General features: G+C 42.9%; 1 protein-coding gene and 1 pseudogene across 18 annotated transcripts; both read right to left on the bottom strand.

Annotated features, from left to right (window-relative positions):
* Positions 1-8,838: 8,838 nt before the first annotated feature.
* On the bottom strand, positions 8,839-9,273 carry LOC147618392 (histone H2B.11-like; annotated as a pseudogene).
* A 23,580-nt stretch (positions 9,274-32,853) lies between these two features.
* On the bottom strand, positions 32,854-106,157 carry LOC147618391 (protein MLN51 homolog). 18 transcript variants are annotated; one of them, XR_015262113.1, is made up of 13 exons: positions 105,976-106,157; positions 105,101-105,648; positions 36,631-36,736; positions 35,908-36,119; positions 34,830-35,701; positions 34,600-34,714; positions 34,377-34,508; positions 34,211-34,272; positions 34,081-34,111; positions 33,873-33,931; positions 33,708-33,748; positions 33,379-33,512; positions 32,854-33,297 (listed from the first exon to the last, which is right to left on the bottom strand). XR_015262113.1 is itself a non-coding variant. In XM_086774821.1 (12 exons), the coding sequence occupies exons 2-10, from the start codon at positions 105,631-105,633 to the stop codon at positions 33,895-33,897; spliced, it is 2,100 nt and encodes a 699-aa protein (XP_086630947.1). In that variant the 5' UTR covers positions 105,634-105,648; positions 105,976-106,157; the 3' UTR covers positions 32,854-33,297; positions 33,708-33,748; positions 33,890-33,894. The 18 variants fall into 18 exon arrangements, 5 of the variants coding, with proteins under 5 accessions (XP_086630947.1, XP_086630942.1, XP_086630945.1 ...); XR_015262114.1 differs by having other exon boundaries at positions 33,379-33,443; XR_015262116.1 differs by having other exon boundaries at positions 33,379-33,443; positions 33,890-33,931.
* Positions 106,158-144,179: the final 38,022 nt, after the last annotated feature.

The following is a 144,179-nucleotide window of genomic DNA, read 5'->3' as shown; positions in this document are numbered from 1 at the left end:
GATTTTACCTCAACTTCAGACTTCAGCCCCTTCCCTTCCTATGTACATAGCTTACAAACATACACATAAGGTCAAAATTAGGCTCCAGCAGCAGCTGGACCTCTTCCCCATCATCATGTGAACTGACCTTCTCTATTTTTGAATCCTTTATAGAGATGGTTTCCTCCTCTTCTTCTTCACATGTACTACTCTCTAGAATCAATTCCCTTCCTTTAACCATATCATATATGATTTTTCTTCTCACAAGTTGGTCCAATCCCAAAGTTAGATGTCCCCTCCACCAATCTTGCCGCCTCCCAAGAATCAATGGATGTGCTTCAAACTTTTCAAGCATTACATGCACATATAATTCTACTTCCAATCCTAAAACATTTACTTACAGCTTCTTTACAATTCCCAAACATCTGACTTTAGCATTATTTGCCATTTTGACTCTAAACTCTAATGGGGCTCCAACCTTCAGTCTTAAAGCCTCCATTATCTGCTGGGTCATTACACATACTTGTGCACCACCATCAATATGGAATTTTGGGATTCTATGCTTGTTTACCCAAGCATCCATAACTGGCAAATAATCCTTATCTCCCTTCACGTGTACTATATTAATCTAACCTCCCTTCTTCTCCTTCCCGGGGCATCTCATCCTGACCAACTTGCTCCATGTTCTCCTAAGTTTGGGGCACAACTGCAAAATCTAGGGCCATGTTAGACTAGGACCCTTCTAATGAAGGTCTTTCATTAAATCATACTCTCCTTCATGGACACCCAAAGGAAAATCCTGCATGCCAATGTGTCTTCTGGACCTATCTTTCTTCCTATCTTCTTTGGGCTGATCCTCCACTTGCTTTCCTTTTTTTCTCCTGGATGGCCTTAGTTCACCCTCTACTTCTTCCTTTTATTGGCCAAAATATCTCCTTCTTCATCTATTCCAATCAAATTAACTTCTCCTTGTCTTAGTCCATTTACTGGCTGCTGCTAAACCTGTGGCACTGGTGGCTGATTAGGCATCTCTTCTGCCCTCCTAACATCTTGTCTTTCCTCCCTCTCCTAGGTGCCAAGGGATAAACATCACCTCCCATCCTCTTGGGATAAGGGAATTGAGGAGATATGTGACCCCTCTCCATACAATTAAAACGCTGAATATTCATGTTTGGGCCTCTTCTTCCCCTACATCTCGTATCGTCTCTATCTCCTACCCTAGGGGAATTTCCACCTCCCTGCAAGATTTAGATTTAAATTTTCCATTTGTTGACTCAGATGATTAATACCGTGCATTAGTTGATCTCTGTAGCCATCGGATCTATTGGAGAAGTCCTCCCTTCATCTCTTCTTTCCCCAGGCACAACTGGCCTTCCTTCAGTTTGAACTTCCCTTTGTTTTTGAGCCATTCTTTATAGTTTCCATTCCTTCTCTCTAGAAATTCTCAAGGCCTCTTCAAATGTTCCTCCTAGTCTCTTCAACTCCACTTTCTCCTTCAAATCTGCATGAAGGGACTGGATAAACATATCTTTCTTAAGTAAGACAGGGCGGATGCTCAGTTCCTAGCAGGGAAGTGTCCCATCTTCCCCAGAGGTCCTCAAAATGGTCCACAAATCTATCAAATACATTAATTTAGACAAATTATGCTTTAACTTCTAAATTTCTTGCCAAAGAGCATCAGGGGATTCACCCTACTTATAATGTATCACCAGAGCCACTTTGATGTCTTCATATGCCTGACCCTAATTCAGATGAGCTCTCCATGTCTGCAAAGCCGCCTTTTGGCATTTCTCAACAACATGGGACAGTAGTGTTAGCTTATTCCTCATCTCTATCTTTCCTAAATATGAATGCTGCCAGCTCCATCCTCGCCACCAAAAACCCCTCTGGATCCTCTCCAGCATGTCCATGTCAACATGGCTACCATCTACTCTCCTGAAAACTGTCAAACTTGCAAACTCATTGAAGGGGGCACCAAAAAAATGATGCGTCTGGGAGATCTACCTCTATAGCCGATCCAAAACACACCACCATGAGGAGGAGATAACCACCAAGCACCACAACCCAGCACAAACACCAATAGAAGGTACCAGTCTACTCCACTTATTCCCCTGATCTTGCTGACATAGGCGAACACGTGAACACACTCCAAACTCTTCAAAATTGTACAACTGACTACTTGAGACATCCTCCCAAGTCCGTTTATGACCAGCCAGAGCTTTGATCTACACTCCCAAGTCTCCAGCTGACTTCACCTGACCACCACCACTGACCAGAAACACTCTTAACTGGCACACACAGATCAGATGTTGACTGTATACCTACTTCCAAATGTTGACACTCACTTCCTTCCAAAACGTGCCCTCCAAGATCCTCTACTATCCTTCAGCATCAGCTAACCTGAAATCCACAACCCTAGCACCTTCCTTAAACCCTTACCAACCCACTGTCGACCTTCTGCTACTAACACCAGTCTAACTGTTTTGATTGAACCAAACCTGGCTGACAGAAATAGACTAAAACTCACTCAAAAATCCTCCTCAGTCATATAAATGCCCTTCCGTGTCTGCTAACACCTCCTAACCCCTAAACACTTCAAATCTCTCCAAGATTCAACTCCTTACACTCACAGTTAATAGTTGACAATCTTCTGACTTTGGAATTCCTTTCCCCTCAACTCTACCTAACTGCTAATAGAAAGCTGACCGTCAGACCTAAACCTAGAATTTTCCCCTTCAACACAAGAGACCAAAACCACTATTGAACCGCCACGAGTCACTTCTTTTAGGCCTCAGCTAATCCAGTCTGACCTCCTTCTGACCTGACATAGTCCTTAGCTAACACAGCAGTGCCCAACCTGTCAGACTGACCTCTCACTATCTGGTACTGAATGGTCAGCCTTGCCTTCACAAGTGTTCAACAAAACAAAATCTATACCCTAACAATATCAACTGGTCTATCCTGACTCACAGCTTACTCCAGCTAATCTATCCCGACTCCAGCTATCCCTATCAGAACTTGCTGACTCAAACACAAGCTAACTAACATAATTCAGACTCAAACAAATTTAGTTCTTCACTCACAATTATTTTTCCTCAACAAAGCTCTATCAAAACAACACCAATAAACCAAAACATAAGAATTCAAGAAAGAACACTATGAAACCAAGCAATTTCTACAGATAAAACTGAGACACTCTCAATAACCCTGAGATTTGGGGATTGAACAGATAAGAAAGAACACTATGAAACCAAGCAATTTCTACAGAATTATCCCCAACTAAAACCCTATGTTTCTCAATTCCATAAAACCAACAATAACAACAAAAACTGCAGCTATAACTTAAAGACTTCCACCAACAGATATAGTAAAGGAATGTTGAGTAAGACCTGAGCTAGTCCAAGTTCCAACAGAATTGCTATTTAGAGGTCCTGGGGAGCCCACTTCCTACAAGACCCTCTAACAACTATGCAACCTCTGCTCTGGGCAAACCCAATCTCCCTCAAACAAAACTTGTGTTCCCTCCTTCTCAAAGACAAATAGATTCCAAAATAGCAAGGTGTCTCAAAGCTACTTCACCACCAAAAACACCTTGGCTCTCACACGACTCGCTCCGCTCTGCAACCCCAAAAACCGGGTTCTCCAAAACAATGCAAAAATCTCTCCCTCTCTTCACAACTTCCCACCGCCATGCGTTGTTCTCCTACTCTCTTCTGTACATGCAAGTATTCTTTCTTCAATTTACTGGAGTGACAACATGTAGTTTTATTTTTTAGAAAGCGACCACAGAACAAGCCCTTCTTCCTAAGGCTTCAAACCATATTCTGTACTTTGTTTCTTATTCTTGGGGTCAGGTGGACATCTTTACTGGGCCTATTCCTGAGCAAAAAAATCCTATCAGTGTGTGCCATTCTAGAAAGACAATAAGATATAAGTTGTATGCACTATGAAAGTGGTTCTTGCATTCTACTACTCCATTTGAAACTTAAATGCCATTCTAGAAAGACACTAAGACGTAAATTGTCTATGAAAGTAGTTCTTGCATTCTACGGCTCCATTTTTTAAACTTAAATGCCATTCTAAAAAGACACTATGACATAGGTTATATGCACGAAAGTGGTTCTATAATGAAGTAATTTTAGCACATGCGGGGTTTTGGATCATTTATACATGTGGGCACATGAGCCTTTGGGACTTTAAAAGGCACGTCTTGTGTATTTCGTAAATTTTGATATATTATTACATTGTACCCTTCTTGGAGCTTATGGCACAAGCTTTTATGGCTTTTTTCATGAACCTATGACTACTCTAGGCATTGTGGACTCCAGCCATTGAGTCTAGTTGTGACTACTCTAGGAATTGTGGACTCCAGCCATTGAGTCATTGAGTCTAGTTGTGACTACTCTAGGAATTATGGACTCTAGCCATTGAGTCTAGTTATGAGGACTCCAACCAATGAGTCTAGTTCTGACTACTCTAGGCATTATGGACTCCAGCCATTGAGTCTAGTTGTTGTGAGGACTCCAACCAATGAGTTCTATTCTCTCGCTAGATCTCTTTCTTGTATTAGCCATTGAGTCTAGTTATGAGGACTCCAACCAATGAGTCTAGTTCTGACTACTCTAGGCATTATGGACTCCAGCCATTGAGTCTAGTTGTGAGGACTCCAATCAGATCTTTGATGTGCAAAGTTGAACTTCTTGTGCAAAATCCCATATCAAGGGATGGGAGTGCAAGAATTAAAGTAAGTGTCAATCTTTCATTCTTTCTATAGTACTTGCTAATTTCCTTGCAAAGAAGCATGGAAAGTTGCACAACAGGTAAAACTATCAAACATCAAGTAATTTATGCAAAGATTAAGCAAGTTTAGTTCCTAATCAAGCTATAGTTAGTGGCAAAATATGTAACAATTTGGTGATTCAGTGTAGTTTTTTGGATCAAGAAAGTGGCTAACAACCATGGTTAGTGCTAATCAATGTGATTAGTGTTAAGCTTGGTGACATATTGGCCTATGATAATAGTGGCTTAACATAGGTCAATGAAAGATTAAGGCTTAAAAAGGGATAAAATAGGAAAATAGGTGGAAATATGTAAGCCTATCACGTGGGTTCAACAAAAGGGGTTTTTTTAATCCCTTTTTTACACATTTTTTACATACATAAGGGTACCATTTAAAAAGGGTATTTACATATTGAATAGGAAAAGGGTGTGTTTTATTCATGAAAATTTTACAGATAAGGGGTTTTTAAATTAGGCTTTGAACGCACGTGATATAAAAGGTTTACATATAGTGATCCCTCCCCCCGGCGCCCCCCCTGAGTTTGCAAGAGAGCATCATCGCTTACAATGTCCGTGAGAGCCTCATCACTTGCATGTACAAGCTCAGTAATTGAACAAAGCACTAAGCTTTCTGTCAAATACTCACAGATAGGGAAAAGCTGATAACGTGAGACAAAGCCACTCACAAAGAGAGCAACTCAGCAACTTAGCTTTCAGCATGCATGTGAGAAAGCATCATCGCTTGTTGCAGGTGTGAGAGAGCTATGCAACGTTCTATGGCCATTACACACTCAAATACAAAGTAAAGTATGCATAATGGGCAAGGCATGTGTGCACGATAGGAGAAAAGCAAGCACGTAGGGCTCACAGAGCTGTGTGTGCTACCATGGTTCTAAATGATCAAGTAGAGTCAAGTCGAGTCCAAAGCATATGGTAGCTTGCAATAACGGAAGATGATGATCATGAACAAGGAGCGATTTGATCAAGTAGAGTCAAGAAGAGCCCAAAGAAGATGACAACGAATCATGCTACAAGCAACAGAGAAGTTCATAGAAGAGAAGCATGCTACAAGCAACATCAACACACAAAAGAACATAAACAACACAAGCTTACAATGCTTGGTAGGGTCTTCCATCAAGCTCAAAATGAGATCTCCTCTCGAGAAGGTGAAGAAGAGAAAGTTTGTACCTTTGCATAAGATCCTTTTGGTCCTTTCATACCTACTTACATATTCATATCTTGGCCACATCCTTTAGCTTGGCCTTTCCACACTTTTGGCCTTACACACCTTGTCCATCCAAACTATACCACCTATCCATTCCACACTCCCCATCCGAGTGGATGTTTTGGTGATTGTTTGGGCTTGTTCACACACGGTGTGAGATCTTGGTGCATTGTGGGCCTTGTTCACATGTTTGGAGCATTGTGATGGTGTTCACATACTTTGGGTATCTTTTGAGGTGTGTTCACGTATCTTGTGCTTTGTGGACATTATTCAAGCGTCAGCATTGATACCGAGCTCATTTGTGGTGGTGGATTCGTTCACACTTCTAACTTTGATGGACACCCACTCGCACATGTATGTTGATGTGGTATGAGGGCATCAATTCCCTTCATTAGGGATTTTGATAGTGTGTTGAGAGATTTGACCAAGACCAAGGATGTTGGTACATCATGGAGATGTTTCAAGATGTGGGTGATGTTTCCACATTTATTCACCATGGGCATGACTTATAAAGAGTTTCGGGATGGTTAGATGATGCATGGTCGTGATCTTGGTGGTGTTGATGTGCATGGCTACACGACAGATGATGATCATAATTTTCACTCGTGGGGGGAGTAGTAGTTTGTGAGTCATGGCATGATAGGATTGGGTCCTCAAAGGATTTGTGTGGTAGATGCTTACACATGTTGCTATTGTAATGGTGTTTTCATGGGCCTTGATAGTTTCTATGACTTGTCCATGCCATCTACTAGCCACCATTTCATTGCTATTGTAATGGTGTTTTCATGGGCCTTGATAGTTTCTATGACTTGTCCATGCCATCTACTAGCCACCATTTCATCAATTCCCGTTCACCTAGACAGCCTTATTCATTGTTTTATGATGCGGATGATGATGATAATGATGTATCACACACACATGCACATGATGATATTAATACACGTGTGCATGATGATACACATACGCATGATGATATTCATACACATGCACATGATGATACATATACACATGATGATATTCATACACGTGCACATGGTGATGATATTGATACATATACACATGATGATGATGTATGTGGTATTGATGTGTGTGAGATCATGTGGACATGATCTCACGGGAAGGCATGCCACCGAGCATTATGAATGAGGATACATTTATTATGCCTACCTATATTCCTTGGGATTATGTGGATGCATTGGATGCCCATGAGTATGTGATTAATGATACATCCATTGTTACACATGGGTTTGGCTATGTGTGGGTTCATGGGATACCTATTAGCGTATGATGGACCATGAGGAGCATAGGCCTAAGTTTCCAATGTTAGATGTGTCAAGCTACTCTTTTAGGGCTTTCACATGTGAAGACATTTACGATTTAACCACTACTCCTAGTTCGCGTACATTTCATGGTAGTGTTTATATGGGATATAGTTTATGTGTTTGAGCAACCAGGCATTATACATGAGGGTAGTGATGACTTTATTGAGGTGAGCCTCATAGGAGAGGTGGGATTATTATGCACGTGGATCTTAAGAGCTTTGTATTTGATATGGGTATTTTCGTAGATCTAGTTATTATGGAGGTTGACTTGTGTCATGGGATATAGGTCATATATGGTCACCATTAATGGAGATAGAACATGCCTATAATTGATGACTTCAGAGACTATGAGGGAGACATGGTCAGTGACTTGGTGGATGATGCTACTTTTCTCTCATGTGTGGATACATTGTCAGTATTTAGTGACGACTATGCTTATGATGATCTTGTTAATGCTACGGATGATCACACACATATAAAGGGTATTTCATATGAGGATATGTTACATGGTGTGGATCATGATCATACATATGATGATGTAGTTGACCATGTCTTGGATTATTCGAGTGATGCTACATGGGACAATGGCATTGGTTCACATTTGTTCTTGCATGATGCCAACTATGAGTTATAATCATTTAGCTTCCATGGATGTCGACGTGATCCTATGTCCTTCGGAGCCACCAAGACATTTGTCTTTGAATGTATTATATGCCCCTTGGGATGTATGGTTCGTGATTATGTAGCATATATTGTGGATAGACATCTTAGTTTGGGCCTACATGATGGTGATTTTTTTGTGCCAGGACCACTCAACATTCCAGCCATGAGTTATGGATTCATTTGGTGGTTACCTTGGATGCTAGACTCACACTATAGTCGCAAGGATGGGTTTGTGAGATTTCCCTTTTTCCCGAGTGCTATTACTACATTAATTTCAAGAATTTATGATGTATACCATAATTATTTATTTGGCCCACGAGGATATATAGCTATCCTTATCTGATGATGGTTCTCTACATTTTCTATTTGATCCAAGTCGTCATGGAGCCATTGTCTTGGAGTCTTCATGGCTTGGATTTTCCTTTGATCCAAGTGGTTGCATGGTTAGCCTCTTTTTCGAACTATCCTTTCCATTTGATATTGGGGGTCATGTGACTTTGGATGATCGATTCACGTTTTGGCACTTTGGTCTTCAATTTGTCCCGGACATCACTATCTAGTTGTGGGTCATTTATAAAGCCTTTTGTATTTGTTGTAATTGCACTCCCACCCTTTGATTTTGAGAATGAAATCATTATAAGAGGGGATGGTTTGTAATGACATGATTTTAGGTGCACATGCACATGGCCTAGGCACATATGGGGTCTTTGGATCGTTTATACACATGGGCACATGGACTTTGTTGGGACTATAACAAAGTATTCTTAGGATGCACATGCACATGGGATGGGCCTAGGCACATGGGCTTAGGTTTGTAACAAAGTGTTCTTAGGATGCACATGCACATGGGATGGGCCTAGGCACATGGGCTTAGGCACTAGTAAATTTAGTCACAACCTTGATGCCCTCAGACACAGCATGCTTGGCGAGCTCGCTAGACAGAATGAGGCACACTGCCATCTGGATCTCCTTGCGTGATGGTGGGCTTCTTGTTGTAAAATGGGCAAGGCGGGCAGTCTCTTGAGAAAGCTTCTCAAATATGTCATTAATGAAGGAGTTCATGATGCCCATGGACTTGGAAGAGATGCCGGTGTCCGTAAGTACCTACTTGAGCACCTTGAAGATGTAACTCTTGTACGTCTCCACGCTCTTCTTGGCCTTCTTCTTCTTCTCCTTCTCGCCGCCCTCCTTGGTGGCTTCTTCTCTGCCCGCGGGCTTCTTTTCGGCGTCGGCCTTAGTGGTCTTATGGGCCTTCTGGTCAGCCTTAGCAACAAAGGGGGTAGCTTCCTTTGACTTGGGTGCCATGGATTCTAACGCAGTGCTAAGATTTCAAAATTCTCATAGCACCAATAACGAACAACCATGACGACTCAAGCACCATAGTGATGAAGCCAATGATCTTGATGACACTAATCCCATGTGAAGTTTCATCCCCATGTTGATGATCCAAGCACCATAGGGATACATTGGATGACCATAGTGATGCATCCAATGATCTTGATGGGCATTTGACTACTCATGATCATTCGACTAGTTGTACATCCCTAGTTACACATGGAGATGATACTTCACATGTTGATGAGCACATCATAGGGCATGACAAGCATATAACCGAGGTTCTAGTATTAGATGTGTTGGGCTACTCCTCAAGATTTGTTACATGTGGAGAGATTTTGGATACGACAACTACTCCTAGTTTTCATAGCATTCCTAGCAACATTCATGTGGATCGAGTTATTGTGATTGAGTAGTCAGGGATAGTGCATGAGAGTAATGATGAGTTCGAGGAGGTGAGACATCGTAGGAGTATGCATATTGATTATATTTTTAGCATATCCTATGACATTGACCTTGAGATCTTGACATTTGATCTAGGTATTTCATAGATCCAGTGATATTGGAGATTGATTTATCATGGGATTTAGGTCATGTAGGGACACCATTGATGGAGATTGTCTATACTTTTAGGGATGACCTTAGTGGCCTTGGAGATTCCATTGATAATGAGTTGGTTAATACAACTTATCTCTCTTGTGTGTAGACACTTTGTCAGTGCTTAGTGATGGTGATCTTTATGATGATCTAGCTTTTATTTTAGAGGGATACACACATGTAGAATGTCTTGCACATAGAGATATTGTGCATGGGTCAGATCATACTCTTTGGAGCTACGACATTTTCCTTTGGATGCATTCTTTGCCATTTGAGGAGCATAGCTTTTGGATATATGGCTCGACATTTAGATGCATCTATGACATATTCTAGTCTTGGCCTACACGATGATTCTTTTGTGCTAGGACCATTTGACATTCTGGCTAGGAGTTTCGAGCTTCTTTGGCGAATACCTTTCGTGCCAAATTCACACTATTGTCATGAGGATGGGTTTACAAGTTTCCCTTTTGCCCGTGGAGCTACTACTCCATCACTAGGCAGTAGCAGTACAAAACGAAAGAGAAAGAGAGACTACGGTGGCAAGATGTAAAGAAAGAGAGTTTTGCACAACTCATTGATTAGCTTTGATTAATTTGTTTTGAAGCTTCATCAAGTACATGATTTTATAGGCTAACAGCCTTATCTTTTGACTGAAAACAATCACACACACAAATACACACATGACACATGGCACACTTATCTTAACACACTTAACCCTTTTAGGGGCCATTTACACATACACACAAACAGGTCTTCACACACATGAGGCTCCAAAATATCCAACAATGAATGCTAAATGTGCCTTCATTTCAATATTGCAAGTGTTTCACAAGTTTGGAGTTTAAAACAATAATCAAATGAACCTACAAGCATTGGAATGGTGAGAAAGAGTAAGTGTTTTAATAGAATCTACCTACAATAGGTTTCAAAATAAGGATTATAGCTAAAATTGTACACAAGGCTTGAGAGTAGATTAGCAATTTAATAAGCGTAAGATTTTCATGCTAAGAATAATGAGAACCCAACTTTTCTTTTTTCTTTTCTTGCACATTGTTGGCACTTGCTCATTTTTTGGGGCTCCAATGTTATCTCAATAATCTCTTTTATGAGATTGCATGAGCTTTTGCAAGGTCTTTTAAGAATGAGTTTCTCTACGACCTTACATGACCTTCTGAGTTCATATGGTCTAGTAAGAGATCACATGATTAGCACAAGTGGGATTATAGGAACTCTTATAAAAATTTATGTGATTTTATGATATATAATGAGATCCTAATAGCTCTTAATTTAAAATTATTTAAGGGACATTTCAACTATATTTTCAAAGAGTCATTCATACAAAAGGCCATGAACTTCAACTATATTTTCAAAGAGTAATTCATTAAACATGTTATTCTAATATCAAGAAAGGATTAGACATGTAGAGAAATATTAAGTGAGCAAAGAAGGTATGTAGAACACTATCTTTACTTTTCACTTAGAAAAGTAAAAGTTATGATTATTATTGTTAAAGAGAGAGGTCTAGAACGTTGGAGTAATAGGATAGGTTGTGAGTGGATGGAAAATGTAAGTTTGTGACTTTTAATTACGTTTATATTTAATTATCTTTATAAATAATTGGAGGTCTCAAGGGCTAACATGCTAACATGATGATATTTATTTTGCAATCAATTCCATTGGACTTTAGATGTTCTCAAACGTTGAAGTGTGTGTGGATAGGAGGATGGGTTTATACACTAGAGTTTTGGTTGGTGTGAATTTAAAATTTTAGTTAATGTTGGCCACCACCACGAACCCAGTAAAGCTTCCCAAGGAGTTTGAGGCATCTATAAAGTTTGATAATTCATGGGATAAAAAGGGGCATGGAAGAGTATGTTTCATATTTTGAAGCTCTATGAGACTATTAAAGTTTTAGGACCTAGGATTGACCTTAAGGGCTTTCACTTTAAGGATTAGGACCTAGGATTGACCTTAAGGGCTTTCACTTTAAGGATTAGGGATTGCATGTGTATCTTAACATTGTGTTAAATCACATTATGTACCTATGTTGTTGCATGCTTATCAACACATGCACATGGTCTTCTATGAGAAAACTAATGTAAAGTATGTTGTCTTAATTACATGCATATAGAAGCATGCATTGTATGTTGGCTTGAATTTTCATGAGATGATTGTTACCACCACTATGGAAATTATGTGCAAGGTGGTTAATTCTCAATGCTACATCCAAGAAGCTTGAGGTACTTTCTTTCCTAGAGGAAATAATCTTTTTCATTTAGTGAGAAATAAAATAAGTCTTGGTGGATCTTAAATATTGTGCAATCAAGCCATGGAGAAACGTTGCACTTATTTAATTTCATAGATCAAATACCTTAATGCACAAGGGTCCTTCTTCTTGGAGTTATACTTTACAGCCATATTACCATATTGGAGAATTTGGGAAAATCCCAAAACGTTGGGAATTTTCTTTTCAATCTACTTCTGATGAGAATGTGCTACTCTTTGAGCTCTGTCCAATGATATGTCACATGAGGGGGTTTTGACAAAAGCTTAAAAAGATTCACCATGGTCTCGTTTTTACAATCTTACAAAATGGAAATTGGGATTTTCCAAATTCTCTAATATGGTGTTCCATGGTGGTCAATCTCAATACGAGGGAGATGTAGATGGTGATGGGTTGTTAACAACCGAGGACTCTCCTCTCTGACTCTTGTCCACCTCATCAGGAAAGAAAACTCCAATATGTCTCTTAAAATGAAAACTTTAGCTTTCATGTACTTCTTATCCGGGGTCTTTGAAAGTTTTGATATTAAAATTTCACACACACACACATATATGTAATACATACATATATATGTATATATACATACATACTATATATAGTATGTATATATATATACTATGTATTTATACACACATACATACATACTTTTGGTTTACGAATTTCACACACACATATATACATACATACATATATACTATATTAGAATAGAAGCCATTGTGTATTGATTTTGTCAAACTAACAAGCTCTACTGTGTGTGTAATATGAAGATCTTATGAGCTATATCCACATTTTAGTATCTTTAATTACAACAATTTCTATACCTATATTTTGTTTTATACCATCCCTAACGTATATGTTAGAGCATCAACATCACTCTTAGCATAAGCTAGAGAATGGGCCAACATCAAAGTCACTCAATTCCATATGAACAATGCAAAAAAGAAAAACAAAGGATAACCTTTATTTTATCCCATGGTAATTTTTAAGATATTTGCAATCAAGCAAGTCCCTTATTCGATTTTTCACAAGGCAAAATGGTAGAACACAACCATGCCTACCATTTGAAAAATAAAACTTCATATTCATCCAGTACTAGAGTGATATCTTTACATCTATAATGAATGTGCCCAAAATCATCATACTTTAAATACTGTAATCATTGTTAAAACTTCTCACGTGTTCTCGGCCATGAAAGCAATTACTAGGCTGACATCCCTCCTGACATCTTTCCTTACCATTGATGAGGTCATCAAAACCACTAACAACAAAGTTAATGCCCTAGATAATGTGGTTAAACCTAGCCTTAAGGACACCATCAGCTACATTAAAGGGGAGCTTGATAAGCTTGAGCACAAGGATTTATTTGAGTTACCAAGGGTTTAAGAAGACAGAGGTTGAAAATGGATATTTGTATGGTTGCAAATTTCACAACAAGAGTGATTGGGTTTATGCTAGTTTTGGTAACAATATGTTTTTTGTGTAATAATGGGAAGGCCATTGAACGACATGATGTTGAGGAGGCACATAAGGTCCTTGGATAGCAAGCATGTGATGATCACAGGGGTTGGTTCTAGTGGAATAGGATTTACCCTTGCCAAGGAATTCCTCTCCTAGGGGGCCTTTGTAACCATGAAGGCTGAGGGGCCTTTGTAACCCTCATGGCTAGAATCCCATCCAAGCTCTCAATGGCCTCTCAACTTCTCACCACCACATTAAATCTCCACCCAAATAGAATACTCCTCAAGTTAATATCATTTTCTCCTTGATCCTCTCTCTTACTCTCTCAACATTAACACAATAATTCAATTTTCTAGCTTTGCATGTGCACACTGGTCCCAATTTAGTTTTACTAAAGCTAACAAAAACGGTTACATTGATTTATACTTTAGTTGAAGTAATCATGCAATTTGATTAAGGGGCTCTATTCAATTTATGAGCTTAATTTGGATACTAATGAAGGTCATGGATGTGCATATACATGTGTGTGCATAGTTTACTTATGTAGCATACATGTATCTATGCATAGATTTCTTGATTAATATCATAGCTGTTTGGATTTCTTTGTGCAGTGTTCTCTTCTCAATAGAATTTACTGATGAAATCTTGAGTACAAGATGCCTGCAAAGTCCATTCACATGTGATCTGAATAAAAAAAAGCTTTAATGTAAAGACAACATGAAAAGATGAAGAGACATGATGCCAATGCAAAGGAAGTGTAGGGGCACAATCAATAGTGAAAGCTAGAGTTCAAGATGGATGTGGGCTCCACAAATGCATTGCCTACTAATGATGGATTGTTGGCCTAGCATCCATCATGAACTCTAGCTATAGTTTGAATGGCAAATGATAAGGGAGAGGAACCCACTCAAGGGAGACACAACAAAGAGCATCTTTAGGTCTCAAGGCGAGCCAACTACAAAGACAGGGGAAGATCTTGGCAAGGCCAAAGATCAAGATTGGGATGCCATTACACGAGAAGATTGCTACACCTAGATAGGTTATGTTTTGCATTGTTTTTTTGAGGCGCTCCCACGGACATCAGTTGCTCACACCGAAGAAGGAGAGACCTTATTAGATGAAGAAGGAGAGACCTTACCTGTGTAATTTTCTTTAAAAGCCTAGTTTATCAGTACACAATCAATATATTTGAGATTTGTTGTTAGCTTTGTAACCTACTTTGAGAAGGCTTATTTTTTGTTTTCTTGTTGCCTCCATTAAACGTGTTACCTATATACTCTAGCTCCATGCCATTGCTCAAGGCTTTTTTTGGGGCCACTTTTTTAAGTGTTGTGCATAGTCTTACACAGGAACATGTCATCATACACAAACCTCTTATAGATTTTAACTCGCCACTTTTATGATCCCTTAAGTGTTGTGCATAGTCTTACACATGAACATGTCCTCATACATAAATCTCTTATTGATTTTAACTCGCCACAACATGTTTTTTATACGAGATTCAGTTGTGTTGTCCCATGGCTATGACTCGTGAACCCCAAGCCAAAAGAGTATCAAATATAAAAACCATGCCTCTATAAAGGCATTATAAAGCTTCAATCAAGTGGGACTTCTTGTCAATGTCCTCATGGCCACTGGTGTACAGACAATTTCATTTCACCATGTAATATGCACAAGAAGTTCATGTTGAATCAGCAAAGAAACACTACAACCTTGACTTCAAATAAATGTAAAGCTTTTCCTAGTTTCTCAAGGACCATGTCATCATGCACATGATATATTATGTGTTTTGAAATTTTTTGCTTACGATGCCAATGAATAAGAATATGTGCAAGCTAGCAAAGATTATGCACTACCTTATAGTCTGAAGGTAGAAGTGGCCAATGGAGCTTTTACTTTTAGCCCCCATTTCTACCTTCACTCTTTCACTCTTGCACAAGCTCCAATGGTACACCATCAACCTCCTCTCTAACTCATAATTTGCAAGGAAAATTGTATGTTCTAATAGTACAACAAAACCTTGAGCTATACCTCGTACTTACTATTGCATATGTTGAAAAGCTTCCCTTGCCTTATTCTAACCCTCTCTTCTATTTTCTACAATGTATCATCCAGTCTTTCTTGCTAGTCTTTATAGGCATGTGTGAACCCCCACCTACAATGTAATGCATAGATACAAACATAGGCCAGCTTGAGCAGCCAATGACATAAGTGTATGGGAAGAGTGCATCATAGTTTGGATATAGTAGTTTCTTATTAAGAGGAGTAAAAAATTAAGGCATTTATGATGCAATAGAGCTTGTAAATGGGTACATTGTGACTAGAGTATTATTATTATCTCGATATAGAAACCATGGAGCCCTTGTGTTTTTGATGTCTTATGGAGTCTTGTTATTGTCTCTTGCTCTAGTATAAGCTCCTTGTCTCACTAGAGGGTTTTGGCTTGTTTTTTTCAAGAGGAGGAGGAAGAAGATGACAATTAAGTGACATGTCCGTGTAGCTTGTTTTGTACATCTTGCAAAATTTTAGGTAGAAAAGTTTACATCTTCACCTATCTAGATCTATATTATATGTGCATGCATGTGTGTGTGTGTGTGTGTGTGTGTGTGTGTGTGTGTGTGTGTGTGTGTGAGAGAGAGAGAGAGAGAGAGAGAGAGAGAGAGAGAGAGAGAGAGAGTTTATTTGTCTTTCAACATGCTGGTAAGGGGTTTGGCTTCTTGTAGAGTTTATAACTTTAACCAACAAATTTCAGAAGCTACTTGGTGATATGGGTGAGCCCATGGTGGATAGGATTGTTTTCATTTATCATGACAATATGAGTAGCATACAATTGGCAATAACCTAGTATACCATGCTAGAACGAAGAACATTGAGGTGCATTATCACTTTATGAGGGGAAGGTTCTATCAAGTGATGTAGATCTGGTATAGGCATTGGGCACCTATTGAGCTCAACTAGTGCTATGGACATTGATGACCCACCTGGGTGATATCTTCTGCACTTATGCCATTGTCATGGTTGGTGAGATTATGGTTGATATGCCGCCAATGGATGACAAGCTATGTGACAGCCACTTTAGAGTACTAGAGTTATAGCATAGTTATAGTGTCAACTCATGTAGTCGAGTTCACACTATGAACTGACCATTGTATGCTATAGTAGGAGAGTACTTTTCCTTACAGTATGTACTCTTATCTCTTTATGTTATTGGTTGTAGAGAAGAGAAGACGATAGAAGAAAATTCGACCATTCATCTCTCTTTTGTAACTTGTTCTCTCTTGTGTGTGTGTGTTTGCTATCATGGAACTCAAGCTATCCCTCTCCCCCACATTCTCTTTAATGTGATATCATGGGGAATCTTATATGCCTACAATTTGGGTTTTATGTTATGCCTAACTTGCTTTTTGGGTTGTTTCCAAGAAGCAACAAATTCAGATTTGAGGCAGAGGAGTAGACAGGTAAATCGAGACTAGGTCAATAAGAGGACATGATGTCTCTATAGCATTCAGCCTTTATACCTTAAGACTTTTTTTGTTTGATATCTTTGTAGCATTCAGTCCATTTTTCTAGACATATCATGTATGTATTTATAAATTGCTTGCTTAGTATGCACACAATTGATTGCTTCCTTAGTTTGTATGCGTATGTGTGGGTGGGAGGATAGGTAGGGTATTTCTGCATGCATATGTGTGTGGGTGGAGGGTAGGTATTTATGCATGCATATGTATGGGTGATGGGGGATCATGTGGAGGATTTTGTAAGAGGTGAGGAGACAAAGAATGATACATCAACAAAATTCCAATGGGTTTGTTACATTCCCGTAACGCCGCTACGGGCATTACCACAAGAGGGGACGGCCTCTGGCTCACCACCCAACCAATAGAGGAAGAATGAGGATTGCCCCTCATCCCCCAGGCTATATAGTGTGTGGCCTGCCGTCCACACTAGCCTGGCCGCCCATGACTCCGCATGGGCTTCCTCTCCCACTGAACCCCGGACATAGCCATCCGGTCTGCCGTTGGTCACAGGCATTACAGCCTACGTGACATTACCCCCCCCCTTAAGAAGAGTTTTCGTCCTCGAAAACAAACTGGGGAAACCTTTTGGAAATTGCACTACGGCATTCCCAGGTAGCTACCTCCTCATTCCTATCTATCCATTTAACAAGTACATCCTGGTACACTTTATGTCGGGTTTGTCTGTCTCGATACCCAAGAATCCTTTCCGGTTCATGTGGTATCTTTGGTGGAGTGATCAATTCCACCAAAATATCTAGAGAAACTACGTTCTCTAACCCGTGAACTGATTTCTTCAGTTTATTAACATGGAAGACAGGATGAACTTGAGAACTCTCCGGTAACTCAAGTTTGTAGGCTACGTCCCCAATCTTCTTAAGGACCTTGAAAGGACCGCAATATCTAGGAGAAAGTATTACACTTTCCCGTTTTCATGGTTGCTGACTACGCAGGATATTTTAAAAATACAAAGTCACCTTCTGCAAAGGTCACTTGTTTGCGTCCTTTATCGGCAAATGTTTTAGCGCGATCCTGTGCGCTACGAATGCTCTTGCGTGCAGCTTTGAGCATATCATTCATATCTTCAAGGGAATCCTTGACAGATTGAATCTTCTCCTTTTCTAGGCCTACAGCCATCGGAGATCTCGGCTGGAATCCATACATTAACATGAATGGTGTAAATCCAGTCGCTGAGTGTTTGGAGCTGTTATAGGCAAACTCCAATAAGGGCAAGTACTCTTCCCAATTAGATTGCTTCTTACTGACATAAGAACGCAACATATGCTCGAGTATTTGGTTAACCATTTCTGTTTGACCATCAGACTACGGATGATCTACCGTACTCATACTCAGAGTAGTATCCAACTTTTTGAAGATTTCCCTCCAAAAATGACTGTTGAACTTTCTATCTCTATTGACACTGTATCTGCGGGCAGGCCATATAGCTTGTAGAGATGTTCAATAAAGAGTTTTGCCAACTCTGGCGTTTTTACAGTTTTCTTCGTGGTAGGTTGTCCACTACTACCCACGTTGAGTCATTCCCTCGACTCGTCTTGGGTAAACCGGTAATGAAATCCATGGAAATGCTTTCCCATTTCCCTTGAGGAATCTCCAGCGGATGGAGTAGTCCTCCAACTTTAAGACGTTCTATTTATTGACATGGCACTTACTGCATTTCAGCACATAAGTCTGGACGTTCTTAAACAAACCAGGCCAATAAAACCGTCTTTTTACTAGTGCATAGGTCTTCTGAATCCCAAGATGACCCGCACTTGGACTATCAAAACTATACCCCGAAGACTCGGCTAGCCTCTCCGGACTAACTCTCGCCTCGCTACCCGCCGCACCTACGGCCAGTCTCTCCGGACTAGCATTACATGCCGGTGAGGAAGGTGGGCGCGGTTGTGACAAAGTGCGTACGCGTACAGCACGCCAGACCTCTGTAAAGACAGGATCATGCTCACACAAGCCGTGATATGGTATTTCAACCAAAACCCCAAGGCAAATTTCATGCCTTGATTTTGCATCATGTCATTAGCACAGAAGCTAATGTACTGGAGAGCACTCTAGTAGCGCAAGTTCTTAGACTATGCTACTAGATATTTGTAGACTACGCTACCATGTTGCATCACCAACTTTTTAAAACTTCTCCTTGGAAAGCTCTACGGCCAATCTAATCATGCATCACAAGGATTAGTTCCAAAGTTGAGCGATACTTCCTCTCAGAGTAACATCTTTGCACAAGCATATGCTCTAGAATCTTGTTGAGTTTCTAACTACCATCAATCTACGGATGGTTAAACTCCACTCCAACTTAGAGTAAATGTAAGTTTTGAAAATTTTTTTCAAATATAACAATCAAACTTCCTATCTCTTATGCCATACTATATATGCGGGTAGACCGTATAGTATGTGGAGATGTTTGATAAAGATTCTTGCACCACTACGGGTGTCTGGAGTTACATCCAATCACTTACAATTCTGTGTTGCTATTACCAGACACATCCCTTCCAGTATTGTCTGGACTCACACAACTATTCCAGTTTATGTGATATTTGAGGATATCCCTCCTTTCCCTCAAGAAAGGTTTTTGTCCTCAAAAACTCTACTCTCAAGCGGACTACGCGCTAGTGTCATAGGTCCAAGAATAAATCTAGACCGTGTTTAATATCATATGTTATATTCTTGAGTCCTTCCAAGAAACTTTTAAACATCTTGCAACGAAGATGTGGTATAGTGTCTACGCACATATGGTGGTACTATTGATAAACTGCTTTGCAACAGATCAGTGGTTTCACACTTGTAACAAAGTGCTTCATTGTTGCATATTATTACCCTTCATAAGTGGTTACACACTTATGAATTACATGGGTGGGTTGTACCATCTATCAAGAAAAATTCCAAACTACTAATAACCACATTATCAATCCACATATAATGACTGAGCTTGCCTGCGGAGCCATAGGTTGCTAGATAATTGATGGTAATTACACAATTCAATGTCTCATTACATCATACATTCAATATAAATGCAAACATCACAGCACTTCGTGATGATGAACTTAGGAATTTCATCCTATCCATGTTTGGTGTTGGTATGAAGTATAACTATGAGAACATTATTTGCTGCCTCCTCATTATAGCGGCAAAGCTACCAACCCATCACAGGTGGCAATCTCTACCAAGCTATAACCAATGACAAGCAAATAAACGAGTACTCTTGTAAGAACTTCATTACCATATCTCACACCAAACTCATAATCACTACGGATTAAATGCCAGGGCTTGCAAAATTGAATGTTATCTGATAGGTAGAGGGGATCATCAAACTACGGATGACCTCGACAACTCATTAGGACCAGTGATGTGTAACTTTTAAGTTACTCCACTCTCCTTGCTTATTCCATACCATCGAACAAATCGGTTCCTCGATTTGAGCAACGTCAATATATTTATGAGTACCTCGATACTCATGGATTGTGGTTCGGTAATTTAAAATGTTGATCTAGAGTATCTTTCACTCGAGGATCTTAATTTTATTAGCAGCTATGTACTAGTAGTGAGTAACTACGTACCCACTATCATCACACTAGTAGCTCCATACTAGTTTGTGAGTAACTCCGTACCCAATGGCGTACCTCCCCCGAGTGGGAGTACCATATACAACCATCTATAACAAGATGATTAAGTCACTTGCTGCTAAAAAGTGACTACACAAATTGACCCCTGCATTGCACAGTGCAGTACAATTTCTGGTATTACAACCCAAATTTTTTGGACGTCCTTATCATAGAGGTCAACTTAAAAACTAGTGCTTAGGTCTTGTGGAGTCTCGGCTGACCTAACCGCACCACTGGTGACTTCCTACAAAAAATGTGGCGCCGAAGTCACCACCTATGTACTTTAACTCCGTAAAGTACATGGTCTCATCTATCATCTATGGAAAGTTGTAAAACATTCTTGCGAGATGGATTTTTATCACCCTAAAATTATTGTGCACTATTTTAGTATGAAGAGCTTTTTTCCTGGGTACCATGGTTCACCCCAAGCTCATTTTTTGCTAAATTCTCCGATTTAACAAAAATATGTCTGCCTCCGAACACTACAGTTCAGCCCCAGACTTTGAGTTTACTTCTTAACACTCCGGTTAAGTCAAAACTCACCAGATACAGTAGGATTTACCACTAAGCTCTCCGGCTTAGCCTCCTATCCTAACTCAGCCCAAGTTTATGTACACTTCATATGTCGGATCCGATACTAACAACAACCAGGCTCATCTGGAGTGAGATACTACTCACTATTGCCATGTAAAACCTTATTAAATCCTAGAAATGCTCCACTCATTCCTTAGGGGTCATACGACTCATAGGGTTTACACGCACCTGAACTTTGTAAGCAAAATAGCCTGTCATGCAATATTACAATTGCTTATGTAGGAAAGTAATATATTTCCCAAATTCATATGGTAGCAACTAAAATGTGCTCACACAATCGCACACTTATGTTGAACATAGGCAAGACTACACTTGCAAAATGCTATAGGGCATCCCCCATGCATGAAACTGTCCAACCAAACTAGTCTTACTGCCAACCTCTAGATTTAGATCACTCCGGAACTAAATCACTCTGTTAGCACTAGTACACCATCATGGTCTTGCTATCTAGAGGCTCTCCGAACTCTGTAACTGGGTTTTATCCCAACTCATGGCTATATTTGTAATTTTCAAAGTTCAAATTTTATCTTGCACACTTTATCACTACAGACAAGTGTACATACAGACCTGCCAAAGAGTCAAGTTACATGCACAAGCCTTGGCGTCCCATTCCACCAAGACTACCATCGATTCCGTGAGAATTGGATGTCCCATACCATCAAATTACCGCCAAACCAATTGATGTGACATATAAAAAGGCTCTTTCCCCCCTCGAAAGATCACCACAAACTCTCGAGTAGTGGGATGTCGACGCATGGCAATAAACAGAAGAGAAAACCATGCTTGTATGTTTAAGAACAGTTCTCTTCGATCAAATTGTATAAAAGTATTGAGCATTACATCTCAAGACTATACCTCTTCAGATTTACCTTTGATTTCTACAAATCAATCCTAAATCTGCTATTATTATCTAGGCATATGCTAATCCTTCAGATTAGTACTCCTAGATAAACCATTCAATTGAGTACTGTTAGCAGCACTACTAGCGCCTTTATCCCAAGTAATACACACCTTAGGGATTACTTTTACCATACAATGTACGTGACTAAATCAAACTAGTCACTAATCTAGAGGCCCAAGTAGTGACACTATTTTGTTACTACCAACAAGGGCCAGTTTGCCTCTACGGGCCAAGGCTCTTTGTTGCTACAAACAATAAGCAACTTGTTTGGACACGAGGCATAATCACATCAAGACTACGCTTGTACATGGTTCTCATTTGCCAAAGTTTATCACAATCTTCTAGCATCTGCTCTGATACCAGTGTTACATTCTCGTAACGCCGCTACGGGCATTACCACAAGAGGGGACGGCCTCTGGCTCACCACCCAGCCATAGAGGAAGAATGAGGATTTCCCCTCATCCCCCAGGCTATGTAGTGTGTGGCCTGCCGTCCACACTAGCCTGGCCGCCCATGACTCCGCATGGGCTTCCTCTCCCACTGAACCCCTTACATAGCCATCCGGTCTGCCGTCGGTCACAGGCATTACAGCCTACGTGACAGGGTTTCTTTAAAGAAGAATGAAAAGGGCAGTCTAAAAAATCTATCTCTTGAAGCTTGGTGAATATTGAATATTGGTGTTCTTTTAGCTCCACTGACATGCATGAGGAAAATATCATTATCTTAAGTAATGAGAAAACACCCCAAAAAAAAGGGAAAGGGAGCCAACCAAGATACAAAAAGGGTACTTATTCTTGTGGATGCCAATGCCACTTTTAAGTTAAGTGTGTGTACCTACTTGAAGATGTTGCTTGTGTCTTGCTATGTTCAATATCTTATGGATGCCAATGCCACTTTTATGTTAAGTGCTTGTACCTAATTGAAGATGTTACTTGTTTTGTCTATGTTCAAGTTAACCATATTGATCACTCTAATGAGATCTGGCATATACAATATCCTTTTAGGATAGCAATGCTTAACCTTTCCTTTGCATCAATGCTCTCTCTTGATATGAGGTTATGAGTTTTTGGCATCTTATATATACTCCCAAACAAGTGCAATGCACATTCAAGCACGCGGTACATGGGGAGAAATTGACAAGTCCGGATATGTCTTCTTGAAGGATGATTTTCTCTCAATTTGAGACAATTTAAATATTTCAAGGAAGCACGCTAGCAATACTTATGAGTTACACTCTAGTAGGAGTTATACTCTAGTGATGCACAAAGTATTCGCATATGTGACCCGAAAAGACTCCGATTTGCCAACCTTCGGGAGTTAACAAAATCATCAACATGTTTATTACAAGGAGATGGATGCGGTAGAAGGTAAGCCATTTGTTTTAGGTATTCAAACATCTGAGCAACTTGAAAGGCTTGACACATATGGAAACAATGGGATCATTTCAATGGATTCAAACATCTGAGCAACTTGAAAGGCTTGACGCATATGGAAACAATGGGATCATTTTAATGGATTCAAACATCTGGACCTAACTTTTCAAAAGGCATTATTTCATTTGTTAAACTCGGAGTCATTTGTTTTAGGCATTCAAACATCTGAGCAACTTGAAAGGCTTGACACATATGGAAACATTTTTAGGCATTCAAACATCTGAGCAACTTGAAAGGCTTGACACATATGAAAACAATGGGATCATTTCAATGGTTTCAACTTTCGGAAGTAACTTTTCAAAAGGTATTATTTCATTTGTTAAACTTAGAGCTATTTTTTATAGAGCTTCGAATCATTCTTCTAACAAAATCTTTTTGCTTTGCAATTTTAATTATACAATGTTCTTGTATTTGATGGACATAGAAGTGGAGTACCTATTGCCTGGATTCAACCTTCGAATCTAACTTTTCAAAAGATATTATTTCATTTGTTAACTTCAGAGCCATTTGTTTTAGGAATTCAAACATCTGAGCAACTTGAAAGGCTTGACACATATGCAAACGGTGGGATCATTTCAATGGATTCAACCTTCGGAACTAACTTTTCAAAAGGTATTATTTCATTTGTTAAATTTAGAGCTATTTTTTATAGAGCTTCAAATCATTCTTCTAACAAAATCTTTCTGCTTTGCAATTTTAATTATACAATGTGCTTGTATTTGATGGACATAGAAATGGAGTACCTATTGCATGGATCATAACATCAACCTTAGAGCAGACAATAGTTGCAAGATGGTCACAAAGTTACGTGATAGGGTCCTTGATCAAAAAAATCCTTGGGAACCCAATACATTCCTTATGGATGCAACCAAAATCCATAAGGTATTTTCACTACAAATTACACAACTATCACATTTTCTTTGTGACAATAGTGTCCATATATTAATACCAGAATTCAATACCTCGTTGATGGTTTAAAAAATAGGGTTGTGTTTAACATGCCAGTTTACCTATGTTTAAGGCATGTGCGTCGTTTGTTAATGAATCTTATAAAGAAAGTGAAGGATTGAAAAACATGAGCTCAAATGTTTGGATGCCTTAGTCCAATGGACACCTTAGTCCAATCATGAACATGCATGTGCAGGGGGAATTCACAGGCAACAGCTATAGAAAATATCAAAGATAGTGTACAAGAATCTTTGGTCGACTTTTCAGATGAGAGGGCATTCATTGATTACTTTCATGATAATCGGATGCACACATAGTGGGTATATACTAACATTCTTAGATTCTTTTACCTTAGTGTGTATTTATTGTTAGAAGTCATCTCTTGTCTATATATATACACCAGGGCCTCTGTTTTGTGGGTGTGCCCGCCCTTTGAAGGTGTCTTATCATTTTTCCTCACTCCCTGTATTTTTCCCCATTTTTTCCCTATTTTTCTTGGCATGGGTGGCTGCCCTGTGATGGCAGGAGGACCCAGTTGTTGTTGGCCAACTGCATCAGCATGTTTGTGTTCACATCATGGAGCTGGCCGACTAGTCTGGATAGGTCGTGGACCTTTTATGCTAGTTGAGTGCTGTTTGCAAGTCGTGGGCTCCTCTGGTGTCCTGTCGGCGGCTTCCCTACAGCAGGCCGACTGCTGTTGGGGGACCATATAAAATGGCCCCCAACCCCCTTGTCACATTTGTGTCATTCCAAGATTCTTTTGTGTATATAGAGCAGAGTTACACGCCTCTATCTCTCTCTCTCTCTCTTGTGCTGTTATTTTCTGCATTGCGTTTTGCTCTTGTGTTCCCAGATCTAGTCATCTTCTCCACTGCGTATTCTGACATGGTATCAGAGCCTAGGCTTTAGATAGTTCTTGGGATTTGTGTGAGAAAGAGGGGGATTGTTGTGTTGCTAATTGGTGGACTGTTCGGGACTATTTGGGAAGAGGAGAAGCAAGAGGACGGCGGGCTGATTTGCTGGATAGCCACTTGCAAGTGTTATTTCTTCTTTGTTCCCACCCACCGACCCTTTTCAGAGTACATCCCCGTAATGGCAGATCTGTTAGAGATGGCCGAGAGACATGTGAAGATCCCTACACTCCCCACGTTCCCGGTGGACCGACGGGAACAACTACGGCATATGGAAGGTTATGATGGAATTTGTTCTGGAGTCTTATGACCTCGCTGATTTCGTCGTTGTTAGGGTTCCACGGCCAGAAGTAGAGGAACGGGAGTTACAGTCGATCCAAAGGGACCGGGAGGCACAGGCACAGATGTGGGATCGTGTCAACGCCAGGGTCCATTTGTTTATCTTTCTCAACTGCACACCACAGGTAATCAATCATGTAAAGCATATGACGCTGGTCAGAGGTATATGGCAGCATTTGGCTTCTCTTTACAACAGAATATCGCCTATGAGGAGGATTTCCTTGGAAGTAAAGATGCGGGTTATGAGCCCTGCAAAGTCGATGATGCGCGAGCATATTAACAAGCTACAGGCCCTTCAGCAGGAAGTTCTTCAGGCTGGGAAAGAGATATCATCAGAGGACATGGCCATAACGTTGCTGTCACACTTGCCCTCTCAGTACTCAGCATTTTACTCGTCTTGGATTACGAATGGCAGGCTTAGCACCATCACGTGGTGGGAGGAGTTTGTGCCCATGGTCTTGGACCAGAAGGAACGATTCACGAACCCTCCTCAGGGTGGATGTTCAGAGGCCTTAACTGGCCAACGGTCGAAAGGCCGTAACACGGGCAAAGGGAAGGCTTCATCGAAGAAATCTTCTGAGAAGAAGTTTGTTACTGATCGCGAAAAACTAAAGGCAGAGAGGACCTGTAATGATTGTGGCGAGAAAGGCCACTATTGGAGGCATTGTCCCAAGCGGAAGACTGAGCAGGGTGAAGATTCCTTAGCACAACAATCATGAAAACTTCGGCTTTTGTGCACCTGGAGGTGATGGACACCGATGTTTCATTTTCTTCAGGCGGCAGCAGAGCAGGGAGGAGGTTGGAGGATTCTCCGCAACAACGGATACTCGGGAGTGGATTCTACATAGTGGTGCTTCCAGGCACATGACTCCTTCTCGTCAGGTCCTCAGGTTTGTGATGAGTGGCAGTCTGGTAATGGCCACTTAAGTGTGGATACGCTCTGCAGGTGTAGGCTTTCTGGGACCAAATGGTGGATAGCTTGTTGCCAGTAGATGGCAGCCGTTGGCAGGAACTTTCCAGTACTGATGTTGGTAGTTCTTGTGTTTATCAGTTAGAGGAAACTGAACAGGTAACTTATGCTCTGATGTCTCGTAGTATTCGGGACAAAGAAACTCCTGTAGATGAGGATGTTCTTTCCACGCGAACCTCTCGGAAAGCCAGGCAAGTGGTAGTTGATTACTTGTAGAAGGAGGTGGTTTCTCCAGGATTTGTGGTTCCGGACTCAGAGGGGGTGGTTTACGGGTTTTAGAAGGCCTTGCGTGGTCTTCAGCAGGTGTCCATGCCTTAGCCTTGCACCATCACAGGTGTTGATCCTTGTGAGCAGTGTGATGCCTCTTTGACTCAGAAGCAGAATGGTTCATTGATCCTTGTGAGTAGTGTGATGCCTCTTTGACTCAGAATCAAAATGATTCATTGATCTGGTTGATGGACACCAGATTGGACGGGAGCTTCCTGATGAGGCAGTTGAGCTCATGGTTGGCAGATGACTCTTTAGGAGAGGCAGGATTGCGTATCCTATTGTTTTTGTGACATGCGAAGGATCATGGACTCTTTTACACAGGAGGGGGATTGATTGATGGAGTCTGCCGACTCCACGGTTGGAGTGACTCAGTTTGGGGAGGAGATCGGGACACGAGGAGATCTACTTCAGGCCCAGGAGCAGTTATACGGAGCAATAAGAGGCAATCATCTTTTGCCTTGTCGAGGCTGCTTGTGATGCTGCTTGTGAGGTAGTGAGGATGCAAAGGTTACATTGCAGGATTGGGCTTCCACTGGAGGAACCAATGGTCATCTAGAGGCACTTTGTTCGTGAACAAATCGTTGTTTTGCTGATGACATCTTGCTAGAGTTCTGTTCGACGGAGGATAGTATAGTGGACCTCTTCACGAAGTTGCTGTCTCAGGATTTGCTCAGGCGGCACCCCAGCTCCCTGTGGTTGGTTTCACAGCAGCTAGGAGAGCTGAGAGGGGGTGTTAGAAGTCATTTCTTGTCTATATATATACACCAGGGCCTCTGTTGTGGGCGTGCCCGCCCTTTGAAGGTGTCTTATCATTTTTCCTCACTCCTCGTATTTTTCCCTATTTTTCTTGGGTGGCTGCCCTATGATGGCAGGAGGACCCTTGCTAGCTGACTGCATCAGCATGTTTGTGTTCACGTCATGGAGCTGACCGACTGGTCTAGATAGGTCGTGGAACTTTTATGCTGGCCGACTGCTGTTTGCAAGTCGTGGGCTCCTCTGGTGTCCTATCGGCTGCCCTACAGCAGGCCAATTGATGTTGGGGGGCCATATAAAATGGCCCCCAGTCCCCCTTGTCACATTTGTATCATTCCGGGATTCTTTTGTGTATATAGAGCAGAGTTACACGCCTCTATCTCTCTCTCTCTCTCTTGTGCTGTTATTTTCTGCATTGCGTTTTTCTCTTGTGTTCCCAGATCTGGTCATCCTCTCCGCTCCGTATTCTGACAGGTATGTGGCTAACATAGTGGTATATGTAAACATTCTTAGATTTTTTTGCCCTTTTTCCCAATCCAACCCCAAATTACACATGCTAATATTGTAGCACAGAGATGTGGGCAAGGAGCATGAGGACACGTCCACATGATGCTAATGGTTCAGTTAAGTCATTAAAGTCCATATTCTTGTATGGAAAGAAATATATTTGGGGGACGTCAGATGGATTGGTTGGTGTACAAACTAATGTCCACTTGCTAGCCCTATTTTTGGTACCTTGATGAAGCAAAGAAAGGGGGTTTTATTCAAAACATTTCCCTACAAAGGTTGATTAGGATGTCACTTGAAAGGGCCCAAGTTATGATCGATGTAGATATTCTCTTTATTGTTGATGATGCAAGTATTGTAGCTAAAGTAAGATGTTAATCAATTGATGACAAGATCGAGTGCACAATTGTTAGTGAAGATTGCGAGTGGAATCATTATAATAATTGTTCTTGGGCAATAATGCATAAGCACCAAGTTAAGGTTATGCTACTTAATGGCTTCGATGTACACCATAGTAGCCATAGCAGCCAAGTGCATGCATTTGTACAACAATGATAGTTGGAAGTTTATTGCTAAGTTTCAACGAAAACCATAGTCATGAAGATAGAGAGATGATCATCAACAAGCTCCTACACTTGCACGTGTACAAAAGTTTAATGAGGCATAGTGCTATCAACATGCTTTAAGAAAATGCAAGTTTTCTTACAACCACACTTTGACACATTGATGTAGAAAATGTTACTAATTGCAAGGGGGTGAGGGCCAAAGATGAGCACTACAAACACACTTTCAATCAATAGATGATGGTTTTGATATAATGAGATTAAAAAAGGGCTCAAAAATACTTATGACAATATTTTTCCCTCATTGGATAAAAGTATTTAGAAATTAATATTTAACATTGTGACTTATAATGTTCTCTAGATATTCACTTGGCCATATAGTGCATTTGTGGAAAACATTAAAGCTAAGGTATTTGCTACTTAAGATAACACGATTTATTTTCCAAATTGTTTTACATTTTGGTCCTCTTCATTAAATCCTTTCTTTTGCAATGTGATCAATGATGACTCTTATCTTCATGTTATTTTATTTAAATGTTTGTTTATCATCCATACTATATCAAAAATTGATGCTCGATGATATAGTTTTTGTATATCAGATAACTGTCTTCCAATTTTGTTGCTTTTTGGTCCTCTTCATAAAATCATTTCTTGTTCAATATGTGATCAGGATGATTCTTATCTTCTTGTTATTTTATTAGAATGTTTGTTTACCATCCATGTTATATCCAAAATTAATGTTCAACAATAAATATTTTTTATAATTATTTGACTATATTGCTTAAATGAGTCTCTTTATTTGCCTTGAAGCTTTATTTTTTGTTTCTCTAAAGAAAATTCGTGAATGCTTTTAGTGTTTATAAATATTTAATTGTGCTTGTGTGGTCCACATTTGAGTTAGCGCTTTGAATACAAGTTTATAAACATAAGTCATTATTATTTGGATATGTAACAAAAATTTAAAAAATAGTTGAGTTTTGTTGATCTTTAAGATGTCCTTTTTGAAACAAATTTATTCAAAGTTATAGAAATAATTTTGAAATTTTAAAGATAACTTATAATCTTTTTGATTGAGAATTGTTCAAAAAATAATAAAACTTTAGGATTTAAGATATTTACTTATAATCTTAAAAAATTAAAGATAATAAAAATTACTAATTAGATTAGTATTTATTTAACTATAGAAATATTTGAAAATTTAAACATATTCAAAGATTGATTTTTTGACACATACGTATTGAAGTTTTACTCTCAAAAACCAAAAAAAACAAACACTTAGTAATAGAAGGGAAGACTCCTAAGGATCACCTAATACACATGCATAAACAAAACTAGAGAAACCAAATAAAAGGGGTCACAAGGCAACAACCGTAGGTTCGTGTCTGCAAACCTACCCCGAGGAAAGGCTAAGGTTCCTCTCCCAAAAACAAGATATACACTGGAAAATGGGAAATTTAATTTTTTTCAAAAAAATGAATAATTTCTCTTTCGCTTGGCCTGGCGGAAGTTTTACTCAAAAACCAAAAAGGATCACCTAATACACAGGCATTGAAAAAAACTAGAGAAACCAGGGCAAACTCACCACACAACCATAGGTGGAATCGCCCAAGCTAGACGACCACTGGGGCTAGAGCCTGCTGACTTGGTGGTGAGGGTGTAACGCGGATAAGAAAATGGTGCCAATGGGAACCCTATTATCGCCCACTATGCATGAAGCATATGAGATGTATTACACCAAGCCTCACAGAACCTCCTTCCTCTCAAAGGCAGTGATCTTTGCCAAAACTCCTCCTTGCTCGCCAGTGAGAGTGCTTTTTTGTTTTTTTGTAAATTTGACTTCAAAGAGGCCTTTCTACCCATAGCAATGATTCCTACTATCCTTGCTTTGACAGCACTTGAGGGTTAGCCAGTGATGCAGACTGATCTGAAGTCTACTTTTTTTGTTTTTGGCCTCTAGAGAGGCATCAACCCCTCTGTGCTCCAATGTAAATTTGACTTCAAAGAGGCTTTTCTACCTATAGCAATGATTCCTATATGTTGAGCAACCAAAGTTTGTGTTCTCCCAAGCAAAAAGCAAATTTGTATGCTACATAGCATTTTAAAATGGAAACAGGCTCCATGGGCATGGTACCACCAAGTGGACACTTACCCTTAAATTGTAAGTAGTGTTCTTATGAGAAGCATTTCAGACAATGTTTTCTGTGAGCAATGCAAGTGTATCATCACCGTCTTGTATGTTGACGACCTTATCTTAACAGGGAGCCACTGAGAAAATCTCTCTCGTACATAGCAGGTATTTGCAACGAGTTTAAAATGACTAATCCAAGGCTCTCTTTTTTGGGGGATCAGCAATCAAATGGCTCCTTCATCTCTCAGCAAAAAAAAAAATACGAGATCAAGGAAGCTTTTGTGTTTTTAGAGTTGGTTTGTATATTGCTTGTATTTTTGGGATTTGTAATATTGACTGCAATGGTGGTTTGTCCTTTATTTTATCATAGTTGTAGTTTTGTTGGGATTTTTCCTTTTGTTCCAATTAATACTAAGTTTGAGTAGTGATGGTGGTGCCAATTTGAGCACTGAGAAGGATCACTCGGGTACAAAGGCGGTTTATCAATGGAGGGCTTGGAAGGGGGGGAGGGGGGAAGATGTCTATGGGTGAAAGATCCTAATAAGCTTAGGATTTTTACATGTTCTGGTTTTGTGCATTCTTTGTAGGCAATTTAGTTTATGGTGTGTAGGTCTTTTTGACTAGAAGAGTGGGTGATTTAGTTTATGATGTTTATCCGCACGTAGGTGATTTACTTTATGGTGTTCATAATGTTGGTTTTTTTGCCTAATAAGGTAACAATCTGTTTGATTACCAATAAGAACATTGTTGGCCTTTTATACACGTGCATTATGGAGATGTTTGAAGACACTGAAAAATTTGTTGAAGTCCGTTGCCGAGGCATTGGAACAAATTCAGTAATAAGAGCTTGAGGAAGTACAAGTTCAGTTCCTATGGATGTAGGTATGACGGTTACTAGACAAGTCCACAACCAGCTATCGAACATATTATTATAATGGTAAGTTGCAGAGTTGTTTCTAAGGTTCATTCTATTCCTACTATGAGCTACATTGAAAGGTTGACGATGTGGCTTGAGGGCACTGTACCTAAATCTGTTTAGTATGGGTGTAAAGATTATGTTTCTTTTGTGTGTGTGTGTGTGTGTGTGTGTGTGTGTGTGTGTGTGTGTGTGTGCGCGCGCGTGTGTGTGTGTGCACATGCAGGCATGCCTATTCTGTGAATCTTTTAGAGAGCACGTGCAGGCATGCCTGTTTTGTGAATCTTTTATAAGAGCACGTGTGAATCTTTTATAAGAGAGCACGTGCAGGCATGCCTGTTTTGTGAATCTTTTATAAGAGAGCACGTGTGGTTTAATTGAACAATGCTTTTGATGATGACACATCATGACGTTAAAGATGAGTGTCGTTAGGGTACGCTTTCATATGTACTTAAAAAGAAGTTGAAAAAAAAAACTAATTCTTGCATTCCCATTCATCTCTCAAATTTCACCCACCATCATTGCAAACAACAATGCTAGCCTGGACTAAGATTATAGGAGTCATCGGTGTTCCCTTTTAAAAACAAAAAATTTCCCACCTCCAACTTGGACAACTGCATTCCACCATCATGTGTCAAACTTAATGTGACAAAAATACAAATATAGAAACCTCGGTACTTCCATCATTCTCAAATCATGCAAAAAATAAGAGTTCACTTCCCTATCAGGGAAAACACTGCAACAGCAATGCTGCTCACATTTGATTGGCATCACCATCTTCATTTCCCATTAAAAATCACATGAACACCTCTATGAAAGCTGACTCTTAAAGGCCATGTAAGGTTTTGCTGCCAACATATTATAGTAATTGAAAATTCATACATTCACACTTGTCACGATTAACAATCATGATACACGATCTTTAGAGAAATCTACATAACAGTTCTGAACATGACCAACATTTTGCCCTTGAAAATACAAGACAGCCCCAAATATGGTGTCACTAGGACAATCAGTTGACACAAAATCTCATAACCGGCCTACCGAATGTCTCCAACCAAGCAGCTCAAATCCAATTTGATCCAATTCTCTCCAAAGCCAAGCCTGCACAGGAAGCAATATAAGTGTTGGTAGTAGCCACTCTGTTCCATCTTTACAACTGCATGATGCAGATAGGTGTGATATGTCGCTGCTTCTCAGATGGCACTGACTGGCACGTCAGTCTGGACTTCTTGAAATTTAATTCATCACTATCACACAAGAAAGGTTGTCACATATACTTGAAAGCTGCAAAAAAACCAAACGGCGTGGTGTCAAAGTGGGCCTTCCTGTGCAGTTCTTTTTGCCGGTGTGCTTATTTTTAGGCACCTTATTAGCAGTGCGCCAAATCAGCTACATGTGCAGCAGCTCTAGCGATCAAGGCATTATCGGTCCTGCCAAGCAGAGCTATGAACCTTGGAGTGGCCAGGTATGACAAATTCTATATTCAGAGTTCATGATACCTGAAGTGACACACGCACACAAGCACACACACACACACATACATGTAGGTATTGGCTTCTGGGGAGTGGAGTGCGATAGCCGCTAGGGCAATGGCAAGCCAACATATTGACTGTCATTTCAGGAAAAATCCTATCCATTACAAAATGCAGAAACGCACAAAACTAAAGAGAAAAAGTAGGGGTTTTCATTCATACCAAAGAATAAGCTGCACTGGCTATCATTACAATGATAAAGCCTGCACATTTTCCACCACATAAGGCACTTAATATATACTGAACACCATAAAAGAATTGGGCAGCTGTATCACAGAAAAACCACAAGGAAAAGCTGTTCATGTGATGATGCCATAAACATGTTACCCAAAACACATGCTTGCCTAGACTATCTTCTCTCCTCGCCAAAGGTCATCTGGGAATATCTGCCAAGACAAAACAGCAGGTCAAAACTTCACAACATGTGCTATTAACACTTGCCATGTCTGCTGAGCCTCGAAAGCAATCCCTTTCCATGAAGAAAAAGAAGGAAAACACTCATATAGTAGACTAATGTTGGGAATAGTGCACACACCTCCTGCGCTGCTGTCCAAACTCATCAGGTTCTGTTTCAAAAACGAGGGCAAGGTAAGACACCACACTTTTCCAGCCTTAGAAAAGCCTAAAACGAGCCTCAAGTGTCCTCGCACAAATGACTACATTACCTGGCCTTGAAGGAGGTTTGAATGAGCTGCCGGTGGCTGTCTTTGAACCATTCATGTCTCTTCTGTAAACCAAACTGCCTTAGGACATTTGCCATCTCAAAACTAGATTTACCATAGCTTGAAACTGACAGCAGATATTCCATGCCGCACCAAAAAGTACCCTTACCCTTGAATCGGGAAAGCAGTAGGTTGAGATGCCTGCTGTGTGTAATAAACAGCTGGTGAGCCCCCATCTACAGCTATATAGGGGGGGCTGTAATTTGAACCAAGAGACCCACCACCTGCTAGTATTGGAATCCTGAACCATAAACGTACCCTTGGAAAAGGTTAGAGAAAAATATCATAACAGTAGCATTCAGACAACTTGATGGTTCACAACAGACGCTAACCATGTCACTTCAGAATTTGGGAAACCGAACTGAGGCTGACTAGAATATCCTGGTAAAGCCACACCTACTCCAGGGACTCCAAGGCCAGCTTGAGACTGACCAGCAAATTGTACAACTGCAAGTGTCCCCCTTTGCCAATGTCAATTAACTTCAAAAATACCATGGCAAGGTTGAGATTTGAAACCGAGAGAACTGATATAATGGTTAATATGGCTGGCAAAAGAGCTTACCACCGCGCAACCCATTTGTCAATGAGCTACCACCATACACGAACGACCCCCTTCCAGTCTGCACAGTTGTTGCTTGAGTACCTCTTCCACTTGCACCACTCCCTAACTTGTTTCCCGGTGATGATGGAGCAGCCTTTAAGTCAACAGCTGGCTTAGATGAAAGGGAAACAGGAGACACCACCGACTGTGTTTGCACTGGCTGTCCTTGTGAAATCTGGCCTTTATTTGGTGTCTGCAATTGTTGATGTGGCTGTTGCACTCGCAAAGATTGAGCCATAGGAGTTCCTCTACCAGTCTGTTGAGAGGCTGCAGAAGGCCAAGGCTGTTCTACCATGTGCTGCCCATTTCCCTCAGCCTTTACTGGCCGTTGTTGCTGAAGCGTGGATCCAGATCCTGTTTTCAGTAACTGCTGCTGCTGCTGCAAAGTATTTGGACCTCGAGCCAAACTTCTATGCAGCCCCGTGTTTATTTCCCTAGTATTAGAAACATGTGTGTTTATTTCCCTAGTATTAGAAACATAGGCCAGACTTGTGATGTTTCCAGGACTTGAAGCTGGTCTTGTCACTGAAGCTGCACTTAACCCTGTCATCCCTTTCTCCATGCTACTTCTAGATGTATTCATCACTCTTCCTACTTGTGGTGTATCCTTTTCAAATAACTTCTCATCAGCTCCTTTGCTTGTGCCAGCGAGTGCTCCTGTAAGATTGTGTGATATGGTCCCAGTTGGAAAAAATGGAGGAGATGCAGAATTTAGTATGGAGCTGGTTGTAAGTTTCTTTGATGCACCCTCTTGCGATTTAGTTGTTTGCTGCAACGGTGCTGGCTTTGGTGTTGAAGCAGAACTGCTACTTTCACGGGATGATGAAGCCAGACTGCGTTAAAACAACAGAATCAGTATGCAGCTGCACAACCACATCTACAACAGTCAAAGAGGCTTTTGTCCAGAAAAAGTAAAGAATAGATGATGTCAAAACTAGTGACAAAAGCATTTGGCCTTTCGAGTTTAACAGGGCACCTCTGTGCCAAGTTGACCCCGGCTCAAAAAACAGAACAAAAAAAAGTAGATGATGTCACTTACCCCCTGTTGCCTGATGAATGGAATTCTTTGAACTCATAGTCATCCATTTTAGCTCTCCTCAGAGCACGTCCTCTTCCAGGTCCACGACGAGATGGATGGAGAACATCCTCAACAACCCTCTCTCTACTGCCTCTGCCTCTTGCATGTTCTGGATCCTTACCTCTACCCTGGCCTCTTCCTTGACGACCTCTTCCACGTCTTCCTCTTACACCCTGTAAAACATGCACGTAAGTTTATTAGAATATCATTGCAATGTCTGCCTTTTATAAAACATCAATGGCATCTTTGCCCACTCTATTAGAAACTTTTACCTGATAAATTTTACTTATAAATTTAGTCTGGACTAGACATTAGTGATTTCTTTAAGAACTATGTTGCCTAAAAGAACTAATCCATAGCCCAAACTGCCTTTGACCTCACGTCCACAGTTGCCTAGTGGAACATAGGAAGCTACCTCAGGTATACATTGTACAACCAGAAAACTACTAATAGAGTCTTCTCATAAGATGGCCGATGGTGATTGAATGTGTAACTTGACAAAGGAGGCAATTTCCCCTAATGTTATGAGTGAAAAGCCTTGCATGGTCCTTTCACCAATAAACCGAAATCAAAAACCTATCACATATCATTGTGCTAAGCTACAGTGTACTGTTTAAATAGGTATAGATGAGTCAATGCACCACAATATAGATGATGCAATGTGTCGCATCAAAGTAAGCAAACCTGTCCATAGTAGCTTTCTTCGTTCAGCTTCAGTTCTTCAAACCGATCATGTACCCAAGGTTTTTCATCTTTGGCCTCCCACAACTTCCTTCCTCCAGCACTGCGCCTGGTATCAGACCATCTAAGTTTAACACTTCAAATTAATCCAAAATAAGAACTTGTGGGTAAACCAAAATCTTTGCAGACTTCAATCAAACTGCCACTTTTTTCCAAGAAAGGAGTCTTCTATTAAGTATAGCATAACAAACAAAAGTCGGGTGTTAACCAAGGAATACAAAAACTCATGAAGCCACTCAGGAATGTAATAATGCTGATTACTCACTCACACACGAAGGAATGAAAATAAGTCCTACAAAACAAAAAAACTAGACCAAAAGTGTTCCAATAAATCCCATGAAGTGATCGTATCATGGAAAAAGATAAACCAAACAATAAAGAGGCATGTGAACGACAAAGTTACAAAGGGGGGGAGAGAGAGAGAGAGTTATATTAAACGTATGCTACTCAAAAGGGTCTATGAGACCAAAAGGTGTTACAATAGTACCATGAGGTAACTGGATTACGGAAAAGAGAATGAACATGAAATGACTAGCAACATATACAATAGTGATCATGATCATGTGAGGACAAAGATAGTCCTCTCAATAGAAAGTACAAAAGTAGCCACCTGGCTCATATAAGATACAAACTACCATATATGTTATTGTGACATCCCTCCACGATTCAACCTAATACACATGCATAAACAAGATTAGAGAAACCAAATAAAAGGGATTCACCTTTGACTCAATCACATGCCCATTGCCCATGGACTACTATAGTTTTACAGACCAACATTTACGAATCTACATGGCCATCTTTAAAGATTCCATCTAGAATCACCCCCGAGCCAGGGGCTAAAGTTCCACTCCCACAAGCCAAGCTAGTCAACCGTCGTGCCCAATAACCAGCAAGGGACCTTCGGCAAGACCGCCTATGATCCACCACGTCCATGGCAGGAGTAAGACTCTTGGTCCACGTCCACACCACAACGAATCAATAATAACCCAAGACTCACTTATTTAGTGCTTATTGCTGCTATACATAACAGTCCAATCATAAATAGCCAATAACCTTGGATTTATTAATATTGAACCTTAGCCATCCATCCAAGCTTACTTTCCCCAACTCCTACTAGATTAGTCCCTAACCTCTAGGTTTACTACTAGGTATGAAACCGGCCTTCAGAAATCTAACGGGCGGTGAGACAAACACTCGCACACAAAACACTTCATCACCCATGGGAACCTGGATAAGTAAAACAAACAGGGGAGCTAGAGTGCTCTTGCAAATAGTACAAGGACACTGATTGGCCCCAAAACGCAGTGGCGCCCCTTGCGGTATTTCTTTACTTGAACGAATTTTGAGTACAAAGTACAACTTGTCGAATTCTCTACCAATAGGATCCCTCGAAGCTTTCACCTAGGACTTCCAAATAAGAACTCTCGCTATTACAGCAAAGCATTCCATAGAGAAGACACACCTGTACGACACCTCCCTGCTTGAAAAGGTCTTCTCCATCTCTACCATGGATTCCACAAACCCTTTCCCAAACAGCAGTAGGGCTGTACCAAACCACATGTCCTTCCTATAGTCACAGCTTGCATATAACCTCGAGAAAACTAGAACCTGTTCGCATGAATCCAAAGACATGCTTTCCACATGAAACCAAAGACCTGTATCTGATAAACCATAGACCTGTATCCATAAACCATAGACATGTTTCCTCGATACCAAAGTCCTGTTTCTTCTCGAAAAACCAATGTCCTGTTTCCATGACAGATAAACCCACATATGCACCATCCAATCACGGTGCCAAAAACCTGGAGAGAGAGAGAGAGATAGAGGACGTGTCAAGCAATCCCTAAATACACATAGGTCCAAGTCGAAGAGCAACACACATCTCTTCCAAGAAGATCATTGTCACGTGCACACCAGTCAGGTGTACAGTGACATGGCATCATATTAGCATCATAGACATCATCAGGCATTATTCAGGCATTTATGCAATTTTATAGGCATTTATGAGGCAGCATCATCAGGCATTATTCAAGCATTTATGCAATTTTATAGGCATTTATGAGGCAGCCGACTAGCATTATTGGTATTTTATGGGAGACATGAGCCTTACAGTACTGGCCGACTGCATTATTGCTGGCCAACCAGTCCCCTCACCCATGTATATATAGGCGCCTCTCCATTCAGCATTCCAAGCGCATCCTCATCTGGATCATCATGCGTTTCAGCCTATCATCATCAGCATCATCCATTCAGCATTCAGCACTCAGTCCCTCAGCGTTTCTACCCCGGAAGGGCTGAGAACATCATCGCATATCAGTTCAGCAGTGTGTTCTCCAACGCATCTCCTCCAGGAAGCTTTGGGAGCAGCATTTACAGCCAACGCATCAGCATATCAGTAACGCATCATCATCAGCATTCATCTTCAGCAAACGCATTCAGTTCAGCCATCAGATCTACAAACGCATCTGCGTTTCATCATCAGGTCAGCATTCAGCATCTGTTCCAAAGCATCCCTTCAGCGTTTCCTTCCCAGGAGACAAGGGAAAGATAGTGGACAGCAGTTCATTCAGCATATTCAGCATATAGGCAGCATATTCAGCAGTATAGATCCATTTGGATCTCATTGTAACCGCATTCATCATCTAATATAGCTGCATTGCATTGACACATATTTGTCTATCTCTTAAACATCATTAAGTGCAGTTTAGTTAGACTAAGGTTGTGATTACTACGGTCTTAACCTCTCACATGTCACATTGGTATCGGAGCGTTACAGGGTAACCAGCCTTAGAGCATGTTCAGTTCATCAGTCATTCAGTCAGTCATCATTTTTATCGCTTCCGCACAGTTAAACCCGGTTCTCAAAATTTTGCAAGCCACCCTTAGGGATTTTCCCTTAGGTCTGCATCAGTAACCCATCCATCTGCATTCCTGCACAGCATATAGGGTTGCACATGGCTTGCATAACAGACATCTTTGTAGTCATCTTAGCAGTCAGTCTTGCATACATGTTGCCCATGCACTCTTAGGGAAGAATGACATCCATCATCAAAGGAGGACATAAGTTTTGGGCTTCAACTGGCAGCAGCAGGGGGTTTCTCTTCCACAGAAGACGGAAGTTTGCTCCAACATCGCCTCAGGAGGTTCAGAGCTTCAGCAGGTACGACGGAGATGGTAGGTGGAAGGTTTCCAGAGGCAGGTCAGGGGTGACTCAGGTATTTGCCATTCAGTTCCCGCAGTACATAGAGTCTTGGCTCGAAGGATTTCACTCCTGCAGACGGCCTCAGTCCCGGCAGCAGAAGACAGAAGGGAGCAGTGGTTCGGAGGAGAAGGATCACCAGAGGAGTCGAAGGTTGCCAGGTATACCACCCAGCAACAGTTTAGCAGCGGGGAATGTCACGTGCACACCAATCAGGTGTGCAGTGACATGGCATCATATTAGCATCATAGACATCATCAGGCATTATTCAGCCATTTATGCAATTTTATAGGCATTTATGAGGCAGCCGACTAGCATTATTGGTATTTTATGGGAGATATGAGCCTTACAGTACTGGCCGACTGCATTAATGCTGGCCGACCAGTCCCCTCACCCATGTATATATAGGCGCCTCTCCATTCAGCATTCCAAGCGCATCCTCATCTGGATCATCATGCGTTTCAGCCTATCATCATCAGCATACTCCATTCAGCATTCAGCACTCAGTCCCTCAGCGTTTCTACTCCAGAAGGGCTGAGAACATCATCGCATATCAGTTCAGCAGTGTGTTCTCCAACGCATCTCCTCCAGGAAGCTTTGGGAGCAGCATTTACAGCCAACGCATCAGCATATCAGTAACGCATCATCATCAGCATTCATCTTCAGCAAACGCATTCAGTTCAGCCATCAGATCTGCAAACGCATCTGCGTTTCATCATCAAGACAGCATTCAGCATCTGTTCCAAAGCATCCCTTCAGCGTTTCCTTCCCAGGAGACGAGGGAAAGATAGTGGACAGCAGTTCATTCAGCATATTCAGCATATAGGCAGCATATTCAGCATAATAGATCCATTTGGATCTCATTGTAACCGCATTCATCATCTAATATAGCTGCATTGCATTGACACATATTTGTCTCTCTCTTAAACATCATTAAGTGCAGTTTAGTTAGACTAAGGTCATAGTTGTTTCTCGTACGCGTACGAACCTGTTCGTACGTACGAGTCGTACGGTACGATACCGTACGAATTCGTACGATATCGTACGGTACGAGTTAGGTTCCCCCCCCCCCCCCCCCAAAAAAACTTTTTTCCTTGAAAAAAAAATTCCAAATGCTAAAAAAAAATAGAAACCCTGCTGTACGAAGATCCCAAATGCTCGCAATACTTCACAAGTTGCAACTTTCGTGTCCACTCAGTATTCCATATGGGGTTGTGGAGAGACCTAAAAAATCTGGCGAGGTAGACTGGTAGTGTACACTTGATTGGTAGGATGAGAGAATCTTGCTACATCACTTGGGGATCCCTGGTATAGGTAGGCTAGACAATTAGATTCTCAAGTTATGCACAAGGGAGAACATTTGGACATGGCCATTTTGATCTAGAGAGGAGTCCCTAAACTTATCACCCTAGATGCACTCCTCGTATTTGTGCAAGGATGGTCCCTTAGTCATAAACGCTACACTGGGAGTCCTTTGGTATTGCATTACCCATCCAGGTTCTTTTTTGGAGACAATCGGGAGATCCAACCGGGAGAGACACATATCCATGTACTGGTTTCTCAAGCACTGTAGACTCCTCCCCTCCCAACCTTCCCTCACATTCAAGCTTGAAGCTCCATAGCTTGTAAGTGTAAAAAATAAAAACCGTATTTTATCGTACCGTATCCCAAAATTTCATATCGTACCGAATATTCCCGTACGGTATCGTACCGTACCGTATCGTATTTTCGTACCGTGACAACTATGACTAAGGTTGTGGTTACTACGGTCTTAACCTCTCACATGTCACAATCATCCTGTGCATATGTAGCTTGATCCTCTGCATCCTAATCTCGTAAACAAAACCTGCTTGCGAAGAGAGAGAGAGAGACCCCTTGGCTGTTAGCCCCTCGGTGCCTCCTTCAGCTTGCCTTCTTCAAGAGAGAGAGAGAGAGAGAGACCCGCGCTGGCTGCTTCCACACATGCAACCCGCCTCCACCCGCCTGACTGCCCGGCTGGCTATAGTGAGGCTCCCGCCTGACTCCCGCTGCTGGCTTTAGCCCATAGGCGCAGCCGCCTGGTCTTCCATACGTGAGGCCTTCCACCAGAAGCCTGCCTAGCTGCCCGACTGGCAGCAGCCCATAGGCGCAGTCACCTGGTCACCCACCTATAGCCCTTGGCGCAACTACACCTGCCGCCTGTATCCCATGTGCAGCAGCCCTGTGGCCTACGTGCGCAGCAGCACCTGCCGTGGCCCATGCGCAGCAACAGCACACGCCACCTGTAGCCCTTGCGCAACAGCCTAGTCACCTGCCTGGTAGCCGCCTATACCACGCGTAGCGGCGCTGTCCCACACGGTGACCACCTCCAGGGGATGCCCGCCATGCCACATGATGATGATGATCCACGCGTCAACCTGCTCTCTTTAGCTCGCCACCCGTCACTTTATAAAGAGGCGACGCGCTTTCTCAAAAACGCCAAAAGTAAGATTAAAAACGCATGCTTTCAAAAATAATAATATTTTTATCATCAAAGGTTGGTAAACCTTATAAACAATAAAATCCCTTTTGTCCACTTTCACATTTGGGCTGGCCACCATTCACACTGTCCATCCCGTGCCCGTGCCCGTGCCCGTGCCCACCTGCTTGTTGTCCAGAGGGAAAAACACATGCTCGTAACAAGGTACATAACATTCCTCCCCACTTGGGATATTTTCCTAACCCTACTGGATTAGTCCCTAATCTCTAGATTTAGCACTAGATACATAACATCCCTCCCCACTTAGGACATTTCCACTCTTGGAAATAAATGAAGAAGAAACCAGCAACCTGCATCAACTGTCTCCAAAATCAGGTTTATACCTATCACATAGCCACGTATCAAGGAACCAGCTCAATTGAAGCTGTTATTCTACCAATGTATGGCCGTGGAAACAATACAAAAGCACAACCTTTCCAAGTCCCTGAAGAATATAAACCATCCTTCAATCCTCCAACTCTTCATGGAATTGGAAACCTGAAATCGCCGAGACAAATATATGCTAGCTCTAACATAATACCCATCCTTTCCATTGGTAAAAGTACACAACTGAAGTGTATCAAAATAGTATCCTTTGTACAAAGACTTTACCCCTTCATGAGAGGCTGAAATCCGTTAATCTATATCTTAAGCGAAGCCTAGGCACCATCGTGATGTGTGATCTTTGGTTGAGGGCAGAATATTGTCATATGACTTACTACTCCACAATCTGTGTACGTAGGTTGCCACGCTGTGCCGGATCTCCGAAGATAACCATCACTGACGTATCACAAGCTACCTTTCCAAATAATAATCTTTCCACATACGGGTAGCGTCGATAGTTGCTCAACAAAGACTCTCATCTAGCCAACTCTCCTAGAAACTTATCCAACTATTCTGAATAAAACTCCTTTTGAGCATCAAGGGTCTTCTGGAACCCTATAGCCATGTGCTCAAACAATGTTTTGATGTCGTATCCCAACAAAGTTGTTATGTCCACAGTATAGAAGTGAAAGAAAACTATAAAAATATTCGGAGTCTTCCCAAAATTTGTCCTTTTCCAAGCAATCTGAAAAGGATGTGCTCTCATACCGTTGTCAACCGACCGGGGACCTCGAACAATAGACAGACACTTCAAATACCAAACAAAGCTTTGAAACACAACGGAAGAATCACAAATAATATAAAGACACCGCACTTGTCATGTGCGCAGTGTGTATCTACCGTGTGCTATACGCATGCAAGACTAGTTTCGAGGCTTGGGGAAGCTTGGAACTAGGCAGGTTGATTGACGAGCTGAGTTAGGGAAATACTAACGGGCGGGCACCCAAGTATGGACGAGCGGGCGGCCAAGTGTGGACGCTCGATGACCGGCCAAGAGCCTATAAAAGGGTGGCCAAGGTTAGTTATTGTAATATAGAGAGTCTCGCGAGTTTGTGAGAGCTCTATGGTCTTGGAGCTTGGATCTAGTGCAGTCGTGCACCTGCTTTGTGCAGCCGAGGCCGACAGCAGTCTCGAGACCCGCGAGGGCAGCTTCGTGGCGGTATGGGACGTCGCGAGCGAGGAGGAGATTGGTCGGTGCGTCAACCTAGTTAGCTCAACTCGTGGCTCGGTGGGGACAGCACCTATGTTGCTTAGGAGAAAGAAGGACAATACTTGGAGAATGTGTATAGATTACAAGAGATTGAACAAGCTGACCACCATTAAGAACCGTTATCCTCTCCCTAGATCAAATGACCTGATTGACCGGTTAGCAGGAGCGAAATATTTCACGAAGATAGATTTACGTACTGGCTATCACCAGATACGTATTCATGAAAGGCATGTCGAAAGAACCGCCTTTCGGACTAGGTATGGCCATTACCAGTTTCTCGTATTACCTTTTGGGTTAACCAATGCTCCAGTCACTTTCCAGCAAATGATAAACGATCTTTTTCGTGAACATTTGGGGAAATTTGTGGTGGTGTTCCTGGATGATATTTTGATATATAGCCGTACTCTTGAGGATCATGTCAAACCCCTCACGATTGTCTTATCTATTTTAAGACAGAATCGACTATATGCTAAGTTGAGTAAATGTGAGTTCTTTATGACCGACATCATTTACTTGGGACACAAGATCACTAGTGATGGATTGAGCATTGACCGAGTTCAGAAGGTTCTGGACTGGCCTATACCGCGAACAGTGAAACAACTTCGTTCTTTTCTCGGTTTTGTTGTTTTTCTTCGGAAATCTGTACGAGAGTACTCTCAGCTCACACTACCGATGACCGACTTATTGAAAGGTCGTGGACGTAAGTCAAATCAGCCTATCACTTGGAATAACGATTTGGATAAGGCCTTCAGACTTTTGAAAGATAAAGTCAAGGAAGCACCTATCTTAGCATTACCTGATGCTAGTAGGCCTTATGTTCTTGAAACTGATGCCAGTGACTATGCTATCGGGGCTGCTTTATTTCAAGATGGTAGACCGGTTGCTTTTGAAAGTAAAAAGCTAGACGACACTCAATCTCGTTGGCCAACCCTTGAGAAGGAGCTTTATACTGTGATTCATGCTCTCAAGGTTTGGGAGACATTATTTATATGGCTCCAAGTTTGTGGTATTAACTGATCATCAGTCAATCAAGTATGTGTGTGATGCGGATGATTTGAGAGGCAGGAAAGCTCGTTGGGCAGAGTTAATGCAAGATTTTGATTTTGAGATCCGTTATCGGAAAGGGTCCATGAATAGTATTGCAGATGCGCTTAGTCGGATTAGAGAGGTGAATACTTTGTCGTTCACCGAGATTTCTACTGACTTATTTCAGTCATTGAGAGGGCTTTGCAAGATTGATAGTTATTTTGGTCCATTTTGGCAGAAGATCCAAGACGAGAGCTCATTGATTGACCAAGACTCGATGAGACTGAGCAGTCTACTATTTAGGCTGCAGGAGGCCAGTGGATGATTCGGAATGGTTTACTATTCCGTAATGACAAAATTTGTGTACCACAGATCCCGGACATTAGGTCCAAGATTCTTAAGGAGTGTCACGACGCCCCTTCTGCTGGACACCCTGGGGTACATAGGACACTATCATTAGTGAAACACACTTTTCATTGGCCGAAGATGAAAGGGTATGTAGAAGATTATGTTCTCAAGTGTCAGATTTGTCAGGCAAATAAAGCTGAACGCTTTAGACAGGCTGGGTTGTTGCATCCTTTGCAAATCCCAGGTAATAAATGGGAAAGTATTTCCATGGATTTTATTACCGGATTGCCAAGAACACATCAAGGCCACGATTCTATTTGGGTTGTGGTAGATCGCTTGACAAAAATGGCTAGATTTTTACCGACCTGGAAGACTATTACAGCTACGCAATTAGCTCGGCAGTTTATCGAGCAAATGTTTAGACTCTACGGGTTACCGCAGGACATAGTCAGTGATAGGGACTCTAAGTTTACGAGTGATTTTTGGAAACTTGTTTTTGAGAAGTTGGAAACAACTTTGAATTTGAGTTCCTCAGATCATCCTCAATCTGATGGCCAGACTGAAAGAGTGAATCAGATTTTGGAGGATATGCTTCGAGCATATGTATCCAAAAGACAGAGTTCATGGGAGGATTATCTTCCTATGTTAGAATTTGCATATAACAGTACTAAGCATACGAGTACAGGTTTTAGTCCTTTCATGCTTATGTATGGTTTTCAACCAAGATCACCTGTCACAGTAGGATTCTCAGGACTTCAGCATGATACACCACGTCATTTTTTGCTAGATATGCAGGAAATGTTACAAGTTGCGAAGGAATCTATTAGAAGTGCTCAAGACCGAGACAGGTTTTATTCTAATAGACATCGTTCACCGAGAGAGTTCTCTGAAGGAACGATGGTGTATTTGCGAGTTCCGAAAGATTTCGAGACTTTACGGACAAGTAGATCTCCGAAATTATCCCCTAGATACTGTGGACCATTTCGTATTACACGACGGATTGGTTCAGTTGCATATGAATTGGATTTGCCTTCTCATGTGAAAGTTCATCCTGTATTTCATGTCAGTAGACTTAAGGAAGTACTGGGTGGAGCAGATCAGTTAATTACTCCTCAAGAAATTATATATGTCGGGGACATGACATTTGTTCCGCACGAACCTGAAAAGATTCTTGGATTTCGTGAACGAAGATTGCGTAATACGTTCTCACGGAATACAAGATCAAGTGGAAGGATCGTGTTGAGGAGGACGCTACATGGGAGACATTGACTACTCTTCAGAGAGATTACCCTGGCTTTTTAGTGAGCTCTTAGAGGAAGGGGAGTATGTCATGTGCGCAGTGTGTATCTACCGTGTACTATACGCATGCAAGACTAGTTTCGAGGCTTGGGGAAGCTTGGAACTAGGCAGGCTGATTGACGAGCTGAGTTAGGGAAATACTAACGGGCGGGCACCCAAGTATGGACGGGCGGGCGGCCAAGTGTGGACGCCCGATGACTGGCCAAGAGCCTATAAAAGGGTGGCCAAGGTTAGTTTTTGTAATATAGAGAGTCTCGCGAGTTTGTGAGAGCTCTATGGTCTTGGAGCCTGGATCTAGTGCAGACGTGCACCTGCTTTGTGCAGCCGAGGCCAACAGCAGTCTCAAGGCCCGCGAGGGCAGCTTCGTGACGGTATGGGACGTCGCGAGGAGGAGATTGGTCGGTACGTCAACCTAGTTAGCTCAGCTCGGGGCTCGGTGGGGACAGCCAAGACTGTGGGCTTGCCCACGGCTATCATGGTTGGGAGGTGAGTCAGGCCTGCACACCCTAGATCGATCACGAGGGGATCCGTGGGGATTTGACAGCACTGAGCCGGAACGGCCGCCCATCGACCCTCCCCTCTTTTCCCCCAAGAACTTCTTTATTCAAATAGAAGCTTTTACAAGAAACCAAGGTGCAGGTGCAAACTTGCACCGGATTTTCCACAACGCATCAGCAGGACTCTTGCCCAAATCTCTATCCAGTGCAGGATAAAATCAGCACCAAAACCTGTCCAAAGACTGTCCCAAAACAGTCACAAAAATCAGTTCCAAAACACTGCCCGACGCCCGTTGTATGGCCAGATTTTTGAGAAAATCACCGACTGGAAACCCACATGTGTGGCTGACGGTACAGAAGCTGTGCGGATGCTGAGCTGTGTACAGCTACCGCACAGACAGCAGGCGGCCAAAATCTGAAGATAAAACCATCACTGTCGACCAGCCTTGGGAACGTTGCCTGTAGCCCACTTGTATGACCAGCACTCAGCAGGAGAGAGGACTGTAGCAGTCGACCAGCCTTGAAAGAGACAACAGTGTACGGCCAGTACTGGAAGATGAGAGAGCTGGGCTGTACCGGCCAGTTCTGTACGACCAGGGAACAGCAGCTGCACTGAAAGGGGGTAGAAAACAGCTGCAGTCAGCTGCACTGAATGTCACCAGCCTGGACATTTCCCAGTCTGAAAGAGGTCTGGTGGACTCCAGGATGTTTAAATGTTTTTAATATACATTGATGGTATCAACAAGTGTGTCAAAGGCCTTAGTCCCCCGGGCACCCGCCGCGCGAGTTACATTGGTATCAGAGCATAGGCTTTCTTGGAAGCGGAGGCTTCCTTCTATCAATAAGGAAGAGAAAAGATCTGGAGTGCGGACCACACTTACCATCATTGCTATTAAGCATGGCCAGCCACTTCAGAGCCTATGAAGCAAGAGCATGAGCAATAGACAGCTTGGTCTAAGGATTTATGAATTCACAAAATTTATCTTGGAAGTATGGAGTTGACTTTATGTGCACACGTTTAGCACTCTGGATATTGTGGATTATATTATCAAGCTTACAGACAAGCTATATGGAGAAATATCTCGGCCCTCGAGATATCTTAAGGATATGGTGAGGAGATATTTCTTTTGGCTTCATGACCAACCTGGCAAAGAACAGCTAAGTATACTTTGAGTTTGCAAAGTTGGTGCTTTGGCTATTTGCTATGAAGTGTTTTTGATGTTCACTAACCCTTGTATAGCTATGCAAGGAGAAAGGTGTTGTTGTTTGCCTTGAGATGGTTTCAGGGAAACATTGTTTATGGCTCCCTTTAATGGGATGAATTCTTTTCATGGCTCCCTTTATTGGGATGGAATATATCTATGGAGATTTCTTTCTTGGACGAGATTTATATAGATATTGGGCTTAACAGGCAATTTCTATGGACGAATCTGTCCGAGTTTATAGAGAAGAAATCTTTGGATATCTCATGGATATGATGCTTTTATGGATTAAGTTCACCTCTACTCCAAGGTGTGTGGTTAGCACGGAGTATGTGGTAAGAGTTATGGTATACAAGGATTATGGTATACAGGTGTATGTATTCCTGGACTTCTTTTCTAGGAATTTGGATCCATCCTCAGGTTTATGGATTATGTTTATGGCTCCCTTTTACTGGGATGGATTATTCTTTTTGGCTCCCTTTATTTGGGATGCATTGGACTTATGGAACTCATGGTTCACTTACCTTGTGTAGTGTTCTCTTGTCCTACGTGCTCTCTTGAAGATTGTTTTTACCATGTGAGGGTGGAACAATAGAGAGCAGATGGAAGGGAACCATGGGCACTTCAAAGGGTAGTGACAAGCACAACATACCCTGTGTAGTGTTCTCTTGTCCTACGTGCTCTCTTGAAGATTGTTTCTACCATGTGTGGGTGGAACAATAGAGAGCAGATGGAAGGGAACATGGGCACTTGAGAGGGTAGTGTGAGTTGGTGGCCGAAATGCCTATAAACTATGTGTAGCAGAAATGCGTATGGAACACCAGGTTATCTATGCCTGCGAGTGATTGTTTTCAGGACTCCTTGTTTAGCCGCCCTGTGTAGTATTTCTCTTGTCCTAAGTGCTCTTCAAGATGTTGCTACCTTGCTTGGTAGAACATAGAGCCAATGGTAGAGAATATGGGCACTGAAGTCGGGCCGGGCGTCAAGGCAGCTCCTTGGTGATCTACATGGATTATGATATCTGGACTTATGGGACTGTTTTGTCTCGCCCATTTACTTGGGACATGGATTATGATATCTGGACTTATGGGACTGTTTTGTCTCGCCCATTTACTTGGGACATGGATTATGATATCTAGATTTATGGGACTGATTTGTCTCGCCCATTTATCTTGGGACATGATTATGATATCTGGACTTATGGGACTGTTTTTGTCTCACCCATTTACCTTGGGACATGATTTTGATATTGGTATTATGGAGACTTATTTAGTCTCACCCATTTCTTTGGGACATGGATTCTTCAGTTATATTGGATTTTTGAGACTGTCTCGTCTCGCCCAATCGATGGGACATGATTATATCTTGAATATATGGCTTGAAGCTTAATGTTGCGGACAACTTTTAAGAAGTTGGGGAGGATGTCACCAGCCTGGACATTTCCCAGTCTAAAAGAGGTCTGGTGGACTCCAGGATGTTTAAATGTTTTTAATATACATTGATGGTATCAACAAGTGTGTCAAAGGCCTTAGTCCCCCGGGCACCCGCCGCGCGAGTTACACTGAAAGGGGGTAGAAAACAGCTGCAGTCAGCTGTGTACGACCAGGGCACAGAAGAGAGAATAGGCACTGTACGGCCAGCATTAGAAAACCACCAAAAGTGTCTGCTGTACGGCCAGCGCTGAGAGAGGAGAGGGAAAGAGCAGCCGACCAGGAGATGTATGCGCTTGATGACGAGAACACAAGCCCCTCCTTGCTTTTATAAAGTCAACCAGCTCTATTTTTGTTGTGCTTTTCTCTTTTTTGCCATAAGTGGCTGAGTATGCCCAAAATATCAACTTTTATGCTTTTCTATCTAGGCGCCTCCTCCTGTCCACTTGTACATGTAACATCCCAAAATAATAATATATCTAGCCTGTCTTTAATGATGTGTGAACACACTGACTTATAAACATTAAAGTCACTTTTATGATGAAATTCCCTTGTTGCTCATGCTATGTAGCCATCTTTCATGCCACACTTTGCCACAAAATGCTTCAGCTTTCTTCTGTGGAAACTCCCCACTCTCACCTTGGTTTTGTTCAGTGTGTGGGCTTGCCCCCAAAACGCTGATCAAGACTGGTGAAGGGACCAAATGGTGATAGGGCACCTCCCTCTAAGGACTCTTAAGGACTTCAAGAATGCAAAGCCGAAGGAGTCTTCAACTCCTAATTCTTCTTGTAACCAAAAGGTTTGTGTTTAACTACTCCAAACAGGGGCACTTATGGCGACAATGACAGAGCTACATGCAAGACTTGGAAGGGAAGTCAAAGGACAAAGGAAGGACAAAAGAGCAAGCTCATCCGCCAAAGTTGTGGAGGAGTCAACTTTCGTCACCCTGATTGATCTCAAGTCCGATACACCCCATCCACTAGTAGGATCCTGTCAGTGAGAGGGTCCCGAATGATCACAGAGTTCTCCATAAATTCCACCTTAGTGTCCAATTTGAAAATCTCATGTACAAAAAGGAGATAAAATGGCACATATAGCACTCTCGAGGTGTACTTCCCTCCATTGCCATCTGGAATGAGGGGCATTGTTCCTTCGCCAAGAAAGGGGACAATAGAATTATCTCCAATGGTAGCTCTGCCGTGGTGTTGTTGCAATTTATCAAGCCAATCCTTGCGATAAGTCATGTGCTGTGTGGCACTGCTATCCAAAATCCATTGAGGAGTGGGAACAAAAGGAAAAGCCTGCTCTATGGCACATTGGCAAGGCATAGAGGACCATGGCCTCTATAAACTCACGGCTCTTTATTCTCACACAGGTACCCGCACAGGCGATCTTTGGCATGCTAGATTTGGACATCTTCATTTGTGGGATCATCGAAGTCTTCCTCAAAAGCTTTGGGGGGACACAGTTACTACTGTTTACATTCTCAATCAGTCCCCTATTGCTGTTGTTCCCGGGTAGACACCCTTTCAGACCTACGTAGGAAGAAAACCCACGGTTTCTCACTTTGGGGTTTTTGGGTCAGATGCATTTATTCATGTACCTCATGGTGACAAAGGGAAGTTGGACGCTAAGTCCAAGCATCATATTTTGGTTGGTTACAACTCAGAATCCAAAGGTAATTGGCTCTACAATCCTGCAACCTCAAAGATCATTGTTAGCAGAGATATGGTGGTTGATGAGACTTCACCTTCCATTGCACAGGGGGCTGATTCGACTCAGCCTCTCCTTGGTTCCTCGCTGGATCCTCTTGTTCCTCTTCCTCGACTTGACCTGGCACATCTTTGTTGGTCATGGCCACTCTCAGCTAGTTCAGGTGTGAACACAGCTTACTCACAAGCACTTTTTCCCTGTGGCTAGACACAGGTTTTTTCCCCGTGTGAACACACTTATGTGTGTTGGGCACTTTGCCCTAGGCTATATTTTGTACTCATAGTACTTTCGTACATTCATAATCATAAGAGTACTTTCCAGCAACTAGCTTTCCCTCACGTGTGTGGTTCAAGCTTAGTGTGTGTGCGTGTGGTGGTGTACAGGCAAGCTCTCCTCAACCCCAACATTGGTATCAGAGCCATTTAGGGTTAGGGTTTCACCCACCTGCTCTAACAGGTTTAGGGTTAGGGTTTCTTGAGCCTGTTGTCTGGATTAGGGTTTCGTACACTTTGATGCCCTGCATTAGGGTTTCGTACACTCAGTATTGAGATTCGCGACGCCTTGCATCAGCTCAGATCTGCGCCGCCCTGTTCGCCCTGCCGCCACCCTCTGCATCTGTTCGCTGCCTCTGCGCCGCCCTCTTCGCCCTAGATAGCGCCGCCACCCAGCCTCTGAACCAGATCTACACCATCCGTACATGCCTTCCCCGCCTGTACCTGCACCAGATCTACTACAGGATAGCGCCGCCGCCCAGCCTCTGAACCAGATCTGCGCCGTCCGTACATGCCTTCACCGCCTGTACTACCTGACTTCGCCATCTCTACTTGTTGCAGTTCACATTCGTACAGATCCAGATCTGTGTCTTCCACGACTGCAATCGACTCCTCAAAATCAGTGCCACCAGTAACCAGTAAAGTTTTTGCTACTATTTCTTATTTCTGTCAAACATTACAGAAATTGCTAAAAAAAATTTAGCAAATTGACAGCATTAATTTTGGGGCTTTTCATCAATGAGCCTGAAATTGTGACATTGACATATATTGGCATTGATTTCCTCAGATCTGGTGCATAATTGCACTAAAAATTTGGGGATTTTGCAGAAATTAATACTATTTGCAAGGTTGCCAGAGATATTTGCAGACATTTTTGCTATTACAGGTACATTGATTTTTGGATGTTACAGCATTGGAACAGGTGATAAAGACACAATTGGGACATTTCTCCCAATTTTTCATGTCTCAGCATTGGATTGCAGATTTTTGCCTTGATTCAGTCATACTACCTGTTTGTACACATTTGTGACAGCCATGTCTAGGAATACTAGTGATTTGTTTGGTATGCTCTCCATTGATGATAAGTTGAATGGCACCAACTATCCTATGTGGGCATATATGCTGAAACATGTACTAGTTGCAAAGAATTTGTGGGTCTATGTATCAAGGGCTGATGTCAGGCCCATTGTACTTGCACGAGCAGCAAGTACTTCAGGAACCATTGATGCAAGTGATGATGTATCTTCAGGTGGTGCTACATCTTCTGCACCTTTGCCACCCACTCCAAAACAACTCAGATGGGATGCCAAGATGCTCAGGCACATGCTTTGATTGCCCTTTCATGCAAAAGGCAGGTTATACCGCACATTTGTTCATGCACTTCTGCTAAGGGTGCATGGGATGTACTTGCTTCTTTGTATCAGGTTCGCAATGAGGCTCGTGTTGTCTATCTTCGCAAGAAGATTGAGTTTGAGCATATGGATGAGGGTGATTCAATGGACAAGTTCCTTACCCGCATCAAGGATAAGTTTATTACCCGCATCAAGGATTTGCGAGAGCAGCTCATCAACATTGATGAGGTCATTCCAGATGGTTCACTTGTATCTACAGTGCTTCAGGGTTTGCCAAGATCCTATCAGGGTTTTGCTACTACTCTTCATCTACTCATGAAGGGTAATCCAAACTTGTATACCTTTGATGAGTTGGTGACTCTCCTTATTGCAAGAGGAGCAGTCTCGTTCTAACAGGACTACTATGCTTTCTGCTGATCAGGCATTTGGTGCCTTTGATCAAAACAAAGGTGAAACCAAGAAAAAGAAGAGATGCAACTATTGCAGAAAACCTGGCCATCTCATTGAGGAATGTAGCAAGTGCATTGAGAGTGAAAAGAAAAAGAAGCAACAAGGTTTGGCTACTACTGTGGATACTAAAGAAGAGGCTAACTTTGCTCATGAGGACTATGCATTAGTGGTTACATGCAGTTTGTCTGCTTCTTGTATGTCTATCTCAGCTAGAGGTTGGTACTTTGATAGTGGTGCTTCTAAGCACGTCACTTCTTACAGAGATCTATTTGCCAATTTGCAGGATTCACCTCCAGGTGGCATAGTTATGTGTGCCAATGTCACGGAGCAATGATCTCGGGTCGTGTTCTGGACGCGAGTTCCCGTTCGGGACTAGAAAATCCAATACAAAAGTGAAAACAGAGAGTACTTGCTGAATATTGCACACCAAGACCTATAGCTCGTCTCGAAGAGGACGACGAGCCGGTCGTTTTGAGGACTAGAACTTCGAAATCGGCCTCCGTATGAAGGAGTTATGACCAAAAACATACAACCGGCAATGGAAAACGGTGTCACCCAAATGCGAGCTACCAACCCAAAACTTGTATTGATAAAATGCCGACACGCGACGAGATTACAATGGGATCACAAGAGTGATGAGAGAAAATGACTTGCGGGTATCCGAGGCACGGGATTCCTTGCCCACAAGCCGTCTTGTATCTAAACGAAGGTAGGAGAGGTCGGGCTAGGCCACATTACTCCACCTCAAGGTACTCCCATGTAGATGCAAAGAATTCGGGGCGTCCAAGCATACCTTGAGAGCACCATGTGAGGCCGGATAGAAATCCCAAAAATCCTACGGGGGTAAAGGCATTATGCCCACCCTTATCAAAGAAAGGGGTGTAATGCCCGCTTCTCTTACTGCTGAAGAGTGGGAAGATATGGATGAGCTAGCAAGATCCACCATCATGTTGTCTGTGTCAGACACTTTACTTTTCAGCATTCGTGAAGAGAAGACAGCTTGGGGAATGTGGCAAAGATTGCAGGACTTGTATGCCCAGCAAAGTGCCTCAAGCAAAGTGTATTGGTTGAAGAAACTCATAGGTCTTCAGATGAAGGAAGGGGTGTCTATGGCAGCCCATCTAAATGAGTTTAATGGTATTGTCAGCCAAGTTATAAATCAAAAGTTGGCAATGGACGATGAGTTCAAAGCCACCTTTCTCTTATGCACTTTGCCAGAGAGTTGGGACACATTCAGGACAGCCACTAGCAATTCGAATGCTATGCTGTCATATGCAGATGTTGAGGGTGCTCTCCTTCAAGAGGAGATGAACACGAAAAACAACTCTGTTGGAAAGTCCAATGCAATGAATGCACGTGCGAGATCCCAGCAAAGGGGTAAAAGCCAAGAACGGGGAAGGAGCAAGTCCCGCTCCAAAAAGGATTTGCAATGCCATTATTGTGGCAAGAAGGGACATATCAAAAAGCAATGCTACAAATGGAAAAATGATCAAAAGGAGAAGGGCAAAGGAAAAGACAAAGACAAAGATGAAGCCAAAGATGTAAAGCCAAAGGGCAAAAGTGGAGTCAAGATTGAAGAAGTCAATGTGTCACATGCAGGTGACAATGAGGATGAAGTCCTATTCACGTCTTCACTATGCCCATTCACTCCTTGCAGGAGATGGTCATGGTATGCACTCGTGGATCATTGATTCAGGTGCCTCCTTTCATGTCACAGGTTGCAGAGACTTGTTTGTCAAGTATACTGCTGGCAATGAAGGAGTAGTTTATTTGGGTGACAACCATGCATGCAAGATTCTTGGCAGAGGTGATGTGAGGCTTGTGTTTTCAGACGGCTCACAGCTTATGCTCCATGATGTCAGGCATGTGCCTGAGATCAAGAAGAACCTGCTTTCTACTGGACAGCTTGATGATGCTGATTATGTTACCACATTTGGTCGTGGAAAGTGGAAGATTAGTAAGGGCTCACTGGTTGTTGCCAGAGGCTCTAAGGTGGACACTCTTTACTTCATGCATGCAGGTGTTTGTCACCATGCTAATGTAGATGCAACCGAGCTGCCGGAAATCTCTATGTGGCATAGCCGGTTGGGACACATGAGTGTCAAAGGAATGGAGCAATTGTCTCATTTGGGTTACTTGCCTTCTCTAAAGTTTTCAAGTTTTCAGTTTTGTGAGCATTGTATTTATGGCAGGCAACTCCAGTGCCCCCACAAGAAAGCTCTTGGACAGAAAGATGCTCAGTTAGAGCTTGTGCATACAGATGTATGTGAGATGCCTCAGCTTTCTTTGGGAGGGGAAAAATACTTTGTCTTTTATTGATGATGCCACACGCAAGGTGTGGGTTTATCCTCTTCCTTTGAAGAGTGATACATTCTCAGCGTTTCAGAAGTTTGTTGCTCATGTTGAGAATCAAACTGGCAAAACACTAAAGGCTTTGCGTTCCGACAATGGTGGAGAGTATATGTCCAAACAGTTTCAGGACTTTTGTGATGCTAAAGGCATCAAGAGGGAGCTCTCTACTCCTTATGATCCTCCACAAAACGGGACAGCAGAGAGGATGAACAGGACCATTTAGGAGAAGGTCCGTTCTATGTTGTCACATGTTGCGTTACCTCATGGATTTTGGGCTGAAGCTGTTATGACAGCCGTTCATCTTATAAACAGGTCACCTAACACGAGGCTTGGTGGGAAAGTGCCAGAGGAAGTATGGACAGGGAAGCCTCCGTCCTACAAGCACTTGAGAGTGTTTGGTTGCGTTGCGTACGTGCACATACGCAGGAAAATACGCACCAAACTTGATCCTAAGTCTCACAAATGCATATTCCTAGGATATGGTGACAGAGGTGAAATGGGGTATAGACTTTGGGATCCAGTGAATAGAAAGATTATACGCAGCAATGATGTCATTTTTTATGAAACATGCATGTATAAGGAGCCTGCAAGGCCACAGGAGCCTGGCAGAGTCATCTTGGATGATGATGGACATCATGGACAACAACCAAGGGCTGTAAATCAGCCATTACAGCAGCAAAACCAGCCCTTAAATGGTGCTGAAAATGGTCCAAATTGACAGCCAGAGATGGCTGAAGATATCCCTATGGATATCCCACAAATAGAGGAGATACCGGGCATGATCTTTCAACCTTATGGCATGGAACAGGAGCCACCAATAGGTGATATGCAGGCTGGACAGCAACCTGCAAATGATGGTCATTGGGTACGGAGGTCCACAAGACCCTCCAGAGCCCCTGACAGGTTTGTTCCAGGGGTTGACTACTTGATGCTCACTGACTGTGGGAAGCCCTCATGTTATAAGGAGGCTTTACAGAGGGCAGACAAGGCTCTTTGGGAGCGTGCTATGAAGTCAGAGATGGATTCTCTGCACAAAAATGGAACATGGAAGTTGGTGCATTTGCCTACAGGCAAGAAGGTTTTGCCATGCAAGTGGGTTTACAGGCTCAAAGTTGCACCTGATGCAAAGCCAAGATACAAAGCCAGGTTAGTGGCTAAGGGCTTCAAGCAGGAATATGGTGTGGACTTTGATGAGATCTTCTCTCCAGTGGTCAAAATGACCACACTTAGAGCTGTATTAGCTTTGGTTGCTCATGATGATCTGGATTTGATTCAGATGGATGTGAAGACTGCTTTTCTTCACGGTGATCTCCATGAGGAGATATATATGCAACAGCCAGAGGGTTATGCAGCGAGTGGAAAGGAGAAGCTTGTATGCAAGCTGAAAAAGAGTCTTTATGGACTCAAACAGGCACCAAGGGAATGGTATCATAAATTTGATACATTCATGAAATCTCAGGATTTCAGGAGAAGTGACATAGATCACTGCTTATACACCAAGAAAGCTTTGTATGGCAGTCTATTGATCCTCATCTTGTATGTTGATGATATGTTGATTGCCGGGAAATCTCGTAAGGAGATGGATGCCTTGAAGAAGAGGCTGCATCAGACCTTTGATATGAAGGATTTGGGTGATGCAAATCACATGTTGGGTATGCGGATACTTCGGGACAGAAATCAGCATGTGTCGTATTTGTCTCAGAAGGAATACATTGGCAAAGTTTTGTAGAGGTTCAATATGGACGGGGGGAAGAAGACTAGTACTCCTTTGCCTCCATATGTGAAACTCAGTGCTATGGACAGCCCACAATCGGATAGTGACAGGGCTGATATGGCCAAGATTCCGTATGCTTCAGCTTGTGGCAGTCTCATGTATGCCATGGTTGCTACTAGGCCGGACATTGCATTTGCAGTGGGAGTGGTTTCTAGATACATGGCCAACCCTGGCAAGAAGCATTGGGAAGCAGTGAAAGGTGTCATAAGATACCTGAAGGGCACACAGGATATGTGCATTTGCTTTGGCAAACAGAATGCATTAGTGCATGGTTACACGGATTCGGATTATGCCGATCATCCAGATAACCGGAAGTCTACTAGTGGTTATGTGTTTACATTCACAGAAGGTGCTGTGTCATGGATATCCAGGATGCAGAAGTGCACTGCCTTATCTACTCTACAGAGGCCGAGTATATTGTAGCCACAAAGGCTTGCAAGGAGGCATTATGGCTATCTCGGTTAGTGGTTGATTTGGGTTATACAGGGGATATTCCATTGTTGCATTGTGACAGTCAAAGTGCCATCCAGTTGGCAAAGAACCCTGTCTTTCATGCAAAGACGAAGCATGTGGATGTGAAGTATCACTTCATCAGAGAGGTGATAGAGAACAAGCAAATTCAGCTTGTTAAGATTCATACGGATGACAACCCGGCTGATCTGTTGACAAAGAGTTTGCCTCCGGAGCGGTTTGCTCATTGCAGACACTTGATGGGCATTGGATGAGGCCAGTTTCAGCCTTGATATGGCCTTGTATATTATCATGTACATGCTGATTTTTCTTTTCCTTCATTTAAGGGCACTTTGCCTTTAAGTGGGAGGTTGTTGGGGTAAAGGCATTATGCCCACCCTTATAGTGTGTACAAGCCCATAAGTTATAGTACATAGTACACTTAGTACTTTTAATGTACTAAGTGCACTATGTGTACTAGTGCAATATACATGTGTGATAGGGGAGTCACACACTCACTTGGTGAGTTGACTTATCCCCACAACTCTCTCTCTCTCTCCTTCTCTCTGTGCATGTCTCCCACATGAAACTCTAACCCTAATTCTCCCATTCATCACATACATCCCCCTTTTGAAGAGCTTGAAGTCCCTTTCAAGCCATTATTCTGGCTGTACATTATCCTCCACGGGCACTATGTTGTAAAACTGCAGAACCAACGAACGTGCCATTTGAATCATTTTCCCTTCTGGTACCCATGTGCAACCTGTCATGGGGCGATGTTTCCATTTCAAACGGAGCGGTGATCTCGGGTCGTGTTCTGGGCGCGAGTTCCCGCTCGGGACTAGAAAATCCAGTACAAAAGTGAAAACAGAGAGTACTTGCTGAATATTGCACACCAAGACCTATAGCTCGTCTCGAAGAGGACGACGAGCCGGTCGTTTTGAGTACTAGAACTTCGAAATCGGACTCCGTATGAAGGAGTTATGACCAAAAACGTACAACCAACAATGGAAAACGGTGTCACTCAAATGCGAGCTACCAACCCAAAACTTGTATTGATAAAATGCCGACACGCGGCGACGAGATTACAATGGGATCACAAGAGTGATGAGAGAAAATGACTTGCGGGTATCCGAGGCACGGGATCCCTTGCCCACAAGCCGTCTTGTATCTAAACGAAGGTAGGAGAGGTCGGGCTAGGCCACATTACTCCACCTCAAGGTACTCCCATGTAGATGCAAAGAATTCGGGGCGTCCAAGCATACCTCGAGAGCACCATGTGAGACCGAATAGAAATCCCAAAAATCCCACGCCTCACAGCCAATGATGCCTCTTACTCCATTAAAGGCATTGGCAATGTGGAGCTAACAGCATGTAATGGGAATAGTTTTACTCTTTGTGACACTTTATATGTACCAGGCATTAAGTAGAATCTCATTTCTGTTTCAGCCCTTGCATTATCTAGGTTTAAGGTTCAGTTTTCTGACCATTGTTACTCAGTGTATGACAGCAGAGATTCAACTTCTCTTATGCTTTCTGGGACATTATGTAGTGGCTTGTATAAGCTTGACATGTATGACAGGAGTACTTATTCTCATGATGCTATGCTTGCATTCACCTCCCGTGTGTTGAGTGACACTGAGTTATGGCATGCTCGGTTTGGTCACTTTAATTTTCCATCTCTTGTATGCTTGCAAAAGCAAGGTATGATGCATGAGCTTCCTCCTATGCAAGTTCCCTTCAAGCATGTATGTGAGGGATGCATCCTTGGAAAGATGCACATGAATTCCCTTCCTAAAGATGGTGCTATGAGGGTTGTCCGTCCATTACAGCTCATTCATAGTGATCTTTGTGGCCCCATGAGGGCTCTATCTTTTGGAGGACACTTGTACTTCATCACGTTCATTGATAACTACACTCGGTTTTGTTGGGTGTATGGTTTAAAAGTAAAGTCAGGTGCCTTTGCAGCTTTCAGAGACTTCCGTCCCATGGCTGAAAATGCTTGTGGACACAAGCTTGTCACATTGCATACAAATCGAGGGGGGGGGGATATTTATCAAATGAGTTCACAGCTTACATGCAGTTACATGGTATTTCCCATCAGTGTACTACCCCCTATACTCCTCAGCAAAATAGAGTTGCAGAGAGATGTAATCGTACACTTATGGAGATGGCACGTCGCATGCTCAAGAGCAAGGATCTACCTAGTAAGTTTTGGCTTGAAGCGGTTATGTGTGCCAATTATGTGCTTAACCGTTGCCCCATTAAAGCCTTGAAATCTATGACTTCCTATGAGGCATGGAATGGCAGGATTCCAGTGGTGACTCATATGAGAGTCTTTGGGTGTTTGGCATATATGCATGTGCCCACACAACAAAGACATAAGCTTGATGCAAAGGCAATCAAATGCATTTTCATTGGTTATAGTACTGAGAGTAAGGGATACAGACTCTATGTGCCTAATACAGGCAAGATCATTGTGTCAAGAGATGTTGTCTTCGATGAATATGCATCTCAACCACTTGTCTCATGTACCAGACAGCCATCTATTGGACCGGAAGATGTGTTTGATACTTTGTTGCCCTTATTCAATTCCAATGTGGTTTCAGATCATTTACAGCCACCTATGCCTACTGAAAATCAGCAAAATCAGCAGCTAAACTTGCCCCAAATTGATCCTGAAATGCCTCAAATTGATCAGGATTCCTTGGGTGATGCATTGGCAGAAGAAGATGCAGTTACTAGGAAGTCAAAAATTGTTCCTAGATGGCTGGTTGAGACTTTGCATGATAGCAAACAGTCTACATTTATGCCAAGTCGTACACGTGATGCTTCTCGCCATGCATCTTCACATTATGTGGATACAGTTCTTGTTGCCACCACTTGTAATGAGGAGCCCATTTCTCATGTTGATGCATTGGAGGATGATAATTGGGTGGTAGCCATGCGTTCGGAGTTGGACTCCATTGACAAAAATGGCACTTGGGAGTTATGTGACTTGCTTCCTAGCAAGCGTGCTATTGGCACAAAATGGGTTTTCAAGCTAAAGCGTAAGCCTAATGGTTCAGTTGATCGCCATAAGGCTCGCTTGGTCACCAAAGGGTATGCCCAACGTGAGGGCATTGACTATGAGAAGACCTTTGCTTCCACTTCACGTATGACTACCATACGTACTGTTATTGCATTGGCTGCACACAAACAATGGCATGTGCATCAGTTGGATGTCAAAACTGCCTTTTTGAATGGCGATTTGCAGGAGGAAGTTTATGTATCTCAGCCTCCTGGCTTTGTTCAAAAAGGTGTAGAATGTCAAGTATGCCGTTTACATAAAGCACTGTATGGTCTTAAACAGGCTCCTCATGCTTGGTACCACAAAATTCATGCATACTTGACTGCCAAAGGGTTTCAGAATAGTTCAGCGGAGAGTACACTTTATGTACGCCACATTGGGAACAATGTTCTCATCCTTATTCTTTATGTGGATGACATGCTCGTCATTGGCCCTGAAGAGGGTGATATTTCAACTTTTAAAGCTCATTTGCAGCATGCATTTGATGTCACAGACATGGGGCATTTACATTACTATTTGGGCAAACACTTTATACCTTTTGAGGGGGCTATCATGTTATCTCAGTGCAGATATGTTGAGCAGCTCCTTGAGCGTTTTCACATGAGAGATTGTTAACTTGTTTCTACTCCTACGGAACCAAGTCTAAAATTGTCACTTGAGCATGTTGGTGAGCCTTTTGATATTGCCACCTGTCAGCACGCTGTGGGATGCCTTATCTATTTATGCTCTATTCGTTTGGACATACAGTATGCTATTTCTCAGTTGAGCAAATTCATGCATTGTCCGAGCACTATGCATTGGCAAGCGTGTAAGCGTGTCTTTCGCTATCTTAAAGGCACCGCAAACTTTGCTTTGTTTTATGGCAGTTCTTCTACACTATGCTTGCTTGCATTTACAGACAGTGATTGGGCAGGTTGCTATGACACGTGAGTGTCAACCAGTGGTAACTATTTTCTTCTTGGTGACTCATGCATCTCATGGCTCAGTAAGAAGCAGCCTACAGTGGCCACTTCTAGTTGTGAAGCTGAATATAGGGCAGCCTTTACAACTACTGTGGAATGTGTTTCGCTACGACGCCTTTTACCCGATCTTGGTGTTGGACAGCGATCCCCTACCACCATTTACAATGACAGTCAGAGTGCTTTGGCAATTGCACGAAACCCAGTATTTCATGCCCGCACATAGCATATTGAGGTTCACTATCATTCTGTCAGGGAAAGGCTCCATGCAGGAGAGATTGACTTGGCTTATGTGTCTACACATGCCAATATTGAGGTTCACTATCATTCTGTCAGGGAAAGTCAATCTCTCCATGCAGGAGAGATTGATTTGGCTTATGTGTCTACACATGCCAATATAACAGATGGGTTTACAAAGCCTCTTTCGAAGGAAAAGTTTAAGGCTTTCCGCAAAGCTTTGAGCTTACAGCCTCTACCAGGGTAGTCTGCTACACCTTGTCTCCATTCACACCATTCACTTGAGGGGGGTTTGTTGGTCATGACCATTCCCAGCTAGTTCAGGTGTGAAAACAACTTACTTACGGGCACTTTTTCCCTGTGGCTGGACACAGGTTTTTTCCCCGTGTGAACACACTTATGTGTGTTGGGCACTTTGCCCTAGGCTATATTTTGTACTCATAGTACTTTCGTACATTCATAATCATAAGAGTACTTTCCAACAGCTAGCTCTCTCTCACGTGTGTGGTTCAAGCTTAGTGTGTGCGCGTGTGGTGGTGTACAGGCAAGCTCTCCTCAACCCCAACAATGTCGACCACCTTAGGTGGAGGACTCTTCCAACATTGATTAGGAGGAGATTTCCGTGGATACTCCACAACAGGCTACATCTCAGGAGCAGGGTTCGACTTCTGAGAGAGGATCTCATATTCCCAATTGGTTGTACCAAACATTGCGGGACTCGGAGGTAACACGTTTGCCTTCACCTCCAGCAAGGGGTCTCCGTTGATCGGGGTAGTTGCGTACCACAACATCATCTCAGGAGAACCTATGCGTCAATTATGTACTAATGTCACGCATCTAGAGCGACTCGGAACCTACTCATATTGGGGAGGCACTTTCCAAACTGGCTTGGAAGCATGCCATGGAAGCGGAGCTTGACTCTATTGAACGGAATCAGACTTGAAAGCTGGTTCCTAGACCGGTAAAGGGGCTATAAGGCCAATTAAAGTACAATCATTACCCAATAAGCACACCAACCCTATCATAGGCCCAATTCCTAGATTTCCATGCCCAAGTAGGCTACAAGGTAAGTACAAGCCTACAGCCGTGAGCCTGGGCCTTGCAGACGTGAGTCTAGAGGCATGAACTTGGACACATGAACTGTAACTATTTGGCCTTCCTAGCTTGGTCAAAAAGCAGAGAAAAGCAAAAAGTCAAACTAGGTTGACCGCGAGCAAGGAGCATCACTGGCAAGAGGGGATTGAGCAGAACCGAAAAAACAAAAGATGCTTTTTTAAAAAGCAACTAGCGTGGAGTTATTTCATCGCCGCCTGCTGTTCAAACCACCGTATGAATCCCTACGCCACATCATCTGGCCATACGCTATACAGATCCGTACAGTTTGTACAGAACTGTACCGCCCTGTTGATCCGCGCCGACTAGCTACTCTCTGCACCGCCTAATCTGCCATACTATTGTTATGTGCCGTATGACTATTACGACTATTGCCGTACTACTATTCTGCACCGTACGATTGGTGCCATTGTGTTCGAATTTGGTGCATCTCAGTGTATTTGGGCAGTACCCATTTTATGGAATTTTATACGTTTTTTCTCATGTTTAGTGAGTCGTGGGCAGTCGGTTGTCCCAGAGGTAGTCGGCTAGCCTCCTTGCTTCACTATAAAAGGGGCCTCTCATCATCACTTGTTATCATCCATTCCTTTGCACAAGTTCAACATCTCTTGCTAGCTAATTGCCATTGTAAAGCCTTCATGCTAATATAAAAGGTGATTTTGTCCACAAGCTCTCTCTACTCTCTCTCGTTCATTTTTTGCAGCCACTTGGGCATTCTCCAACATGGTATCATTCGCTTAGGTTCAGGTTGCTCCATCCTTCTGCAAACTGCTCACCGTTTTCAACTACGCCTTGCGTTCTTCTCCTGGCTGCTGATCAGTGAAAACAATGGCTGCGTTTCACCATTTTCTGGTCCAGCCAGCCTTCTGTTTGCTGTCGGCCAGCCTTCTTGGCTGCGTTTTCTACTACAAAGGCAAGCTGTGAAGTTTTCTGGTCCATCTCCTTGCTGTCAGCCAGCCTTACAGGCTACGTTTTGTCCTACACGGGCAAGTTCTTGGAGTTGTGGCTGTGTCTTCTAATTCAACATCAGTTGTGGTGAGCTTCTTGCATGAGGTGTTGCCAAACAAGTGCCACTACATCTCCTTCTTCCTCCACAAGTCCCTACCCTTCCGGTAGGAGGTTCCCGGTGGTTTCTTGGATTGTTTTGCTGCTGTTCAACCCCTGTCTCTCTCAGGTTTGAGAGGGGGCTGATTGGTTCCGAAGCCTCGCTTCGTTGGAAAGCACTTGAGAGGAGTCTTGGAGAGCTGAGATTTGTGTTCTTTGTTGCTCTGGATATGGCTCCCCCTGTACGAACAAGGATGACAAGTTGAAAGGACCCAACTACGCCCATTGGAAGCTTCAAATGCGGATCTGGTTCATCCACAAGGGTTTGTGGGATATTGTTCAGGGCGCTGAGAGAAGCCCGAGAGTCCTCAAAACTCTAGAAGGTGGACTCAAGATCAAGAGGATGAATTCGTTGCGGAATTGCAAGACTGGGAGAATCGGGATTCGAAGGCGCATTCACTGCTTGTGCGGACCATCACAGAGGAGGTCTCATCGGCCGTGCAAACTCTCACCAGTGCTCATCAAGTATGGTCTAAATTGGAGGATCTCTTTGCTCGAGATTCGTCGATGAGAGCAGTTAACTTGCAAGGACAGCTCTACGGTTTGTTGTTTCCTATAGGCAGTTCCATGCAGTCGTTCCTCATGAAGGCCAAGGTTACTGGCAATGGGTGTTGCTTTGTCCTCTGCTTAGCTGGCTACACTTATCCTCACCAAGCTTTCCCCGGACTATGATGTGATTTCTCGATCTTCGATGACCTTAGCTCCCTACTCTTGGAGGAAGAGTTCATCCTCGTTTCACAAGGTAAGTTGAAGGTGTCTCTCAACAGTTCAGACCAGGCACTTTCTACAGTTCAGAAGAAAGGTCAGAGTCATTGCTTCTCTTGCGGAAAGAGGGGACACCTGTCCAAGGATTGTTTGTCCAAGAAGGACAAGACCAAGGGCAAGTCTTCATCTTAGAGAAAGAGCGCAGACACGATACATGATAATGATACAGATTCTTCTAGTACCACTTCTAGGGCTTCCATGGCACTTTTGGCTCAAGAGGACCCAAATGGTATACTTTTCTAGTATATGAAGGAGCTGTGGAAGCTCAGCTGTAGAGTGTTAGGGTTTCATGTGGGAGACATACACAGAGAAGAAGGGAGAGAGAGAGAGAGAGAGAGAGAGAGAGAGACATGTGGGGATAAGTCAACTCACAGTATGAGTGTGTGACTCCCCTATCACACATGTATATTTGCTCTAGTACACATAGTGCACTTAGTACATTAAAAGTACTAAGTGTACGATGTACTATAAAACTTATGGGCTTGTACACACTACAAGGGTGGGCATAATGCCTTTACCCCAACAACCTCCCACTTAAAGGCAAAGTGCCCTTAAATGAAGGAAAAGAAAAATCACCATGTACATGATAATATACAAGGCCATATCAAGGCTGAAACTGGCCTCATCCAATGCCCATAGTGTCTGCAATGAGCAAATCGCTCTGGAGGCAAACTCTTTGTCAACAAATCAGCCGGGTTGTCATCCGTATGAATCGTGACAAGCTGAATTTGCTTGTTCTCTATCACCTCTCTGATGAAGTGATACTTCACATCCACATGCTTCGTCTTTGCATGAAAGACAGGGTTCTTTGCCAACTGGATGGCACTCTGACTGTCACAATGCAACAATGGAATATCCCCTGTATAACCCAAATCAACCACTAACCGAGATAGCCATAATGCCTCCTTGCAAGCCTTTGTGGCTACAATATACTCCGCCTCTGTAGTAGATAAGGCAGTGCACTTCTGCATCCTGGATATCCATGACACAGCACCTCCTGTGAATGTAAACACATAACCACTAGTAGACTTCCGGTTATCTGGATGACCGGCATAATCCGAATCCGTGTAACCATGCACTAATGCATCCTGTTTGCCAAAGCATATGCACAAATCCTGTGTGCCCTTCAAGTATCTCATGACACCTTTCACTGCTTCCCAATGCTTCTTGCCAGGTTTGGCCATGTATCTAGAAACCACTCCCACTGCAAATGCAATGTCCGGCCTGGTAGCAACCATGGCATACATGAGACTGCCACAAGCTGAAGCATACGGAATCTTGGCCATATCAGCCCTATCACTATCCGACTGTGGGCTGTCCATAGCACTGAGTTTCACATATGGAGGCAAAGGAGTACTAGTCTTCTTCCCCCCATCCATATTGAACCTCTGCAAAACTTTGCCAATGTATTCCTTCTGAGACAAATACAACACATGCTGATTTCTGTCCCGAAGTATCCGCATACCCAAAATGTGATTTGCATCACCCAAATCCTTCATATCAAAGGTTTGATGCAGCCTCTTCTTCAAGGCATCCATCTCTTTACGAGATTTCCCGGCAATCAACATATCATCAACATACAAGATGAGTATCAATAGACTGCCATCCAAAGCTTTCTTGGTGTATAAGCAGTGATCTATGTCACTCCTCTTGAAATCCTGGGATTTCATGAATGTATCAAATTTATGATACCATTCCCTTGGTGCCTGTTTGAGCCCATAAAGACTCTTTTTCAGCTTGCATACAAGCTTCTCCTTTCCATTCACTGCATAACCCTCTGGCTGTTGCATATATATCTCCTCATGGAGATCACCGTGAAGAAAAGCAGTCTTCACATCCATCTGAATCAAATCCAGATCATCATGAGCAACCAAAGCTAATACAGCTCTAAGTGTGGTCATTTTGACCACTGGAGAGAAGATCTCATCAAAGTCCACACCATATTCCTGCTTGAAGCCCTTAGCCACTAACCTGGCTTTGTATCTTGGCTTTGCATCAGGTGCAACTTTGAGCCTGTAAACCCACTTGCATAGCAAAACCTTCTTGCCTGTAGGCAAATGCACCAACTTCCATGTTCCATTTTTGTGCAGAGAATCCATCTCTGACTTCATAGCACGCTCCCAAAGAGCCTTGTCTGCCCTCTGTAAAGCCTCCTTATAACATGAGGGCTCCCCACAGTCAGTGAGCATCAAGTAGTCAACCCCTGGAACAAACCTGTCAAGGGCTCTGGAGGGTCTTGTGGACCTCCGTACCCAATGACCATCATTTGCAGGTTGCTGTCCAGCCTGCATATCACCTATTGGTGGCTCATGTTCCATGCCATAAGGTTGAAAGATCATGCCCGGTATCTCCTCTAACTGTGGGATATCCATAGGGATATCTTCAGCCATCTCTGGCTGTCCATTTGGACCATTTTCAGCACCATTTAAGGGCTGGTTTTGCTACTGTAATGGCTGATTTACAGCCCTTGGTTGTTGTCCATGATGTCCATCATCATCCAAGATGACTCTGCCAGGCTCCTGTGGCCTTGCAGGCTCCTTATACATGCGCGTATAATCTTTCTATTCACTGGATCCCAAAGTCTATACCCCATTTCACCTCTGTCACCATATCCTAGGAATATGCATTTGTGAGACTTAGGATCAAGTTTGGTGCGTATTTCCCTGCGTATGTGCACGTACGCAACGCAACCAAACACTCTCAAGTGCTTGTAGGACGGAGGCTTCCCTGTCCATACTTCCTCTGGCACTTTCCCACCAAGCCTCGTGTTAGGTGACCTGTTTATAAGATGAACGGCTGTCATAACAACTTCAGCCCAAAATCCATGAGGTAACGCAACATGTGACAACATAGAACGGACCTTCTCCTAAATGGTCCTGTTCATCCTCTCTGCTGTCCCGTTTTGTGGAGGATCATAAGGAGTAGAGAGCTCCCTCTTGATGCCTTTAGCATCACAAAAGTCCTGAAACTGTTTGGACATATACTCTCCACCATTGTCGGAACGCAAAGCCTTCAGTGTTTTGCCAGTTTGATTCTCAACATGAGCAACAAACTTCTCAAACACTGAGAATGTATCACTCTTCAAACGAAGAGGATAAACCCACACCTTGCGTGTGGCATCATCAATAAAAGACAAAATATTTTTCCCCTCCCAAAGAAAGCTAAGGCATCTCACATACATCTGTATGCACAAGCTCTAACTAAGCATCTTTCTGTCCAAGAGCTTTCTTGTGGGGGCACTGGAGTTGCCTGCCATATATACAATGCTCACAAAACTGAAAACTTGAGAACTTTAGAGAAGGCAAGTAACCAAAACGAGACAATTGCTCCATTCCTTTGACACTCATGTGTCCCAACCGGCTATGCCACATAGAGATTTCCAACAGCTCGGTTGCATTTACATTAGCATAGTGACAAACACCAGCATGCATGAAGTAAAGAGAGTCCACCTTAGAGCCTTTGGCAACAACCAGTGAGCCCTTACTAATCTTCCACTTTCCACGACCAAATGTGGTAACATAATCAGCAGCATCAAGCTGTCCAGTAGAAAGCAGGTTCTTCTTGATCTCAGGCACATGCCTGACATCATGGAGCATAAGCTGTGAGCCATCTGAAAACACAAGCCTCACATCACCTCTGCCAAGAATCTTGCATGCATGGTTGTCACCCAAATAAACTACTCCTTCATTGCCAGCAGTATACCTGACAAACAAGTCTCTGCAACCTGTGACATGAAAGGAGGCACCTGAATCAATGATCCACGAGTGCATACCATGACCATCTCCTGCAAGGAGTGAATGGGCATAGTGAAGACGTGAATAGGACTTCATCCTCATTGTCACCTGCATGTGACACATTGACTTCTTCAATCTTGACTCCACTTTCGCCCTTTGGCTTTGCATCTTTGGCTTCATCTTTGTCTTTGTCTTTTCCTTTGCCCTTTTCCTTTTGATCATTCTTCCATTTGTAGCATTGCTTTTTGATATGTCCCTTCTTCCCACAATAATGGCATTCCAAGTCCCTTTTGGAGCGGGACTTGCTCCTTCCCCGTTCTTGGCTTTTACCCCTTTGCTGGGATCTCCCACGTGCATTCATTGCATTGGGCTTTCCAACAGAGTTGTTCTTCCTGTTCATCTCCTCTTGAAGAAGAGCACCCTCCACATCTGCATATGACAGCATAGCATTTGAATTGCTAGTGGCTGTCCTAAATGTGTCCCAACTCTCTAGCAAAGTGCATAAGAGAAAGGTGGCTTTGAACTCATCGTCCATTGCCAACTTTTGATTGATGACCTGGCTGACAACACCATTAAACTCATTTAGATGGGCTGTCATAGACGCTCCTTCCTTCATTTGAAGACCTATGAGTTTCTTCAACCAATACACTTTGCTTGAGGCACTTTGCTGGGCATACAAGTCCTGCAATCTTTGCCACATTCCCCAAGCTGTCTTCTCTTCACGTATGCTGAAAAGTAAAGAGTCTGACACAGACAACATGATGGTAGATCTTGCCAGCTCATCCATATCTTCCCATTCTTCGGCAGTAAGAGAAGCGGGCATTACACCCCTTTCTTTGATGGGCTTGTGCTGCTTCTTCTGGAGCAACACATTATAGCACTGGGTTTGCCAAATGTCATAACTATGTGAGCCTTCAAGCTTCTTGATGTGAAGCAATGAAGAGCTCTCACCTGTGGTTGCCATAGCAATATGCAACCTTTGTCAATGCCCGACTCCCTGCAAGATGTGCAAACACTGCACCAAAAGCACACAAAGTGCTCACAGTTGTTCTCCCAAAGTTTATCTCCCACTGCGGAAGCACGAATGCAACTCTACTCCCACTGAATGTGATAAAATCACCAAAATCTGGTTGCTGCAGATTTATGACAGCACCTTAGATGTGCTCTGTTCCCCTTCCAAAGTACTGTACAACAGTACTAAGTGCTCACCAATGATGTACCATATCTGTACCGGCAAGTACAGCAGCTGAAAATGAGACTTTTCCTCACTCAAATCAATGTACAGCCATGCCAAAACTTGTACAAAGTTGTACCAAATCTGTACCAACAAGTACAGTAGCAATAAATGCTCTTTTAGCTGTCCAAATGAGTGAAAATCAGACCTTGACAGTCCTCACCACTGCATACAACAGTCCCAGACAGAAATTGGGCAAAAGCCCCTTGACTGCAAGTGGATTTCTGAGGGTTCAAGGCATAAAAGTCTTCCCTGCTGCTTTGCCAGGCTCAACAAGCATAAAATCTTGAAAAGCCCCTTGATTCAAGATCAATTTCTGATCATACATGGTACATTAATGCACATGAAGGCATCCAGAGTCTTCACAATGCTTCCCCCTGGCCACATATACATCCAATACATAAAAGCCCCTTGATTTACAGGCACATTGAGTGCTTGACAGGCATCAACACATTGCCCAAAGCATCAAATGCCAATGCCTGCATGCAAATCAACCCAATTGGCACAAAAGCCCTTTGATTTGCACTCCAATTTCCTGCAATTTTGCCCCCAATGTGAGATTGCTCACATCATACAGCATGTATGAATGCCCAATGGCACAATTACATCAAAAGCCCCAAATTTTGACATCCAATTTCCTGCAAATTGACGCGGAATGTGACCAATGTCACCTAATTGTTGCCAATTTTGCTCAAAATCTGAGCAATTTGGACCTGTACCTGCTCAATTGATGATTGGACATGCAAATTCCAAAATTGAAGCAAATACCTCAGGCAATTTCTGATTTATGTTGCAGAAAGGGGGTGTCGAATTTGCTGACTCGTGTAGCCGAGTTCACAGGCAGTGGTGGCGCAATACTTGCAGCTCTTTGAAGGTTTCCTGCTCGCATCAATGACGACCTTGGTCTTGTGAAGAGGGAGCTCGAAGGAGCTGACCTCCTGCAGGAAGGCGCAATAGAGGCACTGTCGAAGGCACCTGCTCTCACCGAAGCTGGCGGGCTGCACACATATGGTGGCGGGTTGTGCTCGCCCAGCCTGGCCCGTTGTGGTGTGCATTACTACGCCTTGCGGTGGCCAGGCCTTGTTTGTTGCCGCCGCCTCCGCCTAGTGGTGGCACCACCCCCGCGTACTGCAGAGTCTTTGACTCCCACGCCACCGTCAGACCTGCGAACGGGTACTTTGCTACCAGCGACACGCTTACCAGCACCAGACACGCCACGTGTTTATCCAGCGGCTCCAGCGAGACGATGATGTTGAAGACCCCGCCGCTCTGCTGAAGGAGAAATGGCTGCCCTCGCCTCCTTCTCTTTCCGCCCACCTGCCTGCGACGACTGGTTCAACGCAGGGACACACAGTCGCTGCCCACTGCACACAGACTGCGCCCAGCACGTTGACTTCTTGCGCCTCTTCTCCAAGCTCTGCCCGTGGCTCTTCAATGCTGCGCGCTGCCTTGCACTGGAGGTTATGGTGTGTGAAGCGAAAGCTACAAAGGTGAAACCGGTGGCCCTTGCAGTTGGCGTCAAAATGCCTGTGGGCACGCACCCTTGTACACACTACAAGGGTGGGCATAATGCCTTTACCCCAACAGTATACATAAGAGTTCCCCCCATGTGCTTCCAACCAAAGGAGGCTTGTGGGCGAAAGAGGGGACTGATTGCAGCTCCACTTACTAGTGCATGGTAAGAGTGATTCGAAGTTCCAAGCATTAGAGATATCCTCAATGTCCTCCATGGTGAACTCTGACTGGACGTCTCCCATGCCGTGGTCTCGGCCGATGTCGAGATGGGCCTCTCATCTTGGGGCGCCTAGACCGCCCCAGCTCCATAGCCTGATCAATCAGTGTACCTCTGGTGCGGCTATGCTCTGGGGCTATCTGCAATGCCTGCTAGCCTGACTGCTCAATCTCTGGTCGAAAGAAGTCTGTAATCTGCCTCTGTAGGTGTCTCTCCCTCTCTGATCCCCTCCCTCTCAAGAGACCCTCTCTATGTCTACAAAGCTCCAGCAAGTATAATCCGAGGCATCTCTGATCCTGGTATCTCATGACTCTAGAAAGTGGTCCGAAACCCTCTCTAAACAGGCAGTGAAAACCGCCTCGTATCTCATAATATACTGGACAGTGACATATGTAATGTAACTCTGTCTCTGGCTCCATCTGGCACAGCTGACAAATCTTGGCCTCAGCTGGTACTCCTCTGAATCTGCCAGTCTCAATCTCTAGCTGGTGTGAGGATGTGCGCATCTGACCAATAGCACACCGTACCCCATGAGAAAGATGAGTATCCATGTAGCTGGGTCTAATCACAAACCCATCCTGCGTGAGCTGGAGAAGATGATCTCTATAGAAAGCCATCTTCATACCAAGCTCGTGTGTCGGCTGTATCCATGTCCTCCTAGTGTCCAGCTCAATCAAGTCCTGCCTGATAAGTATGGTAATCTCTGCCCGTGTGAGAGAGAGGGAGGGTGCATCCAGGGAGTACTGAAATGGAGGTAGCCTGTCCATACTAAAGCCATGCAGCTGGAACCAAGCTGTCATCTGTGCATACCAACATGATCCGTCTCCCTGTGATGCCAACTGTCGTGAAGACTCCAGGGCTAAGCGAGCATATCTGTCTCTAGGGAGAGCCCAAGTGCTATGTATAAAGGAGACTGATCGAGTGAGTGCCTCTACTACCAATGGGGGGGCAGCCATCTCTGCACGGATAATATCATGTGGTACGGAGGCCTTGGCCCTAATCATCCGGGAAATCATAGAAACCAAGGGCCTCTCCATACGTCTCCATCCATCAGTGCTACCAGCTTGGCTGTGGTGATCCACTGAGGGTCCCCATATCTCCACTCCACATACAGCATGGCTGAAGTGACCAAAGTGTCAAAGAGCCAGAGCTTTGTTCGAGGTTCCTGAAACTGAACCTGCGAACACATCCTCTCTAGTCTCCCCAATGCTGCATAAGCTCTGGTCAATCTGGTCTCCGCTGCTCTCCTCAAGGAAAATAGTGGGCCACTAAAAACCACACCAAGGTAAGTATATGCATCTGTATACTCCACTATCTCCTGACCATATGTAAAGGTGGGTATTGACCTCCTAACCCACTATGCTGTGGTGTTAAACACCATCACCTTGGTTTTACCAAGGTTAACAAACAATCCACTGTCCTGTGCAAACATGTGCAATGCATCCAAATGACGCTGCATCCCCTCTGGAGAATCTGAGATCAGCACAATATCATTAGCATACAATAACAGCGGAATCCATGTCCCTGCTAGCTGTGCTCCTCTGTCACCCTCCTGCTCTACATAGTCCGAAACCTCATCCACATACATCCCAAATAAGGTGGGAGAAAGGGGGCAGCCCTGTTTCACCCCAATAGTGGAGTGAACCATCTCAAATTTACCCTGAGTAGTATGTACCTGCCCCACAATTGTCCTGTATAAAGCCATGATTCCCCAAATCAGCTCTGTGGGCACTCCCATCTCCTGTAGTCTGCGCATCAGTCTGGCTCTCGGTACTGTGTCAAAAGCTTTGTGGAAATCCACAAAGCAACAATAAATCCTCCTACCATATAATCTGCCCTCCTCAATAATAGTTCTGAGTGTCAAGATATGATCAAGAGTGGAGAAACCTCTCCTGAACCCTGCCTGCCCTGATGCACGTATGCCCTCTCTCTCTGCCCATCTACTCAACTCCTGCTCAAGAATAGATGCATATAATCTAGCCAATGTGTGACCAATCATGATGGTATGATAATTCCCAGGAAGCATGGGATCCCGTGACTTGAAGACAGGCACAATCGTGGACATATTCCAAGTCTCAGGAAAACCCTCACACATGGCTCGGTTAAACATCATAGCAATAAGCTCTGCAAGCATATCTCTGGCATGAATAAAGTGCTCTGCTACCAAACCATCATGATCATATGCTCTCCCAGTCCTCATCCTGTCAATAGCGTACCTCATAGGTATGGTCGCTGAGTGTCGTATCAAGACTCAATTTCTTCACAAGTTCGTAGTTAACAAAATTATGCGAACTGCCAGGGTCTAAAAGAATGTGAATCTTATGGCCATTCACTTCTCCATAAACTCGGAGAAGATCATGCAAGCCAAATACTTTAGAATTGAACAGACAATCAGAACAAGTACTAGGGCGAGAAAGTACAGTAATTGACGTACCTGTCAAAGACAACTGGTTAGCTGCCTTTGGCTTGGGTCTTGCGTTTGACTTGGTACCCTTTTGCTTCGAGCACTCGTTACGCATGTGTCCTTTTTCTTCGCAGATAAAACAACGTCCTTCCTTCCTGAGCTTCAAAGCCCTAAGGAGTCGTTTCTTCTTCGCTGGTGTCGAACTTGAACTCTTCGAAGGTTGGTCCGAAGACTTTCCCTCTGTCGTGTTAGCCATAGGTGCGGAGAACTTTCTTTTATGCTTGTTCCCCTGCTCGATAATGGGTTTCGACTTGGAAGAGACCATCGTATCATCATAGATACGAGCTGAATGAATGGCCTCGTCCAAAGTTTTACATTTGTTATTTTTAACCTGTAATCGGTACGAGTCTGGTAAACCAGCTACGAAAAACCCCAAAAGAGTAGTGGGATCCATCTTTGTAGCTTTCATCTCCAAGTCACGAAACTTCTGGAGATAGACCTCATAAGTGAGGTGCTGCGAGGTCATGGTCAAAGCTGAAAACCGGGCAACAACATCGTAATCATCCTCTTTCTTGAAGAATTCTTTCTTGAAAACGTCTTCAAATTGTGTCCAAGTCGTTGGCTTAGGGTTGAGTTCCTTCCACCAAAGCAAAGCTTTGCCGGACACAGGAAACCTGCTGCTAACTGGATCTTCTTTCCATCATCATATGGATGAAACTGAAAGTGAACTTGCCACTTATGTAGCCATGTGTCCACGATTTCCTTGGTGCGCTGCTTTTGCTCGCCCCCGAACGGTTCCGGAGTAATGTTGGGGCCTAAAGCTGAAGCCAAGGTATCCATACCCGAGAAAGTAGAGAGGGTAGTGGTCAATAGGGCAATGGAGTTCTGCAAAGTTTGCATCCGGGCTGCGATTTGTGCCTGACGTTGTTGCCCAGGTTCCACAACGCTTCGTTGGAGCGGCGGTGCGCTCGAGAGCTACTTTGAACTCTTGGAAATCTGATTTTGACACAAAATCGTCAAAAAGATCGGCATCGGTACCTTCCGTAGTCGGCGAGCCTTCGTGTTCCAGGAGGGGCTCCAACTCCGATTCCTGGGTCGACATCGTGAAGAGGGTACGTGGAGAGAAAATTCGATCTTTGCACAACAAAAGTGCGAGCGAACTTGAGAGCTTGAGAGCTTGAAAACTTGAGAACTTGAGAGATGTGTGGCAAGAAGCCCACTTGAGGGGGTTTATAAAGGTTTCCCAAAAGCCAAAAAATCTCCAAAAGCTAGACTTAGCTTTTGCTTTGCTTTTGTGTTTTTTTTTTCTTGAATAAATATATATATATATATATATATATATATATATATATATATATATATATATATATATATATATATTCTATTTTCTTTAAAAAAATAAACACCTTGGAAACCTTGGAGAGGGGTTCTTTTAAATTTTGAAAAAAAAAATTAAACTCCAAAAAAAAAAACGAAAGCTTAAAAAAAAACGTAAGCTTTCCTTGGGTTTTTTTTCCTCCTCCTGGATTAGCGCCGTCGATTGTTTGCAGGCGTCACACGTGCAATGGTCGCTCGCCATCTTTGCTGCCGGCCTGCTTTCCAACGTCTGCGCCAGCCAGTCCGCTACACTTGTGTCACAAATCCCTATATTCTAGGGACATGCGGATGCGTGTCAAGCCTAGAAACATGCGGATGCATGTATGTATTATACCTGGGCATGTGTATGGATCATATGAGTGGATGCATATGAGTCCAAGGACATGGCAGGACATTTGTGGACTTTCGGGCAGTGCCCGTGTGGATTCCGGCTTATTTCATTTACTACTAAGGTTTATTGGTTTGCAAGTCCACACTCATTAATAAGTGGCCGGACAACTTATAATGCGTTCGCATTTGGTTGGACCAAAATTAATGAAGCCCGGACAGCTTATGGCCATTTCCCATTTGGTTGGACCTAAACTTATACAAATAGGACAAATGGAGCACTATGGGCTGGACACCTACCTGGACACCTTATGGGGACACTTGTCAGCCTGTATGTGTACCCACCAAGCCCCTTAGGTGGCACTGGAGAAAGGCGCCTCCTTCAAGAGGCCTTTTGGGCTGTTTTATTCATTACTCAACACATTGGAGAGCTGGTTGAAGCTTTGGGAGTTGCTACAGGGCTGGTTGCTTGCTTCCCGGACTCACACAAGCTTGGATAATGATCCCCACACTCTTCTAAAGGGCTGGTTGGTAAATTTCAGACCTGTATTTTCTGGTTATTGCGAGTTTTGGGCTGGTTACAGGTGTCCAAAGTCAACTTGGACAATACAGGACAGCTCTAGGGACCTCCACAGGGCTGTAGGACCCTTTACAGGTGGATTTCTCGCGATAGACAGTTGCTGTTTTGGACTGGTTATTGCACAAAACAGGCTGGACAGCAATGGAATATGTGAGCATGGATGTGTCTCAAGGATTCCTGATGTAACAGGTGCTTAGGGCAAGCATTGGGGACACTTGCTCGCGGAGAATACAGGTTTTTGGATCAGTTTCTCGCGTGGAAACAGGGCCTAAAGATCCATTTACATCTTGTGCAGGGCGGAGTACCTGTGAGGATTGTGATACTCTTGTGCAGGGCGGATGTACCTGTGAAGAGGCTTGTGCAGGGCGGATGTACCTGTGTGTAGGGCGGATGTACCTACAGATTCTCTTTGAAATGTATTCATTCATGATGTATTTGGAAGAATCAGGTGCAGGCTGGTGGTGAATCCCCAGGCACCCGTAATCTTGTACTTTGCAGACTCTTTTGGTAATATAACCTAAAGGGGGGGGTCAGCCTATCATCGGCCCCTTTATGTGGTGTACTGTCATTTTCAACTTTGTGGTTGTAATGCTCAAGTGTTAAGTGCTCAGAATCTTGTTCACATTTATACGATTCCATTACACGCGTCCGCCTCCCGTTACATTGGTATCAGAGCTCAGTTTTTCCCCTTATTGGAAAACGGTCTGAGGCTTGGAATCATAAGTGGTGACCTGATTTGAGTGTCATGGACAGCCACATTTCTGACAGTGTGGAGAACACACAGGACCGTGAATTTCATGGTACAAGGGATGCAAGAGATGCTGCAGGCAATGATGTCTATGGAGATGCAGGTACTCATGACACTATGCATTCTGATTTGGAATCTTTGAGGCGTCAAGTGCGACGCTATAGGGCTGAAACCGAAGAGCTTAGGTCATTGAAAAATGACCCGGATGTACAAAGGGTGTTGGTTGCGAAGGCAAAGTGAAACTCGCGGAGGGTGCCCGGGGGACTAGGGCCTTTGACACACTTGTTGATACCATCAATGCATATTAAAACATTTAAACATGGCCACAGCCTTAACACATATCCATCATCACTTTGCATAAAACATAAAGCTGGACAAAACATCCACAAATGCTGAAAATGGAGCTTGCATGTGTGACACCGCATAGAGGCCGGAATGGGCCGACCCCCCCCTTGGAGTATTTTATTACCCAAGGAGAATAATATCATGTACAAGCTTTGAGGGCCTTACTCTCCCCACGGGAGATGCCGGAGTATCCCTATACAAATGCCATAACACAGCCCAACACGAGGCAACCAAGCCGGAACATAGGCTGTAGAAATGCTGAGCCAACAATATAATCCATATACCTCCGTGTGGGTACTGATTCTTCCCCAAAAACCACGGGTCTTCATGCAATAGAGAGGGTACAGCAAGTACAACTCTCCATTCAGCCGGTACAGCAGGTACATTGGTTGGTATAGCCGGTACGATGGCTGGTACAGCAGCTACAGCAAGTAAGAAAGTACAGAAGCTGGTACAGCCGGTACAATGGGTGGTACAACAAGTACGAAAGCTGGTACAGCCAGTACAAAGGTTGGTACAGCAGGTACAGTGGCTGGTACAGCCGGTATGGTGGCTGGTACAGTAGGTCCAGCAAGTACAGAAGCTGGTACAGCCAATACAAGGGCTGGTACAGCTTGTACAACAAGTACAAACGCTGGTACAACAAGTACAATGGCTAGAAATCATAATAAATGATTAAATACCCTTGCCTTCAGTATTTCTTCGCGATGGAAGCCTCCAAAACAGTCCCCAACAGCCGGTATTTTTCATGGGCAGCCTTCAAGTGAGAGAGAAAGAGAGTAGCCATCATTAGGGCAACCTGTAACGGTGGTAGAGGCTAGTGTGGAGCAAAAGAGCCTCCATTAATGAAGAGAGAGGGCTCCAATTTATAGATTTGGGCCTCCCATGAGCTAAAATGGCAAGAGAAGGCTACGATGACAAGTGGGGAGCCACACAATAGCTGAAGTGACAAGTGTGAGGCCACTTGTCTCACTTTGATCCATTTTCTAACAAGTGTCAGGCCACTTGTCTCACTTTGGTCCACCTCCTTGCCACATGTCTCAATCTAAGAGATGGGTCCTTCCATAAACTTTATCTCTAAAAATATCCCAACTGGTAGACATTCTGTCATAGGCACTTTGCCAACTCTTGGTGTCTGCTCAATTCCAGATGTAATGACGCGAACAGAATTTCCATTGGAGTCGGGCCAAAAATAGCAACTCTCCTAAATTTTAGGAGTGTGGTCCTTTGTATTCTAGGATAATCCCCCATTCCCAAAGCTTGTACTTTCCAAATATTTAAACATCGTGGAGTCCACCAGACCCCTTTCAGACTGGGAAATGTCCAGGCTGGTGACATCCTCCCCAGCTTCTTAAAAGTTGTCCGCAACTTTAAGCTTGTCGCATCGATTGGGCGAGACGAGACAGTATCAAAAATCCAATATAACTGGAGAATCCATGTCCCAAAGAAATGGGCGAGACTAAATAAATACCAATATCAAAATCATGTCCCAAGATAAATGGGCGAGACAGAAACAGTCCCATAAGTCCAGATATCATAATCATTGTCCCAAGTTAAATGGGCCAGACAAAACAGTCCCATAAGTCCAGATATCATAATCCATGTCCCAAGTAAATGGGCGAGACAAAACAGTCCCATAAGTCCAGATATCATAATCCATGTCCCAAGTAAATCGGCGAGACAAAATAAGTCTCCTGCCAACAAGACATTGGTCCACATGACCCTTGGCATAGACATAAGTCCCGTCATGTCCACTTTACCACTTGCACTCCGTGTTGGTACTCTGACCACACACCTTGGATAAGAGGTGGGCTTACAAGAGACACACAATGAGCCGGAACGGCCGACCTCTCCCTTGAGTAAATTGTATTACTATTGGAGAAATTCAATACATAGCTTCACGGGCATCCATTGCCAAATCCTCCATGCCAATGCATATGAAATTCAGCATTTAGAAAACAATGGTATGTCGATGTAGATCACCAAGGAGCTGCCTTGATGCCCGGCCCGACTTCAGTGTCCATATTCTCTACCATTGGCTCTATGTTCTACCAAGCAAGGTAGCAACATCTTGAAGAGCACTTAGGACAAGAGAAATACTACACAGGGCGGCTAAACAAGGAGTCCTGAAAACAATCACTCGCAGGCATAGATAACCTGGTGTTCCATACGCATTTCTGCTACACATAGTTTATAGGCATTTCGGCCACCAACTCACACTACCCTCTCAAGTGCCCATGTTCCCTTCCATCTGCTCTCTATTGTTCCACCCACACATGGTAGAAACAATCTTCAAGAGAGCACGTAGGACAAGAGAACACTACACAGGGTATGTTGTGCTTGTCACTACCCTTTGAAGTGCCTATGTTCCCTTCCATCTGCTCTCTATTGTTCCACCCTCACATGGTAGAAACAATCTTCAAGAGAGCACGTAGGACAAGAGAACACTACACAGGGTATGTGAATCATGAGTTCCATAAGTCCAATGCATCCCAAATAAAGGGAGCCATAAAGAATAATCCATCCCAGTAAAAGGGAGTCATACACATAATCCATAAACCTGAGGATGAATTCAAATCCCTAGAAAAGAAGTCCAGGAATCCATAGACCTGTATACCATAATCCTTGTATACCATAACTCTTACCACATACTCCGTGCTAACCACACACCTTGGAGTAGAGGTGGACTTTATCCATAAAAGCATCATATCCATGAGAAATCCAAAGATTTCTTCTCTATAAACTCGGACAGATTCGTCCATAGAAATTGCTTGTTAAGCCCAATATCTATATAAATCTCGTCCAAGAAAGAAATCTCCATAGATATATTCCATCCCAATAAAGGGAGCCATGAAAAGAATTCATCCCATTAAAGGGAGCCATAAACAATGTTTCCCTGAAACCATCTCAAGGCAAACAACAACACCTTTCTCCTTGCATAGTTATACAAGGGTTAGTGAACATCAAAAACACTTCATAGTAAATAGCCAAAGCACCAACTTTGAAAACTCAAAGTATACTTAGCTTTTCTTTGCCAGGTTGGTCATGAAGCCAAAAGAAATATCTCGTCACCATATCCTTAAGATATCCTGAGATATATCTCCATATAGCTTGCCTGTAAGCTTGATAATATAATCCACAATATCCATATGGAAAGAGTGCTAAACGTGTGCACATAAAGCCAACTCCATACTTCCAAGATAAATTTTGTGAATTCATAAATCCTTATACCAAGCTGTCTATTGCTCATGCTCTTGCTTCATAGGATCTGAAGTGGCTGGCCATGCTTAATAGAAATGATGGTAAGTGTGGTCCCCACTTGAGATCTTTTCTCTTCCTTATTGATAGAAGGAAGCCTCCGCTTCCAAGAAAGCCTATGCTCTGATACCAATGAAACTCGCGGCGGGTGCCCGGGGGACTAGGGCCTTTGACACACTTGTTGATACCATCAATGCATATTAAAACATTTAAACATGGCCACAGCCTTAACACATATCCATCATCACTTTGCATAAAACATAAAGCTGGACAAAACATCCACAAATGCTGAAAATGGAGCTTGCATGTGTGACACCGCATAGAGGCCGGAATGGGCCGACCCCCCCCTTGGAGTATTTTATTACCCAAGGAGAATAATATCATGTACAAGCTTTGAGGGCCTTACTCTCCCCACGGGAGATGCTGGATTATCCCTATACAAATGCCATAACACAGCCCAACACGAGGCAACCAAGCCGGAACATAGGCTGTAGAAATGCTGAGCCAACAATATAATCCATATACCTCCGTGTGGGTACTGATTCTTCCCCAAAAACCACAGGTCTTCATGCAATAGAGAGGGTACAGCAAGTACAACTCTCCATTCAGCCGGTACAGCAAGTACATTGGTTGGTATAGCCGGTACGATGGCTGGTACAGCAGCTAACGCAAGTACAACAAGTACAGAAGCTGGTACAGCCGGTACAATGGGTGGTACAGCAAGTACAAAAGCTGGTACAGCCAGTACAAGGGTTGGTACAGCAGGTGCAGTGGCTGGTACAGCCGGTATGGTGGCTGGTACAGTAGGTCCAGCAAGTACAGAAGCTGGTACAGCCAATACAAGGGCTGGTAGTACCATAGTCACCAGGGAACGGGAACGGATATGGGAACGAGGGGCCAATCGGGAACGGGAACGGGACCCCTTGCAATCCGGAACGGGATCCGGAACGACACGTTATCATATTTCAATTTTCAATACACATGAGTAGACAAATATACAATTAAAAGCAGGCAAAAGGAGACAAATATACAATTGAAAGTAGACAAAAAGAGACAAGAATTTGATAGCAAACTCAATGACCTTGTTCATATTTAGAAAACCAGAAGTACAATAGCTTGTACAATGTACAGCCACATAGTGAAAGCTAGATAGCTAAGAACAAAGAAACCTAAAGTCCTGACTCCTAGGTGATATCAAATAGGTGCAAAGATGTCAGCTAGATCATCCATAGATGCATCATGCATCGATGCAGGTGGAGGTGGAGGTGGAGGGTCGTCATCATCCGACTCAGACTGTGGCTCCATATCTATGAAGCTTTCATGGTCAAAGTCACCACTAGCAACCTGGGCTAATAGTCGCAAGTTGGCTGACACATACACAAGGTCATTTGTTCTGGTAGTGAGTAGCCGATTTCTCTTCTTCGAGGCAACATGGCTAAAAACACTCCATAGTTGCTCAATTGGAGAAGAACTTGCATTCTGACTGAGAATGCGCATTGCAAGCCGTTGTAGCTCTGGAGTACCCGATCCGTAGTTCTCCCACCAAAGAGCACCTCCCATAAGTGTCCTATCTTGCTGGGCATCTGCTGAACCAAAATTACCTGTCTTTGCTCTGTACTTTCCCAAATCAATTCTAATCTTGCTTCTCATCGTAGCGTCAGGCACCAATCTGGCAAGGATTTTGTCCCAGCCATTTGTGACTTCTTCATCCGATTCCTGGCCTTTGCCTTGAAACTCTGGATCAATCACAAATGCAGCTGCATGCATTGGTGAGTGATATCGGTCCCACCTTGCTTGACACAAACTTTGAAGTTCTGCCTTCTTTGTTGTGTCGGGCTCCAAAGAAAGGATACGCTCCACCATCTTGTCCATGCCCTCATAAACTTTGCCAATGCAAGGTTTTTTCCCATCCACCATACGTAGCATGTAGATAATGGGCTTCGTAATGTTGACAACATGCTCAATCTTCACCCACAAAGGAGCATCCATGATGTGGGTGTAACAAGTTGTTCCTTGTGTGCTACGGGCAGTGGGCCACGTGCTCCACTCATCACTCACTACAAGCTGCTTGAGAATGTTATGGAGTGCAACTAGCCTCTCTAGCATAATAAAATTATATGCAAAACGAGTTTCCGAATATTTTTTAAGATCCAAGTTTGGGGATCTTTTTCTAAACTCGGAGAGGCTAAATGTGTGCCGAGTGATGAATGAAACTATGTCTTTTCCCTTTGCTATGCATGGTGCTACCCATGAAAGACCATCAATGTCTTTCAGAAGATTATTCAAGCCATGTGCAATGCATGGAGTGAATGTGATGTGTGGATACCTTGCCAAAAGAAGGTCGCCTGCAGCTCGATTTGAGGCCTCCCCATCACCAATGACCTGGATCACATCTTGAGGACCCACTTGCTCAATTGCCTCTGCCCACTCCTCCACGATGACGTCGGCATACTTGCCCGTTGGGGAGGCATCATGGGAAGACACAAAAAATGTGTTCCCTCGAGAGTATGCGATGATGCCATGGATGGAGCGAGATTGGCTATCACTCCATCCATCACTAATGATGGAGACACCGTTGCGTTGCCACCCTTCCTTGACGTTTTGCATGGCTTGCTCAACAGCTTCCTTTTCCTTTGCCAAAAGCGTGGTTCGAAGGCTCTCCGAAGAAGGGGGAGTGTAGGTTGGTCCAAATTCAGCAATGAGACGAACCATTTCCCGAAAATAAGGGGACCTTGCCACATTGAAAGTGATGTGGTCATGGTAGAAGAACCTTGCAATAGCTGCATCCACGGCTTCTCGTTTGCGTGGATTCCAAGAACCCGCAAGAGTTCTTTGCGTGCCTTTGGGGGGTGGCAGTTGATGCACGGAAGAAGAGCCTACGGATGTGGAGAAGTTGCTTGAAGGAGTTGTAAAGAATGATGGGTTCGCAGCCATAGCTCTTGGAGGAGGAGCACGAAAAATCACTTCATTATGCCTAGCTTCTAGCTCTCTCTTTTTCTCAGCTGAGATTGACAAGCATGGTTGGATTTCTTGTCCCGGCTCATGGATTAGGTGACCTCGAACTCGGTTGACTCCCCCATGTTTGGTGCTCCCACAATAGCGACATTTCCACTTCCTAGCTCCTCCGCCTTGATTGGCCTCAAGAATATCCACCTCATCCCACCATGACCATGCTTCGTTCTTCTTGGCTCTCTTGGTTCCCTTAGGAGGCATTATATGAGAGAGAGAGAGAGAGAGAGAGAGAGAGAGATTGTACTTGGAAGTTGGCTTTGAAAATTGAGAGAGAGATTGTACTTGGAAGTTGGCTATGAGAGAGAGAAAGCTGTCTTGGAAGTTGGTTCCCTTATGAGAGAGAGAGAGAGAGAGAGAGAGATTGTACTTGGCTATGAGAGAGAGAGATTGTACTTGGCTATGCACATTGCACACTGTACTTGCAGCTGCACTGGATTTTATAAGTTCTCAGACTCCAGAGAGGTACGTTTTTTTTTTAAACGTTGATATTGACGTTTTTTTTTTTATGAACGTTGGAGGGCAACCTGGCAGCCTGCAGGTCGTCGTTTTTTTTGAACGTTGCAGCTTCTATTCGTTGATTTCGTTTTTCGATTTGTTTTGTTGAGGGGTCGGCGGCGGCGCTCGAAGCAAGTATCGTCTTTTCTTTTTTTTTAAGGGTTACGGGTGCCCAACGTTTTGGGCACCCTTTAAAAAAGGCCCAAATTTTGGGCCTTTTTTAAAGGGTGCCCAAAACGTTGGGCACCCGTAACCCAAAAAAAAAGAAAACAGGCGACGCTATTACGCTGCCCGTGGAGAAAAAAAAACATTGACGTCGCCGTTTCGCGCATGAGGGAAAAAAAAAATAAAAGCCACGTAGCTCCACGTTCCACCGTTCCCAAGGTGGCCTCCTCCACGTTCCCCCGTTCCACAACAGTGGAACGGCGTTCCCATGTGACTATGGCTGGTACAGCTTGTACAACAAGTACAAATGTGGTACAACAAGTACAATGGCTAGAAATCATAATAAATGATTAAATACCCTTGCCTTCAGTATTTCTTCGCGATGGAAGCCTCCAAAACAGTCCCCAACAGCCGGTATTCTTCATGGGCAGCCTTCAAGTGAGAGAGAAAGAGAGTAGCCATCATTAGGGCAACCTGTAACGGTGGTAGAGGCTAGTGTGGAGCAAGAGAGCCTCCATTAATGAAGAGAGAGGGCTCCAATTTATAGATTTGGGCCTCTCATGAGCTAAAATGGCAAGAGAAGGCTACGATGACAAGTGGGGAGCCACACAATAGCTGAAGTGACAAGTGTGAGGCCACTTGTCTCACTTTGATCCATTTTCTAACAAGTGTCAGGCCACTTGTCTCACTTTGATCCATTTTCTAACAAGTGTCAGGCCACTTGTCTCACTTTGGTCCACCTCCTTGCCACATGTCTCAATCTAAGAGATGGGTCCTTCCATAAACTTTATCTCTAAAAATATCCCAACTGGTAGACATTCTGTCATAGGCACTTTGCCAACTCTTGGTATCTGCTCAATTCCAGATGTAATGACGCGAACAGAGTTTCCATTGGAGTCGGGCCAAAAATAGCAACTCTCCTAAATTTTAGGAGTGTGGTCCTTTGTATTCTAGGATAATCCCCCATTCCCAAAGCTTGTACTTTCCAAATATTTAAACATCGTGGAGTCCACCAGACCCCTTTCAGACTGGGAAATGTCCAGGCTGGTGACACAAAGGCTTCGGTCCATGAAGTCACTTTTGAAGCAATTGCAAAGGAAATGGATGTTGAGAAACCCCGAGAACTTGCACTTGCATACCTAATGGTTAAGGGTGATGTATACACTGAAGCAGATGGTAGTTTGGCTTTCAAGAAGCCACCCCTCATGGCTGCCCGTGGTGGTGCACATGATACACAACAAGCAGAAAGAGCACAGCAAGTGCCAAATGCTGAAAGGACAAGAGTCCCTGGTGCTAGGCTTGATGCAGGTCAAGAGAAGAGTAAGGATGAGGGATCCTCTACTCATTCCCGCTTTGCTCCAAGAAGACATGTCCATTCTCGTGTTGAGCTTTCCACTCATTTGGAGAGTGTGGCTCAAGAGAGAACGAAGAGGGATCGTGAATCTTCATCGCGGCATCATCATCATGCAGATGAACAGGATGTACATAGGGATGCATATAGAAGGAAGAAGCCTCGAGAGTTCAAGTCCGGTGACAAGGATGTAAAGTTTGAAAACTTTCAGGGACGGATGGACTCTACCAAAGCACTTGCTTTCATTAGACAGTTTGAGATAGCTTTTTGCAATGAAGACTTTTCGGAAAAGTCTATGCTCAGGCATGTGGGAATGCATCTCAAGGATACGGCAAGTGATTGGTGGCTTGCAAAAATACTTGATGGAAATGCTGCCCCAACTTGGTCTTCTTTCAAAATTCAGTTTTATGATCAATTCTTACCACCAAACTTTGCAAAGGATGTACGCAAGGAGTGGGATTGGCTGTCCCAAGATGAGGGAGAGTCCGTTGCTTCATACATAGCAAAGTTTTGGAAAGTCCTTCTCAAGGTTACTCCCTTCATGAAGATTGGAGAGGACGAGAAGAAGAGAAAGTTTGAATCGGGGCTCCATCACATCATCCAACAAAGCTTGGGAGTGTACCCAAATAAGACCATACAAGAGCTTATACACTCAGCCATGATTGCGGAGAATTTGCACATAAAAGCACCCACAAATAAGCCATTTGCAGGTCAAAACAAGAGCAAATTCAGGGCTGGTTATGACCAGAAAAAGGGTGGACAGCCACCTAAGAATGCTCCCAAAGATGGCCGAGATGCAAAGGATGACTCCGAAAAGAAGCAGGGGGGTAAACGCCACAATTTTGGGCTCTCAAAACAGCAATTGGAAGAGTACAGGAAGGCTGGAAAATGCTTTAAGTGTGGCAGTAAAGACCATATATATCCTAAATGCCCACAGAATCCTAAGAATGCTGAGCCTAATGTGCAAAAGCCTCTTGTGAATGTTGTACCCGATGTGCAGGGTAATACAGGGCATGAGCCCAAGAGTAGAGTCATATGCAAGGCTTGGGGCAAATTGAAGGATCAGCCCGCTTTGTTTCTTTTTGATGATGCTTCCACAGATAACTTTATATCCGTACAAATGGCTGCCGCCATAGGTCTCAATGTGGAAGACATGGGAATGCAAATGAATGCAGATGCCGCCTTTGAGGGCAAACAGGTTGATGTAACTCCGGTCATTGGTAAGCTCCGTGTACATATACAGGACTACCTCGACTATGAGAGCTTTCTAGTGGCTCCTCTTACAGGTTGTGATGTTTTGTTGGGGATGCCCTGGCATCACCGTTTAGAGCCTGTTAAGGCTTACAAAGAGAAGAAAATCAGCTTTGTACATAGAGGCCGTGAGCACTCTATAGATGCTGGTACCACTGGAAGTACCATACCTCTTGTAAGCCATGTACAAATTAATAAGGCAATAAAGAAATCAGCTTGTTCTTACTTGGTTTTTGTACGTGATACCATTGAACATTCTAGTGTTGATGTTAGTGCATTAGATCAAGACAAGCTTAACTTTTTGAATGAGTTCAAAGATTGTTTTGCAAATGCTTTGCCAGCAAGGTTGCCACCAGAGAGGCCGGAAGATCATTGCATAGATCTAATTCCCGGTAGCTCTCCACCTAATAGGCCACCATACAGGGTGAGTGCTAGTCAACAAGAAGAGATTATGGCACAGGTGAATGAACTTTTGGAAAAGGGTTTGATTCGGCCTAGTTCCTCGCCATATTGCTCGCCGGTACTTCTTGTTCAAAAGAAGGATGGTACTTCCAGGATGTGTGTTGATTACCGTGCCCTCAATAAGATAACCATCAAGAATCGGTTTCCCATTCCGCGTATTGATGACATCTTGGACAAGCTTGAAGGTTCGGCATGTTTCAGCCGAATAGATCTCAAGAGTGGGTATCATCAAGTGAGAGTGACACCTCAAGATGTACACAAGACTGCATTCAGGACAGCCTTTGGTCTTTATGAGTTTTTGGTGGTGCCTTTTGGCCTTACAAATGCACCCGCTATCTTCAACAGGATGATGGACAGGGTGTTCAGAAAGCATAGAAAGTTCACAGGTATATTCTTTGATGACATTATTGTATTCTCAAAGAATGAAGCCCAACATCGTGAGCACCTGGCTATTGTGTTTAAAGAGCTTAAGGAAAATCAGCTCTGCATAAATGCAAAAAAGAGTGAATTCTTCCTCTCAGAGATTCACTATCTTGGTCACATTGTATCAAAGGATGGTGTGCGCATGGATCCCGCAAAGATACAAGCCATGCAAGAATGGCCAGAGCTGAAATCAGTCCATGAAGTCAGGAGCTTCCTTGGTTTATGTGCTTACTACAGGAGGTTCGTCAAGCATTTTGCTTTCATTGCCGCTCCGTTACATGATTTAACGAAGAAGAAAGCAATCTTTAAATGGACACAAGAAGAGAGAGATGCCTTTCAAAAGTTGAAGAGTGCAATCATCTCGGGACCGGTACTCATTATTCCGGATTTGCACAAACCTTTTGTCGTGGAATGTGATGCAAGTGGGGACTGCATAGGGGCTGTTTTGATCCAAGAAGGACATGCCATTGCCTATGAGAGCAGACGCTTGCAACATGCAGAGCTTCACTTACAGGTTTATGAGAAGGAGTTGTTGGCTGTAATTCATGCCCTTACTATTTGGAAACACTATCTTTTAGGGGCTGATTTTATGGTCAAAACTGATCATCAAAGTTTGAGATATTTTTTGACTCAAAGTAAGCTCTCAGAGAAGCATATGAGATGGGCAAATTTTCTCTCAATGTTTCATTTTCAGATTTTACACACTCCAGGGAAAAAGAATGTGGTGGCAGATGCCTTATCTAGACGACCACAGGTTCATGCTATTACAGTTGCATACCATGAGGACTTATCGGATATGCGTAATACTTATCATTTGGATGAGGATTTTGCACATGTATGGGCTGATTTGCAAGAGGGTATTGCTGTCCCATCTTATGCCATAAGAGATGGATATCTCATGATGCAAAATCGTATGTGTGTGGTAAAGAACCTTCGCCATAAGGTTATGGATGAGTGCCATGCTTCTCCATATGCAGGTCATAGAGGCATTTTGGCCACAGCACAAGCTTTGGAGAGGTATTTCTTTTGGCCACATATTCGCAAGGATATTGAAGCATATGTACGTGAATGTATGGTATGTCAAAAGGTCAAGTTTGACCGACATAAAGCACCTGGATTGCTTCAGCCTTTGCCTATACCAAATGAACCATGGGAAAGCATTGCTATGGATTTCATTATGGATTTGCCAAGGACGCCACAGGGAAATGATGCTATTTGGACCATCATTGACAGGTTTAGCAAGCAGGCACATTTCATTCCCGTACGCAAGACAATAAAGCCAGATCATATGGCTAGGATGTTTTTGGCACAGATATTCAAACACCATGGCATGCCTAAATCTATTGTGGGGGATAGAGATCCTAGAACCACAAGCTTATTTTGGCGCGCATTGTTTGACAATATGGGTACAAAGCTGAACTTCTCATCAGCTTACCATCCACAGACAGATGGGCAAAGTGAAATAGCAAATTCAGCCGTCCTCGACTTGCTGAAATCTTATGTATCCGACCGCAAATCGGATTGGGAGAAGTATTTACCACTTGTGGAATTTGCCTACAACAACACGGTACATACTTCTACGGGCAAGGCGCCCTTTGAGATTATCTATGGCAAGGTGGTACTACCACCCATCCTTCGTACAAAGGATGAGATTTTTGCAGCAGATGAGTATGTCAGAGACTTGGATACTGCATTTGCACAGGTACGGACAGTCATAGAGAGGTCTCAAACCAAGAATAAAAAGGCAGCTGATAAGCATAGAAGGGATGTACAATTCAAACAAGGTGATTGGGTCTTGCTGAAATTTGAAAAGGCACGCCTTCGGAAGAGGCCAGGAAAAGAGGAAAAGTACCCTAAACTTTCCAACAGGTATTATGGACCTTTTCAGATCTTGGAGAAGATCAATGATGTTGCATTTCGGCTTGTACTCCCAGATCATTGGAACATGCATAATGCTTTTCATGTGAGCCTATTGAGGCCTTATGTGGGACCGACACCGTTTGAGCCGGTTTTGGAAGACCCACCCGAGGTGGATGAGCTGGAAGAGATTCTTCAACCTGAACAGATTGTTTTTCACAAGGAACGAAAGCTTGCGGGAGGCAAACTTGTTCGTAGGTACCTTGTGAAGTTCAAGAATTATTCAGCTTTGGATGCGAAATGGATGGATGAGGCCTACTTCGAGGATTACCCAGATCTTTTGAAGGCCTATCTGGAGGCTTTTCAGTTGAGGTCAACTGATTAGAAGCCGGGGGTTGTCACAAATCCCTATATTCTAGGGACATGCGGATGCGTGTCAGGCCTAGAAACATGCGGATGCATGTATGTATTATACCTGGGCATGTGTATGGATCATATGAGTGGATGCATATGAGTCCAAGGACATGGCAGGACATTTGTGGACTTTCGGGCAGTGCCCGTGTGGATTCCGGCCATGCACACATGGTGTGTTATGATGGCAGGCGGAATATTTTCAAGTACAAGAATGATGATAGGTGGTTCTCCAAGTTTACATATACACAATGCATAAATGATGCATGCCATAACTTTATTTTACTTTGTGTGACATTGTCTTGCTGCCTGGACAATGCTTGTTATTTTGGCTTGTGAAGCCCGAGGGACCGGGGACGCCCGGGCACCTTGTGGACACGTGTGTGCACTCCTGCTTGGGCCTAAAACTGTGGGCTTATGGGTTTTGCAGGTGGTAAGTGCGTCCACACTCAATTTACAGCTTATTTCATTTACTACTAAGGTTTATTGGTTTGCAGGTCCACACTCATTAATAAGTGGCCGGACAACTTATAATGCGTTCGCATTTGGTTGGACCAAAATTAATGAAGCCCGGACAGCTTATGGCCATTTCCCATTTGGTTGGACCTAAACTTATACAAACAGGACAAATGGAGCACTATGGGCTGGACACCTACCTGGACACCTTATGGGGACACTTGTCAGCCTGTATGTGTACCCACCAAGCCCCTTAGGTGGCACTGGAGAAAGGCGCCTCCTTCAAGAGGCCTTTTGGGCTGTTTTATTCATTACTCAACACATTGGAGAGCTGGTTGAAGCTTTGGGAGTTGCTACAGGGCTGGTTGCTTGCTTCCCGGACTCACACAAGCTTGGATAATGATCCCCACACTCTTCTAAAGGGCTGGTTGGTAAATTTCAGACCTGTATTTTCTGGTTATTGCGAGTTTTGGGCTGGTTACAGGTGTCCAAAGTCAACTTGGACAATACAGGACAGCTCTAGGGACCTCCACAGGGCTGTAGGACCCTTTACAGGTGGATTTCTCGCGATAGACAGTTGCTGTTTTGGACTGGTTATTGCACAAAACAGGCCGGACAGCAATGGAATATGTGAGCATGGATGTGTCTCAAGGATTCCTGATGTAACAGGTGCTTAGGGCAAGCATTGGGGACACTTGCTCGCGGAGAATACAGGTTTCTGGATCAGTTTCTCGCGTGGAAACAGGGCCTAAAGATCCATTTACATCTTGTGCAGGGCGGAGTACCTGTGAGGATTGTGATACTCTTGTGCAGGGCGGATGTACCTGTGTGTAGGGCGGATGTACCTACAGATTCTCTTGTTTGAAATGTATTCATTCATGATGTATTTGGAAGAATCAGGTGCAGGCTGGTGGTGAATCCCCCGGCACCCGTAATCTTGTACTTTGCAGACTCTTTTGGTAATATAACCTAAAGGGGGGGGTCAGCCTATCATCGGCCCCTTTATGTGGTGTACTGTCATTTTCAGCTTTGTGGTTGTAATGCTCAAGTGTTAAGTGCTCAGAATCTTGTTCACATTTATACGATTCCATTACACGCGTCCGTCTCCCGTTACACTTGTGTACCCTGCTGCTTCCGGCCAGCGCTTGAGCGCACACGTAGGCTGCGCCTACGCCTGGCCACAGGGCCACGTGGCCTGGGCGCTCGCCTTGCCTGGCTTGTGCGCCGGTCTTGTGTGGCCTGGGCGCCGGCTTGGGCTGGCTACGCAGGCCTAGCCGCATGCCTAACAGGCTTGGCCGCCTGTAGCTATGAGTAGCCCCCACGCCTACTGTCACTATTTGGGCATTCTCTGCGCTTCAGGCCTATGGACGAGTTCTGTAGGATGGACTAGCATCTTATGGTTGGGGACTTATGTCTACACCGAGAGCCAGTAGGCTGGATATATGGGTTGGGATTGTGTATCTGCGCCCAAATCCAGAGTGTGGTACCACGGACTACAAGCTAAATGAATAGGGAGACTGTTCAATGCATCCTTGCATAACATGTTTGCAAGTTAAAAATCCTGTCTTTGCATGAACTATTTGATTGCATGCAAGATTTGTTTGTGTAGTTCACATGTAGGGGACGCCCTCTTGTGAACCGTGCGAGTGAAACTGTATTCTGACCTCGTTTGTGGGCTGTAGACAGGTGGTAAGTACACCACTTTACTTTTTTATGAGTTAAAGCAATGTATTCTTTGTTTTGCAGGTCCACACTTCATTAAAGCTCGGGCGGACAAACTATAAGTAAGAATAGACTAGAATTCCCTTCCGGTCGGCTAGGCGAGTGTCCAGGCACCCTTCCCACTAAATTTGTGTGGAAAAGGGATGGTTATGGACTGGGTGGCAGTATGAGGACCTGCCACCATGCTATTACTCATTTTGAAAATTACCTCTCTCTACACTCTCTCTCTAGAAATAGGCGCCCCCCTTCAAGAGAGCCTATTTTTGTTATTCTCTCTAACTTTTTGCTTGGTGAGAGTGCTGATTTTCATTCCCTCTTGCTCCCAGCTCCAATGGAAAGCTTGAAGATTCTTCCTTTCTCAGTTAAGCCTCCAGTTGCTCACCTTTTCACTCTATCTCTCTCTTCTAAATGAATATGGAGTCTCCTAACCATTCTACCGCCCCCAAATTCTGCTGAAATCCTAATTTTCAGAAACCCTAATTCTGCAGAAACCCTAATTTCAGAAACCCTAATTTTGGAGGAAACCATACCAAGCTGTGCCCCTTACTCATAGGCATCTAAAGAGCCCAAAATGCCCAATTTTGGACTCATATAACCTGCTTAAAACCCTAAAAATCAGAAACCCTAATTTCAGCCGGAATTTAAAACGGTCACATTCAAGCTGTAGTTCGTCCGCACGGAGGTGGAGCTCGACATTGATCGTCCAATACTTGGTAAGAGCATTTTGCAAGCAATTTTCAATTTGAGATTCGAATGCTTTGTCAATATGGTCTCCTATGTCTCGGTCCTGGCACACACATGTGTATGTGTATGGATGCCAGTGGAGCATAGCTGCGTTTGACAAGCTTCAAGGAATCAAGGAACGAAGCTACTCTCAAGTGAAGCTATGGATTCCATCGTCTACGACAAATTTGTTTGCAATGCTGTTTTCATGATCATGGATGCACTTGAACAGTTTGGCATGTGAATGCCCGTGAGGCTTGTAACAGTTTTCCTTGATAATAAAATCTATTACAAGGGGGGTCGGCCCTTTCCGGCCCTAGTGCAGTGTGCAAAAATAAAATTCAGCTTCTTACTCTATTGTGTTGCGCCATTTAAAATTGTTTAATTATGTTAATAGCTTAAGTGTTTGCTAAGATTGTGCTCAACCCCGACCGGGGGAATCTCATTGGTATCAGAGCCTAGGATCTTCCTCCTTTCTGTGTGGAAGACGGTCCTAATCTAGCTTACACTAGCTGTTAGCATTCTTAAGCATTATGGCGAGCCAAACAGGTACTTCACGGGATGTAAATCCAAGGAAGAGTACATATGTGAAGCCAAGAGGAGACAATGTGCATGATGATACTCAAATGCATGAACAATACACTGCTGAAAATGTTTTTCTTGGGTCACATGATGGTATTGCACATGCCGGACAGCCATCTTATGTTAGAAGGGAAGGAAATGCAACTCATGTATATATGGGACAGCCATCCCGAGGTAAGGAGAAGGCTATACAGAGTGATGCACATGATGCTATGCAGGCTGAAATTGCAGACCTCAAAAGGCAATTATGTATGATGCAAAAACAACTCAAGGATATGCATGAAGACTCACAGTCAAGGCATGTATCTCGTGTGTCAAAGCATTCTCCTTTTGTGAATGATGCATTGGAAAATGTTGCCATGGAATTGGGGGTTCAACCAAGAGATATGGCTGTCTCTTACCTCATGGGACAAGGTGATGTAGTTACTCGAAAGGAAGGAGGGCTTAGGTTTAAAAAGCCTCCTCTTATGAATCAACATGCAGCTGAAACATCAAAGCTTAAATCTATTGTGCGACAGGAAAGAGAAGAGGCGTCTGCTACCTCTCATCATGCCTCTACCGCACATGTTTCTCCTCCCCACAGGTCATCTATTAAAGCTCATGAAAGTCTTCTCAAGGAACCGACTCATAAATCAGCCCCTCCTCATGATGGAATTGAGCGATATGTTCCTACTAATGAAGCAAATAAGCAACCAATCGAGAGAGATGAAGAGGAAACGCATCAACATAAGAAGAAGAAGACTAAAGAGTTTACTGCAGGTGACAAATCAAACAAAAGTTTTATGATCAATTTTTGCCTCCAAATTTTACTCAGGATATATGCAGGAAGTGGGACAGGTTGGAGCAAAAAGAAGGGCAATCCATTACCTCTTACGTCTCCAAATTTTGGGAGGTATTAATGGAAGTGTTACCCTTCATGACCGTTACTGAAGAAGAAAAGAAGAGGAAATTTGAGTCAGGATTGCAACCCATCTTCCAAAGAGGACTACAAATCTATCCAAACCAAACTCTTCGTCAACTCATAAACTCGGTCTTGGCTTCCGAAGAGCTTAATGTCAAATGGGTGCAATCTAGAATTGACCAAAGCTTGGGCAAGGGTAAGGAGAAAGCTGGTTTTAATGTGCAAAAGGGTGGACAGCCCTTTAGAAGAGATTTCAAAGCCATGCACAAAGCTGAAAATTCAGATTTGAAGGATGTAAAGCCCCTTCAAAGAGCTGAAAATGCAAAAGAAAAGAAACCGTGGCAGAAAAAGGGTGTTTATGGCTTGACTCCTCAACAAAGGGTACAATACATTCGTGAAGGCAAATGCTTTAAATGCGGTAGTAAAGATCACATCTCTCCACAATGCCCTAACAAGAATAAGAAGCCAGAAGAGCCTAAAGTGCATGTCAATATGGTATATGATGTACAGGGCAACACGGGACATGCAAACATGCATAGAATGGTATGCAAAGCATGGGGACAACTAAAAGACCAGCCAGCTTTATTCATGTTTGATGACTGCTCCACTGACAACTTCATCTCCACTGATATGGCTGCTGCCTTGGGGATTGAAGTAGGTGACATGGGACCCGAAATTCATGCATGTTCAGCTTTTCTGGAAAAAGATGTGAAGGTTACACCCCTTATTGGAAAGCTGCGAATGCATATCCAAGGATACCTCGACCACGAGAACTTTCTCGTTGCCCCTCTTAGTGGATGTGATGTATTACTGGGAAAACCTTGGCATGCACGCCTTGAGCCTACCAAGAATTACAAGACCAACAAAATCACTTTTATGTATAAAGGTAGAGAGCATCATTTAGATGCAGGTGTGTCGGGTGATACTATCCCCGTTGTATCTCATATACAAATCAATAAAGCAATGAAAAAGAGTGTTTCTTCGTACTTGGTTTTTGTACGTGATAATGTGGAACACAGTAATGTACATGTGGACACTCTTACTAAAGAGAGGCTGAAATTTTTAAGCGAATTCCGGGATTGTTTTGCTGACTCTTTACCTAATGTAATGCCTCCTTCACGGCCAGAAGATCACCGCATTGAATTAGTTCCAGGGAATTCACCTCCAAATAGGCCAGCATATCGTGTTAGTGCTTGCCAACAAGAAGAGATTATGAAACAAGTGGGTGAACTACTTGAGAAAGGCTTGGTGCGGCCTAGTTCTTCGCCATTTTGTTCACCCGTTCTTCTTGTACAAAAGAAAGACGGTTCATTCCGTATGTGTGTGGATTACAGGGCATTAAATAAGATTACCATCAAGAATCGGTTTCCCATACCGAGGATTGATGATATCTTGGACAAGCTGGATGGATCATCTTGTTTTAGTCGCATTGATCTTAAAAGCGGCTATCATCAAGTGCGAGTGATGCCACAGGATGTACATAAGACAGCATTTCGCACTTCTTTTGGTCTCTATGAGTATTTAGTTATGCCATTCGGTCTTACAAATGCCCCGGCTACTTTCAATCGCATGATGGACCGAATTTTCAGAAATCATAGAACTTTTACAGGTGTGTTCTTTGATGACATTCTTGTATTCTCCAAGAATGAGGAGGATCACAAAAAGCACTTAAGAGTGGTCTTTGAAGAACTAAGGCAGCATAAGCTTATGATCAACGCCAAAAAGAGTGAATTTTTCCTTTCAGAGATTCACTACTTGGGACACATAGTATCAAAGGATGGTGTACGAATGGATCCTGCAAAGATCCAAACCATCAAAGATTGGCCAGAACTTAAATCTATTCATGAAGTCCGAAGCTTTCTTGGTCTATGTTCATATTACAGGAGATTTATCTTTCACTTTGCAATGATTGCTTCGCCATTGCATGAACTCACCAAGAAACGTCCTATGTTTAAATGGACAGAGGTTGAGATTAATGCTTTCAATAAGCTCAAAAATGCCATTATCACAGGGCCAGTCTTAATCATTCCAGACTTGCAAAAGCCATTTGTGGTAGAATGTGATGCTTGTGGCAATTGCATTGGAGCCGTCTTAAATCAAGAAGGACATGCCATTGCATTTGAAAGCAAGAGATTGCAAAATGCTGAACTTACTCTTGATGTTTATCAGAAGGAATTATTGGCCGTCATTCATGCTCTCACAGTATGGAAACATTACTTATTGGGAGCTGAATTTGTTGTCAAAACTGATCACCAAAGTTTGCGGTACTTTCTTACGCAAACTAAACTCTCTGAGAAACAAATGAGAATGGCCAATTTTCTCTCAATGTTTCATTTTCAGATTTTGCATACTCCTGGCAAGAAAAATGTGGTAGCAGATGCATTGTCCAGAAAACCATATGTGGCTGCAATTTCGGTTGCTTCTCATCAAGACTTGTCTACTATGCGAGAAATGTACCATTTGGATGCTGATTTTTCAGATTTATGGGCTGATTTAATGACTGGTCATACACATGCTTCTTATGTGGTCAAAGATGGTTATATCATGAAGGATAACTGCTTATGTGTGGTTTCAAACATGAGACAAAAAGTTTTGGATGAATGTCATGCACCACCTTATGCAGGGCATAGAGGGATACTCCCTACTACTCAAATGATTGAGAGATACTTCTTTTGGCCAGGTATGAGGAAAGATATAGAAGCCTATGTACGTGCATGTGTCACCTGCCAAAAGGTAAAATTTGATAGGCAAAAGACTCCTGGTTTGCTTCAGCCTTTGCCTATTCCGGACCAGCCATGGGAAAGCATTGCAATGGATTTTATTATGGATTTGCCCCGCACCCCAAATGGCAATGATGCAATATGGACAATTGTGGACAGGTTTAGTAAACAAGCACATTTTCTACCTGTCAAAAAGACCATAAAACCAGAACATATGGTCAAAATTTTTCTGTCACAGGTATTTAAACACCATGGTATGCCCAAATCAATTGTGGGAGACAGGGATCCCCGAACAACAAGCCTCTTTTGGAGAGCTCTTTTTGATAACATGGGCACAAAGCTGAATTTTTCTTCAGCTTATCATCCTCAAACGGATGGACAAAGTGAAGCTGCAAATTCAGCTGTGTTGGATTTGCTTAAATGCTATGTGACAGATCTGAAATCTTCTTGGGAAAAGTATCTACCGCTTGTAGAATTTGCATACAATAATACGGTACATGCTTCTACAGGCAAGGCCCCATTTGAGATCATTTATGGCAAAGTGGTATTACCACCTATCTTACGCACAAAAGATGAGATATTTGCTGCTGATGACTTTGTCAGGGACCTTGATATTGCCTTTTCACAAGTTCGGACAGCCATTGCACGCTCTCAAGCAAAGCATAAGAAAGCTGCCGACAAGCATAGAAGGCAATTGGACATTAAAGAAAATGACTTGGTATTGCTAAAATTTGAGAAAGCTAGACTCAGGAAGAGGTCTGGCAAGGAGAGAGCATGCCCAAAACTCTCTACCAGGTATTATGGACCCTTCAAGGTGATCAAGAAGATCAATGATGTGGCTTTTCGACTTGCTTTACCGGATCATTGGAAGATTCATAATGCATTCCATGTGAGCCTCTTGCGCAAATATGTGGGACCGGAACCTTTGGAACCGGTTATGGAAGATCCACCAGAGGTGGAAGAGCTGGAAGAGGTATTGCAGCCAGAGCAAATTGTGTTTCATAAGGAGCGAAAGTTTGCAGGTGGCAAACTCCAGAGGCGCTACCTTGTGAAATTCAAGAACTATTCTCCTATGGATGCAAAATGGATGGATGAAACATACTTCCAGGAGTATCCGCAGCTCCTCCAAGCATATTTGGAAGCATTTCAGTTGCGGTCAACTGTTTAGAAGCAGGGGAGGATGTCACTATTTGGGCATTCTCTGCGCTTCAGGCCTATGGACGAGTTCTGTAGGATGGACTGGCATCTTATGGTTGGGGACTTATGTCTACACCGAGAGCCAGTAGGCTGGATATATGGGTTGGGATTGTGTATCTGCGCCCAAATCCAGAGTGTGGTACCACGGACTACAAGCTAAATGAATAGGGAGACTGTTCAATGCATCCTTGCATAACATGTTTGCAAGTTAAAAATCCTGTCTTTGCATGAACTATTTGATTGCATGCAAGATTTGTTTGTGTAGTTCACATGTAGGGGACGCCCTCTTGTGAACCGTGCGAGTGAAACTGTATTCTGACCTCGTTTGTGGGCTGTAGACAGGTGGTAAGTACACCACTTTACTTTTTTATGAGTTAAAGCAATGTATTCTTTGTTTTGCAGGTCCACACTTCATTAAAGCTCGGGCGGACAAACTATAAGTAAGAATAGACTAGAATTCCCTTCCGGTCGGCTAGGCGAGTGTCCAGGCACCCTTCCCACTAAATTTGTGTGGAAAAGGGATGGTTATGGACTGGGTGGCAGTATGAGGACCTGCCACCATGCTATTACTCATTTTGAAAATTACCTCTCTCTACACTCTCTCTCTAGAAATAGGCGCCCCCCTTCAAGAGAGCCTATTTTTGTTATTCTCTCTAACTTTTTGCTTGGTGAGAGTGCTGATTTTCATTCCCTCTTGCTCCCAGCTCCAATGGAAAGCTTGAAGATTCTTCCTTTCTCAGTTAAGCCTCCAGTTGCTCACCTTTTCACTCTATCTCTCTCTTCTAAATGAATATGGAGTCTCCTAACCATTCTACCGCTCCCAAATTCTGCTGAAACCCTAATTTTCAGAAACCCTAATTCTGCAGAAACCCTAATTTCAGAAACCCTAATTTTGGAGGAAACCATACCAAGCTGTGCCCCTTACTCATAGGCATCTAAAGAGCCCAAAATGCCCAATTTTGGACTCATATAACCTGCTTAAAACCCTAAAAATCAGAAACCCTAATTTCAGCCGGAAGTGGAAAACGGTCACATTCAAGCTGTAGTTCGTCCGCACGGAGGTGGAGCTCGACATTGATCGTCCAATACTTGGTAAGAGCATTTTGCAAGCAATTTTCAATTTGAGATTCGAATGCTTTGTCAATATGGTCTCCTATGTCTCGGTCCTGGCACACACATGTGTATGTGTATGGATGCCAGTGGAGCATAGCTGCGTTTGACAAGCTTCAAGGAATCAAGGAACGAAGCTACTCTCAAGTGAAGCTATGGATTCCATCGTCTACGACAAATTTGTTTGCAATGCTGTTTTCATGATCATGGATGCACTTGAACAGTTTGGCATGTGAATGCCCGTGAGGCTTGTAACAGTTTTCCTTGATAATAAAATCTATTACAAGGGGGGTCGGCCCTTTCCGGCCCTAGTGCAGTGTGCAAAAATAAAATTCAGCTTCTTACTCTATTGTGTTGCGCCATTTAAAATTGTTTAATTATGTTAATAGCTTAAGTGTTTGCTAAGATTGTGCTCAACCCCGACCGGGGGAATCTCACCTACGACACACACGCAACACACACGGCCAGTATAGCAGTTCTCGGCCAGCAGACCCAGCAGCAACGACACTCTCTCTCGCTCTTTCTCTCATGCGCCAAAAAGCAACGAAAAGCAAACATGCTTTTTTCTTCTGTTTCTCTCCCTGCAGGTTATGCGACTGCACAGCAAAACAGGCCTCTTCTTTGCAAAGCAATCAACCCTACTTAACTACCATCTCCCCCCATCAACATGGGTTTCTTTGATGAAGAAAAAACACATACTATTCTGAAATCTGCAGTATGCACAGAAAAAACAGCAAGCTTTTTAACACATACCTTTCTTCGACCTCATCTTCTCTACCTACCAACTTGCTCGTTCACGAGGTATGCTCTGATACCACTGTCAAATCCCCACGGATCCCCTCGTGATCGATCTCGGTTCGAAACTCAAATCCTACAAACAAACAAACAACAAACAAGCAAGGGGGTGCAGGCTTGACTCACCTCCCAACCATGACAGCCATGGGCGAGCCCACAGTCTTGGCTATCCCCACCGAGCCACGAGCTGAGCTAACTAGGATGACATACCGACCAATCTCCTCCTCGCGACATCCCATACCGCCACGAAGCTGCCCTCGCGGGCCTCGAGACTGCTGTCGGCCTCGACTGCATAAAGCAGGTGCACGTCTGCACTAGATCCAGGCTCCAAGACCATAGAGCTCTCACAAACTCGCGAGACTCTCTATATCCCAATAACTAACCTTGGCCACCCTTTTATAGGCTCTTGGCCGGTCATCGGGCATCCACACTTGGCCGCCCGCTCGTCCATACTTGGGTGCCCGCCCCTTAGTATTTCCCTAACTCAGCTCGTCAATCAGCCTGCCTAGTTCCAAGCTTCCCCAAGCCTCGAAACTAGTCTTGCATGCGTGTAGCACACGGTAGATACACACTGTGCACATGACAGTAGGACTTCACATATGCTGGCTATATGTGAAGAGGAGCTCCCTTATTGCCTGGAGTCGACTAGATGCTGGCCTGCTTCTGCACTTAATGCTGAATACCTGAATATTTTGGATGGGACTCAATAGTGAGGCCCAAGCATTTATATAGCCTCCTGGCTGCAGTCGCATTCATATAGCCTCTTGGCTACAGTCGGCTGCCTTAGAGAGCTGTCGGCTTGCAAAATATCTCCCACGACCGCCTTAAATGCACAGTCGGCCTGTTGAATCACTGTCGGCTCCTATTATTCCCCGGTCAGCTGCTGTAATTGCCCACAACTGGCATACATGCCCAGTCGGCAGCTGTAGGGTTGGTCGGGTGCTGGCCGACTAGTGCCAAGCCCACCAAAGGGCTGCCGACTAGCCTTCTTGTATGGCTAGGGATTTGCTACCCCTTGCAAGGCTAGCCCATGTTGGGGCTGGCCCCTTCTATGTGAAATGATCTAACAATGCCTACTCATGCAACTAAGGCTATGGCAGACACAAACACCTACATGCTCCTGTATGATGAATTCTCCAAGTGGGTTAAGAGGACTGACACTTGACTAACCTCTAAGGCTCAAAGACTGACCTACGTAGCTCGTTCCTGATTGTCCCTGGACTGAGAGCTCACAATGGGGTCACGGCGTACGACATCACTTCTGACACTTGACTTGGCCCTAAACCTAGATGATGCTTGGCGACATGTCCCAAGAGAAGGGCTCACAACTGTTGAAATATATGATGTACAAGTAATGAAGAGTGAGAGAAAGAGGTCATGTAGGTGTGAACACACCCCAAATAAAGTGGGCATGTGGGTGGAAAAGGGATCTAGGGTTGGCCCAACCCTAGCCCTTGGTGAACCCTATATAAAGGACAGGAGGCTTCACTTTTTGTAACACAACACAACCAACACATGAAGGTGAAGGTTAAGCCAACTTTCGAGTGGCTGAAATAGAAGGTAATATACACGCTTTCTATACATCTTGTGTTCTTGCTCTCTCTCATATATGTTGCTCTATCTTGCCATCAACTATTGCTTCCGTTGTGCATACTCCTCATAATTTTGACATGGTATCAAAGCAAGAACACGATGTATAGACAGCTTCTATATTATCTTCTATTTTAGCCACTCCAAAGTTGGCTTAACCTTCACCTTCATGTGTTGATTGTGTTGTGTTACAAAAAGTGAAGCTTTCTGCCCTTTATATAGGGTTCACCAAGGGCTAGGGTTGGGCCAACCCTAGATCCCTTTTCCACCCACATACCCACTTTATTTGGGATGTGTTCACATCTACATGACCTCTTTCTCTCACCCTTTTAAAAAACCTTTGTGTTTTTTTTTTTAATGATGGTTTTTTTTTAAGGAAAAAAATCCTTCTCCAAAGGTTCTTTAAACCTTTTTATAAGGTTCTTTTTTAACCTTTATCTCAAAGGTTTTCAACCCTTGCTCATCCAAAGGATATCAACCATCCTTGCTCATCTAAGGGTATGGTAAATTTTTCATAAAAACCAATCCTCAAAAATTTTTTGATGAACTCATATGCATGGAAGTCATCTACCGTATTGTAATGGAGTTAGACACTACCCTTGTGTTGATAAACAAGTGGTAAGACCTCTCCTAAATCAATGTTCACATTGGTGTATGTATTTATGCATCATCATGAAGTGAAAGGTGGAAGCAAGAAGCATATTGAGAAGCACATGCATAAGCTATTAAAACATGGGTGGCAGCCTTGTGTTAGTCTATGTGGCAGCTGGACCAAGGAAGCTAGCATGATTGAAAGGAGACATGTCCGCATGAAGCGTGTCTACCATGAGAAAGGATTGGAGAAGCACGAAGATGCAACCAATGAAGCCAATGTAATGAAGAATGATACATCCAAATCCCACTTGAAGTTTGTCTTTTCCAAGAAGATGGTTTCATCAAAGCGAAGGATCAAAAAGGGTGGTGCACGAAACCACTATGGAAGAGATGGTACCAAAGATGTTACTAAGGTTGACCGGAATTTTGCAAGTTCCTCACATAACAACTCTTCTAGTTGAGGAGTGAAGCATGTTTGCTAGAATTGGGAGTGAACCACATTTTTGCTATAACTCATCACTTTTGTAAAAGTCTAATTTATAGAGGCTGCCTACCTTGTCATCTATCCTATGGTTGAGAGGGGGTCATTTTGTTCTTGTATGTCCAATGCTCACCTTGCTCCATGTTTGGCATCATCCCATGGTGACATTGAGAGGGGGTGTACACACCAGGGTGAGAGATAGAGGTCACGTAGGTGTGAACATACCCCAAATAAAGTGGGCATGTGGGTGGAAAAAGAATCTAGGGTTGGCCCAACCCTAGCCCTTGGTGAACCCTATATAAAGGACAAAAGGCTTCACTTTTTGTAACACAACAAAACCAACACATGAAGGTGAAGGTTAAGCCAACTTTGAAGTGGCTGAAATAGAAGGTAATATAGAACATGTTGTGTTCTTGCTCTCTCTCACATATTTTGCTCTATCTTGCCATCAACTATTGCTTCCGTTGTGCATACTCCCCTATAATTTTGACAACAACATGCACAATGCCCATGAAACTGGTGTCCTAATTAAGCATAATGTCTATGTGACACACAACATGCACAATGCCCATGAAATCGATGTCCTAAGTGTACTAATTAAGTATAATGTCTATGTGGCATCCTAGTACAATAGGTGTGCACGGACACCCAATGTTTCACGCAAGGGCTTAAAGTACACGGCCAGCTTCCACGACCGGGATTTGTACTAATTAAGCATAATGTCTATGTGACACACAACATGCACAATGCCCATGAAACCGATGCCCTTGCACGGACACCCAATGTTTCACGCGAGGGCTTAAAGTACACGGCCAGCTTCCACGACCGGGATTTGTGCTAGTGATCGTGGACAAATGGGATTTTGGGCGACACTTCATCTTGACACAAAAGGAAATAGAAGTTTGACAACTTTTAGGTCTCTGACCATGGATCTAAGAGCATATGGATGTGCCCATTGTTGACTTTTGGGATAGCAGTTATTGAGAGACTATGTGATGCATTAGTGTAGGTACCCACAAAGGCTAGTAAATGTAAATGTAAATGTATATATATATATATATATATATATATATATATATATATATGTACAAAAACGTACATATATATATGTATACGTATATGTATACGTATATGTATATGTATATGTATATGTATATGTACACACAAACACACATATATATATGGTGTACATGTATATGTGTATGTACACACACATATATATGCATATGTTTGTGTGTGTATAACACACACACACATATATATGCACGTGTGTGTTGTGTTATATATGTGTGTGTGTGTGTGGTGTGTGTGTGTTATATATGTGTGTGTGTACACACACACACACACACATATATATATATGTATATGTTTGTGTAAATACATACATACATACACGTATATACATACACACAAACCTATACATACATACACGCATATACATATACACACAAACATATACATATATAAGTGTGTGTGAGTGTACATATACATACATACATACATATATACACACACACACACACACACACACACACACACACACACATATACAAACCTTTCTTGAAGAAAAAACTTTATCTACCTACCAGCAGCTTACATACACTCAACATGAATAAGACAATAACCACGTGAGACCCTCTTATACCAAGAACAAAGCACTGAGTGCATACCTTGGACGGGCTACCCCATTGTATCGGAAACGATCATCATGCATGTAGAATGCCCCAGCTGTGGGAACAACAAAAGGCTCTGCATCCTTCTTCTCCTCTTCAGCCCCTTCTTTGCTGCTGCCTGCTGCATTCACGGCACCACCTGGTGCCTTGTCTGCAACATCCTCCATAACTTCTCGGTGATGCTTAGAAAGCTCTTCGCCGCCATCATCATTTTCCTCTTCCTCATTCATAGCCCTCCTCCTAGAAGGAAGGCCAGCCACCTCCTCGGCATCCTCATACGCCTCCTCCTCTTCCTCTTCTTCATCATCCTCTGCAGGAGGCGCTCCCTGATCTTCTACATCGTCATCATAATAAGCAGGCCTCCTTTCAGTGTTCATCCCCTGGTCGTCTTCCTCATCATCACTGGCCACACGGCGCCGCAGCGCCAAAGCAGACGTCCCCTCTTCGCTGTCACTCTCATATTCTACTTCTTCCTCACCGCCAGATTCCAAAAGAGCATCGGCTCTACTGCTTTGCTCGTGAGAAGCCATTTTATCCGTGTGCCACTGAGGTCAAAAATCTTTGTCAATTTCTTGAGATCAGACCATAAACCCTAATTTGTCTTTAGAATCAATCACAAGCAAGAAAGGAGAAAATTTGCACTAAAGTATATCGGGAAAAAACAAATTGCACTAAAACTTCTTGAAAAAGCAAGCTTTTCAAGCGCAGGAGGAACAAAGCCTCTCAAAAGCGAGCGTTTCCAGCGCCGAAAGGATTCCAAGACTCTCTGAAGAAAGCCTGGTCAGCGCCAGAAAAACCCTAATTTGATTTCACAGATTGATCGTGGGCTAAAAAAGACAGCACGAAAAACAGAAACCTTAAGAAAGACCGACCTGGATGAGAGATCGTGTGAGATTTACAGCGATCGATAGCTGCAAACCTTCGTCTTCCTTACATCCTAAGCGCTGCTGCGCTGAGCTTTTCTGTTGCTGTTTTGTTGCTCCGTGCAATTTTACGGATTTTTTGTTTTTTATATTTCACAGTGAGCTTTTTTGGCCAGCATTAAAAAGGCATCGGCTGGCATCCTTTGAATATATTTGCTTTAGAGACATCTCAAAAATAGCTTTTTTTTTATAAACGTATTTAATATTCTCCCCTTGAGAGTAAGGGCATGCCTTAGCTTTTGAAATTTAAATGTGAGGGTGTGACACGGCTATTTTGAGAGAGAGAGAGAGAGAGATATCTATTACATACAACTAAGGCACAAGGAGAGGAGAGAAAAGAGAAATCTTGGATTTCTAAAAAATAAGAGGAAAAAATCCCTTCGATTGACCCTTTGTATTCCGGCTTCCATTCTTGCATTTCTCTTCTTAATGTATTTTACATACCGCAGCAACGCGCAGGTTGAGTACTAGTATTTTCTTAACGAACGCTAAAAGTCAAAGAAGCAAAAAAATAAACGAACTTATTGGATATGTTCACCTCTCTCTCTCTCTCTCTCTCTCTCTCTCTCTCTCTCTCTCTCTCACACGTGCACACATACACAATCCCAATTGTAGAGAAGAGTGGCCCATACCCGCCTTCGACAGGTCGATTGCCCTTCTCTCTCTCTCTCTCTCTCTCTCTCTCTCTCTCTCTCTCTCTCTAACTCTTTTTTATTTTCCCTATTTTTCCATTTAAAACAAAACAAAAAACATTTTTTGAAGACTAAATCTACTCTCTCTCTCTCTCTTCCTTCTCCATGTGGCCGCATAAGCCAATGCAGTGAGGCTTTCATGGCCTTGGCAATGGCATGTAGCTAGGGCACGTGGGCAAGCGTATAAGTCAAATGGGTGCTCATAAAAAATTAGTAGACTTGGCAATTTGGTAGGCAAGAGGCGGCATTAAATGTTTAGTCGCTTGTTTTATAAAGGTAGTCGTTGAACGGGGAACACTTACCAACACGCCCAAGCCTATTTGCCACATGTAGCCTAAACTTGAATTGTGACATGAGTTCAAGTTTGATTTGCAAAATTTCAAGTGAGAGCATTGGTGCACCATGCTAGTGCTAGAAAAAAACGGCATTATAGTGTATTTTTATCAACTAAAATTTATAAAAATCAATTGAAATTTCATGTAGCCTTTTAAGTAAAGCTACAATTTCATGTATTTTAGTCATAACTCTGCTCATAAAACTAGCAAAAAATGGATGGGTAAAAAAGTTAAAAAAATAATGTTACACCGTGCATCTCGTCTTGACATGTGTGTTGGCATCCATAATATTTTTAAACACTACACCGTGCATCTCGTCTTGACATGTGTGTTGGCATCCATAATATCTTTAAACACTACGCCATGCATCTCGTCTTGACATGTGTGTGGCATCCATAAAGCTAGAGTTGCTCGGTTAATTCATGCCCCTGTGTGCAAGTGCATGAATCCATTTCACAACTCAAATTTGGTGTCTCTCATTTAATCTCTAATTTGGCTTTGCACTCATTCTTCATAGATCATTAGCGATTTGGCCTTGCACTTAGTTAGCAGGCCTTGTGCTCATTCTTCGCGGATCATCAATGATGACTGGTTTGACCTTGCACTCGTCATGGTGATGCTCTTGTTAAGTTGCTCACCGCTCTCACAATCAATGACGCTCCTGCTCTTGTTTGAATGTTTGAAGAGATAGTTGTTGTATTTAAATTTGCTAGTTATGCCATTTTTTATTTTCAAAGTTTTCAAATATTTTTTTTCAATGTTGATTTGAACGCATGCCGCGTGCGTGTATATCTCCATAAAGCTTCTCCATGGTGATGATGCCAAGAGCAAAGACATATAGTTGAGGAAGGCCATGGTCAAAGCTCTCAGTTATAATTGTGTGTGTAGGGAAGGGAGAGATCAACTTATCAAGGATGTCGAAACACCAAGGTCTATATTAACTGAGGAAGAGGAGGCTTGGTTGCAGTGGGAGGAGAAAATCTTGTGCAACTGGTAAAGAAGCCATGGCAATAGGTCCTTTGCCGTCTCGCAAAGTGAGGAAGCAGAGATATCTCCTCATACATGATACACCGCCTATAGGCCAAGATGTGCAACATGTGTAGTTGTTGCTATTGGAAGAGATGATGATTATACAGTTTGCTGCTCATCGCGGTCATAGATGCATTTTGGAGCCTTAGGAGGATGCCATGTGGCCAAGTGAGTAGTTGCCACGTGGCGCCTTCCCCACACCACCCCAAATTTCATGGGGGGGGAACAAAGGAGATCACAACCATTGATGCATGTACCAAGGGTCATGCTATGGTGGCCTTCACCTTGAGGGAAGCAAGGCTCAAACTAATCAAACAATCCAAGTTCTTAAAAGGTACCAAGCTCTAGATAGCTAAAGAACTCTCATCCCTTAATTGATGGTATATGGGCTTGTACGATGAATGTATGTGCTTGTAGAGGTCCCATAGGTCATATTTAGTCTTCCACAGATGTTAAAAACAATCTCTCTCTCTCTCTCTCTCTCTCTCTCTCTCTCTCACACACACACACACACACACACACTAGAGCTACATCTTCACTTGCCCTCGAGGATCTTATAGGTCTAACATTGTTGATTGGAAGATCGCAATGATAACATGCTCTTAACAACGGTTCCTTGATCGGGTTGATAGAGCCATTCTCTTCAAAGAAATATAATGATCAATAAACAACAGAGATTGAACATGTGTATGCATGAGTATGTGCATGCATGTGTGTGAGTGTGTTCATGAGATATATATATATATATACATACATACATACATACATACATACATACATACATGTATGCATGCATGCATGCATACATACATGTATGTATGTATATATGTATGTATGTATGTATGTACATACATGTATGTATGTATGCATGTGTATGTATGTATATATATATGTATGCATGCATGCATGTATGTATGTATGTATGTATGTATGTAGATTAGATATTATCTTTTTTAAATACACACTTTTTTAAAAGTGAAAACCATGCTTCTATTAACAATGACTTATGTACAGTATAGGAGATGGGCTGAAGATAAGTCCATCTTTTAAGAACTTCAAAAGCGGTGGAAAAACACCTCAAACTGGCTAAAATCAATGTCCTTCAACTGTAGGCAGTCATGGAGGGATTGTGACGAATTCATCTTAAAGTAAGCATATGAGGCATCTGCCCAAATATAGCATTGTTTCTCATCTTCCATATTGTCCATAGAGCCCAATATCTGGTCCATAGAAAGAAAACATCAAAATCAGGAGAGTTTGGCACACCGGTCCCAAATATCTAGAAATGCTTTCCATATCACTGCTTGGAAATCGACTTGAGATATCAACGGCCAATTGTTGCAAATAATGCCATAATAGACGTATAGTTTCAAAATGAGCTCCACATCTACAGTAGCAGAGGTGGCTCTAGTTATCCATCTTTTAACAAGCATCTTCACAACAACATGGAGGACACCCACTAAACAGCGCCAAAGAAGTCCCTCTCCCTCTCTGTTCCCTCTCCTTCTCCCTCTCTTCTTATCTCTCCCTCTTCCCACCTCTCTCTCTCTCCTTCCTTTCCCTCTTCCTCTCACTCTGCCACCCTCCCTCCCTCCCTCCCTCTCCCTCCCACCCTCTCTCTCCCTCTCCCACCCTCTTCCCTCTCCCATCATCTCTATACATAATCTCTCCTTTCCTCTCTCTCTCACTCATCTTTAACCCTTTTCCATTCCTTTGTCGAATTGTCTCTCTTTCACCTCTCTCTCTCTCTCTCTCTCTCTCTCTCTCTCTCTCTCTCTCTCTCTCTCTCTCTCCCCCCCACATGTCAATGCATGTATGTGCCATTATAATACACTGCATTGCATAGCATGGCATTACATTACATTACATGATACTACTTGGCCTATTGCATGTCATTTACATATTGTTGCATATGATTTCATGTCATAGCATACACTTGCATGTGATTTCATGATGCGAGTACAATTGATAAGGTGAATAATATACACAATTATACATACAATATAATTTCATTCTAGGAAAGATATTACATCAGCCTTGCATACTATTTCATAAAAAACAATGAACAATGTAAAATTGTTAAGGTTAATAATATAGATAATTTTGGGTAGAAAAGATAATTTTATTCCAAAAAAGATATTACATCAGGGTTACATATTATTTCCTAAAAACAACAAACAATGTAAATTTGATAAGGAGAATAACAATCATAATTATAATTAAATGATGATTTTATTCCAAAAAGGTTATTACATCAGCCTTACATTTTGTTTACTAAAGACAACATGACATAACTACGTAAGGATTCCTACATCTAAGTATTTTTAAGGGTTACAGCCTCTACATCTAAGTGTTTTTAAGGGTTACAGCCTTACATATTGTTTCCTAAAGACAACATGACATAATTACATAAGGGCTCCTACACCTAAGTGCTTTTAAGGGCTACTATGTTCTTTAGCTCCTCTCGAAGGGGCTCCTCCTTTTCTTCACCAATGTAGTCGTAACTCTGCCAAGTACCGATGGCGGTTCCAATCTTCATGTTCCACATATATAGATCTCTTGAGTTGATGGGCTCATATGCTTGAAGCTTTTCCCAAAGATTACGGGCCTCTATTGTAGTTTTGAGATGCTTTAGCACATCTCTACTTGAATTCTTGTATAAATTCTTTAACAACTTTGAGGGTATCCTTGAGAGTATAGTTTGGGGCGTTTGATGAAGAGATGATGAGTCAGAGAAAGATAGAGAATGAGGGTGAGAATGAGGGTGGGGGAGGTAGAGAATGATGGTGAGAGAGAGAGAAGGAAAGAAGGATAAATAGGGAGGGAAAGAGTGATAATGAGAGAGAGGGAGACAATGGGATATGGGAGTGAGGGCTAGAGTAAGAGCTAGGGGGTCATATATAAAGATAGAACATGCTTAAAGTAAAAAGTGATTTGCATGGATAATTTCTAAAGTTAGAAAATTAATTTCCATAGATAATTTCTAAAGTTAGAGGGGGAGAAGTCCAGGGGAAATGCCACATGGGAGTCATTTAATTTCATGATCCCAGTGACCTATATAGTTTGGAGTTGAAGGTGGCACCTATGGTAGAGGATAAGAAGTCCTTCGAGGGTTTAAGGGGAGAGCTTGTAAAGCGGAGGGACTTGTAGGCCGCGTAGATGATTTCCCACCCCTGTGGTGGAGCAAGCGAGAGGTCTTTGACGGTGTAGGGATATGGACAAAGCTCGCTGTTGGGAATGACGAGGTCGATGGCATTGTCAATGGAGGTGGGCCCAGTTGAGGAGATTGGCTTAAAGAGGGTGGACCGGGAAATCAAAGAGGGTGGTGGGATGGGTGAAGGAGAGTTGGCCTTGAAAGAAAAGAGTGGCAAGAAAGGAGATGGAGGCGGAGGGGAGCTTGGTGAGGATGTATGAAAATGTGGAGGGGAGATGGGTTCGTTCGTCGAGGAAGACGTTATGCTGGAGGAGTGTCATGTAGGTTGTAACGCCTGACCGACGGGGCAGACCGGATGGCTAGACGGGGCTTTAGTGTCAACGCCTTGGTCGGAGCGCCGAGGACGTGGCCATCCGGGGTTCAATGGGAGAGGACGCCCATGCGGAGTCATGGGCGGCTAGGCTAGTGTGGATGGCAGGCCACACACTATATAGCCTGGGGGATGAGGGGCAATCCTCATTCTTCCTTTGTGGCTCGGTGGTGAGCCAGAGGCCATCCCCTCCTGTGGTAGCACCCGTAGTGGCGCTACGATGATCTAGCATTGGTATCCATCTTTTACAGAGGTCTGGCGCGTTGTACGCGTACGCACTTCTTCACAGACGCAACCACCTTCCTTGTTGGCACGGATTGCTAGTCCGGAGAGACTGGCCGAAGGTGCAACGGGAAGGGAAGCGAGAGTTAGTCCGGAGAGACTAGCCGTGTCTTTTGGGTATAGTTTGTAGCCGGAGAGCTCTGACGTAGGCCCTTCATCACCTTTGACTACCACGGGAAGTGATAAACTTCGTCGTCGGGGGGAGAAATATGCTAATTGCTCCATTGACGAGACGGGTACTTACTCTACAAGGGTAGAGTATGTGTACCAACTATTGGTGACTTTCGGGCCCAAATTCTTAAAGAAAGTGCGGGTCATCCCGGGATTCAGAAGACCTATGCACTAGTAAAAAGACAGTTTTATTGGCCTAGTTTGTTTAAGGACGTCCAGACTTATGTGCTGAAATGCAATAAGTGCCAGGTCAATAAACACAAATGTCTTAAGGTTGGAGGACTACACCATCTGCTGGAAATTCCTCAAGGGAAATGGGAAAGCATTTCCATGGATTTCATTACCGATTTACCCAAGACAAATAAAAAAAATAAAAAAGGAAAAGAAATAGTTATCACCTAGTAGCCATATGTGTGTGTGTGTGTGTGTGTGTATATATATATATATATATATATATATATATATATATATATATATGCGTGTGTGTGTGTGTATACATACATACATATATATACATATATATATATATATATATGTATACATACATACACACACACACACACACATATATATATATATGTATACATACATACACAAACACACACATATATATATATGTGTATGTATGTATACACACACACACACACACACACACACATATATATATATATGTATACATACACACACACACACACACACATATATATGTATACATACATACACACACACACACACACACACACATATATATATATATACACACACACACATATATATATATATACATATATAAATATATACATATACATATATATATATATATATATATATATATATATATATATATATATATATATATATAATGACTTGGTGTGGGTGGTAGTGGACAGGTTAACTAAAATGGCAAAGTTTATCGCCACGAAGAAAACTGTTAAAACGTCAGAGTTGGCAAAACTCTTTATTGAACATCTCTACAAGCTATATGGCCTGCTCACAGTTATAGTGTCGGATAGAGATAGAAAGTTCAAAAGTCATTTTTGGAGGGAAGTCTTCAAAAAGTTGGATACTACTCTGAGTATGAGTACGACAGATCATTCGGAGTCTGATGGTCAAACTGAAAGAGCTAACCAAATTCTAGAGGATACGTTGCGTTCTTATGTTAGTAAGAAGCAATCTAATTGGGAAGAGTACTTGCCCTTATTGGAGTTTGCCTATAACAGCTCCAAACACTCAGCAAGACTGGATTTACACCATTCATGTTAATGTATGGATTCTAGCCGAGATCTCCGCTGGCTGTAGGCCTAGAAAAGGAGAAGATTCAATCTATCAAGGATTTCCTTGAAGATATGAATGATATGCTCAGAGCCGCACGTGAGAGCATTTGTAGTGCTCAGGATCGTGCTAAAACTTATGCGGATAAAGGACGTAGAAAGGTGACCTTTGCAAAAGGTGACTTTGTATTCCTCAAGGTTCCTGCGAGGTCAGAAACCATGAAAACGGGAAAGTGATAAACTTTCTCCAAGATATTGTGGTCCTTTTAAAATCCTTAAGAAGATTGGGGACGCAGCATATAAACTTGAGTTACTGGAGAGTTCTCAAGTCCATCCTGTCTTCCATGTCAGTAAACTGAAGAAATCAGTTCACGGGTTAGAGAACGCAGTTTCTCCAGAGATTTTGGTGGACTTGATAGAGCCACCAAAGATACCACGTGAACCTGAAAAGATTATAGGGTATCGTGAGACAGACAAACCTGACATAAAGTGTACCAGGAGGTACTTGTTAAATGGACAGACAGGGATGAGGAGGCAGCTACTTGGGAACGCTGTAGTGCAATTTCCAAGAGGTTTCCCCAGTTTGTTTTCGAGGACGAAAACTCTTCTTAAGGGGAGAGTAATGTCACGTAGGCTGTAACGCCTGTGACCGATGGCAGACCGGATGGCCAGACGGGGCTTTAGCATCAACGCCTCGGTCGGAGCGCCGAGGACGTCGCCATCCGGGGTTCAGTGGGAGAGGACGCCCATGCAGAGTCATGGGCGGCCAGGCTAGTGTGGATGACAGGCCACACACTATATAGCCTGGTGGGGGATGAGGGGCAATCCTCATTCTTCCTCTGTGGCTGGGTGGTGAGCCCCAGAGGCCGTCCCCTCCTGTGGTAGCACCCGTAGTGGCGCTACGACGATCTAACAAGGAGGTTGAGGCGGATGGCTTGGAAGTTAAGATTGAGGAGTTGGGTGGGGTTTTGGGGAGAGATGGCAAGGGTGGGGAGCTTGGTGGCTATGTCCATCAACGCATCTACTTTCTTCTCGACTGTGCTATAGGGGATAAGGCGAGAGGGGGTGGGTTGGGATTGGATGGCTTGGGCCTTTGTAACTTGGATCTGGGACTCTTTGTGGTGCAGGAGGGCACCCTCAGCAACTTCTTTGTACTACTGAACGGAGAGGTTGATGGTTTGGTTTTCCTCCTCTGCACGGGCCACTCTCTGTTGAAGGTTATGGTCTTCTATTTGGGCAAGGGAGAGGGCATGGAGGGCCTGCTACTCTGCGTCTTGGGTGGCCTAGAGTTGGTGCTGGAGCTCCTTGAGGGAGGTCAGTGTGTTAGCAAGGGTGACTTCTCGATCCTCGCCACTTTGAGGTGATGGTTCACCAATGTGGCCTCATGGGGGCCTTCTGGGTCTACTTTTGCTCTGCTCGTTGGCCTTTACGATCAGCATCATTTGTTGCTGTGCAGTTGTGACCTGATCCTGTTGCCTGTGCATGTAGTCAGTCATTTGATTCATGAGTTCGCGGGCTAAGCTAGAAAAGCCCTGGCTAAAATCAGGCACCACGCCATGGGTGGAATGGATACCCTCTAAATACGCCTCCTGGGAGTGGAAGTTGCATGTATGTTCCCAGTGCAAGGTATCCATGGTGTTGTGTGCTAAGAGGAGGCGGGGGAGGAAATGCTGGCTTCAAAGAAGTGAGGAGGAGGCGGAGAGGACCCATGAGGCAAGGGAGGAAGTGTCAGCTTTAGAGAAGTGAGGAGGGAGCGGAGAGGACCCATGAGATGGGGGTGTCTCGTATAGATTCTGGTCAAAAAATTGTGCTGTGCGGCAGCTCCTCCTCTTTAGTGGCCTTGTGCGGGTGGGCTTCAGCATCCTGTGCCGCTGTGTCTGTTCCAGCTGGGACATGGTGAGGAGCAGACTCTTGGGTGTCAGGGTGATGGCACTTGGGGGTGGAAAGGTTGGGAAGGGGCAAGGCGAAGGGAGAGAGGTGAGGATGGCAGTGGGATCCTCCAATTGGACAGCTCGGGGAAGGTCAGTCCAGCTTATAGCATGATAAAGGATCTTGGTAAGGAGTGAGGCTACCTATGAGCTTCCCTTGTGGGTTCGCACACAGAGCACGTGGAGCTCTTTGTGGAGGTACTCAGCCCAGTTCACTGGCACTCCTTGATGGACATGGGCGAGGGTAGAGAGATGGCACCGATTGAAACGATCAGTCCAACGGGTGGTGAGAAGGAAAGAGAGGGCATGGGCAGGCATAACCAGCTCCTATTTGGGGGATATTTTTCCAGTTGACCCCGTACTTGTTGGTAGCCCTAGTAAGTGCCATGAACATGGCGCATCACATTGGCGAGGCAGACATATAGCCGCTCCATGTGTGGGAGATGCAAGGCCTCCTAGAATGAGGTCTAGACTAAGGTGGATCGTGTGGGGGTGGCCCTCATTGTCGAGCACCTGTCCTGTAGCCTTGTTGGCATCATAGGTCTCTGTAAAGTAGAGGCAATTCACCAGGTTCGAGCCCTAGGGTTCCAAGGTGGGTAGGCTGCTAAGCCCAATTTGCTCCAGGGCGATTGCTCCAGGGCGAGCCACAATTGCCAGATCTATAATGGCCCTGTGTAATAGAGGAGCTTGTGCTCCACCTTATGATTGTTCTTCATAAGGCTATGGATGGTGTGGCTTGCTGACTTGGTGCATAAGAGTCTCGCCTAGATGCGATAGCTGGGTGGGGTGCTTGCCATACTCCTCAAAATGCCCCATCGTGGGGCGCTTCTTCTTCTAGGGCATATGAGTGAGGACCTCATAGGAGGAGTTAGAGTGCTCGGCCATGCTGGTTGGGAATGGTGAGAGCTCGAGGGAAAAAACTACAAGAGTTCGTCTAGGAAGAGAGAAAAGAGTGAGGGAAATGGAAGTGAGGGGCCCCTTTTTATAGATTTCTAGGAAGGGTATGGCCGTGTCTTCGTGAGGGTATGGCCATGGCTAAAGAAAAGTACGGCCGTGGCTAAAGAAAAGAACCACCATTTCTAAAGAAACGTATGGCCATGGCTTAGCGTGGGGAAGGGTACGGGCATGGCTTCACAAGCGTATGGGTGTGCCTCCGATTTTTTACAAGGAAACGGCAGTGTCTTAGGCAGAGGAAGAAGGTATAGCTGTGGCTTAGTGAAGGTACGGCTGTGGCTTCCTGCATCATTTTTTTGGGGCACCCTATAAAGTTTTTGTACCCTAAGGCTATGTAGCTAGCACCCCATTGCGGGTTTTGTATTGACTCCTTGACGAGTTTTCTAGAGTGAGAAGGCAGCTCCAATTCGGTTTTGGCGAGGTGGGTACCTCCATCAGAAGTTTGGAGGCTTCCATGGAGATACCCTAAGGCTATGTAGCCAGCACCCCATTGCGGGTTTTGTATTGACTCCTTGACGAGTTTTCTAGAGTGAGAAGGCAGCTCCAATTCGGTTTTGGCGAGGTGGGTATCTCCATCAGAAGTTTGGAGGCTTCCATGGAGGGAGCAGCTAAGATTGGAGATGTAAGGGGTTGAGGGGGAGACTGAGCTTGGAGTAGAGGCTTAGGTATCCACCTATAAGTAGTCCTTGGGCAAGGCCAAGGTTGTGGGCAATGATGGGTCGGCCTTGGGGAGCATTTTGGCCAACGGTTTTCCTGTACCTTGTGGGTTTGTGGTTGTCAAATTGGGTGCTGTCAAGAGGTACAGGAGTTTTGCCGGTGCATGGGTTTGGGAAGTGGATTGGTGGGGGATCCACAGAGTTGTAGCACCTTCATAATATCCTTGGGCTTGCAGGAGCTTCTTTGGTACCTAGGGGTGAGAGTTCTTGCCTTGTGTGCCTCGGGGCCGAAGGTGTCCCTAGGGTGGGTTAGGCTTGTTAGTGGGGTTAGTCTTGTGATTGATGTTAGCAGTCGTGGTGGTGTCTTTGAGGCATGTTCGGGTAGCTGCATAGTTGGGTGTTGATGAGGGTGTGTGAGGCAATTGGGTATTCACATTAGGAAGAGGCTTCTTTTTAAGTGGCATGGTTCTATATTGGTCGGAGAGCAAAATGATAGTGGTTATGGGAGTGGGGTTATCGACTTGGGGTGGATTGTCGGAGGGCAAGGGTTCTTCATCTGTCATTAGGACATTAACCTGGCCGGAGGCCAAATGTTAGAGGGTGCCAGTCCTTATGTCCCAATTGATTTGGCAGCATTGTGTCCCATCCATCCACACCCTAGAAGAATTTCTTCACTCATGGTTCCTACATGCATCACATAAAACTTCCCTTCCAGGGGGTTATTGCTAATGTGGAAAAAGGTTGTGATGGTACCTAAACATTGAACCAATTGTGAGGCAACTATAGTGACTGTGGCTGGGGTGTTTTTTAATGAAGGCCTCTCGAGGGAGAGCCATATGTCATAGGACATCAAGTTTTGATTAGCTCCTATATGACAAGAGCCAATTTTTGGATAAAACTTATTGAGGTGGTCATTCCTAACCATAACCAAGCGGGTTTCACTTCCCAGTCTTCTTCTTTGAGGTCTACTACTTGGTGGGCCATGTTGACCATGATGTTTTTGCCCCAAAGTTTTGTTTGCCGCTCTTTGGCTTCTTGTTGGACTATTTATTTCATCTCTTTATGCCTTTTTCTTTCATTGTTTTTTGGCATGAATGACTTTAGCATGGTTTCAGTGAGTGGGCCCACAGTAGCGCTTCAGTTTGCTAATATTAAAGTATACCGTCGTCTCGACACTGTCGAGCATTTCTATGTGTATTGCGCCTTGCGGGGTTATCTCAGTGACTAGGAAAGGTCCTAAGCCTCTGAATTTGAGTTTATTTTTATGGTTTTTTGTGCTGTAGAGGAGGACCATGTCGCCCTCATTCATTTTTTTTGTCTTTGAGTTGGCCGTCAAACCACTGTTTACGCCTCAGTGTTTCCACAATCATACTATATACAACAAGGAGGCATGTTTTGTTAAACTTTTTTAGCTCGAACAGGCAACATCAAAGGACATTGCCCATGAGTTTTTCCACTACTGCAATCTTCAAGTTGGGTACCAAGAGCTCGATAAGCATTGCTTCAGTACCATAGGTTAAACTGAAGGGTGTTGCATTTGTGGTTGTCCTATAGGATGTGCGATATGACCAAAGTGCAGCAGGTAATTTCTGTTCCCAATCATTGCAAGCTGGCCTCAACTATTTTGGTCAAGATTTCACAAAGGACTTTATTTATACTCTCGGCTTGGCCATTGGCTTGGGGATAGTAAGGGGAATATTTTCTATGGGCGACTAGGAATTCTTGTAACAAGAATTGTATCACTTGATTAACAAAGTGTGTGCCATTATCACTCACGATCTCAAGAGGGCATCCAAAGTGAGTGATCACTGATTCATAAAGGAACTTAGCAATGGTTCTCACATCAGTCTTGTGGGTGGCCCTGGCTTCGACCCATTTAGTGCAATAGTCCATGACCGTTATCAACAGGATATTCTCAACAAAATACAGAATGAATGGTATGGCCTTATGGAGCAAGCTTTTATGTGAGTTTTGGTAAAATTAGTGGGAATGGAAAAAAAGCTCGCTCCAAACGCTTGCTCCAAAAGCTCACTCAATACCCATCCCTGATTGTCTCCATGGTATAGACTTGCTTCTTTTTGTGGGATTATGTCGACATATATTTTGGAATTGTTGATCGATTCCTCATTCTCTCATAGCTTAGGTTGTTACCTGCCCTAAGTCCCATGTATCGACCCATTTAGTGCAATAGTCCATGACCATTATAATATATCGAGCTTGAGTGTATTGAGCCACTGGACTAATGGGTCTTATGAAATCAATGTCCATTTTTCAAATGGTTGTAAGGACATGATAGGATTCATGGGCATACTATCCTTAAAGCGTGGAATTTCCACTCGTTGGCATTCGTCGTATCATTTGACATATTCTTGTGTCTACCATTAAGGTGGGCCACCATAGCTCTGCTACGTGAGGACTTTGCGAGTAGTGATGTGGCAAAGTGTCCTCCAGCACAGGCAGAGTGGGCCTGTTCTAAAAGGAAGACATACTCATCTTCGCGGACACAAGAGTGAGCTTGTTCTAAAAGGAAGACATACTCATCTTCGCGGACACAAGAGTGGGCTTGTTCTAAAAGGAAGACATACTCGTCTTCGCGGACACAACGTCTAACAATTATGTCCTTTGTAGAGTTATCCCACAATCAATTAATAGGGGGATGCCTTTTTAATGAGGCACCTTGCTCGGTCTTTGTTAAGGAGTGGGTCAACAGGTAGACCATTGGCAAGGAAGTGTGCAACCTCCTCTCCCCATTCAGGAATTAAGCATAGTTGGAATAAGGTGGCATCTGGCAAGTTGTCCATATACTCCCACTGGCGGCTCTCCATTGGGATGCGTGACATGTGGTCAGCCAAAACATGCTGTGAGCCCTTCCGCACCATAGCAGTGAATAGCAACCATCCATTAATCCTTTCGATTGTACAGGGTTTGTTCACAAGATAAAGGAGAGCTATGGTCTCTACAAAGAAGATGAATTGATTTGCCAGTAGGTAATGGCAAAACTTTTTGATTGTGTAGACGATTGCTAACCCCTCTCTTTCAGTGGTGGTATAGTTATGTTCTGCCTCGTTGAGTTGGCGACTAGCAAAGCTCATAGGGAAATCCCTATTGTGTTCGTTAGGTTGAGCCAGTACACACCCAATTACAAAGGCAAAGGCATCGATGTGGATGTGAAATATGATGCCCCAATTAGGGGACCTCAAGATGGGAGTGCTTTGCCAAGGCTTTCTTTAGGGTATTATATGCCTGTTGGCATCCCTTTTTCCACTCAAAGATGATTAGAAGTCCATAAAGGGGGTGAGAAATGTCGACGTACATGAAGATGAAACACCGATAGTACCCCACATGTCCCATGAAGTGCTTGACCCCTTTGAAGTTGGTGATGGTGCTAGACTCCTTTGAAGTTGGTTGGTGGTGACAGCTCAAAGATGAGTCACATCTTGCTATCGTCTGTGGTGGAGATTCCTTGTTTTGAGATAATGTACCCCAAGATGACTCCATGGCAAACCGAGAATTGGCATTTGAGAGGGTTCAGGGAGATTCAGTGGTAATCCCAGTTAGGATTAACAATTATGATCCTCCATTTGAGGACATTAATAAGTGTCATGTAAAGGCACTATAAAGGTTGTAACATTATTAGAGATTGGCCACCTAAGGCTTTAGTTAGTAAGTTTTTGGCACCCAAGTGTGAATAAGGGCCAATTGTATATAAGGTATTTTCTCATAATGAAGAGACACAATCCCCCTTTGTGCTATGAGTGTTCTTGCTTTTGTCTTGAGAGAGAGTGTGTGAGAGAGTACTCTAGCACATGTGCCTTCTCTATACTAGTATGTTTTCATGCTTGTGTGTTGAAGTGAGATAGAGAGATTGCCTTGTGTGGTGGTGTGAGTGACTCTATGGTAATAGTGTGGAGGTGAAGCTTGGAGGATTGGAGCTTCTCAAGTGAGCTTGGAGACCTAAAGGGACACGAGCTCAAAGCATTGGTAAGTTTCCTCTACAATAGTTGTGTTCTATTGCTTCTTCCAAAGGTGAATGCATAGAGTTCCTGGTTGGAGGTGTGGTAGCCCATAACATTTTTGGCATCGCTGCCGGGGAAACACCTTTGTTTCTTCCATCCTCTTTGAGTTTCAACTCCCATTACACAAGTTTCATCATTGCCTTTGCATTCTAGTAGTGCATTGTGTATGGAATGAATTGATAAGGTTTGAGTGGAAGTGAAGGTTTGTGAGAAATTGGTCGTTTTTGTTGTGTGGGTGTGTACTGGGGTGACCTTAGAGAGAAAAGCTCCACTATTTTTTCCTTTCAATTTTGATGTTTGTATCACCAAAGTCGTGAATGTGAACGAGCATGATGATACTCTGTTTCCTTATGCCTAGCACAATCATTTTGGAGCATCTGGATAGGTAATTTGCACCCAAACTCCTCAACGCAGGAACTTCACATGTGAAAGTGCACGAAAATAGTTCACGACGTGAAACTACTTCTTGCTATCTGAGACCATGTGAACTTCTCCTGCAATCAACGTCACAGTTAGTGCCACATCACCTTGCTAACAATAGGTCGTCTTATCTTGACATCTCTGACACAATGGGTCTGACAAAATTGTAATTCGTGAACTAGCAGAGAATGCTTCATGACATGAAACACTATGTAGTTCACGACGTGAACGATTTAGATCTCATGATGTGAATGGTTCTTGGACATCTCACGATGTGAACCAATTGGATCTCATAAGGTGAACTATTTTTGTAGTTTCACGACGTAACTAGATCTAGTTCACGAACCTAGTATTGTCAGATTAAGGTTAGGGAAGTGCCTTGAGCACATTGAGATTAATAAAATCAGATCAAGGTAAACATTGAGACCAGTAAAATTAGATCAAGGTAAACATTGATTTATGAATCCAAAGTAATTATTGAAGCACGTGAGAGTATAGAAATTAGTTCACGATGTGAACTACTTACCATTTCATGATGTGAACAATTTGGATCTCACGACGTGAACGATTCTCTAACATCTCAGGATAATTTAATATTTTTGAGGGTTATTTAATGTTGAAGTACGTTTTCTCGTGCTGCTGACATTAGATAGATGCGGGTTAAGCTCATCGGAGAAGACGACCTCACTCCCCCACGATAGTGCATCAAATCACCTAGGATCTTCCTATCAAAAGAGTGTTGGTTCATGCCACTCAGTGAGCACTTAATTGAGTGTTTTAAGAAATCTAACCACCACCATCGAGACAAGTAGTGAAGAATCCATAGAAGAAGGGCTACGATTCTCTAGGTTTGGGTAAGAGGAGAAACCACCCTCCCCTACAAGATCTAGTGGTATCATTGATATAGCCCGGGGATTTTTCGGTCTCCACAGACACGATTCGGTCAACCAGTGGTGTTGGACTAGGTCCAAGGCAAGAATTACCAACCCAACCTTTAAGTTCTAGGTTGTCTAACACACTGGCACCCCTATAATGATAAGAGACTTGTAAAGCACAGCCAAGACAGGTCAAATATTCTTCCCAACCTTAGAGGAAGTGGAATTATATTTGAAAAAGTGTTGAGGTAGAATGGCAACTATGAGAATTGAGCTTAATGAAACAAGAGCTCGATACTCGAAGGGCTAGGACTGAACAAAAGGAAATGGGAAATGTGAATCTATTTCAATCACATGGCAAAGAACTAGAAATAGTTATGGGAAGGACTGAGGGAGAAATTCTAAATTTAGAGCCCATTAATATAATGAGCCAAGAGCGGAGGAAGGGTTTGTTTCCTAGGATGAAGGGGATAACCTACCGAGGGAAACTGGTGAAGTAGAGGACTGCCTGTACACCAAGAAGGACATCAAGCAAATGATCAATCACCCCACGTTCTTACAGGACATGGAGCTCTTGATTCTATAAAGGCATATGGAGGTTGCTAATGATGAGCCAGTCTAGAATGAAGTGGCCGGACTGACCTATAGACCAGAAATGCCTAGAAGAGCCAATGTTAGAAGAGGAAGAGGTCTAGGTGAGGGGGGGGCTAGCTCCTCAAAGACCAAGGGCAGACATACCATCCCAAATGAAGCCACACATCATTTCAAAGCTCATACAAAAGTTCTGAGGGGATGGGGACCCGATCCAACATGTAGAGATCTTTGAGTCCACATGATGCAAAACTTGCGGGCCAGTAAGTGATGTAACCATGATTCATGCCTTCTCACTTACCCTAAAAGGTCAATGATGCAGCTACTAGGAAGGACCATTACCCACTGCCTTATATGGAACACGTTTTAGAGAGAGTAGTTGGTGAAGAAGCTTACAGCTTCTTAGACGGATTTTCCGGTTACAAATAGGTGTTTATAGCACCCTCGAGGACCAGCATATAGAACGACCTTCAATACAATGTGGGGGATGTTTGCTTACAAAGTTATGCCTTTCGGTCTCACCAATGCCCTAGCAATGTTCCAATGGTTAATGTGCACAACCTTTAAAGACTACTTGCAAAAGTGGTTGGAGGTATTCATTGATGACCTATGTGCACACTCTCGATGGTCAGACCATTTGTCTTGCTTGAGAAAGGTGTTTGAGCAATGTCGATTGTATATCCTCAAACCCTTTAAAATGCCAATTTTGGGTCAAACACGGTGTGATCTTGGGACACATTATCTCTAAGAACGGTATCTCCACGGACGAAGGCAAAGTTAAATTAATTTTGGAACTTCCCCCCACTCACTAATTATAAAGGGGTACAGAGGTTTATGGGCCACGTTGGGTACTATCACCGCTTCATAGTATTTTATGCTGAAATTTCCAGACCATTATATAGGTTACTCATTGTCTTAGAATGGACTAAAGAATGTCAAGAAGAATATGATAAATCGAAGTAAGAACTAGCTAGTGCACCCATTCTGAGACCACCTAATTGGCAGCTTATATTCCATGTACACATCGATGCATTGAACTTTGCTATAGGATGTGTATTGGCATAGTTTGGCGAGTTCAAATTGGACTACCTAGTCTGCTTCGCTAGTCGCCAATTAAATGATGCAGAGGTGAATAATGCCATCACAGAACTAGAAGGATTGGACATGGTTTATGTTATCAAGAAGTATCGACATTACCTATTGGTCAACAAATTTGTATTCTTTGTGGACCATCAGGCCTTATTATACTTGGTGAACAAGCCTTGCACCACGGGAAGAATCACATGTTGGTTGGTATTACTATTGGAATTCGACTTCACGATCATAGTAAGGAAGGGTTGGCTGATCATATGTTGAGAATTCCAAATGGGGGACTGGCAATTGGTGTTGATGATGACCTCCTAGAGATGCTTGTTTGTTCAAACTAGACATGGTGCCCAAATCGAGCGAAGAAATATCAGATTATCTAGCTTATGGTTTTTCGCAAGAACGACCCTTGAACAAAGATAAAATGCATCGGCTTGTTAAGCTGGCTGCACCTTATCAATTAATTGCTAGAGAACTATACAAGATAGGTAAGGACAATGTCTTAAGGAGATGTGTGCAAGAAGACGAATTTGTCATAATATTAGATGAAGCACACTCAGGAGGACATTTTGCTGGGGAAATTAGAGCTTGCATGGTGCTTCAAGAGCAAGACTATGGTGGCCTTATGTTATTCGGGGATGACATGGAGTTTGTTGAAAGGTGCGAAGAGTGTCAGCGATTTGCTATTCTGCAAGAAAGGGACATGATGTCACTTACCCTTGTTATTGTAAGATAAAATAGACTATTTCACGAAATGGACAGAGGCCAGAGCCTCTAAGCGAGCCTCTAAGCAAGCTAATGCATGAAATAATAGCTAAGTTCTTATATGAACAAATCATTTCGAGATTCTGCTGCCCATTAGAATTAGTCAATGATTGCGGTTCACACTTCATTAATGAGGTGATTGATCACTTACTTGCTAGATTCCTTGTAGTCCACCAGAAGCCATCCCCTTATTATCCACAAGCGAATGGTCAAGAAGAGAGTACAAACAAGATTTTGTGTACTATCTTGACAAAAACATTAGAAGCAAGTCAAACGGATTGGGAACATAAGCTAATGACAGCTCTATGGGCATATCAAACATCATATAAAGTAGCGATGAGATATACTCCCTTCTGTCTAGCTTATGGTGTTGAAGCGGTAATGACTATGGAGTACCTAGTTCCAAGCCTAAGAATTGCAGTGCAAGAACGATTGACTGAGAATGCATTAGCCGAAAGGCTAGTTGACTTAGAGAAACTTGATGAAACCCAACTAATTGCATCACATGGTCTTATGGTCGAAAAATTACAAAGAAAACGCTGGTTTGACAATAACTTGAAACAAAAGGAACTAGAAACAGGGGACCTTGTCCTCATGTATGGTGTGGGAAGCACCAAGAAAAAGAAACTCAAGTACAGAGGATTAGGACCTTTCTGAGTGTCCGAAATCACACCTCAAGGGTCGATTAGAATTGAAACAATTAAGGGCATAGAGGGTTACATCAATGGAAACAAGCTTAAAAAATATTATGGACTACTAACCCAAGAGATGCTCGTGTGCAAGAGTATATTTTAAAATAACGGAAAGAGCTAGCAAAAGAAAAAATTAAGCAAGCTCAGGAAGAAGCTAAGGCAAGAGAGGCCAAAGCCAAACACATACTCCAAAAAAGAGTATTGCATGTGAACATGGATTCACTAACCCTCCTTGATGAGGATGAACTGGACATTGACCTAGCATGGCTCAGGGTGAAAGTCTCTATGACTAACAATCATACGATGAGCATTGCTATAATAGATACGGGATCAAGTCATAATCTGATATCTTATGAGACATGGGTAGCTCTAGACAAACCACACCTTGAGGCTACCAATGCACAAGTACGAAGTGTGCACTTGTCAACTACGAAAGCTTAGGGGTCTCTAAGTGTTAATGTTTCCATTAGAAATAATCCTTTGGTTGGAAAGGTGTTTGTTATGCCTACAGGATCTATGGAGGAAGAAATGATCCTGGGAGACGATCTTGTATTTGCACACCAGTAATTGTAATATCCAATGGGAAAAGTGGATGGCACAACTAGACGAGGGAAACAATGTCATTACCATGCCCTTATGGAGCCCAATAAACAAGGGGAAGCAGGCTATGATAGATGGTATGGAAACACCAAGGGTGGTAACAGCAGTTCTCGTACTAGAGAAGACATCAACCCCACAATTCATAGGCAAAAAAGAACTAAAGTCACTAGGTACTCAACAGCAATGGGTGCCTAAGGATCAACTCGAAAACCAGCTATACAATGATGGGAAGGGAGTAATAAACGAATCAGGGGAAAAAGTTTAAATTATAGACACAAGACAAAGATGGCCTTGAAATGTTAGCTGCTACAGAATTGGGTGTGTGCACCTGCCATCTCACGGGTTTTGTACCTTGCACTTTCACGGTTCTAACCATTTCACGATTTGTGATTGCTGTATGCGTATGTTTGATCCTCTGCTTGACACACAAGACATAAACCTACATTCACGAAGTACATCTCAAAAATTGATTAAAAAAATGCAAAAAATCTCAGTACCCTGCACTTTCATGGTTCCAAACTGAGTCACAGGTTTCGTACCCTGCACTTTCACGGTTTCAAACTGTTTCACGAGTTTAATTGTTTTTCATGATTTTAGCCTATCTCATGGGTTTAACCGTTTCACAATTTTAGCCCATCTCATGGCTTTAACCTATCTCACGGAAAAACTATTTCATGGTTTTAGCCCATCTCACGGGTTTAACTATTTCACGATTTTAGGCCATCTCATGGGTTTAACCGTTTCACGATTACAGCCCATCTCACGGCTTTAACCTATCTCACGGAATAATTATTTCATGGGTTTAACTATTTCATGGTTTTAACCCATCTCACAGGTTTCATACCCTGCCATCTCATGTTGCATAAACTTGCACTCTCACGGTGTGCACCTTCTCACCTGTAAACTCATACCTTCTCATTTGCTCACACCACTAACACACTTCTCATCAAATATAACCCTTACACACACTTCTACAAAAAAAAAAAAGAGGAAGAAGAAGAAGAAAAAGAGACACAAACATATGCTCTCACCAGTCGTAGGATTGACCTTCTTCTCATTCTTACAGATGTGGACTTCACCTACTTTTAATCAAAAGCCGAGGAGACTCCAACAGTAACACAAGCCAGTGCAACTGGGTCACCAATTAGCAGAAAGAAAAGACCTACAAGAGGCCCAAAATTAAGCTATTTGGGTCAATATGCATAGGCATTCCATGGATCAATCATAAGCAAGGAAGTCCAGACTACCTATGGGAAGATAACTCTACAGTACCACAGCCTAGAAGTCTTTCAAATCTTGGAGGAATCAGAAGTCAAAGGCAAACTAGAGAAAGTTGGCCTAGGTTGAATGGTAGAATGCCTCCGTTGGACCATCAATGCATAATTGTGTGCGGAGTACCTCAAGTCTTATGACAAGGCCACAGAGAGGAAATGTGACCAAAGTAGATGGAACAATAGAACAGGTACTACTCTCAGGAAGCTCTGCGTTACCACCATCTATCAAAATCCACTCTCATAACTTCGAGAAGATGCCCCTGGATGCCATCTTGAAGAAAAGCTCTTACATTTCCAACGGGGTTGAATATGACAATATCAGAGATGAGGTGACAGAGAAAGCTTGCAGAGCCATGCCCGTCACTCATAATGCAGGTGAAACCAGTGGATAGGTACAATAGGGTTCCCCTTAATAGAATCACCAAAGTACATGAAGAAAAAGAGGATGATTGGGCATGGTACATCCATAGGGAAATGAAAAACTATGTGAAGGCACACCAGTCAAAGGTCTGTAATCCATACTTAATGACAAAAGTTTTGAATCATGTGGCATAGTTGCCTCTTCCAGGTCTAGAACAAGAAGAATAGATGCAGCAAGCACAGCTAGAACCACCATCGCTTACCTCTAGAGAGCTGTTAGAAGGACAAGCATTATTGAAGGATACCAAGGAAATCATGAAGGAACTCAAGAAAAGTAGAAGGAAGAAAATAGATAGGAAGATGCAGGGAATAATGCTTGGTGTCACGAAGGAATCACAACAACTAGAGGCAGAGCTAGCCCAGGAGATAGCATCTTATAAGGAATTACTAGAGCAACGAGAAGCAAAAAGCTTAAGTTTATCAGAAACTCCATTTGGCATAGCAGCTGAAACACATCAACAAACCCTACCTCCTAGCCCAACACATATTATTTTCAGAAACCTTTCCCCTCTTCGAAATTCCATCATATCAGATACACTTGCATCCGCTGAGTTGGGTACAATGAGAGCAACATAATAGGAAAAGTTGTAAGAAGAAGGGCACCAAAGCCAAGAAGAAGCAACCTCATTACAGGTAGAAGTCCCCAAAGAACGACTAGATACAGGGAGAAGAGAAAGAGAAGTGAGGAGGTGACCAACCCCAACAAACGTCAACGACTGGATGATGTAGAGAGAATTCTAGAAAAGTCTTTTCTACATAACCTGGATTACAAAAAGTTCCTCAATGAGACTGTAGAGGGCATGGACAGTCTCTTACAGTTACCACACTCTGAATTGGAAGGAGCCGCTGGAATAAGTGCTTCTATTTGGGAACAAGAGCTGAGGGTGTGGCAATGCCATCTTTTGACCACTCACATGCTTCAAGATAGAAATACAACACTGTGGAAATAGGTCCAGGACACCACCAACCAAGTTCACGCGCTCCAGGAGCATTTAACAACATAAGCATTTCACTGAGATGTAATCTTAAAAAGCTTAAAGGCTGCCGAAGAGCAAGAAGTAAGGTATCAAACACTCTAAAGTAATAATCTCATTGTCAGCCAAATAGTGGTACAAAGAATTAAGGAGAATACAGACTTAAAGGCATAACTGGAGCAAGCCAAAGAACATATTCAAAGAGAAGTGGCACGTAATAAGGAACAAGCCAGCATCCAGAATCAACAGCTTTAGGAGGTTCAAAATGCATTCTGGCTAAAGAAGAGGCTTTACAAAACAACTTGACATCAATATCCATAACTCTTAAGGATGCTGATCACAAAGTGCTCCAACTTCAAACAGAAAGGGAACAAATTAACAAAGCTAATGTAGAAAAAGTACGGACATTGAATGAGACCATCAATGCCAAATCCTTGGAGATGCAGAAGCTGATGGACACCCACAAATAGGAAATGCTGCAGATTACCCAATAGTTCTAAGCTAGTCAAGTTTGGCCACTGAAAGGCTTCAAAAGATTGCAGAGACTCAAGAAATGGAAACTGTGGCCAGACGAGCACATGAAGCTGCCACAAGACGCTTTGAAGGATTAGATGCAACAAGAATGGTACGAGAAACATGCATCTCAGATCTTCTAACAACCAAGGATTCTCGGATACAGGAATTGGAGCAACAACTAGCAATTCGGGAACGCAGTGAAAGACAAGAGCCTACCGATGAGTTGCATCTACTTCTTGAGCAAGCCTCGAAGATAGATTTGTTTTGCGAGTAACTCCTTAGGCCCCTCCTCAAACTTTGGCTCTCTTTTTATCTACACTAACACTCTCTTTACTACAATATGAAATCAATCTGTTTGTTGATGACCTGAGCCTAGGAGATTTAACACTAATTAAACAAAATACTGAGCATGATGCTGACCCTACTATTATCATGGGGATTTTTCGGGGTGACCTAGTATTAACTGATCCAAAGGATCAACCTTTGTAGTTGGTGTTGGGTGTTACAAAACTCAGACATCCTGGACAACAGTGTTGACAAATTAGACTTGTTTGTACCAGATGATATTCCTGATACACCAGCCAATTACGACGTTGTAGCTCGGTTACCAATGAATCATCAGTCACCCCCACGGGTGGTTAGAAGTGTATAATACCCGATCAACATTCAAATCTCTATGAGTCTACACTCTATCATCCTTTTGGCATTCTTAAACTTTAAGTGATTGTCTATTGACGAATTGATAAAGCAAAAACTGTTACTGGACATACGTCATAGATCTCCAATAAGATCATTTATCTTGTTTAAGAAATTATTTTCTGAACCTCTTAAGTCTTAGGATCACGTGGATGAAATCAAAATAAAAATTTAATAATGTATCATTTTTGGCAGAATCATGAGGCGAGGGAACCGTGGCCACCATTAGCCAAATCCTCTCACTGATGAAGGACTTGACCCCGACATTCATAAGGCTCTTCACAGAACTCAGCCGCCGCCGCAGGACCCTTCAAAGGTGAAGGGGAGAACTTGGGCGAGGCTGTGGAGAAGTGGGTTGAAGCAATGGAGGAATATTTTGATGTCACCGGCTACAATGAGAGGAGCAAAATGGCTCTTGCTAGGCTGAAAATTGTGGAAATAGCCATGGTGGCGTGGAGAAACCATAGCGACACCAACCATCTGGACATGAATACCCAGTCTTGGAATGATCTTAAAGCTTATCTAAGGAAGAGAATTTGTTCCCCGGTTTTTTAGAAACCAAGATGAATGAATTTTTAGAGCTAAACCAGGGGAGCAAAACCATCAAAGAATATCACCAGGCATTTGCTCTTCTCCTCAAGTATTCACCACCTCTAGATGAAGAGCAACTCATGACCAGGTTCCTTCGGGGAATGAACAAACCCTTGGATGACACACTGGTCAAGAATGCCAAGCCAGTGTCCATGGCAGAAGCTGTCAAAATGGCGAAGGACTTCTCCAAAGCCTTCATTGTGAAAGTCCTACCAAAGCCAGCTCCCTCATCCTTCAAGAGATTCCAAGCACCGGGAAGTTCTTCCAACCTTCCGCCTCCAAAGAGACACCAAGGTCCCAACCAGAATCTGGAGACGAAGCTTCATGAATGAAGGAAGACATTTTTCCCTCGAAGTACTTTTTCAGGAACGCCGGCTTTCTCAAGAATGCAAAGGGAAGAGCTTCAAAGTGAGAACAGGTGCTATGGATGTCAAGGGTTTGGGCACTAGCTCAAGGATTGCCCAACTCCTTTTGTGGGCCAAGGAAGCCAGGGTCCCAGAATTCATTCATATCAATCCTCCCAGAAGAGTGCCAGCTCAGCCTGCAGCCTCCATGCAAAGAAGTCTTTGAACTCCCTCCCAGAATTGGGGTAACCAAAGAGAGAGAGTTCCACCTCAGACTGCAGCAGCTAGAGCCATCACTATAGCTGAGGAAGTGGAGGAAGAGAAAGGACAGATCTATGCCGCAATAGAGCATCAGGGGAATAATCGTCAATTTTCAGTCCTCCAGACTCCAGCAGAGTACTAGGGTAAGTAATTCAAGCTTTTGATTGATTCAAGCAGTACTCGTTCTTTTATTTCCCTAGGATGTCTGCGTAAGTTAGTCCTAAATAAAAAATAAGGGAAACCTATGCAAGTGGAATTGGCCAGTGGAAAGATTCTTTTCACACACCTTGAGACAGACCTTATTCAGTTTAGTCTAGATGGGAACGTAACAGAGTGCCAGTTCAAAGTCCTACCCTTGGGAGTCTCTGATTGGGAGTCTCTGATGGAATCCTTGGAATGGATTGGCTCCACAAGAATCAAGCTAACATTCATTGTTACAAAGAAACCATCTCTTTCCTTGACCTTCACGGGAATAAAGTTCAAGGAACTAGAATTTCTGGATCACCAGTGCTGCAATTAGTCAAGGCTTCTAAATTGTTAAAAGGGCTCAGAAAGAGGCAAGCTGTTTATGTCATTAAGATGAATCTAGTAGACACAAAATGCAAGGCTAAAGAACCAGAGTGGTTGAGTATGCAGATGTGTTCCCTGAAGAGTTGACTGAGATGCCTCCTTCTCGCGAGGTAGATCATGAGATCGAGTTAACCCTCGGCGGAGCTCAGCCAATAGCCCAGCGTGCATACAAAATGCCAATCCTTGAAGCCATAGAACTTAAGGAGTAGTTAAGACAACTGTTAGAGCAGGGATTTGTCAAACCTAGTTGTCTTTCAAAATAAGAAAGATGGAACGTTAAGACTCTGTATTGACTATAGAGGATTAAATCAATTAGCAATTAAAAATAAGTATCCTATCCCTAGGATTGATGAACTTCTGGATCAGTTAAGTGGGACCCAAATATCACAAAGATAGATCTCAATTCCGGGTACTACCAGATCAGAATCAAGGAACAGGACATCTTGAAGACAGCATTCAATACTTGCTATGGGCATTATGAGTTCACAGTCATACCGTTTAGATTAACTAATGTCCCGGTGACATTTAATCTTTTTATGCAGGATATTCTCAGAGAATACTTGGATGATTTTGTTCTTGTCTTCTTTGATGATATCTTGGTATACTCAAAGAATGCTGCAGATCATGAATATCATGTGCGTAAGGTCCTCGAAATCCTAAGGAAACACCAACTCTTTGCAAAAAAGAGCAAGTGTTCTTTCTCTGTTGACCAGGTAGAATACTTGGGATTCATAGTGTCAAAAGATGGGATTTCTCCTGACCCCGCAAAGATCTAAGCAGTCGTAGAATGGCCGGAACCCAAGACAGTAAAGAACGTCAAAGGATTCCTAGGATTAACTGGATGGTATAGGATCTTTATACCTAGGTATACTCAGATAGCATCCCCTTTAACTAACCTTCTCAAGAAGAGTACACTTTTTCAGTGGACTGCAATGTGTCAGAGTGCCTTAGTAACCAACCCTATCCTTAAGTTACCAGATTTTACCAAACCCTTTGAGGTAGTTACTGATGCCAGCAAGTTTGTCTTAGGTGGTGCTCTTATGCAAGAAGGTCATGCAATGGCCTATGAATCCAGAAAACTCAGAACACATGAGAGAAATTATGCCGTCCATGACTTGGAGTTACTCTCAGTAGTTTATGTGGAGACATTATCTTTTGGGACAGAGGTTCACCTTGATGAGACAGATCATCAAAGTCTGAAGTGAATCTTCACACAAAGGGATCTCAATATGCGTCAAAGGAGATGGATGCAGACCTTGCAAGAGTTTCAATTTTGAAATTAAGTATCGGCCGGGGAAAGAAAATGTGGTGGCAGATGCGCTCAACTCCTTCCTATTACAGTGGTGTCAAATCCATTGATCAATGAAGCAAAGGAGAAAATCATGCAAGACAAATCCTTTGCCCCTATTGCTACCCTTTTGATGTAGGAAAGCAAGACTCCTCAGGAAATGAGTCGAGTTCTTGGGTACAAATTAGATGAAGGATGTATTATAATAATCGGCTATGTATTCCCAATGATGAATAAAGGGAAGAATTCTGAGAGAAGCCCATGATAGCCTGATAGTTGGACATCCAGGGTTTATAAAAACCTATATGTCTATGAAGAAAAGCTTCTTCTGGCCAGGACTAAAAAAGGATGTACTTGATCATGTGCGGAAATGCTTAATGTGTCAGAGAGTCAAGGCAGAGAGAGTCAAGATGCCAAGGAAACTGCAGCCTCTAGACATTCCACAGATGAAGTGGGAGTGTATTAGTATGGACTTTGTCACCGGATTACCTTCACTGCAATAAGGTTACAACTCCACTTTTGTGGTAGTTGACAGGCTAAGCAAAGTTTCACATCTGACCAGTAAAAGAAACATACACTGCAGTGGATGTTGCCAGAGTTTTCCTTAAAGAGATCTTCAGATTACATGGCTTACCCAGGAGGATAGTAAGTGACAGAGATCCTAAATTCACATCGAAATTCTAGACTGCATTCTTCGAAGAGCAGTAGGAACTTTCTTGGATCTCAGCACAGCCTATCACCCCGAAACAGATGGCCAGACTAAGAGAGTGAACCATGTAATAGAAGATATCCTTCGGTCATGCTACGGCAAGGAACCCAAGAAGTGGTTAAGCCATTTACATCTGGTTGAATTTGCTTATAACGCTTCTTATCATCGAAGCATTGGGATGAGTCCTTTCAAAGCTTTGTATGGAGAAGATTGCCTTACACCGTTGACTTGGTCTGACCCATTGATCAGAGTCGAGATCTCGTCGAGATGTCCAGACAAATGCTTGATGACATGGATTAGCAAATGCAATTAATCCATAAAGATATAAAGGCAGTCCAAGATAGGCAAAAGCAGTACGCAGATAAAAAGAGATCAGAGAGAGAGTTTAAAGAATCAGATATGGTCTTCATTCGAGTACCACCAAAAAGAAGTTCCTTATCCTTAGGGAAGTACAAGAAGCTCTCTCCCAGATACTGTGTTATAAAGAAAGTGGGCAACCTAGCTTATAAACTTCTTCTGCCTCCCCATCTCAAGGTACATAATGTATTCCGTGTTAGTTTGCTTAAGAAATATGTACCCAGTAGCCCGAGTCACGTGCTTGAGGAGATGAACAATTGATTTCTCTGACTCAAGGCCAGATGGTACTCCAACCTAAAGAAATCCTTGATGTTCGGGACAAGATTCTCTCAGGAGCAGAGTCCTCAGAGAATTTTAATTAAATTGGAAGTTCTTCCATCTACTAGAAGACGACACCTGGGAGAAAGAAGAAGAGTTGGCGAAGATTTACCCCCACTTTGCGAGATGAGGACATCGATGAGGACATCTCGCATTTTTCAAGTGGGAGAGGATGTAAGATTTCTCCTCATCTTGAACAATGAATAATCTTTACTTCAATCCCCTGTAATCACTCCCTATTTTTGAATACAAGAAAATATTATCTTTTCTTGTTTTTGCCTAGAGAGATAAAAAATTCTAGAGAGAGGTAATTCGAAATTGAGATATTTTTGGATAAACAAATTCTCCTAATATCAAAAGTATATTTCCCTAAAATAGAAGTTTAAAATAAATTCTCTAAGGTACATTAGGAATCAATTAAAAATGATATAAAAGACCTTAGCCTAAGAGTCAAGATTTTTTGAAAATTTTGGATTATTGTCCAATCAAGGTTCCTATGGGCCAATAAGATTAATCCAAGTGTTGGGATGAGATAAATCCAATGAATTTAAGAGAATACCCAAATATGAGTAAATTCTCACATAAGATGAAGAGTTGACTGAGTATAAGGTTTATTAGTTAAAAACTATGAGATATTACTAAAAAAAGAGATATTTTGGAATAATGATACATTTTTGACACCTTGGTAAGGAGGGGGAAGACTTTAAGGTAGGCACCTATTTCACACATTAAGATATTTTTATCTCTCCTCTCTCCTGGATCAAACTGTATCAAAATGGGAGCTAAACTAGTCCAAATCTTGTCCAAATTCAGCCAAACTGAATTTGGAAAATTTTCCAGGTTCAGCCAAACTGAACCTGGAAAATTCAGTCAAATTCAGCCAAATTGAACCTAGAAAATTCAGCCAAACTGAACCTGGAAAATTTTAAAAATTAGTTGGACTCAGTTAGTGGCATCCCTCACCTATAAATAGACCCTCATTCTTTTGTATTCTCATCTGTGAACTAGACCATGCCAGTATTACATTAAAATAAGCATATTTTTTATTATTCCTTAAAAATCCTCTACATTTTGGAGAGATTGGAGCTTCTCTCTCTCTCTTCATCAACCATCCTTGGAGCTTTCCTCTCCAAACACTAACCAATTGATTGGTTGGGGGCTTCTTCTAAGATAGAGAAACAAGAAAATCAAGAGGTAAGATGTAATTTCATTGTTTTTTCTCTAATATTCTCAATGTTTTCACTTCTCAACCCCTCTCAAGCTTGAGAAGTTTCAAGTGAATGGTTTTTCAATGCAAATTAAGGTTTCTAAAGAATTCTAATGATTAATCACAAAACGTTTACATTTATGCTTAATTAGGATGCTTTTTATGTATATCCCTCTCTCCCCAAAAGAATGGTCATTCTTATGACCAATTCTTATTCAAATGATGCTTGATAAATTCTCAATTCAAAGATCAAACTCTATGCTAGTTAAGCTAGAGGTTAGAAAATAGTTTTTTTATGCTAATAAAATTATGGTAAAATTATAATTAATTCCATAAATTGGATTTAGGTCCAAATGATAGTTACTCTACCATGATCGTATTATTAAGTCTTGTTCTTTTATAAAATATTTATAATTATCTCAGTAATAGCAAAAGCAAAGTTATGGCAAAATTTTTAGAAAATTAATACATAAATCATTTTTATGCATAATGTGAAAAGAGGACTTCCTACCATATTCTAGGATTAGTCACCCTATGCTAAAAGAATAATTTTCATTACAATCATGGAAAACTAATTTTTAGTGTTTATACTTAAATAATTAATTAGAGAAAAAGAGAAATTTTTAGTAATTTTATTTTTATGCAAAAAGATAATTTCCCATAATAATGGAGATCCATGTATTTCAATGGAGAAAGAGAAAATTTGGTATATTAAAATAATAAATATTTTTATTTAAAATTAAAGAGTAATTTTAGATAAATTATTTTATGCATGAATAAATTTAAATGATGAAAGAGGAATTCCCATCATATTTGGAATTCAATCATTTAAATGGTAAAAGTGGAATTCTTTTCATATTTAAATTAATGGATATTTTTATTTAATTTTAAGAGAAATTTTAGTTAAATTTATTTTTATGCATGAGAAAACTTAAATGATAAAAGAGGAATTCCCATCATATTTGGAGTTCAATCATTTAAATGGTAAAAGTGGAATTCTTGGTATATTTGAAATAATGCATATTTTTATTTAATTTAAAGAGGAATTTTAGATAAATTCATTTTATGATAAAAGAGGAATTCCCATGATAATTAGAATCCAATCATTAAATGAGGAAAAGAGGAATTTTAAGCTCACTCAAAAAAATGGATATTGGTATTTAGTTAAAAGAAGAATTTTTATGGTATTTAAGTAGAGAAAAAATTGAATCAAAAGAGGAATTTTTACCAAAATTCCACCTAGAGAATCAGGGTTGATAAATTAAGTGGTAGAAAGAATATCTTTAGATATTTTATGTGGTTAAATCACTAAATTGGTATTTATCCAAAAATAGATTAAATGGAAGAAGAATATTTTCATTAAAATCCAATATTCTCTAATAAAACCATTTCTTAATCTACTATGGAAAAGAAGGAATGAAACCATTTCTTAATCTACTATGGAAAAGAATGAAATTCACAAAGTTGGAATTTCCACTAGTCTCTTGTAGATGAATCTAGTAGACACAAAATGCAAGGCTAAAGAACCAGAGTGGTTAAGTGAGTATGTAGATGTGTTCCCTGAAGAGCTGATTGAGATGCCTCCGTCTCGCGAAGTAGATCATGAGATCGAGTTAACCCCCGGAGCTCAGCCAATAACCCAACATGCATACAAAATGCCAGTCTCCTTGAAGCCATAGAACTTAAGGAGTAGTTAAGATAACTGTTAGAGCAGGGATTTGTCAGACCCAATGTCTCACCTTGGAGTGCGCCCACTCTTTCAAAAGAAGAAAGATGGAACGTTAAGACTCTGTATTGACTACAGAGGATTGAATCAATTAACAATTAAAAATAAGTATCCTATCCCTAGGATTGATGAACTTCTGGATCGGTTAAGTGGGACCCAAATATTCACAAAGATAGATCTCAAATCCGGGTACCACCAGATCAGAATCAAGGAACAGGACATCCCGAAGACAGCATTCAATACTTCCTATGGGCATTATGAGTTCATAGTCATGCCGTTTGGATTAACTAATGCCCCGACGACATTTAATCGTCTTATGTAGGATATTCTCAGAGAATACTTGGATGATTTTGTTCTTGTCTTCTTTGATGATATCTTGGTATACTCAAAGAATGCTGCAGATCATGAAGATCATGTACGCAAGGTCCTGGAAATCCTAAGGAAACACCAACTCTTTGCAAAAAAGAGCAAGTGTTCTTTCTCTGTTGACCAGGTAGAATACTTGGGATTCATAGTGGCAAAAGATGGGATTTCTCCTGACCCCGTAAAGATCTAAGCAGTCGTAGAATGGCCGGAACCCAAGATAGTAAAGGACGTCAGAGGATTCCTAGGATTAACTGGATGGTATAGGATCTTTATACCCAGGTATACTCAGATAGCATCCCCTTTAACTAACCTTCTCAAGAAGAGTACACTTTTTCAGTGGACTGCAATGTCAGAGTGCCTTCGATAAGCTGAAGACAGCCTTAGTAACCAACCTTGTCCTTAAGTTGCCAGATTTTACCAAACCCTTTGAGGTAGTTACTGATGCCAGTGGGTTTGCTTTAGGTGGTGCTCTTATGCAGGAAGGTCATGCAATGGCCTATGAATCCAGAAAACTTAGAACACATGGGAGAAATCATGCCGTCCATGACTTAGAGTTACTCTCAGTAGTTTATGCTCTGAAGTTGTGGAGACATTATCTTTTGGGACAGAGGTTCACCTTGATGAGACATATTATCAAAGTCTGAAGTGGATCTTCACCCAAAGGGATCTCAACATGCGTCAAAGGAGATGGGTGCAAACCTTGCAAGAATTCGATTTTGAAATTAAGTATCAGCCAGGGAAAAAAAATGTGGTGGCAGATGCGCTCAGCAGAGCAGAAAAGCCTCCTTGCTTGCAATAACAGTGGTGGGATAGGCAAAAGCAGTACGCAGATAAAAAGAGACTAGAGAGAGACTTTGAAGAATCAGATATGGTCTTCATTCGAGTACCACTAAAAAGAAGTTCCTTATCTTTAGGGAAGTATAAGAAGCTCTCTCCCAGATACTGTGGGCCATATGTTGTTATAAAGAAAGTTGGCGACCTAGCCTATAAACTTCTGCCTCCCCATCTCAAGGTACATAATGTATTCCATGTCAGTTTGCTTAAGAAATATGTACCCAGCCTGAGTCACGTGCTTGATGATGAACAATTGATTTCTCCGACTCAAGGCCAAATGGTACTCCAACCTTATGAAATCCTTGACGTTCGGGAGTTAAAAACTATGAGATATTACTAAAAAAAAGAGATATTTTGGAATAATGATACATTTTTGACACCTTGGTAAGGAGGGGGGAGACTTTAAGGTAGGCGCCTATTTCACACATGTGGATGAGTTTTTAATTCAAAAATATTAAGATATTTTTCTCTCTCCTCTCTCTCCTGGATCAAAATGGGAGCTAAACTAGTCCAAATCTTGTCCAAATTCAGCCAAACTAAACCTGGAAAATTCTAAAAATTAGTTGGACTCAGTTAGTGGCATCCCTCACCTATAAATAGACCCTCATTCTTTTGTATTCTCATCTGTGAACTTGACCATGCCAGTATTACATTAAAATAAGCATATTTTCTATTATCCCTTAAAAATCCTCTACATTTTGGAGAGATTGGAGCTTCTCTCTCTCTTCAACTATCCTTGTAGCTTTCCTCTCCAAACACTAACCAATTGATTGGTTGGGGGCTTCTTCTAAGATAGAGAAGCAAGCAAATCAAGGGGTAAGATGTAATTTCATGGTTTTTCTCTAATATTCTCAATGTTTTCACTTCTCAAGCTTGAGAAGTTTCAAATGAATGGTTTTTCAATGCAAATTAAGCTTTCTAAAGAATTCTAATGATTAATCACAAAAAGTTTACATTTATGCTTAATTAGGATGCTTTTTATGTAATCAAACTCTATGCTAGTTAAGCTAGAGGTTAGAAAATAGTTTTTTTATGCTAATAAAATTATGGTAAAATTATGATTAATTCCAAAAATTGGATTTAGGTCCAAATGATAGTTACTCTATCATGATAATAGTATTAAGTCTTATTCTTTTAGAAAATATTAAAAATTATCAGTAATAGCAGCGGAGCTATGGTAAAAGTTTTGGGAAATTAATACATAAATCATTTTTATGCATAATGTGAAAAGAGGACTTCCTACCATATTCTAGGATTAGTCACCCTATGCTAAAAGAATAATTTTCATTACATTCATGGAAATCTAATTTTTAGTGTTTATACTTAAATAATTAATTAGAGCTGCTGCTAGCACCCCCGAATTCGTTGTACAGAGGGGGCAGGGATCTTTCAGTTCACGTCATGAACTGGTTCCAAAATAGTTCACGCCGTGAAACAATCCAAACAGCTCACGGTGTAAACTAGTTCTAAATGGTTCACGGTGTGAAACGGTCACCTTTCCTTCAACCAATCATTGAATGCCATGTGGCATACTTCATTAAGGTAGCCATCCAGTCCGATGGCCGCGCGCGCATAAAATCAATTTCCTTCCTTTTTTGTGCATTGCATTTGCGATTCTTCATCGTGTGACATCCCCAAGCATTGCATCTCCCCGCGCTTGATTTCGAACTCATCGTCTACCTGCGTATTCGACATCCTCGAGTTAAGGCGGGAGCTTGTTTCTTGCTTTTGTATCTTTTTCATTTTTCCATTTCTTTTCTTCTTTTACTACATAATCAAATTGCATGGTAGGATTGACTAATGCAAGAACTTGAGTGTGATAGACTGCATGCGCGTGTTTGCTTCCCTTGTCTACAAAAACCTACACTCTCATGGTTTCACGAAACCTTGCAATCACAATGTAATTTATCAAAAAATAAAACAGAATTGGGTGCGTGCACCTGCCATCTCACGGGTTTTGTACCTTGCACTTTCACGGTTCTAACCATTTCATGATTTGTGATTGCTGTATGTGTATGTTTGATCCTCTGCTTGACACACAAGACATAAACCTACACTCACCAAGTACATCTCAAAAATTGATAAAAAAATGCAAAAAATCTCAGTACCCTGCACTTTCATGGTTCCAAACTGACTCACAGGTTTCGTACCCTACACTTTCATGGTTTCAAATTGTTTCACGAGTTTAATTGTTTTTCACGGTTTTAGCCTATCTCATGGGTTTCACAATTTTAGCCTATCTCATGGCTTTAACCTATCTCATAGAAAAACTCTTTCACGGTTTTAGCCCATCTCACGGGTTTAACTGTTTCAAGGTTCAGTGAAACAAACACTTGCACATAAAACACTTCAACGCCATTGAGGACCTAGAAAAGGAAAACATACAGGGGGAGCTAGAGTGCTCCTGCAAACAGTACACAGACACCGATTGGCCCCAAAATGCAGTGGCACCCCTTGCGGTATTTCTTTAATTGATCATAAGAGCTTTGATTACAATAAGGCTGGAAACTCAGCCGTCACAGTAGAACCCCTGAAGCCTACAAAGAACCTGCATCATGGCTTCTTGTCCACAAGGCATCCACAAACAAGTCCAGCCATTGTTCACATCGAAAGACTCTCTCACATTGAGTCTGCATATAGAAGCTTTCTCCCATGATCAGGGGTGCCACAACCATCCATAGCCTCTCACACTATGAACAGCATCACACCCTGACACATCCAGTGCTCCTGCATCACAACACAGACTCCCAAACTGTCTCTCAAAAGAGAACTCGTATCACAGCACAACATACCATACAGCCGACACACCTATACCAACCCTCTCTACCTTCCAAGGGTATATCCATCTCTGTCATGGATTCCTTGTCCCCTGTCCAATCAATAGCAAGGCTGTACCATACATGTGTCCCTTCGTGTACCTTCTGCTTGCGTGTGACCTATCTCCTGGAGAAACCCAAAAACATGTTTCCTCGAGAAACCTACGACTTGTTTCCACATGAAACCCTTAGGCCTGTGTCCCTCATGAAACATCTGGAAACATAGAGATGCCCATAACTGTAGCCTTTCTAGCAGGAAGAAAACAATCTGCTCCATGAGCACGCAACCATGCGAGCTTGCATCACTCCCATGCCAAGAAACATAACCAAGTGACATGTACTTGCAACCAAAAACCCAAGTACATAGCTGAATTTGCAGCCAAACAAAAACAGCCCATAAACTGTCCCAAAATAGTCCCGAACCAAAGCAAAGAGAAGCTGAAAGTTCCATCAGTTGAACGCCATCGACATGATGTCTATGTTCTTGAAAAACCAGCCCCTCCTTTCTGCAAAAACACGGTATCCTCCAAAAAGCACACGCCTACAGCCACCTTTCCGAACAGGTGAACAGTGGTGCATCCATGACATAATAAAGCACTTGATGTATCATACCAATATACATGCAGCACATGACATAATGCATAGTATTTCCGAATGTATTCTCAATGATACCAGGATCCAATGGCACCAGAATACAAAAATACCTCTACCTCAAAAATTGTAGGCATACATGCACAAATAGGGTTCAATCCATATATGAACCAAAGAAACTCTAGGACTGATCGCAAGACTTATGCCCTCCATAGAGTTATCCATAGTTGCAGTTATAGTTCAAGGTGCACGTGACTGTGAACCATACTCAACCATCATCTCATGTGTCTAGAACACAAGATCATAGAAGTCCCATAAGCAGATGTACTGTCAGCCTCAGTACCTTCGAGTGAATACAAAGATGTCACCAAGCGACTCCTAGATGACAACTAAGCCTGTCTGTAACAAGGGAGCGGAGGTGCTACCCCCCTCTTAAGCATCAGGCAATGCTCCAGACCTATGCTCTGCTGAACCTGAATGAGCCGTAACAAGAGTCGACTCCAACTCAAAGGCATCAAGATAAAGCTGCAAATCCTAAGATGAATCTGCTAAGTCACCCTCCTCCATCCACTTCGCATCCATTAGTGAACCTCCTCCATCCACTTCACATTCATTAGTGAATAGCTCTTGAACTTCACAGGATAGCGACGGGAAACTTTACCCTGTACCTTTCTTTCCTTATGTGCCAGTATTTGCTCGGGAATAAGAACCTCGTCAAGTTCCTCCGCTTCCGTCTGAGCCTCATCTGATACATCCTCAGGCACCCAAAACCTGCTTGCACTCTACCCAAGTCGTAAGCACAAGTCCTCGATGAAGCATAGTAGATCACCACTGCTAAACAAAGAAAGAAACTGTCTTCCGAACCCATGAAGCCTCTATGAAGATACGACCGGTGACAAACTGTCGAATGTTTTGCACCATAACATGTCAATTGCTTCTTGTTCCTGGCCGACTACTGCTTGTCCTTGGTGTCTTTTCTCCTGAGCTTCATCTTCAGCTCTTGCTCTTCACCTCATATAGGCAAAGACACACAATCCTGCACTGTGTCGTCCTGCACTTCCTTTTCACTTTCCTCATGTTGAAGCTTTTGATGTGACAAACACGGGCTCGCCTCCTTGAGAAAGTCGACGATGTCCCGGCAAACGGAACCTTGAAACCGGCCTGACGGGCAGTGAAACAAACACTCGCACATAAAACACTTCAACGCCATTGAGGACCTAGAAAAGGAAAACAAACAGGGGGAGCTAGAGTGCTCCTGCAAACAATGCACAGACACTGATTGGCCCCAAAACGTAGTGGCGCCCCTTGCGGTATTTCTTTAATTGATCATAAGAGCTTTGATTACAATAAGGCTGGAAACTCAGCCGTCACACAGTAGAACCCCTGAAGCCTGCAAAGAACCTGCATCATGGCTTCTTGTCCACTAGGCGTCCACAAACAAGTCCAGCCATTGTTCACATCGAAAGACTCTCTCACATTGAGTCTGCATACAGAAGCTTTCTCCCATGATCAGGGGTACCACAACCATCCATAGCCTCTCACACTATGAACAGCATCACACCCTGACACATCCAATGCTCCTGCATCACAACACAGACTCCCAAACTGTCTCTCAAAAGAGAACTCGCATCACAGCACAGCATACCATATAGTCGACACACCTGTACCAACCCTCTCTACCTTCCAAGGGTATATCCATCTCTGTCATGGATTCCTTGTCCCCTGTCCAATCAGTAGCAAGGCTATACCATACATGTGTCCCTTCCTGTACCTTCTGCTTGCATGTGACCTATCTCCTGGAGAAACCCAAAAACATGTTTTCTCGAGAAACCTACGACCTGTTTCCACATGAAACCCTAGGCCTGTTTCCCTCATGAAACATCTGGAAACATAGAGATGCCCATAACTGTAGCCTTTCTAGCAGGAAGAAAACAATCTGCTCCATGAGCACGCAGCCATGCAAGCTTGCATCACTCCCATGCCAAGAAACATAACCAAGTGACCTGTACTTGCAGCCAGAAACCTAAGTACATAGCTAAATTTGTAGCCAAACAAAAACAGCCCATAAACTGTCCCAAAACAGTCCTGAACCAAAGCAAAGAGAAGCTGAAAGTTCCATCAGTTGAACGCCATCGACACGATGTCTATGTTCATGAAAAACCAGCCCCTCTTTTCTACAAAAACACGGTATCCTCCAAAAAGCACACGCTTGCAGCCACCTTTCCGAACAGGTCAACATCAGCAGCCATCGGTACCTAATAGTGTGCAGCTGCCACCTGTATTAGCTGTCGTATAGCAGTCGCCTGTACCAGCTGTACTTGTCCGTACACCTATACATGCAGTCGTACACCTGTACTTGCAGCCGTACAGCTATACCTGTAGTCGTACACCTGCCTGCGCCGCCTGAA

The sequence above is a fragment of the Cibotium barometz genome, chromosome 35 (assembly GCF_041138505.1).
Source record: "Cibotium barometz isolate CiBa-2024 chromosome 35, ASM4113850v1, whole genome shotgun sequence".
Classification (NCBI taxonomy): domain Eukaryota; kingdom Viridiplantae; phylum Streptophyta; class Polypodiopsida; order Cyatheales; family Cibotiaceae; genus Cibotium; species Cibotium barometz.
Note: the sequence above shows the minus strand (reverse complement) of the source record. Positions and strands in the feature narration are given on the sequence as shown.

Bases quoted from the DNA above. Each gene is read 5' to 3' on its own strand.
- LOC147618391 (XM_086774816.1), bottom strand. From the start codon at position 105,633: ATGGCTTCTCACGAGCAAAGCAGTAGAGCCGATGCTCTTTTGGAATCT. The intron at 34,112-34,210 runs GTAATGTAGTCA...TTTTTGAAACAG, and splicing joins CAAACCTCCTTCAAGGCCAG to AACCTGATGAGTTTGGACAG. The intron at 33,932-34,080 runs GTGTGTGCACTA...TTGTCTTGGCAG, and splicing joins TTTGGACAGCAGCGCAGGAG to ATATTCCCAGATGACCTTTG.